Genomic DNA, 102,986 nt, shown 5'->3' with positions numbered 1-102,986 from the left:
AATTTCCAGCTACAGCTATTAAATAAATGAAGAGGAACATCACAAAATGCAAAATCTGCATGCGGCGGTCATTAGAAAATCCCATCAGAAGGAATTCTGTCACTGCTGACTGGTTGACCATTTCACTCATCAGATTCATTCTGCAGAATGGAATAGAAGGACAGTCAAATTAGAGGAGGCCTTTAGAGGCAATACTTTCTTTCAACATTATAAGTATCAACATGTAATCAAACCTCAAAGGTTTTGAGTTCTGATTCCATTTGAGGAAGAGTTCCTTGTTGAAAGTTATCTTAAGCAGTGATGAGACCTGGTGGGACTGTGGCCACCTTTGAATGATCATAGCAGGAAAGGAAAGCACAGTGGCTTCTTTATTCTAACCCCTTGGTGCTAGCAACATGGTCCATAATTTCCCCAAAGCCAAAGATCAGGTTCACAGCATGATGAGATGTGGTGGTCTGCATGCCAGGTGAAACTTTCCATGTTATTTGATCTCAGAGTGGATAGACAACCACATCAATGCCCCCTAATCCTAGCTTATAATAAACCATCACTGGTTTACAAGCTATCATGGTTTTTCATATTTTTTGAGTATAGTCACTCATTCGGTCACAGATCACACCAAGCCTTTGTATCTATTGGTGTTTAGTATCTTGATCAAACCTAGCACACTTCAAATGGTGCCTCTCTTTGTAGCATCTCATTTCTACATTAAAGTTGCAACTTTAAATATTTGGTGTTTTGGTGCAGTATCTTCACAATATGCATGCACATTTTTAACAGCTTTTCTTCTCTGCTGTCACTGATACGTACATTCTGGACACAGTTTTCCTAATACTGGCACTTAATTTTGCAAATGGGACAATGCCAAATGGGAATTCCATTCTATTTTGCATATTGATGAAGAACACATGAATACAAGCTGAACAAAATTCTCTCCTATCCCTTAAAAGGGGTGCAATCTTCCAATATCATCCATCAGTCCATATACATGTTGGGATTTACTCTTCAATACATCAACACATGCACAAAATTCCCAGTTCTATTAAGGTTTCCTAATGAGCAAGTGATCATATTGAATAAACCGGAGTGAGATACATAATATCCGTTTCCCCAAGACTATCCCAATATATAAAAACTATTAATGTAATTCTGATACAAAACTAATTTTCAAAAGGTAAAGTAAGTTTTTTAATGTAAATCTTGAATTGAACCTATATTTAACCATACCAAGCAGAGAGACTGCTTGAAATCAAAGGATCTTAGGGTTGCGTTAATCAGCAAAACACAACATTACAGAAGTTCTCAACATTCTATGTCAGCAGTAGAATCTGTATTAGATATGAGCATTACTGTTTTTGTCTTTTCATCCTTTTGCGCACTTTCTTCAAAAGGATGCATCAGTTGTGCACATCTTAGGTAAACCCTATTTCTGTCCATTTTTCAGAAATTATGCATGTTTAAAAGTATGCATGCTGTCCTCAGCCCACCCATGCCTTGCCTTGCCTCATCCACTCTCAGACTTCGACCAATCTGTGTTTCAGCAGGAAGGTATGGATTTTCTCACAAAAATATTCTTGAATGAGAATCTCATCATAGGGATATCCACATAGATCTTCCAGGCTTCCCTCACCTTTTCCTAAGGAGTGAACAGGGTGTCTGCTTTTATGTTGGATTTTTAATTGCCTTGTTGAAGCTTATCTTCCCTGGACATTCCCCCCACTGCCACCCAGAAATAAGACTCAGCATCTTGAAGGAGCCCTGGTCTTTACTGAGGACAGATGAAGAGATTCTACTCACCTCTGTTCGTTCCAGCGGTTGAGAGTGCAGATATCCTGGACTGCAGTCTGTGTCAGAACCTCTGTATGTTGCAGTGAGATGGAGGGAGTGTTTTACACCCTTGTGGTGTGTCAGAGAGTCACTCCTTGGGGAATCACTGCATGAAGTCATATGCTCCATTCTCTTGACAATATATGGATGGATCTGTGCCAGTGGAGAGGGATTCCAGGGGGCAAGTTCAGGGAACAGAGGGATTTCAGAAAGTGAGGAGGAGGAGGAAGCCTGGTCAGCTGTGAGTATGTGGAAAGGGGGACCAACAGGAGAAAGGAAGTTCCATTAAAAGTGTACAAAAATCAAGCAGGTGGTCTGTGGAAACACTACCAAGTTCACTGTTTACTGATTAGCTAAGGTAATGACCACCTCCTGCTACCAAAAACACACAAAACAAAACAAAAAGGAGCAGCATAAAGAGTGCCCACATGACTTGACTATAATAATTACTGTGCACCAAGAAAAGCTCAGCATTATATATAAGAAGCACATATTTAAGGGTTAGATTGTTTCAAGAAATGAGAACAGTCCATATCAGTATCACTGGACAGGCTTTGCTCTATAGAAAGCACACTTGCCATAAGACCCTGTGGGATTTTATGCCAAAATCATGCTGTTTAAGATCTTTGTGAACCTTCTGAAATTCAGGTAGCTGGTAGTGGGGGTAGCATTTGGAGAATACTGCTTGTCTTCTTGGATTCTCCAGCATGGGATGTCTTTAGGTGAGGGTGTGATTTATGAAATGGCAAATTCATAACCTTTCCCTTGCTGGAATAGTGAGAAGATCTCTGACTGTGAGGCTTCAGGAAATGTCTTGCTCCACACCCCCCCCCACCCTCATCATAAGATTCATGCCAACACATCCTGATTGGGTGCTTTCCTCTCTTGACTCAGGTGCTTCCCTCTCTTGACTATAGTCTGGAAGGGGAAGAAAAGTAGTCTGGACCAAGGGAGGGGATAGATGCTTCTTCATGGCAGGAATTTGTCCCATGCCTAATAAAATAGGTGGCCATGAGTCTTTCCCTGGAGAAGCCCTCTCTGGACCTGGAAGATCTTAAAAACTTCTGTCCTGTAACAAATGTTTCCTTTCTTGGAAACATTCCTGGTGGGAGTGGTTGACAATCATCTCCAGACTCTCTTGGATGGGACTAATTATCTGGAAACAGTCTTGTGTCAGGAGAAATGGGGGAATGTGACCCTGCTGATACTCCTGAATCTTTCAGCAGCTTTTGATATCATCAACCATAGCATCCTTCTGGGGCAGCTGTCTGAACTGGGCTTGGGCATACTGTTTGCAGACATCATGCTCCTGCTTGGATTACTGGATCCTGAAGGTAGTGCTTGGGGAATATTGCTTGGCCCAATGGCCTCTGCAGCATGGATTTCCCCAGGGGTCAATTTAGTCTCCCACCTGTTTAATATCTATAGAAGCTGCTGAGTGGACTCATCCAGAATGCATTTTGAAGAGCATTGACATCAGTGCATAGATGACATCCAGCTCTCTTTCCCCTTTCCCTCTTCTGCAAGTGAGGGTGTGGATGGGCTGAACTGGTGACAGGTTGAAACAAGGGACAGTGTGAGGACTGACAAGCTGAAGATCAGTTCAGGCAAGACTGAGATGGTGTTAGCATGCGTGTCCTCTGACCAGATGGAAGGGATTCAATCTGTTCTGGATGGGATTACACTCCCCTTGATGGAGAAGGTTGATAGCATGGTGGTGTTCCAGGAGATATCTTGGTCAATTGAAGTTCAGGTGGCCTTAGTGGTATGGAGTGCCTTCAACCAGCTAAGGCTGGTAATCCCAGCTGTGACCCTGCCTGGATAGGAAGACCTGATTTCAGGAATCTATGCTCTGGTAATCTCCAGGTTAAATTACGACAATGAACTCTATGTGTATAGCTGTATTTTGTTTTGTGGTTATTTTACAGGTTTTTAACTTCCCAGAATGCTTCACCTCCAGTGCAGTGTAGAAATTACATAAATAAATAAGAGGAATGCTGTGTTTGTGTGTGTATAAAAATACCAAGCATCTGGTTTTTCAAGGACTTTGTCAATGCATTCTGGTAACCATTGCCTCCAAATTTAAGATCCCTGCCTTTTCCATTTTTCTTTACATACAACAAATCTGCCTGGGCATCACATAACCCCCTCCAAAGTTTATTAACTCAAAAGGCCTAAATCAGGGCACAAAATGAGGTTAAGTACTGTCATCTTGATCTGATTTGGCCTCCAGAATGAGAAGCAGACCCTTCCCTCCACCAAAATCTGAAAGCATTTGGGGAAACCATAGCTATGATAATTAAAAGGTGATAAAGCAAATCATCATTATTCTTCTTGCAGAGTGATTCAGGAAAAAAGATCATCCTGAATTGACTTGTAACAGCTGAAAGTGAAGGTCTTGTCTTATGGTGATTTTAAGCTGATGGTGGCAACATTCAGTCCAACATTCAGGCTTTTCATTTGTATTGCCAGAGGCACTCACCCCCCCCCCCAATTTTGTTGTTGTTGTTGATGATGATGATCATGCTTACTTTATCATCATGCATATTGGTGCAGATATACTGTACATACATGTGATAATCTGGGTGGGTGTATATGGGTCAGTGTGGGTGTAAACATAGCTATTGCCAATGTTATTTTCCTTTTCAACATTATGGGATTTCTGAGTAATGTTTTTGCATGCATCTCACCTGAGAATATAGCTGTGACAATAAGCCATTGCTTGTTGACCACAACCAATGAATAAAGAGGATTGCTTGTCACTTATGGCACCAGACTTACCCTACAGATTTTAAGAAAGTATGATGAATTTGTTACAGTTCATTCTTTAATTAGTTTTACAAACATTTTGTCCCTTCCAGAATGAGAAGAGATGAATATAGAAAGCGGCATTGTAATGTGAACATTTCTGAGTCTGTGATTTACAGAACAAAAAGTAATGCCTTCCATTGTGTATCTACATTTGTAATGGAACATAAATATGCATATTTGTAAACAATGTGCACATGTTAGTTGTAACCTATGGGAGAAGTATGAACACATCTCAAAATGTGTGCAATTGATGAATGTATTTGGGAAAATATGCATAAAAATAGATACAGATTTTCATGTGCAATAAAGAATACTCAGAACAGATTCAGTGACTTGGACTTGAACTGGAATAGACTTTGAGATGCAATTCAGGTCACTTCCATGAATTGTGGTTTTGCAGATGCATGCATTTTTGGCTGGATTCCCATGAAAGGAAATAAATTCCAATTACCTTTTTTGTTGGTCTGAGCTAAAGAAGAGAACCCAAAAAGTTAATATTGCAAGTGCATCTGAATCATCTGATCTACTCCTATAGCAGCCTGTAAGAGCTCCCAAAGCACTCGGAGTGTTTGCAGAATTGCAGGCTTCTACAGAAATGTAGATATTTCTTCTCATGCTATGAGATTTTTGGTTATTTGAAGGATTTTCCACACAGCCCTTTGGATGTCTTTGTTCCTGAAGCTATAGATGACGGGATTCAGAACTGGGGGGCAAAACTGCATACAGAACTGCAGACACCAAGTCCAGAGCAGGGGAGGAAAGGGCTTTAGGTCTCATGTATGAGAACACACCTGTGATGATAAATATAAAGAAGACTGCCAGATGGGGAGTGCAGGTGGAGAAAGCTTTGTGTCTTCCATGGACTGATGGAATTTTCAGGACTGCTGATAAGATAAATCCATAGGAAACAAAAATAAACACAAACACGAATGAATCCAAAATGAACCCAAGGACCAAAATGACAAGCTCATTGGCTTTTGTGTCAGTGCAAGAAATCTTTTGTAACTGAGGGATATCACAGAAAAACTGCCCAATCGTATTGGCCCCACAGAAGTTTAGTGTGAAAGTTAAGCTGGTTTCCAGCACTCCATGGATGACGTTGCTTATCCAGGAAGCTGCTGCCATTTTGATGCAGGCATTTCTGTTCATGATTAGGCTGTATTGCAGCGGATGGCAGATGGCAACATAACGGTCATAAGCCATAATGGTGAGCATGGCAAGCTCCCCACCAACAGATGTGACCACTAAAAATATCTGTGTGACACACCCAGCCAGAGAAATCCGTTTGTTGTTCATCAATGAATTGCTAATGGATTTGGGGACTGTGGTGGAGATGTTGCAGACATCTAGAACTGATAAGTGGACCAGGAAGAAGTACATTGGGGTGTGAAGGTGGTGATCCAGGGCCACAGCTATGATGACCAGGAAATTTCCAGCTACAGCTATCAAGTAAATGAAGAGGAACATCACAAAATGCAAAATCTGCATGCGGCGGTCATTAGAAAATCCCATCAGAAGGAACTCTATCACTGCAGATTGGTTGGCCATTTCACTCATCAGATTCATTCTGCAGAATGGAACAGAAGGATAGTCAAATTAGAAGTGGCTAAATTTAAGGCCCCCTTCATGGGTCACTGTCTTGTCAGGGCAAAGGGGCTTGTTTAGCTCAATGAAGCTATGAGTTATGCCATGCAGGGGCACCAAAGATGGACAGGACATAGCAGAGCGCTCTGACTAAATCTTGATCCTGCCAATCTCCCCCTCCCTAATTTTGTATAGCCAGGCCAGAAAACATGTGTGCATGCAGTCTTGGAAGGGGAAGCATGCAGCATGTATCTATTTCTGGAAACAATAATGCTCAGATTTTCCTTTATTATGGAGACATATATACAAATGTAGACACCAATTAACATGAAAGCAGGAATCAGTTTTCTTGAATCATGTCACATGGTTTAAGGACAGTAGAAAGAATTCTGAAACAACATACATTTCTACTGTGTATAGAAATAAAACCTTATTTAAACCTTAGGTCAGATCCAGATTGATCTGGATGCTTACAGGAAATCCCAATAATCAAAGGGACTTAAGTGGTCCCCAAATGTGGATTTCTCAAAATCTATGAAAATGGGTATCTATACAGATTGCTAGCCCCATATTACAATCTCCTATCTAAAGTAAACTCTTTGGACTCCTGAAGTATTTTAAGTTTTACTTTACATAAAAGCATTTACTTTTATGCACCAGATTTTTATTTTATTTACCACATTAAACTCACTCTTAAATGTGATACTGCACAATACTTGATTAATTTTGTATTTCCATAATAAAAGCTTTAAATAAATTAATAATGAAAGTTCTTAGAAACCCTGCTTTTTGCTGAGGATGAATTAAGGGGATTCTCCTCACCTGCATTTCTCCCAGAAGATGACAGTTTAATGTGCTGTAGTGTGGTCTTTATAGGAACCCATTTCTGCTTCAACAAGGAGTAGCACATTGCTTCCCTCCCCTGCTCACCCTCTGGTCCTTCAGGGAGTCATTTCTTGAGCAAACTTAGAGTTCAGTGATGTACTCCATTGCCTTGGTGACAGAGAGATGCCTTCATGTCACTAGGGATGACACCAATGCTCAGTGACACACAATGACTTTTGCCAGGAAGACATTTCCTCTTCCCTTTTGAACCAAAGTGACCTCAAATAAAGCAACCACGATTTAAAGAAGAACTGATATGGAATCCAAAGTTAAAAATATCTTGTACTGTCAAGGATGCAGGATTGCCTATTGTTAGCATGCATCAAAGTTTAGTAGCATGTTTTCTTTCCTCAGTTTTTCCCAGCCAGCTGAGAAGTATCCAAACCAAATCCTTTTTAACTACAAATTTCTATTTAGAGCTAGAATAAGCAAGATATGATGGACCATCCACAGCATTTAGACTATGAGCTTCTCTACACATACACTCACTTTATTTTGTGTATGTTACTTTATGAATGAACTTTCACTCATGGAAGTCTGAGGGCCATTCTCACATCATTTCTTCCAATGACTGTCCGACATCTTTCAGCTATTTTTAGCTGCTCTTAGCACTCTCACCTCTGTGGGAGAGGCCCTTCTCCGGGAACCCTCCGTGAAAGAAATTAGGAGGGTAAGTACTCGGAGGAGGGCTTTCTCTGCGGTGGTGCCCAATCTATGGAATGTGCCCCCCAGAGAGGTCCGCCTGCCGCCGTCATTATTTGTTTTTCGGCGCCAGGTGAAGACCTTTTTATTTAAACGTCATTTTAATTGTTAACAATATCTACTTATTTATCTGGCCAGGGTGACTTCTTTTCTTTTCTTTTATAACTTTTCTTTTATAACGTCTTTTATATCGTTTATATTTTTTATTTATTTTATATTATTAATTTTAATTTTATATTGTTATTTTTATATTGTATTGTATTTTATTGTGTTGTAAGCCGCCCCGAGGCTTCGGCAAGGGGCAGCATAGAAATGTAATAATAATAATAATAATAATAATAATAATAATAATAATAATATATGAGTGGTAAAAATGTGGGATTAATTTTCAGCAGCACATTGAACCTGTCACAAAACTCAGGTGCATTTCTATCATACCAGTATGTTCCACTGTCCTGTGAAGTGGGAATGTTGGGGTGCGATTAAGATGTTGGCAGTGATGAGGCAATGACACTCTTGCTCTGGGTTGGAAGGAAACTTGTCCATCTAGTGTGGTCTCCTTCCTCTCATGTTCTGCCTGGTCTTGAGTGGAAGTTTTTAAATCCTTGAAGAATGACTGCTGACTAACCTGCAACCATTCTCCATGTTAGGTGAAGCACCACAAAGGCTGCCACAGGTGGTATGTAAGATGGGTGCTGCTTGCAGAATGGTCATGCAGGGCTCCAACCCATGCAAACAACTTACTTCCATGTCAGGGACAGTAGCACAAATGGCTGCTGCTTGTGGCATGGAGAATCAACTCTGTTAGTGCAGCACATGGGGCATGATACCTGGTGAGCACCTGGTGCAGCAGACCAGAGTGAAGGGAGCCAAGCTAATATTTAAAGTCCTAAATGACTTAGGGCCTGGTTACCTGAAAGGTGTCTCCTTCCATATGTGCTTGCCCACCTATTACGACCTGGGGAAGATGCACTTCTCTGGGTGCCCTCACTGAAGGAGATTAGGAGGGTGACTACCTGGAGAAGGGCCTTCTCTGCAGTGATACTGCAATTGTGGAATTCACTCCCCAGAGAAGTTCGCCTGGTGCCATCACTTTATTCTTTACAGCACCAGGCCATAACCATTTTGTTTCCCAATGTTTTAAGACCTGACTGTTTAATTGGGGTTTTATTGGTAGTTGAATTTTTAGCATGCTGTGTTTTATTTTTATATTTTGTATTATTAAACCATACTGAGACTTCAGTAATGGGATGGTCTAGAAAAGTTTTAAATAAATAAATAAAATATACCAATAATACATCTCAGATACTGATTGTATTTATAATAGGAATTCCCAAAATGTAGAGAAAATATCCACAGGCCACTGAACTCTTGTCTCAGTGCAACAACTCATATTCCATTTGCTATCTAGTCCTCAGTTTTGATGTACCATCAGGAAATGCAAAGAACAATCTACAGCTTCCCTACAACCGTCAGCTTCACTGGCTTCCCATTGAAGTCCGGGCCCAATTCAAGGTGTTGGTGATGACCTATAAAGCCCTAAACAGCTTGGGTCCTGGTTACCTGAAGGAGCGCTTGCATCCATATATGCCCAGCCGCCCCTTGAGATCTGCGGGAGAGGCCCTTCTCCGGGAACCCTCCGTGAAAGAAATTAGGAGGGTGGGTACTCGGAGGAGGGCTTTCTCAGCGGTGGCACCTAAGTTATGGAATGCACTCCCTAGAGAGGTCCGCCTGGCGCTGTCGTTATTTGCTTTTCGGTGCCAGGCGAAGACCTTTTTATTTAAGCGTCATTTTAACTGTTAATATTATTTGATCTTATCTGGCCAGGGCGGCTTATTTTATATTGTATTTTTTGGATTTTTAATGTTTATATTTGTTGTAATTTATATTATAATTGCTTTTATTTATTGTTTGTAAGCCGCCCCGAGGCTTCGGCGAATGGGGCGGCATAAAAATGTTTTAATAAGTAATAAATAAATAAAAATACAGGGGCAGATCTTGGATGGCCATTTATTGTGCTGTTCCTCTAAGAAGATCGGATTACATGCAGGAGATGTAGCCATTGTTGTTCCCCTTTGAGTTCCAAAGTCCTACTCTCTGGAGTCCAGAGGTCTACTCAGGAGCAGATGAGATGGAACCACTGAACAAATTATTTTGGCTGTCTCTGAACCTTCATGAAACTAAACTAGAGACTTGGATTTGATTTGCACAGATGGCAGGTTCCCCCTGCCCTCCAAACTGTGCAAGGGATGCTATAGCATTATATAACTCTTTGTGTTGCACGCAATCACCACTTCTCTCCTGCGGGAATATCTGGTCAAACCACTTTTATTCCATTACTCAACAATGGTGCACCCCCTTGTCTATTTTCTTATTCTTACTCTGTGCCTTTGCTATGCACACTGGAATGTTGGCATATACACATGTGGTGGCTATTATCAAAGCACACATTCTTCTATCTTCACTTGAAAAAATAATATAAAATTTAAAAAGATTTTCTTCATGCAGCAACTAATGAAAATAGTAATAATACTCTGGTTTCTCTTCAGATCGTATAAATCTTTCGCCTTTCAACTAATGAAAATAGTATATTGGTTGATAATTATTTATTATTTATTTAAAACATTTTTATGCCACCCCCATCGTAACGAAGTCTCAGGGCGGCTCACAACAAAAACAATTAAGGATATTTACATCCCCAGAGGAGCAGCACTGGATGCAAAGTGGGTCGAAACTATTTTGCAGTTGTGGATTTTTTTTTTTTAAATCATGTTATCCTGGTTCTCTGGGTTCCAGTGCACCAAGTATGCTTTGTGTAGTACATTTAAGGCCATTATAGGATCCCCCAGCTATGTGAAATGCATTCAGGGACAAAGGGAACAACAATGGAAAAGAAGCTACACTGAGGCCAGCATTCTTTAAAGATTTGCTTGAAAGAATGTTGCACAGAGTGCAGTGGAAAATTCCCTCTGGAAAAAAAAATGCAGACAATTGAATTGAGTGAACAGCCAGAGTAAGTAAATAAGTTTGATTCTACTTCACAAAAAGCATCTTGGCAACATAGACAGCATTGTAGATGTAGCCGAAAATTACCTATCCTAATGAACATTGTCAGATGGGCACAATGTGAGCATGTGTGTTCTGTGGAATGTATTTTTGCTACCTTCTTGTAGCACTTGTTTGCCCATGATTTTTTAGCAGTTGATGGCTAAGTACATGATCCTAGATTTAGATTTATATTACTTGGATTGCTTAGATTGCTTAGATTATTTAGATTCAAATTCAGATTCATAGTGCTTTCAATAAAGATTTTCAGTAACTGGCAGCCTGTTAGCTATCAGTTAATGTAGAGACACAAAAAAATATACATGTAGCTATGAACATGTCTAAAGAATAAGGAAACATGACATTCCCCAATGGCTCTTTTCTGCCCAAGGAAATAGAAAAATGAGGACTTCATTGAGTTACCTTGGCAAATTAGTTAAATAGAGTTTTATAAGAAACATACTGTAAAATTGGTGCTATGCCTAGTCAATACTCAATAAATAAAATCCTTGCAGTTTACAAAAGGAAAGTTAAGGCTCAACAACTTACAATCAAGCACCAACAGGCATGGTATTTATGAGCTACAGTTCAGAAGTTTTAATATCACATCTTTTCCCTAAGTAGGCAGAAAGTAGAAGTGAAATTCTTACAGTGGAAGAACTGTAGGGGAGATATAGCCCTTTCCAGGTCTCTAAAGTTATTGTTATATACCTTCATGTCATCTCAGACTTACTGAAACTCTGTGAATGAAAGTCTTCCAGTATGTCCTACCCATGAAAGACCTGCTCAACTCTTCAAAGTTCATGGCAATGACTTCCTTTATGGAGTCAATCCATCCCATATTTGGTCATCCTGTTCTTCTTCTGCCTTTGACTGTCCCTAGCATTATTGTCTTCTTCTGTGAGTCTTGCCTTCTTATGATGTATCCATAATATGACAACCTCATTTTTGCCATTTTGGCTTCTAGGGAGACTTCTGTCTTGAGATACCTGGCATAATTTGATTAGATCAAATCCTAGGCAATAGAAACATTGAGTTTGGTACAATGGCTGGGAAAACAGAAGGATTTCATACAGATACCATTCCTGTCTAAAAAGCAGACTACAGTTTCTTCAAGACACAAAAACATGTTCAAATTGTTGGAAGACATGCCAGAACTCCTGGGTTACTGTTTGTTGGGTTTGAGAGAGGGAAATAGCTTACAACTGGGCAAAAAAATCTTATACGGGAAGAGTTGTGATACATTTCAGATCAAACCTAGGTAATCAAGTTACAAAACTCTTCAAGAAGATGTTTTTAAAATGTCTTTAATATTTTCAGTAATCATCTTGGATATCCTTGTTCTGGAAGCTGTAAATTATGGGATTCAGCAGTGGTGGCAAAACTGTATATAAGACTGCAGACAGCAAGTCCATAGTTCTAGAGGACAGGGATTTTGGCCTCATATATGAAAAGAGCACAGTCATGATAAACATTGAAAAGACAGTCAGGTGGGGAATGCAGGTAGACAGAGCTTTAGACCGACTTTGTAATGATGGAATCTTCAGCACTACCAAAAAGATGTATCCATAGGAAACAAAAACGAAGCCAGTACACAATGAGCTATAAAGGATCCCAGAGAGTACAATCACATTCTGGCTAACTTTTATATCAGTGCAAGAAATCTTTTGAAGCTGAGGGATATCACAGAAAAACTGGCCAATCCTGTTGGACCCACAAAAAAACAAACTAAATGTGATGCTCGTATGCAAAGAGGCATTCAAGAAGTTGGTGAGCCAGGAAGCAGCTGCCATTGGGATGCATGCATCACTATTCATGATCAGACAATATTGCAGAGGATGACAGATTGCCACATATCGGTCATAAGCCATGATAGTGAGCAAGGCAAGCTCAGAACCACCAAAAAAATACAACTAAGAACACCTGGGCAACACAACCAGAAAAAGAAATCTGTTGGTCATTTGTCAAAGCAGTGGATATGGATCTGGGTATGGTGGTTGATATGTAGCAAATGTCTGTCACAGATAAGTTGACCAAAAAGAAATACATGGGTGTGTGGAGGTGATGATTGATTCCTACAACAATAGTTATGAGAAGATTTCCTATTAATGCTGTCAAGTAGATGAGCAGAAACATCACATAATGCAAAATACGTGCATCACGGTCATTCGAAAATCCTGCCAGAATGAAATCTGTCACAGATGACTGGTTGTCCCTTCTACTTGATCGAATCATTCTGCAGAAAATAAATCTAATAATAATTAAACAGAAGAGCAAAACCATGTGATAAAATAATATACTTCATGAAGCGAAGAAAGCAGTGAAAGAAGTTGTGATTAAGCACCTGAGGCATCAGAGGACTAACCACCAAAGATCTGACAGAGGGAGCGCAGTTACTCTTAACTGCTGTTCACAGTCCGGTCATGGAAAACAACACACCTCTGTAGTGAATTTCAAACCTGACCAAAGCTAAAAGGGTGACTTACACAGGTTTGGGGTTTCTGAAGTGAGGCTTCTAAAGGGTGGGGGATATTTGGATAGAATTTGAAGAGACTCACGTTGCTGTAAGTATTACTAATTGTTGAAAATTTATTTATTTAAAATCTGGAAGTTGTCTATATTCTGGCATCAGTATTCTAAGTAATTCTATTTCTTCATTATCTGAATTCTTTAGTTTATAAACTAGGGCATATAGACATAATTATATTTGGAAGAACCAATGGTCTGCTGCACCGACTTAAGTCCACAGGAGACACAGCACAGCTAATTATGCAATATCAGGTTTTGGTAATGCCTCAAGCTGGTGGTTTTTGAGAGTGGATGGTGGTTTGAAAACAAGACTGTTTCTTAAAAGCAGCACTGCTGCTTGAATATGTGGCAGCTCACAGTATACCGGCTCCAGTGGGCACAGAATAGGAGGCAAGGCTTCTCTTGAACCATGTTCACAGGAGGTTAAGAATGATCAGATGTACAAGCAAACAGAACTCAAACCTTGCAGACTTTGTTCCTAGATATTGACAGGTAAATCAACCTTTTAGTATGTGGAATGGGGTTGAAGAAAGGGTCTTCTTTTGCACTGTGTGAATATGAGATACTATGTCACTTTTCCAAAGCAGGACTTAATGGTATTTTCAGTGTTTCAATCAGGAAAAAGCACAGGTAAACTCATTTTTTCGAACACAAATGACATGCAACTGACACTGAGCTAGAATTAGTTTCCTGGGATCCAAGCTCCATGATTCAGACTCACCTCCACCATTCTGAAACATCCCAGTATCACACTGCCCACACTTGCATTGATTTCACAGGGTTTTCAGAAGTGACCTTCTGAGTGTCCAGAGTCTTCTCACTCCAATCTCCCAAGCAAGTAGTTTAGAGGAGTCTACTTACCCCTCATTTTTGATGGGAAGTTCAGAATGCCGGAGGGCTTGAAGCAGCCCTTCAAGAGAAGGCACTTCTTATACCTGAAGATGCAGAAGGGTGTAATTGCATCATGCCTCTTTTCTGCATTGTTTGAGAGAAGAATTCCTTGGAGAGCCTCACAGTCCCATGCTAATGTGCAAGGCCTACCTGGAAAATCCTGTGAATTCAGTGGTTTACCTTTCTTGCTTGCTCTATTCCTTTCTGACTTGGAAGTGTAACCTTTCATTTCAGATATGTTATAGGTGATTGCACTTATCCCTCTCCAGTTGAACAATGTGGGAGGGACCAATCCATATTAAGTGCTGATTGTGAATTCTTGATTCACTTGTCTGACTATACCTTGGCTACACAGCTTTGGGAGGAAGAAATATAACTCACAGACCTGTCAAATAAGGCAAAGAAAACTTGCATTCTTGTCAAGCAACTAAAATAGATTCAGATCATCAGTTCCTTCTAAAGGTAGCTGGAACTGGTTGGCCACCAGCTGCTCAAGGACCTTGCCCAGAAAGGGAATATGTGCCTAAGCTTTTTAGGGTCCTCTGTTTCCTGAAACAGTTTCTTCAGAAGTGGCTTCAATGCTGCCACTGTAGGACAGCATGGGACCACTCCACAAAGAGAAGTATGGGGTTGGGAAGAAGCTTAGAGGAAGTATCTGTCTGATTTGGAAGTTCCCAGGGAATCCATACCAGTGGGGCTCAGATGGGCCTATGTAAGTTACCTCTGAAAGATATGCAGATGATTGAACTGAGTAAATACTCAGAGTACACAAATGCTAATTTGATTCTACCTTATCAATAAACATCTAGACTTCTTGATTACATGATGGGCACTGTGAATGTATCCCAAAAATTACCCGTCCTAATTTGCATTAACTGGAAGGCACTACGTGAGCACTTGTGTTTTGTGTGATGTACTTTTGCTACCTTTTTGCAGCACTTCCTGATTTTTCAGCAGTTTATGTATTTTTATTCTTATCTGCTGCTATGTATTCTAAAAGAAATCTCTAATCTCTAAGACAGCTGATGACTGAGTGTGCAATTCTAAGCATGTTTGTACAGGAAAAAAAGGCCTACATCTCTCTCTCCCCAGTTCCGTTGTCCATCTAAACTTGCATAGATCTGCACCATTAGTTAGTGTATTGGTTATCAACTTGGTGCTATCATATAATTAGCACTTTAAGCATGGTGCCTTTCAATATAACTTATTGTTGAACCTGTCAACTACACAGAATGATATACATGTAACTGTGAATATGTCTTAAAAATAAGGAGACATGACATTTCCGAATATCTCTTTTCTATCTGAGGAAATAAAAGATTGCAGACTTAATTGAGTATCCTGGACAAAAGAATTAACTGGGTTTTATCAGAAACACACTTGAAAATCAGCAATGTGCCTAGTTCATATTCAAGAAGCAAGATCCTTGCAGCTTTCAAAAAGAAAGTTAAAGCTAGTCATCGTCCAAGCAAGCACCAAGAAGCAGGGGAATGCTGAGCTAAGGTTCTTAGTACCACATTTTTCCCCTACAGAGGGAGAATATAGAAGTTAAATTCTCATTTTCCCAAAGCTGAAAAACTAAGGAAAGAGAAATGTTAATTGTGGACAATAGTGACAGAGGTGTCTATGCAAAGGTCATGAAAAGAGAATAACACATGTTCAAATATCCTTCTTATCTAAACAGCAAACTGCAGCTTCTTCCAACAGATAAAAGCCTCCCAAAACTATTGCAGAACCTCCCAGACATTTGGAGCCTTCTCTGTGTGTTGGGTTTGAGAAGAGGAAATAGCCTGTAACCAGGCACAAAATCTTTCCTGAGAAGAGTAGTGATATGTGTGAGATTTATCATGAGCAATCAGGTCAGGATAGTGTTGCAAAAGATGTTTTCAAAAGATCCTCATAATTTTACACACACCCTCCTGGATATCCTTGTTCCGGAAGCTGTAAATGATGGGATTCAGTAGTGGTGGCAAAACTGTGTACAAGACTGCAGAGAGCAAGTCCATAGTTCTAGAGGAAAGAGATTTGGACCTCATGTATGAAAAGAGTACTGTAATCAGAAATAATGAAAAGACAGTCAAGTGAGGAATGCAGGTAGACAGAGCTTTGTATCTGCTATGAACTGACGAAATTGTCAGCACTACAGAGAAAATGTATCCATAGGAAACAAAGATTAACCCTGTGCAAAATGAGCCAAAAATGATCCCAGAGATAATAATCACATTTTGGCTAATTTCTGTATCTGTGCAAGAAATCTTTTGTAACTGAGGGATATCACAGAAATACTGACCAATGATATTAGACCCACAAAATTGTAAACTAAAATTGATACAAGTATGCAACAATGCACTGATCAAGTTGGTTAGCCATGAAACCACTGCCATTTGGATGCATGCACCTCTGTTCATGATTAGAAAATATTGCAGAGGGTGGCAGATGGCCACATATCGGTCATAAGCCATGATGGTGAGCAAGGCAAGCTCAGAACCTGCACAAACTGCAACAAAGAAAACCTGAACAAGACACCCGGCAAAAGAAATCCTTTGATCATTTGTTAATGCAGTGGATATGGATTTGGGTATGGTTGTTGATATGTAGCAGATGTCTGAAATTGATAGGTTGACCAAAAAGAAATGCATGGGGGTGTGAAGGTGATGGTTGAAGCTCACAACAATAATTATGAGAAGATTCCCCATTAATGCTGCTAAGTAGATGAGCAGAAACATTACAAAATGCAAAATTTGTGCATCATGGTCATTGGAAAATCCTGTCAGAATGAAGTCTGTCACAAATGATTGGTTGTTCCTTTCACTTGATTGACCCATTCTGTAAAAAAAAATTGAAAATAAAAATAAGTGAACAGAAGAGCAAAAACATGTGATAATGTACTACACATATTTATTTATTGCCAATGTGGTGGTAAAGGGAGATTTAATTTTTGGTACATTTCAGTCAATGGGCTGCCTCTGGTTTCTTCCCTCATTTCCCCACTAAGAGAAGGTATTGAAATGATCTGGTACATGGGGAAAGTTGCCAGGTCACCCAGGCACTGGAAAGAGAGTTTTGGCAGCAGCTGTGGAACAGAAGAAGATCCAAAATGAGGGAAATCAACCCTGACTGCTCTTTAGAAGGTCAGATTCTGAAGATGAAACTCAAATACTTTGACCACCTAATGAGAAGGAAGGACTCCCTGGAGAAGAGCCTAATGCTGGGAACAATTGACGGAAAAAGAGGAAGGGGACAGCAGAGAATGAGGTGGCTAGATGGAGTCACTGAAGCAGTCCGTGTGAGCTTAAGTGAACTCCGGGGGATGGTGGAAGACAGGAAGGCCTAGAGGAATGTTGTCCATGGGGTCGTGATGTTAGTTGCACTACTTTGTAACTAAACAATTGGTGCTCTGAGTAGAAAGCAAAAGAGATTCCTCATGAAATAAAGAAAACACTGAAAGAAGTTGTGATTAAGCACTTGAGGCATCAAAGAGGTGATCTGACAGAGGGAGCAGCAGTTAGTCTTAACTGCTGTTCATGGTCTGGTCATGGAAAACAACAGAGCTTTGTAGTGGGTTTCAAAAATGACTAAAGCTAAAAGAGTGACTTATAGGGGTTTGGGGCTTCTGAAGTGAGGCTTCTAAAGGGTGGAGAAGGTGTGGATAGGGACTGAAGAGATTCTCTTTGCTCTAAGAATTACTAATTGTCAAAACTTTATTGAAAATTTGGAAGTTGTCTATATTCTGACATCAGTATTCTATGTTATTAATTTTATTTCTTTATCATCTGAACTCTAGTTTATAAATTAAGGCATTTAGGCATAATTACAACTGGATGAAGCAGTGGTCTGCTACATGGACATGAGTCCACAGAAGACACAGCAAATCGTGTGGATATTTCCTCTATAGGAAATACATTTACTGTGATCCTGGTGTTCAAATTTACCATGATCCTGGTGTTAATACATATTCTCAGATAATGAAGGCTATTATTGAAGTGTTTGTTCTCCCCCAAATCCACAAAAATGCTGATTTTCCCAAATTACTGCTTTATGCAAGCCTGGTTCTGGTCTGCCTGTTTTTGTGAGAGTCATATAGGACTCCAGACATACGGTACCCTACATTCAACTGACACAAGGAACCTTCCTCAGAAAGTGGAAACTCAGAACATGAATATTAGGAGCATGCATAGATGTACCTCCTCAAATACCTATGGCAACACATACTAAGGCCCACCCTTTCAGAATGCAAGAATCAAAAAGAGGAAAAAAAAGTTATGTCAGGGTTTGGTAATGACTCAAACAACACTACAGAAAGCTGGTGGTTTTTGAGTTTTGATGGTGGTTTGAAAACGGAACTGTTTCTTAAAAGCAGCATTGCTGCTTGGATATGTGGCAGCTTGCAGTATACCGTCTCCAGTAGGCTTCTCTTGAACCATGTTCACCTTCTGCAAAAAAACATTCTTTACCCTTATCCCAGGACACAAATGTCCTTACATTCTTACAAATAATAATAAAAAAGAATACAAGACCTGGAAATTCTATCTTGGTTTCACACAAGGTTAAGAATGATCAGATGTACAAGCAAACAGAACTCAAACCTTGCAGAATTTGTTCCTAGATATTGACAGGTAAATCAACCTTTTAGTATGTGGAATGGGGTTGAAGAAAGGGTCTTCTTTTGCACTGTGTGAATATGAGATACTATGTCACTTTTCCAAAGCAGGACTTAATGGTATTTTCAGTGTTTCAATCAGGAAAAAGCACAGGTAAACTCATTTTTTCGAACACAAATGACATGCAACTGACACTGAGCTAGAATTAGTTTCCTGGGATCCAAGCTCCATGATTCAGACTCACCTCCACCATTCTGAAACATCCCAGTATCACACTGCCCACACTTGCATTGATTTCACAGGGTTTTCAGAAGTGACCTTCTGAGTGTCCAGAGTCTTCTCACTCCAATCTCCCAAGCAAGTAGTTTAGAGGAGTCTACTTACCCCTCATTTTTGATGGGAAGTTCAGAATGCCGGAGGGCTTGAAGCAGCCCTTCAAGAGAAGGCACTTCTTATACCTGAAGATGCAGAAGGGTGTAATTACATCATGCCTCTTTTCTGCATTGTTTGAGAGAAGAATTCCTTGGAGAGCCTCACAGTCCCATGCTAATGTGCAAGGCCTACCTGGAAAATCCTGTGAATTCAGTGGTTTACCTTTCTTGCTTGCTCTATTCCCTTCTGACTTGGAAGCATAACCTTTCATTTCAGATATGTTATAGGTGATTGCACTTATCCCTTTCCAGTGGGAGGTACCAATCCATATTAAGTGCTGACTGTGAATTCTTGATTCACTTTTCTGATTACACAGCTTTGGGAGGAAGAAATATAACTCACAGACCTGTCAAATAAGGCAAAGAAAACTCACATTCTTGTCAAGCAACTAAAATGGATCCAGATAATAAGTTCCTTCCAAAAGTAGCTGGAACTGGTTGGCCACCATCTGTTGAAGGACCTTGCCTTGAAAGGGAACATGTGCCAAAGTCCTAAGCTTTTTAGGGTCCTCTGTTTCCTGAAACAGTATCTTCAGAAGAGGCTTCAGTGGTGTCACTGTAGGACAGCATGAGACCATTCCTTCACATAGAGATCTATAGGGTTGGGATCAACCTTATAGGAATTATCCAACTGATTTGGAAGTTCTCAGAAAAATATATAACAGTGGGGCTCCAATAGGTCTATGAAGTCCCTTGGGGCAGCATGTGATAGGTCCTGAATGACCCTAAAGAACTTAACTGGCTAGCAAATTATTCAATCATGAAATACTATTATTCCTAAATTTTTAATCATTAGTAGTAGGTGAGGCATAGAAAAGCAAACTAGCAGTGCTTAGTGAATTGGTGGGGGGTGCTAAATCTGCAGAGAAAGATGTAGAATACCTTAGCCTGTCAAAGATAAATGGTTATGTTCTGTTTTTGCTGACCAAACTACCCTCAGTCACAGGAAATCACCATTGACTATATTTTCAAGCCCTTCACTGACTAGGATCTGCAATGTGCAGAATATAAGATGCTGCAGTTTTTGAAATAGAACCACTGACATATCTGGGTCAGCTTTGGCTAGACCAACTGAGAATGATGCCCCAGGACTCACAACTAGGATAGACCTGCTTGGAGATACCGAAGATTTATCCAGAATCCTTCTTCTCTGCCAGTCATCATTAGAACTTCTCCAAAAGGCCTTCCCAACTATGTAAGTCTGTTCCTTTCCAATTAAGATTGACCCTATATTATTCTGCTTCTTATCCCACCTTTGTATAAGGTCAGGAGGGACTTTTGAGAAACAATAGCTTCTCTGTAGTTATCCTATGATGACAGAAACACAACCCAATAGAGACTGTAGAGAAGACGGCTTTTGCAACTTTCAGGCAGTATTGCAAAAACTTTTAAGGGAAAAAGAAATATTTAGAAGTTTCCCTAGCATGGATTCAGGAAACTGTTGTGATGCTTTGATTTGTAGCATGATCCATTGAGATTGATGATTTTATTACTATTTGCTCTTACATGTTCTTAAGGCTTTTCTCTCCCTTTCATTTCTACATGCCATGGATGAATTGTACCTGTACTGGAGAATATTCTCGGTGCATTTCTAATGCATAATACATACTATATATTGTTCCCTAAAGAGCTTTTCACCACTGTTACTACAATAGTTCCACAAGCTGAGCTTTTGCCACTGCCACCAATTCTGGTACAATATTTAAAGCCTTCTAAAAGTTGGTCTAAGAGGGCTGGGCATGAGATGGGCACCAAACTGGATCCAGGATAAACAGTTACAGATTTTTATTTGGAAGATGGATATTTTGTCCATTAGGGATTACTAATATCAGTTTAGATGATTGCTGACAGTTTGCAAGGGACTCAAGTGACAGAGTTTCTCCTACAAGCTTCTGACAGAACACTCCTATAGTGCTTAGAAAACATCTCGATGACCACAGGATTGATCATATTTACAGCACTGATGATGGAAAATGACCTCAATTTGGAGCTGGGAATCTATACTCAGATCACATCCATCCTGTTTCCAGGACATGAAAAAACATGATGGCTGCTTCTCTATATCCTAAAGGCTTTAAGGGAACATTTCCGAAGCAGGGAGCTGACCAGCTAGCTTTTATGAAGATCAGGAGGAGTGCAGATGCAACCTTGCACTCTGTGCTTCTTCTGCAGCACATAAGACATCCATATGCTCTAAGTGGGTTATCAGCACCCTGACCAAATTACACCTTATTTCAAGCCTACTTCTGTAAAGCACACCCTAGACAAATGCACTCACAACCATGTTCAGCTTTTTGGTACTTTAATTCTCTGACTCTGAGGAATTGTGGAATTCTTCACAATTCTCTGAAGAATTGAGCAATTCTTCCTGACTTTTCTTTTGACTGCTTAGATGTTTATTTGAGATGTTACTCTCTGCTTGGGTAACTTTCTTCTGGAAAATCTTGCATTAGCCTCCTGGCATATCACAGGTGGCTGCTCTGAATTCCTGAACTTCACCAGCCAAAGATAGTTACTTTACACAAAAACAAACAAAACAAAAAGGAAACTTAAATCCAGGTCTTTGTGATCTATCTCCCTCCCAGTCACTTCCTCCTAGTCTTTTAAAAATACCACCCACCAACCAGAAGACTGCCCCTCTTACTACCCACAAACTCATTCCAAATGCAATCTGTCAACCCCTTAAATGTAACTCCTAACTGCTCTCATTCATATTATTAAGACCCCCCCCCGCCATCTTTCACATCAATTTTATCCTATTCAGGCCCCATCTCATTATGTTAAAGCAATTCTTCCAACACACAAAAGTCTTCACAGATTGTTGAAGACCAGGATGAAAGTTGCTGGTTGGGCTTGAGAGGAGAAATAAACCATCTCTTGATAGAAAAGCTCAAAATTATAGAGTTGTGATATATGTGTGATGGAGCCTAAATCATCAGATTAAGATAGTTTTAAAATATCTATTTTAACATTTTCCATATGCCATCTTGGATATCCTTGTTCCGGAAACTGTAAATGATGGGATCCAGTAGTGGTGGCAGAACTGTGTACAAGACTGCAGACAGCAAGTCCATGGTTCTAGAGGACAGGGATTTGGGCCTCATGTATGAAAACACAGCTGTGCTGATGAACAGAATAAAGACGATCAAGTGAGGAATGCAGGTAGACAATGCTTTGGATCTGCCTTCAACTGGCAGAATCTTGAGCACAACAGAGAAGATGTAGCCATAAGAAGCAAAGATGAATCCAGTGCATAATGAGTCCACAGTGAAAACATTGATAAGAACCAGAACCTGGCTGACTCTTGTAGAAGTGCAAGAAATCTTTTGCAGTTGAGGAATATCACAGAAATACTGGCTAATTATATTGGACCTACAAAAATTGAACCTGAAAGTGAATATAGTATGTAATAATGCATTGATCAAGTTGCTGAACCAGGATATTGCTGCCATTTGGATGCATGTACTTCTGTTCATGATCAGCATATATTGCAGAGGGTGACAGATGGCCACATAACGGTCATAAGCCATGACAGTGAGAAAGGCAAGCTCAGAGCTACCAAAAACTGCCACTAAGAAAACTTGGGCAACACATCCAGCAAAAGAAATCCGTTGGTTATTTGTCAACACAGTGGACATGGATTTGGGTATAGTTGTCGATATGTAGCAAATGTCTGACACTGATAGGTTGACCAAAAAGAAATACATGGGGGTGTGAAGGTAAGGGTTGAAGCCCACAACAATAATGATGAGAAGATTCCCCATTAAGGCTATTAAGTAGATGAACAGAAACATCACAAAATGCAAAATTTGTCCATCAAGATCATTGGAAAATCCTTGCAGAATGAAGTCTGACACGGTAGATTGGTTGTCCATTTCACTTGACTGAATCACTCTGTAGAAAATATGATAATAGATAAATAGTAGAACAAGAACATGTGATCAAACTATTCTATACATATATTGGCAATGTGACAGTAGAGGAAGATTTGATTTTTTGCTCATTTCAGTCAATGGACTGCCTCTGGTTTGTTCTGTTTCTCCACTAACTGAGGGAGTTGAAATGATCAGATAGGGGAAAGGTGGCCGGTTGCCCAGGCAATGGAAGAAGAGTGTTAGCAACTGCTGTGGAGTGTAGGTGAGAGAAAGGAAAACTAGAGCCAGGAATATGAGACTAGCAGAGGAAAGTGAAAGAAATATTTCATGAGACAAAAAGAAAGCAGTGAAAGAAGTTGAGAATCAGGCAGCGGACAATTGAGACCTGACAGAGGAAGAAGCAGTTATAGATGATGTATTTAGTCATGGAAACCAAGAACAACAGAGATCTGTAGTGTGCTTCCAGCCCCACTAAAGCTGAAAAAATTACTTTTAGGGGCATGGGATTTTCCAAAGGGCCACCCATACTGCTGGGAAAAGGATAGTCTGATGTTTTCTAAATTTTATTTTGTTGCACTACTAAGACTCACCCTCTTAACAACACCTCATTTTCTCTCATTGCATAACACACTTGTCTTTCCTTGTTCCAAAATCCTCAGACTGATGGATTTGATGAAGCTGGAGTCCCCTCTCATATTAACTCCCTCTTTCCTGAAAGTATTTGACACCCCTCTCTTTTGTCCTCCTGCCTTATTGACTACTCAGTCTTATTCTGGGTTCTTGTTCCTCTGTTCAATGCCTCTGTTTGTATCCTTTTTTTCAGATTCCATGGCTCTGTCTCTATCCCTTTTCGCATCCTCTCTCACAACATCTTCCTAGTCCTAAACCATCCACTGTGCAACATTTTAAATTCATGTGATTGTTTTTTTTTCCCTCCATGCAAGCTTAACAGCAAATTACAAGATACCTACAGACCCGGAATCTTCTGCCTTCTTTTCCTGGCATGGTTCTTTGTTACTTGCTTTTTAAACTAACCACCTGAGTACATTCAGCTCTTATTCCATCTACTTTCTATTTCTCAGCTTGATGCACCATCAATAAATAAAAGGGGACAATCTTTGGAGAATGATCTTGCATGGTCACTTAACTCCTCTTTCTTGCAAGAAGATCAAGTTAAATACTGGAGATGTACCAATGCTGCTCCTCTTCCAGAGTCCTAAGGACCTGCTGTATAGAGCCCTGGGTTCCACTCAGGAATAGAAGGCATGGGACCAATTAAAAGAGTTGTTTTAATCATCTCTGAATTTTAACTCAACTAACCTAGGGATTTCAGTTTGTAGTCAGATGGCTTTCAAACACTTGCTAGTAACATTATGCTGTCAAAAGACACCTGCTTATGCTACACATGTTCATTTTTCCTGTGCTGCTAGAATCACCAATCAACCCACTTTGGTTCTACCACTCACCATTTGTGTACGATAGAAACCAAGTACTATTGAAGTCAGCTTCTCTGTGTAGGCTCTCTGCTGACTCTGAAGTCCTACCTGAGCATTGCCCATGGCTTTCTTGGCTTATATACATTTGGTGACTGTTATCATAGTGTGGATTCTTCTACTTCTCTTGCAATAAACACTCTTTCTCTCTCTCACACACACACACATACACATGTTTTGGTTCAACAGTAGATCATTATCAGATATGGTATAGGTTTGTAGAAATGCTCTACAATAGCCTTCCTCAGCTGGGCGACCTCCAGAAGGTTTGGACTACATTTCCCAGCATTCTTGGCCACTGGTTGTGGGAGGTAAGGCTGAAAGGAACTCAGGCTCAAGGCATCTAGTTATCAGCTACTCTAGTACAATCCACCTTGTGCTTTTTCTTACCATGCTGGAAAACAACAGCAGGAGCTGTACATGCACAGGCAGAAAACAGTCATATTTCTGGGTGTGGTGGCAGGGGCATGCTAGAAATTACAGGAATGTTTCTGCATGCATATACTCACATGTCCATAGAAATTGTCTCCTTTGGTTTAATAATGTCTATGTAAAATGGTACCACTCTTTTGGACATCCTTGATGGATCTTATATGTTCTGTCCTCAGTTTGGAAGATGTGACATCAATGGCCGTTCTGGCTTATGATGGTGGACATTGCAGTCCAGTATATCTGGAGTGCATCATACCAGGCTAGAGAAGGTTACTTAATAGAGAGAAAGAGAGAGATTTCTGGTACTAATTTGCTATTAATATTCCATACTCTCATGGTCACCTCTCTATATTATATCCTTTATTCTGTTTATAGAACAGAGAACAATGCCTTTGTTGTTGTTGCTGCTGCTGCTATGTGCTGCCATTTCTGACTTATGCTGGCTCTATGAAGGATCAAGGATGTGGCTTTATGTACGGAGCCAATCCATCCTGTGAAGAATTCTGCAGTCCTTATGAAAATGAGCAAACCAGGGCAGGGCTCTTTTTACTCACCATTTGCATTGTTTGCTGGGAAACCTCCACCCTGTACCCATCATGGCACAACAATGGGTCTCTGTGTCCATTAGCCCTATGCCAGGGATGCTGAACCTCAGGTCTGGACCCCTCTGGGACTTCTCCATGTCCTCCTCCTGGCCTCATGCCTTTCCTAGCACATGATTGTTTGGCTGTTACTTGCAATGTTTTCCCCAGTCTAAAAGTGAGTGTGTTTGGGTGGGTGGAGGGGTCCTCTCCTGATTCTTGGTGAGCTGCATTAAGAACTTTAAACTGAAATATGCTGGGACTTCCAATATTTTGACTATATCAAATGTACCTTAGGTTCTTCCAGTTTGTCTTTGGACCTGGAATGGAGTCATAGAATTTTCTCTGAACTGAAATTTAGTCCTTGGGCTGAAAAAGGTTTTGTACCTCAGCAAATGGTCCTATTGATGCTTGCCAACAGGACTATGGGCCATGGAAAGTGTGAGGCTGAATGACTGTAAACCTCCAGGTTACCAAGACTAGTGTATACCTTTAGAATAAATATAATCTTGCACACATATGTCTAGTAAGAATCACACCGATGAAAAATAAAAAAACCAAGAAAGACAGGTGCTACTATTTCATTTTGAACAAATAAAATGCATAGTTTCTACCAACATATATCATCCTTACAGATAATAGTGGGCTAACAACCCTCTTCAGGTATCTAAAGACAGAGCAATTTTCATGTGAAGATTGTGGGCAACCGGAAACAGAGAGTTGCATCAACTAATGGAAAAGCAAAAGGATGCTTTTGCGAGCATCTTCCTCCAGTCCTCACACCAAACTGCAGCTCCTTGCACATTAGAAAGGACTCTCCAGATTGCTGAAGACCATCCTGAATAATGTGGGCCATAGATGTGGGTTCACCTGGAGAGGTCAAATGTTCTAAAACTGAGCACAAACACCTTGCAAGAACAGAATTGTGATATGTGTGACATGGAGCTAAAAAATCAGGTCAGGGTACATATACATACATACATACATACAGATGTACATATATTTACAGCTGTTTTAATATCTTCCATATACTACACTGAATATCCTTGTTTCTTAAGCTGTAAATGATGGGATTCAGTAGAGGTGGCAAAACTGTGTACAAAACTGCAGACAGCAAGTCCATGGTTCTAGAGGACAGGGATTTTGGCCTCAGGTATGAAAACACAGCTGTGCTGATGAACAGAATAAAGACGATCAAGTGAGGAATGCAGGTAGACCTTTGGATCTGCCTTCAGTTGATGGAATCTTAAGCACAACAGAGAAGATGTAGCCATAAGAAGCAAAGATGAATCCTGTGCATAATGAGTCCACAGTGAGCACAGTGATAAGAATCAGAATCTGGCTGACTTTTGTATTGGTGCAAGAAATCTTTTGCAACTGAAGGATGTCACAGAAATACTGACCAATAATATTGACCTCACAGAAATTTAACCTGAAACCGATAATTGTCTCTAGCAATGCATGGGTCAAGCTGATTCCCCTAGAGGCTGCTGCCATTTGGATGCATTGGATTCTGTTCATGATTAGGAAATATTGCAGAGGATGGCAGATGGCCACATAACGGTCATAAGCCATAACAGTGAGCAAGTTGCAGTTTTGAGCAATCAGGTATTTAGAAAGGATTTAACCTTCCTGACTTCCCCTTTTCAAGTTTTATTTTCACAAGTTCCCTCACTTTATAGATGTTTCTTCTTTTGAAGTAAAATGCAAGTATGTTGGGCCTCTTTAGCAATATTCCACCTAAATCTGATAGCATTGCAGTCACTGTTTTTAACTGCTTCAATATTACATCCTGTACTATGTCCTGGACAACTCTACCTAGGATTAAATCTAGTATTCGTCCCTCTTGTTTCCATAACCAGCTCTTTTAAGGAAAAATAATTTAGGTCATCAAGAAATTTAACCTCTCTGTTAGAAATGGATCATACAATTATTCAGTCATATACTAATAGTTGAAGTTGCCTATTATTACAGCACTTCCTTTGTTGGAGGCCTCCCTGATTTCATTCTCCATCTCAATATCACCTTCAATGTTCTGGTCTGGAAGGACAATAACATATTCCTATTACTAAATTAATTTTGGAGCCAGCTATTTTCACACATAGTGCTTCTGTGGAGGATTTTCATGATCAATCTTTCTAATGATCGAACCTCCCATTACTTCTTGGAAGCACATTCTCAGTGCAAGAGGAGGCATGGTTATCTTCAGAGGAATAGGTCCTTTCTAATGGATCATTTCACTCTACCTCAGAATGATGCCCTAAATTCATAGGGCCCCCATTTTCCAGAACAGCGGAGACGATCTCAGAGAGGAGCTGAAACCTGGCTATTTGGTCTTCAGGGATCTCATCAGCCAATCTTTCCCCCCTGTCTTTGCTTTTCCAGGTCAGCAACATTATTTTTCCCTCCAGAGAGCCAGGAACATGTTACTCTGGACACATACCCACACTTTCTGTCCCTTGACCAATATACATGTAGCATCAGTGCAATGCATGGACAGCTCCACGCTACAGCTAGTTTTTTACATTTGTAACTGGGTTTTATTGGATGTGTTAACATGGACAACATAAGGGCTTTTAAATGTATCTCATTCTTTATATACTAGGAAATTGTGGTGCATTTACTTTAGCACTTGTGCTAATTTCAATCTATACTGTGAACTCCTTCCCTCCCCCTTAGTGGTCCTATAGCTAAATACTTGAAAATAGCTGTCTAGAGAAAATGCGGTGAATGAAGTTATGCACTGGATGAGTGTAAGACTTCACAAAAATGCACAACATCAACATAAATATATTATTGCAAGTACCCAACTAGGAAGAGTCACATCAGGTCAAATGTAAGACACAATTAAGAAATTTCATATTTTATCTAGCAAAGAAAGGCATGATTTAATTTAGCATTTTAACAAAATGTATTGTCTATGCCTACATACCTAATTCTTAATGAAAATAATGGACTAATACCCATCCTCAGATACCTACATACAAAGGAACATTCATTTCAGGTTTGCAGGCACCTGGAGACAGAGAGATAGATGAAATGTTGTGAAAGCAAAGGCACATGGAGGCAACCACCTTTCCTATCCACATGCCAAGCTACAGCCCCTTGCAACAGAAAAAAGGCACTCCAGATTTTTATTTATTTATTTATTCAGTTTATATCCTGCCTTTTTCCTACAAAGGGCTCAAGGCAGCTTACATCTTCTCCTCCATCTTATCCCCACAACAACAACTTTGTGAGGTAGGTTGGGCTGAGAGTCTGTGACTGGCCAAAGTCACCCAGTTGGCTCCATGGTTTAGTGGGGACTAGAACCCAGATGGTCTGAGTCCCAGTCTCATGCTCTTAACCACTACACCACACTGGATCTCCAGTCTGAGATTGTCTGAGGCTCTCCTGGACATTCTGAGCCATAGATGTGGGTCTGGCTTGATAGGCAGAAATGACCAAGAAATGAGCATAAAGCCTTGCAAAAGCAGAATTTAGCTATATGTGAGATGAATGGAGTCTGATAAATATGGTTAGAATGATTTAAAGAGATATTTTGATAGTTTACATACACCCTCCTGGATATCCTTGTTCCAGAAGCTGTAAATGATGGGGTTCATTAGTGGTGGCAAAACAGTATACAAAACTGCTGACAGCAAGTCCATGGTTCTAGAGGAAAGGGATTTTGGCCTCATATATGAAAGCAGTAGTGATAAACAAAGAAAAGACAGTCAGGTGAGGAATGCAGGTAGACAGAGCTTTGTATCTGCTTTGAACTGAAGGATATTTCTGCACAACAGAGAAAATGTAGCCACAAGAAACCAAGATGAATCCTGTACAAAATAAGACCACAGTGAACACGGCCACCAAAACCACAAACTGGCTGACCTTAGTATCAGAGCAAGAAATCTTTTGTAACTAAGGAATATCACAGAAATACAGGCCAATCATATTAGACCCACAGAAATTTAAACTAAAAGTGATAATAGTATGTAACGATGCATGCAAAAAGTTGCTCAGCCAGGAAGTTGCTGCCAACTAGAAGCACATGTCTCTGTTCATGATTAGGCTGTATTGCAGAGGTTGGCAGATGGTCATGTAACAGTCATAGGCCATGATGTTGAGCAAGGCAACCTCAGAACCTGCACAAGTGAAAACTAAGAACACCTGGGCAGCACATCCAGACAAAAAGATCATTCTATTGTTCATCAATGAAGTAGCCATGGATTTGGGGATAGTAGTTGATATGTAGCAAATGTCTCACAGTGATAAATTGACCAAAAAGAAATACATGGGTGTATGAAGGTTGTAGCTGAGGGCCACAACTATGATGATAAAAACATTTGCAGTTAAGGCTATTAAGTAGATGAGAAGAAACATCACAAAATGCAAAATTTGCTTATCACGGTCATCAGAAAATCCCATCAGGAGGAAATCTGTCACAGTGGATTGGTTATCCATTTTATTTCTCCAAATGCTGCTGCTGCAGAAATAGAGAAAACAGAGAAACTAAAAATGTGGGCTATATTGTAATTGATTGCCTTTTTCCAATAAAAGGCTAGAAATGCAAAGTTATGAAATATTAATCATTTCAAGAACTCATAACTTGCAGAAAAATTCATCATAAGGAGAAGCTTAACCATTGTTTATCAACATAACATATCACACGGTTGTTGTCATGTAGACGAAGCAGCATTGTTATTATATCTTCATAATAAACAATAATATAAGAACCATAATTTAAAAGTAGTGATATTAATTAATGACTCCTTGTTAGAATATAACAAAATGAGGACTAATTCTTCATGAAAACTTCCCAACATAGAGGAACCCAAAAGAATGTACAACAATATTAATCACTCTCTTTGTGGCACAAATTTTAAGAAATAATGTGATTAAATGCATGGTAATCTTGTGAGTGTTCAAAAATGAGAATTTGGATAAACAAAGGAAAAACTGAACAACCAATGAATTTGTATTATTCCTTCATAAATGTGCCATTAGAAAAAGATTAGTGAAAAATCAAATTGTTTCTGATGTTCTTGCTTGTGTTGTGGCATTTTGTTCTGTTTGTTTGTTCCAAATCTATAAATAGAGGGGCAATTCCATCATATGCATGTTTTAGAGTAAAAACTTAGGAGGATATGACTCAACCTATAATGTACTTCCAATGTTTGTGGGCAAAGGCCCCTTCTACGTTCCTCTTGTCCTGCAAGCAGTGATTTCAGCCAGCGAATTGAGAAACTTTGGTGCAGGAGAAAAGGAGACTGAGGTGTTGCTAAGATATATTATGTCTTGGGAGTGTTTTTCTCTCATCCTTCTCATCCAAGGTTGCTGTTATGACCTCAGGGACCTCTTTCTGCACTCATTGAGGGGAAGGGCATTTGAACACATGTTTCCAGCTACAAGGGTTAAATAAATGAATAAATAAATAATGCAAAGTTGAGATGATTTTCCAGCTTTGCAGCTGGGAATCTGAATATTACTATGGCCACCTAAAAGCTGCCTCATGACCATAAGATGCCTCTTATGTACTTATTTATTATATTTATACCCTCCCTTTTCCCTTTCAAGGAACTAAAGGTGGCTTACGTAAACCTTCACCCCCCCCCTCCTCTCCTCAATTTTATTCTCAGAACAACCCTGTGTGGTGGGTCAGGTTGAAAGTCACCCAGTGCTCCTTAAGGCTGAATGGGAGCAATTAATACATAATATTTTCTCAAATGAAGGGGGTCAATAAGAATAACCCCCTTCAACTGATGCCTAAACATGAATTTTTAAATGATGCAGTGTTTCTCATGAGAATTCTGCAATATTGCACATAGGTAATTCCAAACATGAATATGCAGAAGGAAATAATAAAACTGCAAAGCAGATACGTTACTGGCTGATTTTGTAGAAACCAATACAGATAGGCAATCCTTTGTGTAAATTTCAACATCCAAAAAGGAAATACTACTTGCGAGGGGAAGTGGGGAAGAATGCAGGGAGAAGCACAATATATTCTGTTATAAACATGGGCTACATTTATTTAAAGAGTTATGCAGAGGTTGGGGATATACATATCAGCACACATACAGCTTCTCCTTCCCTCTGGCAATCTAAAGAGGAACAATATGTGAAAAATCATTTATATTGATAATTCAGGCAATTCAGACTGACCAACAGGCCCTTCGATGCCGACTTGCTGTGTCAGTGGATGTTGTGGCAGTGCTGAAGGTATGAGGAGAAAAGCACTAGCATTCCAAGTATTTGGTGCCAACGAACAGCTGTCCAGCATGGTACTCAGTAAGAGGCACTGCAAATGATGCAACAAAAAGTAAGTGCTTATTCTCTGCCTTTTACAGCAGTGAATACATTTGCAGCTGTCACAGGGAAGATACCCTCTGATGATAGCACAAACAGTTACACGATCCTTTATCCAATGATTCCATCTTATATGAGATAACACTAAATCAAACACTTTCATCTGCTAAGGATGCATCTCCAAATTCAGGGCCCTGATGGAGATTTTGTACACTTGTCACTAATTCAGAGATACTAAATCTCCGAAAAATGGTTGCTACTGCAACTGTGTGGAACAAAGCTACCTTATACGAAATGGCACGAGATTGGCCACTTTTCTCATGGTCCAACAATAATGTTGGAAGTAGAGGGAGGCGTATATCAACTACCTCTGACTGCAGTTTACACCAATTTGGCAGTACCTTCCACACTATGAGATCTAAGGTACACTCTTTAATTAAGGAGAAGAAAGCCAGTGTAGCTGGATAACTCTTCGCAGTCCTAACTGACCCATCCTTTTGTCTATAAATAATAAAATACACACACACACACACACACACAGTATTTGGCCACTCAGAGAGCACAATGCTAATAAGCAGTATTCAAACACACACACACACACACACACACACACACTATCTTATCTAACCAAGGTTTGTAAGGCCAGTCTGAATAGAACAAGACTGATTCAAGCTAATCTCTCACCTGTGCCCAACTTTCCCTCCACTCTAATCTGGTGCAAGCAGCTAAGATGGGCTATATTTTTGTTCATTGTAAAATGATCATCTTTGTATTAGACTTATTCTAACAGCCAACAAATATTGTCTTTTCAGAGATGCAGTCCCAAACTCCTAGGATCCCTAGTCTTAATGAAGCTAAATTAAAAAAAAGAAAAGATTCTACTTGCTTTTTTTGTTGTGTGTGGTAGATGAAAACACCACTGTGTTTGACTGTGATCTTTAATACAACATGCCCACACTATGAGAGGGGAGGGGAACAGGAAGAGATTGTTTCATCTCTCTTTTCTCTACTGTTTCAAGAATTTGGTCCCAGGGGAATATCACAGCCCCATGATGATCTTCAAGGCATCACCTACAAAAAAGGTGTAAAGGGACCTAGCAAAAGGAAGGTTACTGAATTGTCCTTGAAATGCATTATGTCATCCCTAATTGCAACAGGGAATCACTGGAAAATGTCAGGATTTATCTTCAAATCCAAATACCTACAAAACATTCACCTTTGCTTTTCAAATTTGATTATGCCAATCAAAATACTTGCAAACAAACTGGCTTTAGGTAGCACCTTCCATGGACACTAATGCAGATGTTTCTAGGGATCTTCTCCAAATAGAAGAAAGAATCAAAATACAATATAAAAAAAATGTAATGGCCATCCAATGTAATGATATAATACTACATATTTCAAATGAACTAGGAATGTTGTGGGGAACACCTAGGATTATGTCCATTTGTAAAATCCTTACCTGCTCCCCCTCCCATTCCCACTCCCTTTATAAATCACCCACTATTCTGAATTACTGTAAGGAAAAAAAAAAAAAAGATCAATGAGACCAGCATCCTCACAAAAAGGAACAGGAGACTCCAAAAAGCTCCTGTGCTACAAATCAGTCCCTCCACCTGGAATTGGTCATTCAAATTAAAAGAAATGTATACACCTCTTAGGGCACAGTCCCATCTGGATGCCCATAATTCTTGAAGTTGGGTAATTGCAGACATTTTATGCAGGGTGGAGGGAGCAGAGATGAAAGCTGCTGTGTGCTTCTCTTGCCCTGTGAAATACTTAGACAGCCAGGTTTGGCTGTCTAACCAGAGCACCTTTGAGTGGGAAGGAAGGAAGGAAGGAAGGAAGGAAGGAAGGAAGGAAGGAAGGAAGGAAGTTGAGATACTGCCAGGGTATCTCATATCTTGGCAGTGACTGTTTCCTCTCCTCCTTGCATCCCATCCCACCCCAGCCCACCCCACCCCCCCGAAATCCCTCCTCTGAGGTAACTGTTGTGACCTTGGAGATGTTGTGAGCAGTTCTTTTCATGCTGGTTGCAAGGGGAGTGAGGGCATTCTAATGGTATGGAGACATAGTTATGCGGTTGGAACCATTTTCTGACCTAGTAGGTGGGTCTCTGAAGAGCCCTTTGGCTGTCTAGACAACATCTATTGGCCATAGGATTGTTCTGCCTGAGGCCTTTGCACAAATGTATCCTCTACCCCTGTTGCAGTGTGAGCGTGTGTGTAATGGTAATTTGCACCAATGGGTAAACTTACTCCTAGTGAATTGGTTATTTCCTCAGATAATAAACTTACCCATGTGGACTCAGATGAACCCTCATTCCACCAAAAGGGGGGGAAGGGGTCTGCATGGACACTATTAAAATGCATCTTGGAAGCTATAATTTGGAAAAATATAGTGTGCAATGATGAGATATGTGGCCATAATATTCACTTCCTACCACACTGGTTGTTTTCATGTGGGCTTGCATTTAGTCTGATGTCAACTCTTCTAAAAAAGTCTGCCTGGCCACATTAGGTGTGTCAAGGGCTTCCATAGAAAAGATGCAAGCAGAGAAACATGCAAAGCAGTTTGGGTATGTGCTTGCATGTGTGCTGCCATCTCCAAATAAGCTCCTGCCTGTCAGCTAATAAGCTATAGTGAATCAATTCCAAATGCACAAAAGAATATCTGTCATGGAAATCAGTAAAAAAGAGAGTGAGGGAGAAGCTGTGCCAATGACTGATACGTAATTTCTCCTTCCTGTAGTAAATTCAGTGAAATTATTTCCCCAGTTCCTCTGGCCATGAATAGGGTTGGGGGATACTTGTGCACAGCTCTAAAATAATTCCATTTCCTTTAATGGAAGATTATCTTCCATGAAAAGATGTGGACAGTCATCAGCATAAGTTGTGGATTTATTCTTGACTCCTTTTCACTTAGTGTGTTCTGAGTCTTGGCTGCATGAGTTGCTATAGAGCTGAACCATCACGTTTCCCTTTGATATGCTTGTTCAATGATCTGGCATAGAGTTTCCTCAGCACTGCTTTGATTTCCTTGTTCCTCATGCTATAAATGACTGGATTCATCACTGGGGGAAGAGCACAGTAAGCTATGGCCACAACACTGTCCAGGCCTGGCAGGGAGCTGGAAACTATTTTTAGATTGGCAGATGCACCTGTGAAAAGGAACAAGGAGACAACCATGAGGTGAGGGATGCAAGTAGAGAGGGCTTTGTTTCTTGCTTGTGCAGATGGGGTTCTAAATACTGCTTTGAAGATCTCCACATAGGATACAACTATGTAACCAAAGCAGCCCAGTCCTAAAAATGCACTGAAGCCAAGAGCGACAACTTCAAGGAGATACAAGTCGGAGCAGGAGAGCTTCAGTAGTTGGGGTATCTCACAGAAGAACTGATTGATGATGTTGGAGCAAAAGGGGATTGCAAAGGTGGCTCCAGTGTGCACTGTTGCATAGAGAAGACCACTGATCCATGTGAGAGCTGCCATTCGGATGCATGCAACCTTATTGACTATCACCCCATAATGTAGGGGATCACAAATGGCAATGTATCGGTCATATGCCATGACAGTGAGGAGGAAAAAATCTGATGAAATGAAGAAAAAGAGGAAGAAGACTTGAGCAATGCATTCAGAATAAGATATCAACCTTGAGTTCAGGAGAGAATTAGGCATGGCTTTAAGCATGGTGACCGAGATGTATCCAAGGTCCATAATAGACAGATTTGCTAGGAAGAAATACATGGGGCTGTGAAGATGTGAAGACATAATTACAGCTGTGACAACAAGAGTGTTTCCTATAAATGCTGCCAGATAAATCAGTAGAAAGATCGCAAAGCATATAAGCTGTATTTCTCGAACATCAGAACATCCCAGTAGTAGGAATTCAAGAATGGTGCTTTCATTGGACATTTTATCCTTGAACCATTTTGTCCTATATAAAAATAAACATGAAACAGTAATTCAGATTAGAAAGGTGTAATACTCTAGCTCTTACATATTCTCCACATTATAAAAGTCTCATTTCTTATCCAAAGAAAAAAGGAAGGGAAGAACAATCATTTATGTTTGTCATCTCCTGCACTTATGCCTTCACTCTTTTTCATCATCATAAAATATGGTGATAGCTCTTTGTTTATGTGTTAGATCAGCTGAATCCCCTTTGCTGCTGTTTGACCTCAGTTCCCACCATCCCCATTCAGCATGACCAGAGGTTCAGCACAGTCTCACCATGTCTAGCTTAGAAAAATCAAACTCTGGATGAATGCTGACGTCAAATGGACTTTTTATTGCCTTCATGTTGCTCTATTATCTAACCTTCTCAGAGGTATATGGCTGCTGTGATCAGGTTCTTTTAGATACAGAATGCTAATGAGCTGTCAACCTACAAGTACCTGAAAGGCTGTAATGAAGAGAAAGGACAAGATCTCTTCTTGTTCATTCCAGGGTGCAGGACACAGAATAGTGGAATCTAGTTAAAAGAAACCAGATTTATGTCTACATCAGGAAGCATTCCCTCACTGTCAGAGCAGTGTGACAATAAAACCTATTACCTGGGGAAGTTGTGAGCTCTCCCTCACTGGAGACATTCAGAAAGCATCTGGACAGCCACCTGAATGGAATGGTGTAACTTAGTGTCCTGCAATAGCAGGGAGTTCGACCCAATGGGATTCTGGCCCCTTCCAACTCTTCTATGATTCTACAATTCTACAATTCTATGACCTCATGCAAGATGACTCTTGCTCTGAGTTTTGCTGAGATGGATTGAAATAATATGGGAATAGATATTAAATAGCAAATAAGAGAACACATAAATCAAAAGAAGGAAGGACTATTTAACCTCTCCATTGAAGTACAATACCTTCTACAAAAGCGTAATTCAGGTGCAGGGATGAAAAGATACCTTCGGGTACCTTTGGATTCACGCTAAAGGTGTTTGCTGTGTTCTCTTCTGTCATAACAAAGCCCTTAGAAATTATTGTACTCCTCACAATGATAGAACCTTTTAACAAATGCATTGCCATCTTCAGTGGTATCATATGACATCTTTGACCTCTCAGTTGTTAACAAGAAGGTCCCATGGGAAAGATGTAAATGAGCTTATTCTCAGGGGAAATTGAGGTTCATCAGTAGGAGAACCAGACACTGTATGAACCCTGGAGGAACACTGAGTGAGGATTAAGATCAAGATTAACAAAAGGAGAAAAAATTAACTTTTATGACTAGAGGAAAGGGTTCCCAATTCATAAATTAAGTGTTCTGATACCCTGGAAGAGCGTGGGAGCAGAATTATTTGTAGCAAGAAATAGACTGCAAAGTGGCACTGAATCTAGAATCTGAAATCCAATAGTTTACAGATGATCTGGAGGTGGAGCTCACTGATTTGGGGTGGGTCCAGATTTATAAACTAGCATCAGTGAATGTAATCCATATGCAGGGATGCTCTTACATTCCAGAGGAGACAGGATGCATATGAGCAGCATGGCAATTTAATGGGTACAATTGTTTCCTAATGCTTCCCCTATCCTGGATATGAAGCCCAACCCTAACCCTAACCTGGATGTGGCCCCAAACTCTAAATTTCAGGAAGAAATGCTCATCTCTCATGCAGCTCATTTAAAGGCACCATCTTTATGGAGATTATTTTTTCCTGCCTCATTCTTCCTTCCCATTTGGTGCATGTTCCAAGCCTGGGCATCTCAATACATTCCTTTGTTTTTCTGACTGGAACCCTAACTTGGATAGGGATCCCAACCCAAATTTCAGGAGGAAATGTGCACAGCTTCTCACTGATGTTTTAAGACCCATCTTTAAGGATGTTTTTCTGCTCAGCTCATTCTTTCTATCCATTCTGAGCACATTCCAATCATCTCTGTATTCAAAAGGAGCTGCATTTTTCTAACTCTAACCTTCTCCTGGAAGTTGCTCCAACCCTATTTTTGGGCTCATATGCCCATGGGTCAAGCCCAATTTGGGAACTTCCAGCTTCATAGATGTGTTAATGGCTGGCTATTGTTTTTGGCCCATTGTAAACACATTCCTTGCCTCAGCATCTCAAAATGGTACTTTATTTTTCTAACCTTAACCCTAACCTGGATGTGAACCCTAACCCTGATTTCAGGGCAAAATGTCCATAACTGATCACTGATTTTTTTACGGTCCATCCTTAGGGATATTTTTCTACCCAGTTCATTCTTTTTGCCCATTTTGAACATATTCCAAGCTTTTCTGGTTTCAAAAAGAGCTTCATTTTTCTTTCTTTAACCCTCTCCTGGATGTTGCTCCAAACCCCCCCTCCCCTTTCTGGGCTCATATGCTCATGGGTCAAGCTCAGTTTGGAAACTTCCTGCTTCATGGATGTTTAACTGCCCTGCTATTGTTTTCTGGCTATTCTGAAGAAGTTCCATGCCTCCACATCTCAAAAGGGTCTTTCATTTTTCAAACCCTAACCCTAACCTGGATGTGGACCATCTCAGACATGCCCGCTTCTCATGCAGGAATTTTGAAGTACCATCTTTATTAACATTTTTTTCTTCCTTTCTTCATTCTTTCAGCCTCTTCAGAACATGTTCCAAGCCTGTACACTTCAATAAGGTCCTCTTTTTTCTTACCTTTATCTGGATGTGATCCAGAAATGCCCATTTCTCATTCCTGAATTTCGAAGTATTTTATTTATTCATTCATTCATTCATTCATTCATTTGGGTATTTTTTTACCCTGTCCAAGACCTTGCAGGTCTCTGGACAGCTTACAAGTCAAATACAATAAATACATGTATACCCAAATAATACAAAATAATCCATGAACTGAGCATAAAGCATAGTTAAAATAGTAAACATTAACATTAAGTACAGAACAATAAAAAGGTCTTGACCAAGGTTATGGAGTTATCTTCAGCCTGGCTTATTCCTTCTACCTATTTTCTGAATTTTAATAGGGTCCTTTTTAAAATGGTTGTTATCCCTACCAGTGATGTGCACCCTAACTCAAAATCAGGGTTGAAATGCCCATCTCTCAAGCAGGAATTTCATTGTACTTTCTTTATGGATTTTTTCCCCTTCCTGACTCATTCTTTCTTCTCAAGGCTGCCTTGATGCAACCATCAATGAAAGTTGTAAGTCTCTTGCCAGCACTGGTAATCTGAACTGGTTGGATAAGGTCATAGGTGTCAGCATGTTTTGGTTCATTCACATTACAAAACTGACTGAATTCATTTATTCCCCATCCCTAATTTATTTCTTCCCCCATCCCACAAAGGGCATCCATCTCCACATTCCCCAAGACAATGACTGCATTTCATGAATGGGTGTCTTGGGTAAGCATCTCACTGGTATCATTCAGCTTAAGTGCATCAGTTGATCTGGTTGATCGGAAACATTTTCTCTGAAGCACCACAGCAGTAGAGATTAATTTGATGTGTGAGAGACTCAGAGGACCATGGTATATTTGTGATCTTTATTTTTAAAAAAGCAAAGCAAAACAAAGCCTCAGAGAACACATAAGAAGACCATAGTTGGTGAAGTTTCATCACTTTTATTTATTTATTTATTTATTAAAACATTTCTATGCCGCCCCTTGCCGAGGTTAATCATCATGTTCATACTGCAGAACCAGTGCTTACAACGAAGATACAATTGCATTCAATTTTTGAAGTCCCAAAGACCATAACATCTCAAAACTGGGGCATACCTGGTACATGTAGTGCACTTTTTACAAACTTATGATTCAGGAATTAAACATGATTGAGGTTGCTTCACACAGAGAGCACAGGATCCAACCAAAGTGAAACATCTGACATACCTATTGGTTTTAGTGTCAGAGTTCAGCACAAGTTTACATTTCTTTGAAGGAAAGCAGGGAACATTAACATGCATCCTTTTGGCTGAACGGAATCCTTCATTTCAGTACATTATACATACTGCAGCGTAAGTGCTGCTGGATCCAGATTTAATTATGTTTCTGTAAGATCTATTGAAATAATGAAGATTCAAGTTAGTCATAATCAGCTTATCCTACTGATTTCAATTGCTTTATTCAAAGTATGGCTCCAACCTGAAAAATGTGAATGCCACTAAAACTGCAGAGATGTATTAATAATTGCCAATTAAGTTAATTGTTACTGATTATAATGACATTTAAGATGTGAGATATTAGGAGTTTATGGCATTAGGCAGATTAATCATTTCTGGAAAGTGGCAGTTTATCCTTTAATAATATATTCTGGAGAATGAAAAATACTTTCACATTCCTAGAAGTGCTGAGTTTCCTCTTACAAAACTGACCTTTGCTGCTGCAGTAAGGGCACCTAAATAGGGTACAATTCATAAGTGAGAACTCTGCCAATTTTTACTGAGACCTTACAGTTACCCTGTTTCATTCTCTGCCTCATTGATTTTTTATAATAATAGGTGTCTAGTTGTGCTCCTTTTAATTGAGAGAATTAGCCCGAATGAAATGTGTGTAAGAACTCAATTGAAGAAACTGCTGTACCACCTGGCAATTTATATAAATTGTATTATGAGTTAGGATTCTGTAATTCCTATCGCCACTGCAAAGGCAAAAGCAGATACCATAATACTGCATCAATTTTAATACACATACGTTTAGTAGGATATGGGGAGAACATTTGCTATTTATTTTTATGTATGTTTCCTTCTTATTCATACAGCTAAACTTCAACAGAAAAAAGAACAACCAAATAAATATAGATTGAAAAGCTAGCTTGTCCTTGATGTAATCAAGTCTGCCTTAGTGTGTTATGACAATGGACTTACACTGCAATTCTTTTTCATGCCTAGTGAAAAGTTCTGTTGAGCTCCATCAGTGAGCCTTACTTGCAGGAATGTGTATGAAGTGCATATTTTATTGGATTAGGTACTTTGCTCAGCAGTTCTAAGTACAACCAGACACCTACATAGTTCCTTGCAGCTCCTGGTATAAATAGATCTACTGATCCCTCCACTGCTCTGTGTTAAGACTCTGACTAAATGCAGAAATTTCACCTTTACAGCTTTGGAATCAGCTCACTATTTTTTGACATTCTGTTGATTCAAGAGTGGATTGTGGTATTTTTGGTATGACCCAGCAAAGCCTGTTTTTATGTCAGTCAAGGCACCTCACTGGCCCAGAAAAGAAAATTCCACTTGTAAATGAATCAGTGGCATCATTTAAATAAAACATGTCTGCTGATGCAAGTGAAGTCAGGAGGTGTCAAAGTTATATATCAATACAAATATAGTATAGCTCTTAATAGAGCAGATACATATAAGCCATACCATTGTATTTCTAATATTGAATTCTATTAAGGAATAATTACTCAGTGTTTCTGTGGTGCTCTTGCTCTGGAAAATGCATAGATGTTCAATTATTTAATTATTGCACTTTGGAATAGGAGGGAAGAAGGTTGTGGTGCTGCAGGATACATCCTTTCTTGTTGGCACCTCTCACTTCTCCCAGTCTCCCAGAATGTCCTGCCCCCACCCACCCAAAAAAGTCCTTTTCTAAGGTCATGCTTACAATCTCAGATAAATAATCAGAGTGTTTCTTTCCGTGCCAGTTATTATGGGGAGTATCCATGTGTAGAGACCCAGCTAGAAGTTCAGAGCAATTTCCTATTTGGTCAGAAGGGAATCTGAAAAATTCTGTCATCAACTAGATACTGTCTAGCAGCCATAGGATTGCTCTCTGAGAAAAATTAATGATGGTGATAACTATGAACAAATTTTGTAAATTCACAGTTCATGTTGTGAGTTTGAAGTGTGTAAGTCTGGATGAAATGGAAGGGGTATGGGGAAAACAGGTGCTTTATTGGGAGAATTGGTAACTACATGTTGCTCACCATACATCCCAGTTTCATTGAATAGCTTATATTCTAGTCCATGATATACCCATTCTTTCATGCTCAGTTAACATGTCTGTGCTATAATATCTACAGATACCAGGATGCAGCATGGTGAGTCTTACTGCCACACATCAATGCACATCACATTGATGTGCATCACAGATGGAGCTTATTCACAGTGTAATGTAATGAGCTTTGATGGATGATGTCAGTCATAAAGTCCATTCAGAAATTTCAGATTCTATCCATAGCTTCTTAGATTAAGACATTTCAGGGGGAAATTGGAGGGAAGGGGGAGCAAAGCTTGGACCTTGGGTAACTGCTGACAATCAGTATGAGTGAAAAGGGAGAAATGCTCTGACTCATTATGAAGTGGCCTTATGTACATGCTAAAGTGTAGAAATGGAGCTCACTGACCCTCACTGAGGTTTTGTTAATGTACTATCTCAAGACTAACTAGTTCCTAGAATTCTCCCTGAGAATATAATCTTGTGTATGTATCTGTGTGTGTGTGTGTGTGTGTATTAAAAAAGATACTTATTGAAGTGCTTTGATATTGCAATGCTATATTTTTGTAAGTGAAATAGAAATTCAAAATGTTATTTATGAGAATGGTGTTTTTATATATATATATATATATATATATATATATATATATATATATTCCCTCTGCAGATATTTATTTTATGACTACTGAATTGAGATGATAAACATCACAGGTGGAATTACAGAATTTGTATTTGTGGGCTCTCACAACATACAGAATTTGAACATTTCTTCTTTGTCCTCTTTCTATTGGTTTATGTAACCACCTGGTTTGGGAATGTCACGATCATAATAACTGTTATATCAGACCATAATCTTCATGTACCCATGTATTTCTTGTTGGCCAATTTAGCTTTTTTGGATGTTAGTGAATCCTCGGTAAGTGCCCCTAAATTGCTGCAATTACTTTTCTCCAAGGACAAAACGATCTCCTTCCAGGGATGCTTAATGCAGATAATCTTTTTTCACTTCACTGGGGTCACTGCTGTCTTCTTCCTTATGGTCATTGCAGCTGATCGCTACTTAGCTCTAACCAAACCTTTGCAGTATGTGGTCATCATGAATAGGAGCACATGCTTAGGGGTTGTGGTGGCTGCTTGGTTAGGTGGTTTTCTTCACTCCATTATTCAGGTGGCACTGGTACTACAATTACCATTTTGTGGTTCCAATGTATTGGACAATTTCTATTGTGATGTTCCACAGGCGGTCCAACTTGCCTGCACAGACACCTATGCTGTAGAACTGCTTATGGTCTTCAACAATGGACTGGTTACTACAGGAGCATTCATTGCCTTGCTCATTTCATATAGCATCATTTTGTTCAAGATATGAAATCATGTTTCAGAAGGAAAGCAGAAAGCTGTTTCAATTTGTGCAGCCCAGATCACAGTAGTGAGCTTACATTTCATCCCATGTATCTTCATTTATGACCGTCCCTTTAAGAAATTTACTGCCGATAAGGCAGTATCCTTCCTCTACACAGTTGTCACCCCCATGCTGAATCCTATAACCTACACACTCAGAAATACTGAAATGAAAAATTCTATTAGGAGGTTAATAGGAAAACTGTGGAAAATTTATCAGAAGTGATCAACAGTGTAAGCTAGATTTAAAATTAGGGATCCAATTTGTTTTGCTTTTCAAGGTTATATCAGAGAGTTAGAATTGTTGATCTCCTAGTTTCAGTCATATACAAGAAGCATCTAAAGTGTCTTAGAAACATAGTGAGTTAGAAAGGGTCTCCTGGGCCATCTAGTCTGACTCCCAGCTCCAGCCGGCTCCAATTGTGTAATCCCCAACATGTGGACATCCAATCTATCCTTGAACACCCTCACTGATGGAACCTCCATCCCCTCTTTTGGAAATTGATTCCATATCCTAGGGACAGAAATATATTTAAAAGCAACAGTCTCATATTGGCTTTGCATAGCACCAGTATGGTCTGCCAAAGGAATTGTAAAAAAATATTTATTTGCTATCTATATGATTTCATCCCACTCTTCACCCCAAAAGGCTCTTAGAGTAGGTTACAAAGAGAAGGAGTAAGGGTCAAATGAGACACTGTTTAAATTATGTCTAATTGAAGTGTAAGGTCTGGGGCACAGGCAGCAGGCAAATATAGTCCAGCCACCAGGACCAGATGCAGGGTGGAGTCCTGAAATGGGTTCAGAGGGCCAGAGGCAAGAGGTACATTTGGTTAACAGTCCAGAGTCAAAAGCCAATGAGATGATAGAGATTCAAGCAAACACAGTCCAAGATTTCACAATCCGAAAGCACAGTCCAAAGGTCAATCACATACTAGAGCAAGGATCTCTCCAGAAAGACAATCACATTCAACAATCATGGCATGCCAACTTTGTAAGAAATGTGTGATATTCCAAGCATTAGTTCAAATAGAAATATTAAATATGTTGATTTTCTACACAGTTGGCTTTGCTATATTTTTGGAAATTTGTAATGGGTGCTTTTGAGATTTTATCCAATCTCTCTGCCTGAGGTTTTCTTCTGAAATTAATTCCCTTCATCTCTCCTGTACATATAAATATATACACACATACAAATTGAGTGTCCTTAAGAGACAGGATCCTTTAGGGATGTGTGCGCACGCACACACATACACACGGAATTGAATGCATATATAAATTAGCATATTTTAAAATATTTGAGCCTGTTCCTCAGTTCTTTTTGGTATATAACCATCTAGAGATCCTGTTTGAATATAGAATACACTATAAATGTTTTAAATAAATAAACAAATTTAGCATCCTACATGTATGACTGTCATGTATAAATGCATTAAAATTTCCACAATACATTCTTTACTTATGATTCTCCTTATTTATTTGGGTGTTCCTCTGCCCCATTAACAAAATTGTCACCTCAGTCTGGCATCTAACTTATGTGTGCAACAGACCTCTGAACTGGGCAAGAAGAAAGTAACAGATGATATTACTGCTGTTGTGGTTTTTATTTAAAACAAGATACTGAATTTAAAACCATAACAACATTTGCCCCACCACAAAAAAATAAACAAACAAACAGTGTTCTCATTATACATATTTAGGATATCAGTGCATTAGGTTAAAGACTCATAGATTTCCAGGCTTGGTGACTAAATTTTATATCCTATACTCATTCTGAGGAGCTCACTTATTTCCCAGTCATTTCATTGGAGCTCAACAAAGTTGGCAAAAGTGACTTTCATTGTGCTGCAGCAATTAACCGCCTAAGACATGCTTCAGCTGCCATGACAGTGATAAGGCAAATGTTCCACAGTGTTCCTCATAACAGAACTTTGTTAAAAGATCTCCTGATGGCGTTCTTCATCTCAGTATTTCTCAGTGTGTAAATGACAGGATTTAACATTGGTGTGATGACAGTATAGAGTGCTGAGAGGACCTTGTCTGCTGCACATTTCTGGAAAGGCCGTGCATAGATAAAAATGCAGGGTACAAAATGAATGCAGACCACAGTGATCTGGGCCCCACAAGTGGAGAGAGCCTTGGTCTTCCCTTCACTAACATGTGCTCGTATCTTGACCAAGAGGGTGGTGTATGATGCAACCAAGATAATAAAAATAATGGTGGTGAGAAGTCCACTGTTAGAGAACATTAACATCTCTATAACAAATGTGTTTGTGCAGGCCAGTTTGATAACCTGTGGAACATCACAGTAATAATTGTCCAAGATGTTGGGTCCACAGAATGGCAATCTCATCATTAAAACTACCTGAACAATGGAATGAACAAAACCCCCCAGCCATGCTCCTGCCACCAACCCTACGCATGTACTGTGGTTCATTATGGTGAGATAATGAAGTGGCCTTTGGATAGCCACATAGCGGTCCAAAGCCATCACCATGAGAAGGAAGACTACAGCACCCCCGGTGAAGTGAAAGAAGAACATCTGTGTCATGCACCCACGAAAGGACACAGCCTTTTGCTGTGACACAAGGTCCCACAGCATCTTCGGCACAGTTACTGAAGACTCACTGAGGTCTATGAAGGCTAAATTTCCCAGCAGGAAGTATATTGGGGAGTGAAGCCTTTGGTCCCTGATCACTGTGGTGATTATGGTGATGTTGCCCAGCCAAGTGGCAATGCAGACCATCAGGAACACAACAAAGAGGACATACTGCAGGAGATGGTTTGCTGTGAAGCCAAGGAGTAGGAACTCTGTCACTCTGCTCGTAAAGTTTTCTGGGTCCATCTTTAACCCTGAAATAAAAGTACAGTAATGAATCTCAGATGAAGTCAACATGCTGGGTTCCTCATTCCACCTATTTAGGCCCCTGCTGATACATTTTCCTGTAATGCCACATTCCTAGTAATCATTCTGTGGACATAGTTCTCCATTTTATAGCTTTTAACTGTGTATCACCTACATCCACATTCAGTATAAACTATCCAGCATTAGGACAAGGCCGGCTTATCTGTGGAACTCCAGGGATGGAATGTTTTCTTTCTTGTTATCAACTTTTGGTTTTGTTTGTTTTTCTCTACAGTTGAATGATTTACTGAATGGAATCAGTCACTAAACAATACCATAGACTGGGGTTCATTAATTAGACCTTCTGCCCGGTCTACATATCATTCTGAATGAGGTGTCACTGTCCTTAAAAAAATGACCAGTATATTCAAGAGCACATATTAACAATGCACCAATAGTTCTGCTCATAAAGTTAAACATAATTAAATGAATAAGCTTTGCTTTACTTGTCAGATGAAAATTAGTGGAAAATAAGTGAATAGGTCTTCTAGGTATATGTTTGATTTCTGTTCAGTTTCCATTGCGTAGTGTTGAGAAAATATTCTAAATATTGCATGCCAGGAAAGTTACCAAAAGTGAGGGTGATATTTTTGTACTCTTTTCAGAAATAGAGATGAGAGAGAGAGAGAGAGAGAGAGAGAGAGAGAGAGAGAGAGAGAGAGAGATGGGGTGTTGACCAGGCACATCCATGGTCACTTCTGGTTTTGTTCTTGTTTACTTCTAAAATACCCTATTTTCTATAATGAAATTATGCTTATTCCAAAGTAAACATGATTGTCTACCCCAACACACCATAGCAACATCATTTCTTCTTCATTTCTTGGAATAGTTTGTCCCTGGCCTGACCTTCCCCATAAATTAAGATGTCACATCCTGTCAGTCTTAGCCATTACGGTTCATGGTCAGGAACAGACCATGGAGGAAACTGGTTGGGAAGAGTCTTGAGACATGGTGGACACTTCCTCCTAGTGAAAACTGAGGTCTGTTCTGAACAATTGACTAATCCCCAGCAGGAAATTTTCTGACTACTGTAGATCAGCAACCTGCATTAGCATGAAGATGAGAAAGAAAGGAGATCCACAAGGCCTCTGGATTGCACTCAACTTTCCTTGTCCTAAAAATCATAATTTGTTCAAATTGTATCTTGAAAAAGCCGAACTTTTTGACAAAGCTGAGGATTAAATCAAGAATGTTAAGACAACATACAGGGATAAGGGGTTAAAACACATTGCCTGGACTGTATACTCTGTGCCTCATTATCAACTTAGAGTATTAACAACATGCAATGCCATAATTACAATAAGTTGCAATTTAAAAAACACTATTTATTTACCCAGAAATAAATTTCATTGTGTTCAATGCACTTATTGCCAGGCAAGTGTGCATGGAATTGCAAACAAAATCTTCTTTCTCTCTCTCTCCTCTCTCATTCTCATTCAAGGTGTTTCATTTTACAACTGCAGTTATCCCTATCTCCTGAAATACAAAATACAAGCACAGACCTATGTTTGGTTCCAATTGGTTCCTACATATAACAGAGAAGTCACATACTGAAAGGTTTTCTGAGCTGCAGTTCAATTTTCCTTTCTTGTACCATCAAAATGCCATACAGAAGGAGCTGCTCCACAAACGTACATGTAGATAATGTTTGACACACAAATTCTAATTCTTGTGCCATGGGATATGAGCACTGTCCTCTCCAGGGATCTGAGGGTGGCAGTGTACTATGTTTCAGTGGGAATTAACTGAATCAAACAGAAGTTTACAATTTAAACTGTAAACCCAAGCTGGGAAGTAAATGGAATTTGAGGAAGGGCTTTTAATTCGGGAAGGTATAGAACAAGAGATAAGCAGTTCTTTCAAAGCCAGAATGTTGTGTAGTAGAAAAATTGGTAGTCAGTATTGGGAAGGCAGTATTTAGTACAGGTAATCTACCACTTCAAAACATGTTGCTGTATTGGAAATGACCAATAATCCAATGGTAAACTGGTGCTTGTTAGTGTACACTAGTGAAAATAACCAGACTAGGACAATTCAGTGGAGTTCCTTGAGGCTCAGAAGCAAGTGTTTCCTTCATCATTAACTCAACTACCATCACATTCTCATATACATTTTGTAACATATCTGCAAAATAGGAATGGTTGTGGATACTGATTGGAAACTCTCAGTTTCCACCCATATTTCATACATAATATGTTCTCCATTGTGTGTTGCATATTCATTCCATTCCTAAAAGATTCTAAGACCACCTGATCTGAATGAAGCTTCTGAGCTAAACAAAAGATAATAAAATGAGAAGGACACAGTTTTAGAAAGCATACTTTCATAATTCTGATAATGTTGTTACATCCTTCAGCAGTTTAAGTTTTCTTGTTGCATTCCTAAGAATGGTATCCTTCAGGTTGTTCCACTGAATGGCTCTTCCCTCACACATGCTGAGGTGTAACTTCTGACTAATCAGGAGGGGGAGTGTGAGAAGTGTTCACTGTTAGCTTCATATGAGGGACACAATGAGCTCATCCTATCCTTTTAGAAAGCAACAGTTTTCTCATAAGTTTGCAAACTGTGTTTTTCATCTCTGCGTTACGCAAAGTGAAAATCACTGAGTTCAGCATTGGTGTCAGAAGGGCGTAGAGGACCGAAGCAATCTTTTCTCCTGCGAACACTTTGAAAGGACGGTCATAAACAAGCATACCTGGAACAAAATTCAAGCTCATAACCATGATCTGTGCAGCACAGGTAGAAAGAGCTTTGTGTTTCCCTTGTGTAACATGTGTTCTAATCTTCACCAAGATGACTGTGTATGACACAAGTAAGGAAAAGAAGATTAAAGTCAGCAGTAGCCCACTATTGCAAACCATCAGCAGTTCTGTGATGTAGGTGCCAGTACATGCCAGTTTGATGAGCTGAGGGATGTCACAGTAGAAGTTATCCAAAATGTTTGTGTCACAGAATGGCAGTTGAATAAGAATTCCAATCTGGATAAAGGAGTGAGCAAAGCCACCCAACCACGCTCCTGCCACCAGACCTATGCAAACACCTCTGTTCATGATTATTAAATATTGCAGTGGTTTGTAGATAGCTACAAACCTGTCAACAGCCATAGCAACAAGTAAGAATACCACTGCACCTCCTGTTAAATGGAAGAAGAAGATCTGTGTGATGCACCAGTTATATGTGATGGTATGAGTGTTGGAGAAGAGATCCAATAGCATTTTGAGAGATGTGACTGATGATTCACTTATGTCTATGACAGCTAAATTGACTAGGAGGAAGTACATGGGTGTGTGGAGGTTGGGTGTAGTTATCACAGTGATTATAATGGCAAGATTTCCAAGCCATGTTGTGCTATAGATGAAGAGAAAAAGGATGAAGAGCAGGGTCTGGATTTTGGGATTCTGGGAGAGGCCCAAGAGGATAAATTCTGTCACTTTCGTGTTGTTCTCCATTTAAACATCTTGTTGAAGAACTAGCAGGGAAGACATTTCCAGGAATCACTAAAGAACATTAGAAGACACATTATCAGATTGTTCTATCCCCCAGCCCCCACCACACTGGCAAAAAGTACATTTTGTTACTATAAATGTAAAATTTCAGAAGTTATTCTGAAAGCACATAGAAAGTGCTCAATAGGATGCAGATACAATTTAGAAACTTTAACTCCAAGTGAATTTGACTGGATGTTATCAAATAGATCTAGATAGCAAAAATGATCACTGATATATGTTGACCTATTTGGACAGCACAAAAATTGACTGCATGGGCATCTGTTAAATCATATATTGGGAAACCAAGAACATACTAGTGCAGCTTCCTGAAGCCACAGGCTTGCCAAATATTCTTTGATTCTACCTTTAATGTTAAATAATTTAAAATTGCTTCTTTACTGAAAATGTTGCTGAGTATTCTGAATATGTTGCAAGATGTTCAGCTGCCATTGCTAGTGCTGCTGCTGCTTTTACCTCTAGGTTGATTAATATGATTTCTATTGCTGCTGTAATATTAGCATTTGAAAAATCTTTGTGTGTATGTGTGTGTAGGAAAAGTTGGATCCAGGATCCAAAAGAATCACTGTACTTTTGCATCAGTTCTGTATCCAACAGTATGAATGCTGTGGAATACATGCATACATGCACCTACTCCATTATAACTGCTATACTTTATACATATATGTCCCATTGTGTGCATTTTTTCAAGGAGACATCCCCTTTCATGGACTCCTGACCATTTATTAGTACATATTGCTAGTAGGCTACTCTGCATGGACTAGAAAAAAATGTGCTTACACACATATATGAGGCTTCTTCAAAAAGTTTCCACACTTTTTAAACACTATTAAGACTTTCAAAAACAAATTATATCACTTTTCTACATAGTCATCTTCCTTTGCAATGTATTTTTCCCATCACTGTACCAACTTTTTAATACTATCAGCAAAACATATATAAAATATATTTATAAAAGATAAAAGTGCAGAAACTTTTTGAAGACCACGCATATTAATTAATACCTTTGTTGATCTATTACATCCAATATTAACTTGATAAACTTCAGAAAAAGATTTATGTTAAGCACTTTATTACTACAAATAGAATGTCTATAATCCACAAACCACAGTCTATGTATTGCTTTTCATTTAATGCTGTCTTTTAAGATAATCAGGAACAGGTAGAAATGAATGTTATTAAACTTGGTAAAAAAAATGGAAAATAAATAGATCCTATTGATTTCCAGAAGCAGATATTTCCCAATGGTTATTTTTTGGAATATATTACTCTGAGACTTCTAAGTGCTTTGTTAATTGTTCAGATATATTACCTTTCCGTAATTCTTCTTTTCAGAGCATGAACAGAGAGGTACAATTAGAAGAATAATTGCACAGCAAATTTTACAACAGCAACAGTGAAAATACATCTCCATCCCTTCAACAGTGAAATGTGTACTTAAATCAGTTTGCTTTCTTAAATGCATAAGCAGAGAACAGTAGTACAGTTCCCTGAACAATTCTGATTTTTTCCAAAAAATAAAAGAGATGAGGAAAGTCTGCTATAGCAAGGGAACTTTGTTTTCCACTGAAGTCACATCCATGCATGTGTTTGCAAGCCATTGGGGTGGGGGTCACAAATTCATTGTGAGCTTTGCTGTGATGTGATGTGTTGGTGAAAAAACCAGCAAATCAAAACACAAAGGAATTCATTAAAGAGTTTTCTAATTGAGCTTACATGTACTTATTGGATTTCTGGCTAATTATGTGATACCAGGAAAGGCAGGGGATGGAACTCACATAAAGAATTCCATTTATCTGAGTTATGTAAATAGAGATGTTTGCAAATCTACCTTTTTTACAGCTAATACGGATCAAACCAAAACCACGTTGCATCCAGTTATAACAACTTTATTTTGGAATAAACTCTCAAGGGCTAAACACAGGAAGTATTATACCCAGTAAGCCCATAGAAATAAATATGGGCATAGAAACACAATGTCTGTACACAGTGGATATGATAGGATGCAGGATCTGTATTGTGCTGATGAATACACTCAGCTCATGGAACATCAGTCATGGGGCATCACAGTTAAGGCTTCAGCCTGAGCTTCCAAAGTCCTGGTCTTTTGCAGTCTGGAACAGCATGAGAAGGTTTTACCTATGGTTTTTTGTTTGTTTGTTTGTTTGTTTGTTTTGGGGGGCAGTTTCTTGTTCACCTGCTTGCTTATCATTGAATATCTAATGACTAAGACCTCCACTATTGGAGATACCACTTCCAGCACATAGATGTAGTCTCAGTCCAATATTATTTCAATTCATCTCCTAAGGAATCAATCCCATTTAATTTACACAGTCTTCAGAGCTATCCTTCTCTGGGGCTTTCACTCTACAGGCCATTAGAGGAACTGCCATCCTGGAAGTGGGACAGCACTATCAAGACTCCAACTCTGTTGTCCCCAAATGTTTCTGCTTTTCTCTTTGATCTCAGGGGGACAAATTTCATTTGATCCCTGAAAGCTAGGAGCTCATTGCATCAATGCACTTCTGCCAAGTCATGCATGCAACACTGATCTATCCACTAAGTAGCCTTCACACTCAGCAGTTTCGGTGGTGTGGCATATCTACTCCAGGTTTCAGCCTGAACTTTAAAGGTGCTGAACTTATTTTGGGACTAGAGTTCAGCACCACTGCTAGCTCCTTAAAGGTCAGATTAAAACCAGGAATGCATACACTACTCCGCTAATATTGGAGTCACCAGCATGCACTGCCCATACCTCTGCTACTTTTCTACCTCCATAACTGTTTTCTTCATTTATTCAGCTTGTTCACTTGGAAAGTTGGGACTTGTATGATCAAACAAGAGGGAGTACTGAATAAACTGGCATCATCAGCCTGTTACTGATCTCATAGAGATACTTATTATTATTATTATTATTATTATTATTATTATTAACATTTCTATGCCGCCCCTTGCTGAAACCTCGGGGCGGCTTACAACATGATAAAATACATTGAAATACAATAGTACATAATAAATTACCATTAAATATAACAATACAAAAAATACATTGATTTACAAATACAAAATTAAAATTATCAGTATAAAATAAAAATATAGGAGGAGAAAGAGAAGGAAGAAGAAGTTGCCCAGGCCAGATCATATGTTTTAACAATTGAAATGATGTTTAAATAAAAAGGTCTTTACCTGGCGCCGAAAAACCAGTAACGACGGTGCCAGGCGGACCTCTTTGGGGAGTGAATTCCATAGGTTGGGCGCCACCGCAGAGAAAGCCCTCCTCCGGGTACTTACTCTCCTAATTTCTTTCATGGAGGGTTCCCGGAGAAGGGACTCTCCCGCAGATCTCAAAGGGCGGTCGGGCATATACGGACGTAAGCGCTCGTTCAGGTAGCCAGGACCCAAGCTGTTTAGGGCTTTGTAGGTCATAATCAACACCTTGAATTGGGCCCGGGCTTCAATGGGAAGCCAGTGGAGCTGACGGAGGACTGGAGTCATGTGAGCATAACGCCCCGTCCCCGTCAGCAACCTGGCAGCTCTATTTTGCACCAATTGAAGTGTTCGGACTGTCTTCAGGGGAAGCCCCACGTAAAGCGCGTTGCAGAAGTCTAGGCGGGAAGTCACCGGCGCGTGTGTCACCGTCGCCAGGCAGTCGTATTCCAGGTAGGGGCGCAGCTGATTAATCAGCCGAAGCTGAAGGAAGGCGTTCCTCGCTACCGCTGTCACCTGAGCTTCCAAAGAAAGCTCCGGGTCGAGGAGTACACCTAAGCTGCGGACCTTATCCCTAAGAGGGAGTGTTGCACCATTCAGGACCAGGTCAAATCCACCGTCTCCGAAACCCGATCCGCCAACCAACAGGACCTCCGTCTTGTCTGGGTTGAGTTTCAGTTTATTGGCCCTCATCCATTCCCTTACCTCGGCCAAGCACCGGTTCAGCACAGCCACTGCCTCAACTGGATTAGTGGAGAATGAGAGGTAAAGCTGGATATCATCAGCGTATTGATGATTCCGCAGCCCACACCTCCTGATGACCTCTCCCAGCGGTTTCATATAGATGTTAAATAGCAGAGGGGATAGAATGGAGCCCTGTGGTACCCCATGGCATAGCTGCCATGACGTAGAGACATGGTCCCCCAGCACTACCTTCTGGAATCGACCGTCGAGATAGGAGCGGAACCACTGCAAAGCAGTGCCTCCAACCCCCAATCCCGCAAGTCTATCCAGAAGGATACTATGGTCGATGGTATCGAAAGCCGCCGAGAGGTCCAGAAGAACCAACAGGGATGTACTCCCCCTGTCCTTCTCCCTGCACAGGTCGTCGTACAGGGCGACCAAGGCAGATTCAGTACTGTACCCAGGTCTGAAGCCGGACTGAAAAGGATCCAGATAATCAGTTTCCTCCAAGAGTGCTTGGAGTTGTCCCGCCACCACTCGCTCCAACACCTTGCCCAGAAACGGGATGTTGGCCACAGGTCTATAGTTAGTGGCCATCTCTGGATCCAGTGACGCTTTCTTCAGGACCGGTCGTATTACCGCCTCCTTTAAAGGGGCAGGCACTCGACCCTCCCTCAGAGAAGCGTTAACCACTTCCAAAATCCAGGTCCCAATCCCGTGCTTGGAGTTATTTATTAACCAAGACGGGCAAGGATCCAATAGGCAAGTGGTGGGACGTACTCTTCCAAGCACCTTGTCCACATCATTGGGCCGCAATAATTGAAATTCCTCCAGTAATTTTGGACCAGACGGTGGCATTGGCGACTCCTCAGAGACCTCTGATTCATTAGTGGAGTCCAGCTCGTGACGAATCTGAGCGATTTTCTCCCTGAAATGCCTGGCAAAGTCGTCACAGCGGGCCATTGAGGGTGGCATCGGATCTTCCTTAGGACCCAGGCGAACCAGGCCTTGCACCACTCGAAAAAGCTCCGCTGGATGGCATTGTGAGGAGGTAATGGAAGCAGAAAAAAACTTCTTTTTCGCCGCCTTCACCGCCACAGCATAGGCCCGATAGTGGGCTCTCAAGTGTGTTCGGTCAGATTCATCCCGTGATTTCCTCCACCTACGCTCTAGCTGTCTCCCAACTCGCTTCATCGCCCGTAATTCAGGTGTATACCAAGGGGAAGAGCGGACTCTGCCTGGTGGGAGAGGACGCTTAGGAGCGATCGTGTCCACAGCCCTGGTCATCTCTCCGTTCCACAGTTCGACCAGAGCCTCGACAGGAGCACCAGTCTTGTCAGCCGGAAATTCCCCCAGGGCCCCCAGGAATCCATCCGGATCCATCCGGCTCCGGGGGCGGGCCCATACAATCGGGTCCGCACTCTTATAGAGGGAGAGGCCGCTCTCGAGCACAAACCTCACCAGGAGGTGATCTGACCATGACAGGGGAGTCAAACATAAGTTCTTCACCCTCAGGTCATCCTCTTCCTGCCCCGTCGTGAATACCAGGTCCAGAGTGTGTCCACGTTCATGGGTAGGGCCAGTGACGTGTTGAGACAGGCCCATGGCCGTCATAGAGGCCATGAAGTCCTGAGCCGCCCCGGTCAGTCCAGACTCGGCATGGAGATTGAAGTCCCCCAGGACCAACATCCTGGGGGTCCTCAACACCAGATCCGAGACGGTCTCTGTCAGCTCAGATAGGGAGACTGCTGGGCAGAAAGGTGCACGGTACACCAATAGAATCCCCAATCTGTCTCGTTCGCCCAACACCAAGTAGAGGCACTCCAGCCCTGGTCTCAAAGGGACCGGAAGACCCGTGAGAGAGATGGAGGCTCTGTAAACCAACGCGACTCCCCTTCCCCTCCCTTCTGGGCGTGAACAGTGTTGAACCAGATACCCGGGCGGGCACAACTGGGAGAGGGCAACATCCCCTCCCTCTCCCGCCCAGGTCTCCGTTATGCAAGCCAGGTCGGCCCCCTCATCCACAATCAAGTCATGGATGAGGGAAGATTTATTATTGATCGACCTGGCATTGAGCAGCAGCACCGTCAGACCCGAGGGGTGGTTGACAAGGCTACCTGGCGCCCTCTGGTTGGGGGCAGGATCAGAAGGAGGGACAGGTGTCAGCCATCTGTCCATCCTTCTTCTACGTGGACACGTTAAGCCCCTATTGTTGTAACGACCATTGCCCGTGACCACGCCAATAGCAGCCCCCAATTTTCTGTAACCAGTTGTTATTTACAATTAATTTTCTATCCCACATTTAGTACAGAAATCCCTTCCTCCTTCCCATTACTATGTTTCCACTGTCACCATCTCCACTTTGTCAAATGATGAGAATGGAAGAAGACAGTCCTTGGAGGGTTGGCAGCCACTGGGTATCCTGTCTTCATATTTTGCCTTTGAAAATACATTGATTTGTTTCCAGTTTGTGGGGAAATGTGGAGTACTCTGAGTTTGGAGTCCCAGCTATAAAGAAAATGTTTGGGGTTGGAACTGGGACTCTGAAAAATCCTTTGGCATTCTAGTTTCTGCCTAGTAGTCATAGGATGGTTCTGTAAGTCTATAAATCTTTCTAGACAGATATAGATATATGTGTGTGTGTGCACGCATATAGAAATATATATTATATATATTATTATAATATATATTATATATTATTAGTGCACACAAATTATCATTTGTGTGTGCGCAAATGATAATTTTAAAAACAAAGACACCTTATATATTTAGATTAAAATTAGCTTTCATGTTTTTCTATTCTTTAAATAATTCTTAACCATGCCCATTGCACCTTACGATCCTTTTTCCCCCCTTAAAGTAATCTCTTAGCTTTGAACAATGTACTTCAGCTACAACATTCTCTTATTGCAGGTGTGGCCAAATTGGGACTCTTTGAATTATTTTGTGGCTCATGGCTTCTTGCCCATAGGTGGTCATACCCCCCACTTGCAGCTCTCAAACGTCTGACATTTACCGTATGTGGCTCATATATGGACAGGGCATGTCTATCCAGCCCTGTCCTATTGGATATTATCTTTCTTTTCTCCTTCCCCTCCCATCAACTACCCCCCATCTTCTTCTTTCATGCCAGATACCCAGAATTTATCATGATTCTGCTTTTGCCTCTCTATGTCTTCCCTTTAATGCAATTACTACTTTTAACTGATTTGCTTCATCAGATTAAATTAAAAGGGGGTATTCCTAATTGGAGTTATCAGCAATTCCACTAAAGCAAAATCAACCTTTCCCAAAGAATCCAGGACACCATCTCTAGTAAGCCTTGGTCAATGTATTCTTCCTAATGGTTCTCTTTACTGATGCTTTAACTTCCTTATTCCTGAAACTATATATAATAGGGTTCAGCATGGGATTGATGACTGCATAAAATATGGAAATCAGTTTATCATTCTCAGCGGAGTATGTGGATTTTGGCCTCATGTACATGAACATACCTGTCCCATAATAAATTGTTACCACTGTGAGATGAGAAGAGCATGTGGAAAAGGCTTTGCGCCTGCCCTCAGTACTTCGTATTCTAATGATAGCACCAATGATATAACCATAGGAAATTAGTATTAAGAAGAAGGGCAACATTAATGTGCCTGCACCTCCCACTAACATCAGGAGCTCATTTAAGGATGTATCAGTACAGATCATATGCAGCAGGACGGGGGCCTCACAGAAAACATGGTTAATGATGTAAGGTTTGCAAAGAGGGGGCAAGGTTAAGAAGAGGGGAATGACAGAAACTAGAAAGCTGGCAGTCCAAGAGACAGCTGCAAGTTTCACACAGGTGCGGTTGTCCATGATCTTGGAGTAACGCAAGGGGTGACACACTGCTACATAGCGATCAAAAGCCATTACAGCCAAAAGAAGACATTCTGCAGCTCCCAGAAAGAGGGCTATATAAGTTTGTGCCATGCACAAATTATAGGATATGGTTTTCTTTGTGGATATCAGGTTGGACAGCATTTTGGGTACCACAGCAGTGGAATAGCAAATATTCAGAAAGGCCAGCTGTTGAAGGAAAAAGTACATGGGAGTATGTAAATGGGGATCTACTGTAGCCAGGGAAATAATGCCAAGGTTAGTCAACAGGAGTACGATGTATATGAAGAGGAAGAGGGTGAAGAGGAAGGGTTCCAGTCTAGGATGATTAGAAAAGCCCAGAAGAATGAATTCCCAAGTTTCTGTTTCATTTTTTAGTCTCATGCTGTCTCATCCAATCCAGGTTCAGCTGTTGGGCAGTATAGAAATTAATTAATTAAAATAATAGAAAAATACATATTAATATATGGATTAGAAATAAAACATGTGATGCTATACAGGCTGTTCTGAATGCCAAGGCATTCTTGACTAAATGAAATAAAGCAGCCAGTGAGATGCCCCTAGAGGCATTGGAGATTTCTCAATCAGTTTATTTACTTATTTATTAAATTTGTATTCAAGCTGTCTGTTAGCTTAATACTCTCATAAATCAGTAGTAGTGATCAGTTGAAGCCCACATTTTTGTTTGCTAGTTTGTCTGTTCTAGCTTTTAGTGAGATTTTTCTCTCCCTCTCTCTCCTCCTCCCCACCTTCCTTCCTTCCTTCCTTCCTTCCTTCCTTCCTTCCTTCCCTCCCAATACAAGGATAACACATACCTTCCTATAGAATAAACTTTTCACATGCATATATTAGTGATCTTTGTTTTGACATACTGTTGCTTAATTGCACAATGTTCTCCCTACCCTCATAACATGCATACCAAGTGATAAACACTCAGTTATTCTTTCTTGAAATAGTCCAATAAACAGGTTTATTGGAAAGAAATCTTATGGATTCATATGACATCACAGAAAAGTTTTTGATTAAACCTTTCCAAATATTTTATTTTAAAGAAGAAAGGACTGTTCATAAAATCATTATACCACCTTACCTTGCAGTAATGATAACACTTATAGCCATTTTTCATATGATTCTTTTCCCTGTTGTGAAAAGCTCCCATGATAAAAGAATACTAATTTTAGTGTAAATAGACAAATAACCCTTACTTGGAAGCTCAACGTCATCTTTGCTAGGAGAACTTTCAACTGAGGTGCTAGCTCAGGAATATATAAAGGAGAATGTTGTAGAGAATGAGCCTTCCTCATCCTTGTGCCTTCCAGACACATTTGGACAGCAACACCCAGAATCCCCAGTCAGTGCCCCTGCTGGATGGGAATTCTGGGAGCTGTTGTCCAAATGCTTCTGAAGGTGACCAGGCTGAGGAAGGCTGAGCTATGGTTTTGACATCCCAAACAATCATACTATCAGAATCTCTGCTCTAAGTTTTTCCAATTCTTGGAATATGAAAATTGACTCAATATCCATTGTCAAGACAAGGGAACAATAACAGTTCTGGTTTATGTCCCTTTCTTCTGGGAACGCAATGTGTCAAAAATGGGTTCCAGCTGGGAAGAAGAGTGCCTCCATCTCCTCCTATTTTGAGCACACTACTTATGCTACCTAGGTATTAACAATTATATCACCTGTTGCCAGACATATTCTCCATTATCGGATGCCACCATCACATTAGTTTCATTTTAAAGAACAGCGATAGCAGGAGCAGCACAAAACATAAAATTTCCTCCAGAAGAAGTTTGTCACAGTTTAGCCCCACTGAAATTAATATTATTTAAGATGCAGATGTGAGTAACTTCTTCTAGATCCATCACTCAACATATTAGGTAGTTCTTTCATGATTGATTTAAGGTAATAAACTGAACTGAATTGCCTACCTGTATATTGCCCATACCTAGCTGTGGCACATGCATCCAGAAGAGATCAATGAAGCCTTTGTATAAGGTGTTAGAGTATTTTAGTGCAAAAATCTCAAGTGGCCAATTAACCTTGTATAGATTTATCTCAACACCAGAATGGACTCAACAGTTAATTACTTTCCTAAATTAGAGGATTGTGACAGTTGAAAGTGAAAGAAGATAACTTCAAGTTTCATATAAAAGTTTGAATTTCTAAACTCCAGATTGTGGAATAATCAACAAGAAAAAAACAGGAAAAATAATTTTAAGTAGAAAAACAGGCTTCTGAAACAGTATAGATATGTTCCCAGAATACTGGTAAACATGTTTCCAAGATTCAGGTAGGATTCTGGGATACAGTTTGTGTTTAAGACAAGAGGTGTTGAGTGCACCTGCAGAGCACTTAAATGTTCAAATCCTAAAGGATTTCAGAGATATTTTTCAAATACAACATTTCAATGGTTTAAGCTGAGTTTCTAATAGCAAAATTTCCATTCCTGCCTATAACCTACTGGCATGTTCCAGCAAGGCAGAAGTTCTTGGAAGGCAGGGCTTTCATGGCTGGCTCCCCCTCCCCCTTCCCCTCTCAAACTCTCTCACAATCTCTTTTTCTTAGTCCACAGCCAAAGAAATAAATACGGCATGTTACTAGTAATGGGAAAAAAATCCTTTATATTATCTCCCTTCATGAACAATTTTCCCCTTTACCAGGTTAGATTCCCATTAGCTGATGTGGCAACAGGATGCTTGCAAATTGCATTTGCACCTCTGTGCAGCCCTTGCTGGAATGTCAATGAATGTGCACCAATGTCACTTAGAAAATCTGGATTTAATTTATTTTTAAACCACTATTACTATTACTACCGCTACTACTACTGTTATTTACTTCACCTCATAGTGATATAGCAGTAGCAGGAATGTTACCTGAGGGGTGTGTGGAAAATGCCCCATGGATCCTTGGAAATTGCCCATGGTTATCTGGTTTGCAATGGCTGGGCAGAGCAAGGATGGGCTTCCAGTACTGGGAAAACCCTTCTGAGCTTGGATTTCCAAGACTTCCAAAGACTTCTTGTACAATTCTATGCTCCAGTGTTGCTGTCTTGGGACCGGAAACTATTAGACCACTGTCTAATGGAGTTGAGTTGATTTGGTTTGGTTTGGTTTCATTTCTTTTCATTTTTGTCTTCAGGGGATGACATGTTTTTTCAGTATCTGGAACTGCCTCTGCTTGGGATCAGAAAGTAGTTCTTTTCATTTTTAAATGTTCTAGAACTCCTTCACCCACCATAGCTAAATGAGAAATTTATCTGGTAATCAACATAACATTGCTGTTAATTGATGGCTCAGGAGAGAAATGTATTCATTAAGTGTGATCCATAAAGGCTAGTACAAGAGAATATCTAATTTATCTTTTCCTTCTTTCCCATCCTTTCTCTTTCTTTCTTTTTCTTTTTGTACTTTGTCTTTATTTAGGTTGTAAAGCCTGCTGACATTGCTTTATACAGATTTTAACATATTCATTTAAAAATAATGTATAAACAGATTACATAGAAACTTCACTAATAGAGGAATTTTAGCTCATATAAAATCATAGTTAAGATAGCTAACATCCAAAACAAAAACCAAAGTACATGAAGATACAATTTCATAATAATGTATTTCAAACAAGACCACAATTTTCTGAGGAAAATACGATATCTCAAACAGTTTATAAATAAGATCACGTTTCAATTAATCAATTGCATTGAAAAGCAATTCCTCATTTTTTAAAAAAAACAGAGTTGGGGTATGTCAAGTTTCTATTTTCCCTTTATACAGATTCATGTGCCCGCAAATTAAGTAATTATTAAGTATAGATCCTTTGAATTATGAACCTGTGCTGTCTGCCCCTCATATGGATGCCCTGGACCAGCGACTCCTAAACATCCTGGCTACCGTAAAACAATGTACAGACCAGTTTGGGCCAGACATGGTGCTGGTGGAAGACAGGATGACACTTTCCCATTTGTAGCTTTAACCGTTGGTTGGGATTCTTTCATTCCTTTTCCCCCTTTCATTTTTCATACAAATAAACAAACAATAGAAAAACAGCACAATTGGTTCTGCGAGGCTGCAAGCAAGATGGACTGGAATAGGAGGAGAAAATAGCAGCGGTTTGAAAGCCCAGCTGAAATCAAGGAACTTGCCCTCCGGTAGTCCTGTATTGTTTTTGGATGTCCATTGCTGGAAGTGGATGTTGCGTTGGGAGCTCTCCCAGGATTCCTTGAGAAGAAATGGGAACTGGGCACCAACACAAACTGGTTCTAGGGAACAGTGGTAGTCCCCTCACCAGTCCCAAATATAATCTTAGTCCAGTTCCAGGTTTTAAAGAACAGGCTGTCCTGGCATTCGTGCCGTCTGCCTAAAGAGAGAGCAGCGAGTCAAATGCGACTGTTGAAGAGAAGGCACTCCTGCAACATGCATGCACACCCCCATCCACCCCCCAGCCATCTTTGGCTGGAACTTTCTCAAGAGCTCTGTGGGGAAAGAAAGTTCAGCTGAACCCTTCAGTTCCAACATTTAAGGAGAAGGGCTGTTTAATTTCCTTGTTGAAAGCAATGCAACATCCACAAGGCTGAATGATGACACACAGGCCCAGCCAGTCATCAAGATCAGAGTATGTGCAGTCGTGGCTGTGTCCCTACATGCAAGAGTCCTTTCTGCCTTGATTTAATGCCATTCCATTAATACTGAATTCTTTAAAAAAACAACCCCCCCCCACACAAACACACTAAGCAGCGCACTACTATTGAACAGCATTCTTATTTTAAACAGAGGGGAAGGAGTGAGCCCGTTTGTTATATCCTCTCAGTATTGACGGTCTTTCCTGAGATAAATGGGGTTTGTTGCTGAACTTTGCCAATAATTTAAAAGATGGATGCTACCAATGGTGTGGAAATGTTTCTGATCGGTGTGTCATTTCTTCTGTAATGCAGTCATAGGTGCCACACTGTCATTTCTTAAGGCTGGGCTGAACTTAACAAGCATCTTCAGTATGCTTTTTCTAATTGGCAGATACTTTCTCCTTTTAAATTCAAGTTGTGATCTGCTGGCTTTGTGACCATAAAGCTGCCATTGTGTTTCTAAGCTTGAGGATGTTTCTGGTGTGTCCCTATTTCAAAAGGTAAAGCTGCTGTCCCTCCACTATATGTAAGAGAGATTGTTGAAGCGAATTCTGTGTGTTAAGTCTGACATGGAGTAGTGTAGTGATCTGTGATAGAGTGATGCTTCTGGGAAGCCATTCAAGAGAAACTTAAAGATGGAGTCTAAACATCGCCTCTCTAGCTGTGGGAGGTGGGGGTCATTAGTTTGGGCAAATGATGTAGCATCCTCCTACAGTATTTTTTGTGAGTTGCCCCGAGGCTTTGTTGCGATGGGGGTGGCATAGAAATGTTTTAAATAAAATAAATAAATAAATAAATTACAAGTTATGCTTTGTGTTTCACTGATGGGCTCCTGTTTTCCAACAGATATTTTTGTTGAATCAAATTGAATTTGATTTTGAATCAAACAGAGTATATAATCCATGATGCACTGACAAGCTTCTTATATGATATACCAGGCTGGGGTTGGGGCAGGGGAATTGTGGGATACAATTGGCATAAACTGGCAATTGTTCTGGTCAAGAACTGGATTAAATCCAAGATTAGCATCCTACCAACAGAACTGATACACTGGCAGAAAAGAGCTTCCCTATTCTCTCCTTTTCCCTGAAGCATCTGTCAAACAAGTCCATCATTTTTTTAATTCTCAAACTGTTGTGAATAAAGCTCTGAACACCTTAGCTACAAGGAAATGTCAGTTATTCTCCTTAAGAGATGACAGACCACAATAGTGTGAGGTAAGTCCTTACTATACTTAGAAAAACAACATTTAGGGTTCAATTCATTTCAATTCATTCATCACAACTCATTCAATGGAAATTCTGTATAGAAAGTATATTCAGAGGGACTCAAGGCCAATGGCTAGCATGTTAAATATAATGAGGGAGAAAATGCCAACAACTGTTCAAAAAATACCAGGTTGTGCACCTCAGATTTGTACAGTTCCAAGGAAATTTATTAACTCAAAGCCATTTGTTTTAAATATTCCTAAATAATCTCTTTTTGAATGAAAGGGTGTGAACATGTTGCAGGGGAAGTCCCAGCATTAATAAACAAAGTACTATAGCCATCACTCCCTATTTGCAGTATCTCCTTGACTGATTTGGAAGTACCTTTAATTTTAGAATCTTGGCATATTAAGCAAGGTCAATTTTAAGTTATCATCAGGGATATCACAAGGGTCAATGCTGCATCACCTGCAGCATCACATTTATATTCTACCTTCTTTCCTTTTGTGAGGAACCAAAGGCATCTTACTTGCTTTCCGTTTCCCCCCCAGAACAACCCTGTGAGTTAGGTTAGGTTGAGTATCAGTGATTTGTCCAAAAGTGACCCAGTGAGCTGCCTGGCCAAAGGGGACTAGAACCTGGATCTCCTGAATTCCAGTTAGAACTGTAACCACTACACCACATCAGGTCTACTTTCTGTGCCTGGTGAAAGTTTTGAGATTTCAGCACAGACAGTCATAGATGAATTAATTATCTAGATTCCAAGCTGCTATACAATGTGTATAGCACAGACACACCTTTCAAAAGTATGCATATAAATGTACTGCTCTTCCATAATCCCCAGCCCAAGTAAGTGCCTAAAACATAATATTGCAAAATTAGAAAACAGTGTAACATGAGTGTGTCAACATTTTTTTAAAGGGCAAACATCTTAAAACAACAGAAGTGATATAAACACAGCAGCAGCTGATTGAAACCAATTCAAGGGGTATTTTAAAATGCTTGAGAAAAATTCAAGGACTTTGCCAGCTATTGAAAAGATGTAAGTGGGTGACTGATGAATTTTCCTGGGGAGCACAATCCATAAACTGGATGCTGCCTGAAACCATAAAGGTCCTCTTTGGTCACCACCAAAGCCATCTCAAAGGAAGGGAAACCAGTAGAAAGGACGTTCTTCAGATGATCTCCAGGCATAGGCAATGTTGCATGGGAGAAAGCAGTTCATCACATGTATCTGTTTTTCCAACTGATCAGTGCTTATTATACAGTCTGTATCCTTATTTTCTGAATTCCAGCATACATCACCCACCTTTTATTTTAGAAATTATACTCTTTAGGTTATCTCCAAACACCTCTTTCATTTGTTCATTTCTTAGACTGAAGATGAAAGGATTCAATAAGGGTGTCAGGATGCCAGAGAAAATGGCTAATGCTTTGTTCATGCTCATTATGTCACTCTGAGATGGTCTTGCATAGATAAATATGGAGATTCCATAGCCCATAGAGACAACAGTAAAGTGGGAAGCACAGGTGGCAAAAGCCTTTTTTCTCCCATCTGCAGAAGGGATCTTGAGAATAGTTCTAATAATATAGATGTAAGAGGCAGCTGTAAATGAGAGTGATCCAAGCAGTAGAATCAAAGAACCAATGAAGTCAATCAACTCAATGTGACTGATGTCCTTGCAGGCAAGATGCAGCAAGGGGGCACTGTCACAAAAGAAGTGATTAATGATGTTTGGCCCACAGTACGGCAACCTCACTTTTAGCACTGTTGGCAAGAATACAGACAGGAACCCACCAACCCAGGATCCAACCACCATCTTGACACAAACTGTTCCAGTCATAAGGGTAGGGTATCTCAGTGGGTAGCAGATGGCCATGTAGCGGTCAAAGGCCATAGCAGCAAACAGGATGAACTCGGTAGAACCCATGAAGAAATAGAAGTAAGACTGAACAAAGCAGCCAGCAAACGAAATGGCCTTCCTTTCAGCCAGAAGATTGGCCAGCATTTTAGGCACAATGCAGCTTGTCATGAATATCTCAATGAAAGACAAGTTGCTGAGGAAGAAATACATTGGTGAGTGGAGGCGGTGATTGATGCAGATGAGTGCAATGATCAGCCCATTCCCCAGCACAGTCACTAGGTAAACAAGGAACAAAGCTACGAAGAGGACAATTTCCAAATCTGGTCCATACACAAATCCAAGCAAAAGGAATTCAGTAACTGTGGTCACATTCTCTGTTGCCATCTTTTAACATCTGGAATGAAGGGTTTTAGAAAATGAAACTGTATGCTAATCACAAGTGAACATAAAAGAGTTGGGGACCAGGGTGGGGAAGGAGGATTTTCTCCCCTTGGACTTTGGTAAAGGACGTTTTTCTAGCCAGTCAATTGCATACCATGCAAATTATGCAAACACGTCAATAGAAAGATTTGTGTGTGCCAATAGCAGGTTTGCTTTCAGTCATCTTTTCTGACTTCTGTGAATACAAACATTAGAGTAAGGGAAAGGAGATGAGATAGAAGAAATATATACTTCTGCTTTTTTTTAATTACCTAGGAACCAGAGAGGAACTATTGTGCTCAACACCCAGCTTTGTATTTCATGTATGAAGAGGATCTTAACAAGCTAAAATAGATTATAATACAATCAGTGGAAATGGACAAGATGAATAAAGCTGAATTCTTGGTCTCAGGATGCATGGATTTATTGCTTCATATAATCTCCACTGAACCCAGTGGGGCGCACCTTAAAGAGGAGTGGGAAACACAAGGGGAAAAGAAGTCCAGCATGTTTTAGCCTTGGGAAACTTTTACTGGATTATGCCCAGTAATCTCCTCCTCTTGTCCTCAAAAATCAGTTTTGTTATTTATTTCTTTATGTGTAAGATTTATAAGCTACCTTCCAAAATACGATATATATTTTTCAAGGTAGTATACAAATTAAGAAAGTAGATGTTGCTAATGCTAGAGCTAAGAGTTTGATCTTATCCACATTCATACAGATATAAGACAGCTTACTCACAAGAGTCTGGATCACTGTGAACCGGAATAACTTTTTCATTTCATTTAATTTATTACATTTGTATGCCACCTCATAGCCCATAGGGTTCTCTGGGCAACTTACAGTAGAACAAAAAAAAAACTACATGAAGGTAAAGGTTTCCCCTTGACGTGAAGTCCAGTCATGCCTGACTCTAGGGGCCAGTGCTCATCTCCGTTTCCTGGCCAAGGGAGCAAGCGTTTGTCCGCAGACAGTCTCCGTGGTCATGTGGCTGGCATGACTAAACACCAAGGTGCACAGAATGCTGTTACCTGCCCACTGAAGTGGCACCTTTTTATCTACTCGCATTTGCATGCTTTCGAACTGCAAGGTTGGCAGGAGCTGGGACAGAGCAACGGGAACTCACCCCATTGTGCAGATTTGTCTCCTAACACATGCATTTTTTTTTACTCTATTTTGTTTTCTATACACATTTTGTCAACTACATTTCCTAATCAAGTATGTTTTAGAATGATATCTTCACTAATATTTATTTGCAGTTTTCCCATATACATGGCATGGGAGTGTATGTGTAGGTGCATTGTTTGGAGAATTTTGCTGCAAATCTAGATCTGTAAATTTTCAAGGCTGAGTTTCAATTTCCATATTAATTTGAATGTGTAAAATTTAAAAAGTGTGTCCTAAAATGTAAGTTGATATTGTGGTGATTCACATGCTACACGTAGCGTTGCAATCTCCACAATCTATGACATTATTTTAAATTGAATACATAGTGAAGCATGGCACTTCTTCATGTATTTGCCAAAAGAGATTGGAAACCAGGAAAAAAAAAGGAAGGTTGTCTTTTGTTTTTCTGGGCTGATACATTAAAAGACATGCAGGGATGTCTACATCTTTCCCACTCCTGAGAAAGGAGTTCACCGTTATAAGCTATACACATAATCCAGCACCTGAGTTTCCCCTGCTTTGAGAAAGTATGATTCAAGAAATGCTTTATGAGTCTCAGCAATACCATTCAGAGGCAAAGTAGTGAACCAAATCTTTATCTTTGCTGTGCTTGAGCACCATTGGACATGCTGCCTAGATTTGACTGAGGCAGTACCTATATTTTCCTCATGTAGGATATAATCATGTTATGTAAAGTGTGATCATAACTATCTTTTACCTGGTGTTTATTGTTGGCATTTTATTGGACTTTGAAAAAGAGGCAGTAGTGGTTTCAATCAGCTTCTATGAAGTGTAAGTAAAATGTTATCTTCAGAAAGAACATAAAATGCAATACAATTGAAGTGGACACCTAATGTATGCCAGTATTGTCATAGTCCAGTTTAGCATGCTTATAACACTACATTATTGAACTGATGATGCATGTAAATATTATCACTGTTAGTAAAATTCAGGGTTGTATCATTAGGGTGTTACCTCATTGATGCTTGCCCAATCTTCTTTGTGTGCACTCAAAACCATTGGTGAAATTCTTGAGTTTTTCAGGTGCACATTTGCATCAAATGATGGGTTCTGGAAGAATGCCTCTGATCTCCACTGGTGTCCGATATTATTATTGCAGAACCAGATGTGCTTGATTTACTTCCATTTCTGTTTCTGAGTAACAATACCCAGTCTAGTGTAAGTACTAGTCAATTATTAGTTATTTCTCAAGGGAACTTTGGTCATTAAAAATACTGTCAATAATAAATGCACTCCCTAAGGGAATTATTAAGAATGTACGTTCACTGCAGTTTAGCATGTTGTATTGTGTGCTTTTCATTGTAGTGAACTCTTCAAAAAGTTTTGGCCATTAGTCAGGAAATGTAATATATAAAATTTCTACAAAAATTTGATTCAAGATTTTAATTTTATGCAAGCATATAAGGTTTATTATGTGTATACCCCTAAAGTGATCATTCATTCATCAGTTCAGATAAGTGTACATATGGTCATTCAATCCAAGTTCAACTGTACACATTATTTGTACCAGGAATTAAGCAGAATTCTAGAACCTCTGCACAAATAAGGTATGAAGGTATGCATACAGTAACCTAATTGAGATATTCAGCATGGAGAGGTGCTGTAAGCATGGAAAGATGATGGGGACAGGAGTGCCAGCATCATTTATTTATTATTTATTAAAACATTTCTATGCCGCCCCATTCGTCGAAGCCTCGGGGCGGCTCACAACATCATGCTCTCCATCCCATAAATTCTCCATGATTGGGAAAGTCTGAAGGGTGTGTGTGAAAAAAAGGTTTGTTGGTTTATTTATTTAAAACTTTTGTACCCTGTCCTATATATAAAAGTCTCAGGACTGATGTTCAAGAATGATCTCACACCAGGGGGATTCACACAGTATGCAAAAGCCTTATTCATACCTAGTTCATATTCATTCAGATTGATGTGATAATCTAGACCCAGAGACTCTATAAAGACTGTGAATACATATTCATTGCAACATGTGAATAAACCTAGTGTGAGACAGAATCCTTGCTTATCCTTTTCCCCCACAACCCAGAATGTGAGATCAAGGATTATTACTTTTGCACTGTATTTCTGCTTTCAGAAAAGTGATATCAGTGCTCCTTTTGTCTTCATCACCTGCATCTCCAAATTCCCTGAGGGTCAAACAATCTAACTAGTGCATGCATTGAACATGAAAGACACACCAGAGTGGGATGTAAGGAGCTTAACTCACTGACCTACAACTGCATTTACATTACAATTGGATGGCTTTTGTGAATGCAGGTTGGAGGCTTCAGGGTTTCAGGGATCACAATCAAACGGGGGGGGGGGCAAAGGTGCAAATACTCTCTATGTCCTCCTCAATATTAAATCATGGACTGTCTGACTTTCTGAGGTCATATTCCATAGTGGTTACATTGTTGAACTGGGACTTGGAAGATCTGCATTGGAGTCTCCATCCAGACAAGAAACTCACGGGACAATTTGGGCCAGACACTGACCCTCACACATATCCTAATTTACTACATCTTAAAAATGTATCTAGAGCTCCCCACTTTTTATCTCAAAACTAAGTGCATGGGACATAGTAAAGATAGGCCCTTGGACTTGTGGGTAAGAGTATTTAATCCATTGCCCTAAACCTACAGTTAGGACTACAGGTGAATGCCTTGTTGGAAATAAAAGAAATATATGACATATTGTAACACAGAATTGGGATGAAATTTTCAATGTTTCAATTTTCAGCATTTTTGACTTTCTGTAACTGTAGTGATTTCTCCTAGAACAGTCTGAACCTTTCTACAATTGCACACTCAGTCAGGTAAATGCCAAGTTTCAAATGATTAGTTTAGCCCACCTCATTTCATAAGCAATATACTTTTCAGACTTAAAATGTCAGAACTTCTTTTGGTAACTCCTCTTAACAGAAAGGGCACTGTGTTCTAGACACTAAGCATGAGCAATTTAATTTTTTAATGAGACATTACAGAATTCCACAGTAGATGCTTTCCCTGAAGGAAGCTCATCCTATTGCCCCATTGAGTGCTTAATGGAAATATGATGTTGAACTTTGTTTAATCAACTTTATATCACTTCTGAATTCTGAATATCTCCCTCGAGACAGTTACTTTTTTTCTTAAGTGCGAGTATTGTATTAGAAATTAACATAGGCATTTAGCAGAACTTTATGATCAAGAGAGTAATTAATATGATTCATATAGTTAATGAGAATGGAGTTATGTGTTTCCTTTGGGAACACAGTGAGTCAGGGAATGTATTTCACGTCTCTCTTTTTTTTTTTTTTTTTTTTGTAAAGTCTTACCCTTTGGAATATATATAGGAAGGGGGGAGGTAAATTCAACAAATAAATAAACTGTTTTAAGAAATTAAAAATAGGACCATATCAATACAAATAAAGGTTAACCATGCTTTCAAGAATGAGAATAATGGGATACACAAAGCATTTAAGTGAAGATGAATTCCAGAGCTGGTGATCACACCAGTTCATGATGATGATGAGGATTTCTTCAAAGACAGACATTTCAAAATTGAATATAAAGTTTAAATTTCTAGACCAAACAAGAAGAAAGAGTCAAGATACCATAGCTGTATTTAAACAGGGCCACATTTTGTGAGTTCAACAATGATCTGCAAAGGGGGTAAATGTGCAGGGGTAACTAAATGTAGGTTCCTATGGTTAATTAGCATGCTGACTATCAGGGAGAGCTCTGTCTTGCTGCTAGTGATGGGTGGGCACCCCAAGGCCACACCTGTGCAGGTACTAAGAGGGGCCTTTCTGCATTACTCCATGTAGTACCATATGGCCACAAGTGAATGTGACAGATTGGTCCCAAATTCCATCTTTGCCCTATTCATAGCCTCATAACCTGCCCTACAGTGGCAGGTCTTGGGCAGGGCCAAACACCTTCAGGTTGCCCCAGGATGCTTTCCTAGTTGTCCCTCTATTCTTCTTCAACTTTCACTGATATAGATGTACTTTGTGTAATTCCATTTTCATAACCCTTGAATATCTTGAAGGAAACATTGTATTTGTCCCAAGAGGAATTATCTGTATGTTCATACTAGATACTAGATTGGCCTCAGAGGAATATATGAAGTAGAAAGGGGATAGTCAGCAATGATACATATGCAAAACCAGGAAGGTTGACCAGAAGTTCTTGAAAGATTGAAATTGTTGCATGCTTCTCCAGAATTTAATTTTAAAATTGGAATGTGTAAATATTTTCAAAGCTGTGATCATCTTGTTTGTTGAATCTAATCTACTTGCTATGCTACTCTGGTGGTATAAAGATTCCTGAAGAGATTTTACACTCTGTCATGTGCAGCACTTGATATCTGGGGCAATATATTGGTTGCAGGTGGTTGCTAAAATTGATATGAAATCTAAATGCTATTAACTCCTCTTTCTGCATGCTACTCATGGATTTCTATGGCTAGATGTCCAGCAAGCAAAGTTGACATTCTTAATTCAAGGTATTAATATTATTGTCTCTATCTCTATCTCACAGTCTCTCTCTGTGTGTGCATGTGTACATTTGCAAATTAATTATTGATTGTCTAGCTTTGTATACAAGAACTGGTCAATAATAGTCTAGCAGAAATAAGGAGTGTAATGTTTTGGTACCTATAGATGTGTAAGTCTATAGATGCTGAGTATCACATGGTTGTAAAGAAGGAGAGAGAAAGAGATCCATGTATACTGTAAGCTGAGGAATATCTGTAAATCAAGAGATTTCCGTCTCTGGTGCAAAGAGCAAGAGAATTTAGCATATCATTATCCTTCAAGGTATCAACATGTTTAGAGCCCCCTGACCAGTCTAAAACCTAAGTATTAGACTGGAATTCTATGTACTCTTTATCTTGTTGTAAGTCTTATTGAACTCAGTGCACTTACTTTTGAAAATACATGCATAGGGTTGCATTGTTAATCCAAAACTTAACAGGAAAACAGTAAGCCTACATGGAAGTAGGTGCTTCTGAATACAATTCAACTTTTCCACTAAAGTATGTATTGTGTTTTTTGTTTTGTTTTGGTTGAAGTTTGTGAATGCTACATTGTGCCACATGTGTTCTCGGTATTTTCACCGTTGTATTTAGTACTTAAAGTAAGAAGAAAAATAAAGAGAGACAAACCCAGTATAGAAAGAGAGACAAACTCCTATCTTACAGACCTTAGAGTGAAGATATGAAAGTATATCCTTTTCCTGTACTACAGAAAGTACATACCCTCCTACATTAGGAAAAGTCCTAGAACAAAAGATCTATGGGCATCTTCTAATTCCAGCATTGTCTTGAAGTGCTTCATATACATCAGTTAAAAATAAATTAATGTAGAGTTTTGCAACAATTTGTGCACAAATGCCTTCATTTCCTCAAATGTTTTGCATTGGAACAAATTCTCATCGTGTTCAAATGTCCTTTTTTAACTGTAGAGATGGATTATTTGTAAGACTTCTGAAATAGTAAAGGAGATGCTATAGTTTTGCAATAAAGAGGAAATTAATAGCATGCAGAATACCAGTTGATTCTTAGAGGAAACTCGATGATATGCATATTGGACAGCTGTATACCTGGGGCTAGTTGAACTTGACTCATGGTCAATTTTTACTCAATGTGTGCACCACTAAAATATGCCTTGTGTGTTTTCTTCAAGGGACACCACAGCAGTTTCAATTTAATTTATAGCAAGATGTTTTTCCTTATCTAGGTGATGGTGTAAACATGAAGAAACATGATAAGAATGTGACATATGTGACTGAGTTCATCTTAATTGGATTCCCCAGTCCCTGGGAGGCAGAGATCCTCCTTTTTCTGGTATTCTTACTAATTCTGGTAGCAACAATGCTGGGAAACATCATCATCATTGTCCTAATATCTGTTGATTACCGCCTCCAATCTCCCATGTACTTATTCCTCTGCAACTTGTCAGTAATTGAAATCCTTATGACTTTAACAGTGGTACCAAAAATGATGCAGAACTTCTTACTGGAAAGGAAGAACATCTCTTTCTATGGATGTCTGACTCAGTCATACTTCTATTTCTTGTTTGGCACTTCTGAATATGTTTTACTGGCTATGATGTCTTATGATCGGTATGTAGCCATATGTTTCCCACTTCATTACAGCACCATCATGAATGAAAAGGTCTGTATTAATCTGGTTGTTGGCTCTTGGTTGATTGGCTTCTTCTCCATACTTGTTCCAACTGTTATGAAACTGGGGTTGCCCTACTGTGGCCCAAATGTGATCAATCACTTTTTCTGTGACAGTGCCCCTTTACTGCATTTAGCTTGCACTGACATTCGGCTAGTGGAGTTTATTGACTTCCTTGTCTCACTCCCTGTTATTCTGGGTTCTCTTGTCCTGACACTGATCTCTTACTTTTACATTTTAAACACCATTCTTCACATCCCTTCTGCGACAGGAAGGCAAAAGGCTTTCTCCACTTGTGCCTCCCATTTCACAGTGGTCACCATTGGCTATGGGACCTCTGTCTTCATCTATGTGCGACCTTCCCAAGCTAGCTCAATGAATCTCAATAAAATTGCCTCCCTGTTCACAACAGCAGTGACACCCATGCTGAACCCCATCATATTTACCTATAGAAACCAGATAGTCCAAGAGGTTTTCAAAGACTCAGTTAAAAAGTACTTGGGGACAGCAAAACAAGCAGGCTGATGTTGTGCATTCATCTGTATTCAATCCCACTTAACTTTTTTCCAAGTTGCCAATGAAGGAAAGCATGCTTCTCTTTCTTACCCTCAGAAAAACCTTTTGGGATTAGCTGGGTTGAGAGAAAATAAGTGACCCAAGTCATGCAGTGGGTATATAACATGCACCGTTTCACATTAAAGCTATTTAAGAATTACTAAAGACACCATATACTCCTATTCTTTCTTATTTTAAAAATGTGTGTGAGGTTATATCTATGGAGTTACTGAATAAATAAATTTCCAATAATTTGCAAAATGTGTATGTGTTTAATTTAGAAACAATTTAGGGCTAAAGATAAAGAAATTGATTTTATATAATTATGATTATGATTATTAGATAGCAAAATGTTCAAGACAATTTAAAAAAATATTTCTAAAATGCAATGACAAAAAACACCATTTTAAGACAAAAAAAACATAAAGAGTTGAATATACAATTAAAACAGTTCTTACGATACAGTGCCACTGCCACCATCAGGACCAATGTTGTATTTTATAAATCAAAGTGGGGAGGAACTTATTCTAACACTTCAGGACATTTCCCCTTCCAAAACTGTAATGATTCTTCCAAAGATTGAATCCTTTCCCCCTTTAAAAACATGCTCGATAAATACCTCCCAATATCATTAAACTTATTTTTCTTATATCCCCTTTCCTTACTTTAATTTATCATTAGTTTATCATTAGTAACTATATTCCAAACTTCTCTATATCAACCAGACATATTTAGACATTCATATTCATATTTTACTTTCTTATTCTTAGCTATAATTAATCTTGCTGCAGTTATTAAAAATCTATTAATTCTTTATCATTACACCTCCATTTATTAAAAATAACATTTTAAAAATATGTGTCAAGGTGTATCTATGAAACTATTATTTCCAGTAATTTTCAAATATCTATCTCTTTAATTTAGAAACAATGTTAAAGGTAGATAAAGTTAAAAAGTTAACATTTAAAAATCCTTCCATGGCTCACTTTCATTACCATTACATTTTTTTCTTGAAATGTGTGTGTGTGTGTGTGTGTGTGTGTGTGATAGATATATATGCTTAATGGGAAATTTGTTCACATATATGATTAGATAGGAAAAATGCAGTCAGCTTCAAATTGAATGAACTTTCCAGTTCTAATCTTGTTTATTCATATATCTGGATCATTTCAGTGATAATTCCTTTTGTTGAAACATCTTTAAGGCCACTGTTGCAAATAGGATGTTTCACAATTAATTACCAGAAGCACAAGATTTTTGTTGAAAGCCAGTATGTCCTTTTTATTTCAATAGAAGAAAGTGAAGGTTGTATTCCTGTTGGGACATCAAAATTATGCTTGCAGGTAACTTTTACCTTTTGTTAATGTAAGATATTAAGGTGTACAGCTCTAGTGACAGGCAACATGTGAATTTCATTTGTTTTGGCCTACTATTTCTATAACCTTTCACTATAGACTATACAAGCTAGGGCTGATGGAATGAGTACACCAAAACGTCTGAAGAACCACAAGTTGCCCAACTATTACAAACAATTTGGAGAGAGAAAGAGAGGGGGAGGGAAAGAGAGAGAAATGTATTAGAAAGCTACCTAATGAGTTTATTTTTTATAATGAAGCCAGATTTATTACTGTACAGTGGATAGAACAAAATTAACTGAATCTCAGACAGCCTTTATTTGATTATATTTCTCCTACATATTATTTTGTCTCCCAACACAGGCAGAAATGTGTATAGTATGAAACTGTCACAGTCAATGTTCTGATTAGCCATTGAGCCGAAATCAAACTTCGCTTTGCATTGAAATTTGTCATTCTCGTGATAGAAGCAGCTCCACCAACTAGGAAGGGGGGAATTCCTCTTCTGTCCCAGTCTCCCACATCACCTCAAATTGTGATCTGGAAGGCTCATAAATTCTCTAGCAGAGATTCATAGATATCAGGGGAGAGAGTGAAAACCCTACTACCCTATTACAATAGTGGACTTACACCAGTGAGACTGGCTTTACCCATCAGCTTTCCCCATTGTAGAGCCACCGAATTCATCCAGACTTGCTAGACAAAGACTAATTTACATATTGTTGGTTTCAATGGGTCTACTCTAAGGTTGACCAAAGCTGGATGTACATGTTAATGCACATGTGAAATGCAGCAGAGTGGGACATCTTATCTTTAACCTTTTCATGTTTTCTGTCTCTCTGCTGGTTTTATTTTGTGATATTTAATCCTTACTTTTTATTGTCCTTTTTATGTATACTGCACAGAGAATGTATGTTACTGGTGGTCTAACAATGTAAAAAATAAGCAAAGTTACCTTAATGACTTTAAGAGCCAAGAGACAAACACAAGAAATAATGACCACATGGACTTAATATAGGAAAGAAATGAATGCAGAACCAGAAATAAGCTTGTAACTGTCATAAATAACACCAAATTTTGATTTCCTTTGTGGCAAAGAACAAGCACACCCAAGTCATTAACATGAAGTATATTTTTTTCATATTATTTATTGCTGGTGTTATGGATCACCATATTATGGATTATGTATTCAGTAAATTTAGTATTATTTAGATAAGTAGTAATGAATGCAATGAACTGCGAAGACTCCAGGCTGTCACCAAGATAAAGGAGACTGTGCTATGAGACCTCCTTTTTGCTGACAACTGTGCCCTGAATGCTGATCAGAGCAGGAAATGCAAGCCAGCATGGACAAATTTGCAGTAGCATGTGACAACTTCGGCCTCCTCATCAACACAGAGAAAACCAAAGTGATGCATCAGCCAGCTCCGAAAGCCCAATACCTAGAGCCCACCATCACAGTGAAGGGACAAAAGCTGCAAGCAGTGGACCAATTTACATACCTTGGCAGCACCCTTTCCCACGCAGTGACAATTGACGTCAAGGTCAACTGCAGAATCGCCAAGGCAAGCTCTGCATTCGGCAGACTGCAGATCAAAGTGTGGGACTGCCATGGAATAAGCCTTGCTACAAAGCTTAAAGTCTACCGAGCAGTAGTGCTAACTTACTGATGTATGCCAGTGAGACTTGGACAGTATACAGGAGGCATGCTAGGCAGCTGAACCACTTCCACACAACTTGCCTCCACAGACTTTTGAGGATCCGGTGGCAGGACAAGGTGCCAGGCACAGAGGTCCTCTCCAGAGCAGGCCTGCCATCAGTTCGCACCCTGCTGATGAAAGCCCAGACGCGCTGGCCAGGCCATGTTGCAAGGATGCCAGACCACCTCATCCCCAAACAGCTTTTCTATGGTGAGCTGTCTCAAGGAAAGCAATCGCACGGGGGACAAAAGAAGTGATACAAAGACATGCTGAAAGCTTCTCTCAAGTCCCTGGCTATTGACACCATTTCCTGGGAGACCCTGGCACAAGACTAATAGACATGGCACATGCTGATCCACCAAGACTGCCAAATTCTGAAGCCAGAAGGACAACCATAGCACAAGAGAAGCGAGCACTCCGTAAAGCCAGAGTTGCAAACGTTGCAACAGTGGTGCCCACACATGTCTGCCTGACATGTGGCAGAACATTCCGTGCCCATATTGGCCTTATCAGCCACCTGCGGACACACCATGGACAACTCACAATCCGTTAGATGTCAAGGTCCTCATCAAAAACGATGGACAGACATCATCATCAGTAATGAATGTGTTCATTGATGCATTTATGAAAAGTTTCTGTTTGCATTGTATGAAATGTATTGTTGCAATTTTAATTGTAACATTTAGTTCAAATAAAATTAGTTACATGAAATGTCACTATTGGTGGGTTTTGTGCTGATTTTTCACATTGAGAAGGGTTCTTCAGTAATCTCAACTACTGGGCTAGACTGAGAGTCAGCAGCTGGACCAAGCCCGCTCAGTGATCTTCATGGCCAAGTGGGGACTCAAACATGAATCTCCTGAATCCTAGTTCAGGACTCTATCTCTATGCAACACTGACTTTCTTGTCTATCTTGTTTTCCCTTCCCTTCCTTTCCCTTCTTTCCATCTCATTTCTGGATGTGGATTTTGAAAAACAACTGTATAGAAATTTGAACATTTGCTGTATGTTTTTCTAAGTGCATGATTTTGTCCACACTTTTACAAAATATGCACAGTGTGTATGCTTTTTTCCTGAGACAAACTTAATTGGAAAACTCATAAATAATCAGACTTTGGAACATAATTCTGTCTTAGCTCAATGAAAAGTTGGAGAGGGACAAATGGGTAAATCTATTCAACAAACATTTTTTTCACCCATCCCTGTTGTGCTGCATCTGTAGCTCCTTCCACAAGGATATGCCTCTAATAACTTCTTGTGTATCTTTTAGGCACCAAAATTTCTCCCATTTCAATGGGTTTGAGTTGTTTATTTATATTTACTAATTCATTTAATGTAGCAATGGAGTGCTGAATTTGTCTCTAATTTTTAATCAATATTTATTAGTTGGTCTACTGGAATTTTTGTCATTCGTTTGCTTATTTATATTCCTTTCTTGTTAGGTTTGTTTACTTTTTTTTTTTTTAAAGTGAGCATAATGGATTTCTTAATGGATACAGTAAAGAACCCAAACTGCAACAGAAATAAATACTGATACCTTTGATATAATTAGCAGTAGCAAGTTCAAGCTGGAAGCTTAGCACAGTGACATGACTAAAATCATCTTTATTTTAGCAAAACAGTATTTTATTGTGCTATATTGCATGATAGCCAAATCTCTGAACAGAGTTTAACAGTCTCATGTGAATACCCTTATGAACAGATTCTATTTAACCATCTTGATAGAGGCATTTCATTACAAAATTGTCTGAGGTGTTGTAGGAAGCAGAGAGAAGAAGGACAATTAGCATTACACTATACTTTCAGAAGGACTTTGAAGGCAAAAACTACCATGCAGGTCAATGTGAAGCAAGGATAACATCTCAGTGAATGCTTGAATGCAATGAATAGTCTGCAAGAGTAATTTCATTTGGGGTTCCTCTGAACTGTGAGAGATTGCAAAAAGACAAAATCCAAACCTGCAATATCTCTCTACGTTTGGACAAATGCCAATTTCTTAAAGGCATCTGTGTTTCTTTAGGAGCTGAGGATTGGCAGAAACTCACTTTGGGTCAAGATCTGCTTTCATGGCAGAAGGGCCATAGCAACATACAAAGCATGGATGACATGAGTCACATCTTGCCTTTCATATTTTAAAATAAACTCTGTTGTATTCTCAGCCTGACAGTTCAAAATATTGGTGTCATGTCAGCTGCAAAGAACAGTGCCATTTTTAGTTATTTTATCAATGAATGTTTTTGGAATTATCAGACATAACAGAAAAATTGAAATTACTGAACATAACAGAAACTTCTACAAGTCCCCAAGGAAGACCAGACTTGCTAAGCAGCACAGTGAGTTGTTCAGACAAAGGTGAGTAGATGAAGGCAGGATTTGCCTGAATGTTGCAGGAAGGCTTCTAAAAGTGCTGGCTGTAATGGGAGGAATCCTCTATCTCAATTAGCAAGCTTAGACTGGCGGTACCCTTGTAATGTGTGTCTCCTTACAGAGAAGTTTGTCTCCCTTCTCATGCTCCTTTCCAAACCATGAATCACAATCAGGGAGCTTCAGAAAGTCATATTGCAAGAAAAATGAAAGAACTTTTTTTTCTTGAGATAGACCCACAGTCCCTTTATGCTTTTCTTAATCTCAATGTAGAACTTTCTTTTCATAGTTACATTATCTGTATTTGTCAGCTGTTCCTCTGCTTTGTGCTTTCTTCTTTACCCACTCCAGTATCTCAACTCATCTTCCATGATACTTTGTGTATCTTTTCATCTTTTATGCCTTTTTCTACATGCTTCGTCTGGAGACAAGAAGGACCCATAAGTATATTAATGTACATTTTTAAATAAGTGGAATGAATTATAATTATATTTATTTATTTATTTATTTATTTATTTATTTATTTATATAGAGAGAGAGAGAGAGAGAGAGAGAGAGAGAGAGAGAAACAACAAAAAAGAATGCATTGATGGTGGGATGGCTTGCCTGGGTATGACTGTTGCAGACCAACTTCTGTATTTTTTTGATTTTCTTTTCCATAGTCTGGTGCATTGCTAATTATTTTCATAACCTCTTCACTTGCTTCTCCCAGGAATGGAGGAGAATCACACTACCATTACAGACTTCATTCTGCTTGATTTTCCTGAACTGCATCAACTAGAATTTCTCATGGGTTTGCTCCTGCTTGCATCCTACCTGATCATCTTAGCTGGAAACATCTTGATTATTTTCATCATCATTCATGACCATCATCTACACACCCCCATGTACTATTTTTTATGGAATCTTTCCTGCTTAGAGATCCTAATTACAACCTGTGTAGTGCCAAAGGTGGTGACAAGCCTTTTACTAGGCTTCAAAACCATTTCATACCCAGCTTGCCTTTCCCAGTGCTATTTCTTCTTCTTCTTAGGAAGTAGTGACTTTGTCCTTCTAGCAGTGATGTCCTATGACCGCTATGTGGCCATTTGTAATCCACTGCGCTATGCATCAATTATGAGTACTCAACTCTGCCTATTTCTCACTGTGACTTCTTGTGCTGCTGGCTTTTTGGCCACTCTTCTCCCAACCATCCTAGTTGCAAGGCTTCCTTTCTGCCAAAGCAACCACATAGACCACTTTTTCTGTGACAGCCTAGCCTTGATGAAACTAGCTTGCTCTGACACTAGTCTTGCAGAGCTGATAAGTTTCTTTTCATCCTCAGCCACTCTTCTGAGTTCTTTAATTTTCACAGTGGTGACCTTTGCTTACATAATTGCAACCATTCTCAAACTTCCATCTGCCTCAGGAAGACGCAAGGCATTCTCCACTTGCTCTTCACACTTGATGATTGTCTCTCTTGGCTATGGCAGTTGCATTTTCACATATGTACGACCTTCAGGCAGTAACCCATCAATTAATAAGATTGTTTCTTTGATCAATACTGTGCTGACACCTGTGCTGAGCCCGTTCATCTTCAGTTTGAGAAACCACCAGGTAAAGCAGGCTATGAAGGCAGCTTTCATTAGGTGTGCAATCCTCTTGAAGAACGGAGACATGAAGGGACATGGATTTTCAGAGAAAAAGTAGTAGAGCGTAATAAATAAGAGGAATGTGTGGGAATTAAAATGTATTTTTTTCCAGTTTAGATATCTTTCTGTACTTTAATAGTGGCTCCAAAGTTGGAAGGAAGCCTGTTTCATTGTCCTAGCTGAAAATTGTATTTATAGTTTTACATTTGTTTTTATTCAAATTGAAAATCCCCTTTCCAATAATATTGTATTTCAGCAGTAGCTATTCAGTAACCACAACTCACATGTGACATACTAACTTGCAATTACTCATCCAAGTTTTCCCTAATATATTGGGAGGAATTATTGAATCCATATGGCTTGGATTCAACATTTCCATAATCTTCAATCAAATAAAAGCTATTTCAGGAGGAAAAGGTGTCCTTCCATTACTTGAACTCTCATTCCATGAAAGAAAGCTCCTTTGGAACTTTAGGAGGCAAGCCCATATTTCTTACAATATTAGCTGCCCTTTAAGGAAAGAATATAATGTGAACAAATGAATTCTCAATAAAAGTCCGTATGGCATACATGAAGAAGAGGATTTAAGGAGGAAGCAGTGTAGTATGTGATGCTGGCTTGGGAGATGGCAACTGCATGAGCACATACACATAAACACATAGGGACCCACATAAATGTAATCATTTGTATTTCTTTATCATTATTTCTTTGAAGATTTTTAGGCCACTGCTCAGTGAAGAAGGTACCTGGAGCAGCTTATATATCATTTTATTAAACCTCTACCCATAGCCTCAATCTAAAAAACACAGCCTGCAAGGGGGATAACAACAACAACAACAACGACAACAACAACAACAGGAGTGAGAAGGGGAGAAAAGAGAAAAAGCTTGACAAAACATTCTCAGCACAGCTTTCTGCTGATAATGGTTGAAGGAAGAGATGCCTCTTGGAGAGAAGTCATTAGCATGGCTTGTGAAATGGTCTTGCCTTCATGTACACACATGGCAACCCTGATATGGATCTTTCATGTTTTTCAATATGTATGGTATTTTGTGGTTGCAGCATATGCCCTGGGGATCAGTTTTCCCTGGTCCCAGTTGTAGCCCCAGTCCCAGATACAACCCTAACCCTAACCCCAGCTCTAATGCTAAACTCCTAACCTCACATCAAGGTACCTTTGCTGTACATTCCACCTACATTCAGAAAACTCACCTGAAGCAGACTGAACACTGAAACTTTCTCCTCAATCTAACAGGACTCAATTTGGGACAGAGAGCAAGGTTTTAATAACCCAAATTCTAAAATGAAGTATAATTTAAATGATAAGAACTAGGTAGAATCTTGACAAATTCTTCTAGGTTAGTTTTTCTTGTTCAGTGGCTATGCTTGCACAACCTAAGTGGTTTTCATGTCCTTGTACATGCACAGGGACCCAGTTTTATAAATCCAGAACCTAACCTGAAGCTGGAACCTAACTCTAATACCCATGGATATTTTGTCTATATTCCCACAATATGTATAAAGTTCCTTAATACTCACCATTTTCTTGATGATTTCTCATACTTTCTGCCCAATTGACACTATTTAATGGCACATAGTCATGGAAAGGCCTTATGTTTTCCTAACCCGAACCCTAAGATGAAACTAATTTCTGGTTATAATGTACATACTCAGTCAAATAAGAAAAAAGAATAGCACACAGGACATTCTTGCTAATCACTCACTCATTGATCATTCATAGAAGCATAGAAACAGAGTGAGTCAGAATTCTGATCCCTGGCTCCAGCTGACTCTGCTCATGATGTGCATCGTAACCCTAACTCCATCCCTGTCCCATCCCTGTCCCTAAAGATCAATCCCAAAATTTACATACAGGCATTTTCCTATACATTGAACCATGATTCAGAAGGACAGTGCTAAGGAATTTTTGGTTCGCCTCTGACATTTTTTGCCCAAAGCTGGTTTGAGGCCCCATAAAATGCATAGTAACTATAGATTTCCTAACTGAAACCCTAAACGTAAGATTACTCCCCTAAGACTCAGGCATAATGCCCATATTTAAAAGATCTTTAAAACAGGGCATTCATGCTGATCATTCTTTGTGGTTGAATATTCTAAGGTATGATATGCATTAGAACTCAAATTTTCCTAGTCCTTATTCAAACCCAATGATAGCTCTCACCTTCACCAAACCCTCACCCTGAACAATAAGAGGACCATATTCCTAACCCAACCCCAGCCATGGCAGAAAGCTAAGCCACCAAAATTGGATCCAGGTGTGGTCACCATGCCTTCCATATACATTCAAGAAGTTCCTACAAAGAGAGTTCTGGTTGAATACTGACACATTTTGCCCTGTCAAAACTTGTTGCAAAACCCAATTCTAATTGGGTTTTGGTTCAGCACTGAAAGTGTCTGCCCTTTCTAAGCTGACTCTAGGCCCATAAAATACATATGGATCAGGAATTTTCAAACCAATTTTCAATTCCTAAAATGAAGCTGCATTTCAATCCTATGATCCAAGTAGAATGCCAATATTTAGGCAATACAAAATAATTAATAATGCAGGAGGTTCTTGAACATTTAGTATATTTGAACAATCTAAAATGGCCTGTGACCATTGGACAAACAAACGGTTCCAGATTTTCCCAACCTGACCCCAACCTCTAACCCTTAAGCTAAATCTTCAACCTTACATCCAGAAATGTTCTTTGTGCATTCCACCAAAATTCAGAATGAATTTGTGTCCTGGTTGAACACCTGCACTGTCTGTCCCTCTAAGCTAGTTAACCTGGATCCAAACCATAATCCTTTAATATGCATAGGGAGGTTTGCCTAAACCTAATCTTAAACGCATGTTCGTTTAAAATGACAGAGAAAAGCAGCACACAGGGGTTCTTTGTGATCAACCACTGTAATAAATATTATTTTTTCTGGGGATCGGGGAGAAGAGAAAAGCAATAACATAGCACTGTTATGTGGTCTATTTTGCTGCATGCATATCCTGGAATGCCCATGGAAAAAACAGAAGATCAAGAGATATTCCCATGGATATTCTGGGACTCAGGAAGCAGAAGTGGCCCACGTGAGAGCAGTATGATACAAATCATCATGGAATTATCCTGAAACCCAGCTGGCAATGATGGAAACTGTTTGCTGATAGCCTGATAATGACTATTTTATATTTTTAGATCTTAAAGAGACTTTTAAAAACAGCAGCAACAACAAATGTGACATTTATAATGCTGCACAGAAAATGCTCCCAAATGCCTGCATCTCCTCAGATACTTACAGAAGTAGGTGATGTGACTTGTAGAGGAATACAGAAATAAATTTTTTCTAATGCAGTTCTGCTTCCCTCCCTGCCCGCTTATGTATAACACGGATAGCAAGAGGATAATCAAAGATGTGCATTACACACATTTCCCATGGATAACTCATTAATCGGTTCCTATGAGCCAATGGAGGATCTCTACGGAAATTTAAAACATTTAAAAAAAGTACTTCAGATGCAAATATACCATCAATTGTCTTTATCCCACTGCATCGGAAACTGGAATAGATGTCCAACTCATAAACTTTATTTAGAATTTCTGAAGAACAGGACCAAGCAATATTGATGGGTTTTCTACATTATACATTTAGCTCTGCCATCTCCCTTTAGGTTGGGGTAGATGTATTTATTTTATGCTTCAGAGTTGCACAGTATTTAATGATTTGTTGAGAGCCACTTTGGTTTTACCTTGCACACTGTAGGCATTTTACATCCTTGACAGGAATTGAATGCACTTTCACATATCTGCACTGGTTAGCGTATTCAGATTATTCATCTATTTACTGAAGAAGTTGGGTGGATAGATCTCCTATGGCCCTAATAGTTAAGGAGATCGAGCAGGTAAGCCAGCTTTTTGTATCTCTTCTCTCATCATACTGGAAAATTCTGTCTCATACTTAACAAATTGTGGGTATAGTCATAGTCTATCAGCAGTGGGAAAAAGTTGCGTGAGTTGCTCAGAGGATGCTTTCATTCTGCTTCATGTTAGTTCCCAGTGTTAAGTGTTGGCTTTTACTTAAAGTAGGACTCAAAGATATGACACTGGCCATAATAATTGGTGATTGCAGAACTCTTTCGTGTGTTCGCTGTATGCAGCTGTTGAGTCAGGTGTTACATATGACCAGGATACTGTTAATTAATAACACACTATAATTTGTGTTTCTAATTATTATGCACTGTTTAGATGTTATTTATACCATTTCAGTATGTATCTATCTCAGGCACCAAAAATATATAAGCTGGCCCATGGGTGGTTCTGCTAGATGGTCTGCTTGAAGATGCAGTGAAGACCAATTGCTTCATAAAGAGACAAACTGGGGTGGGTGGGAGAGATTGTTTTGGTCCCTAAAAATGCAATGAGAGTGTCGCACATGTTAACAGCTGTCAGGGAATTGCTTTTTGCTGATATGATTCCATCATACTAAAATTGTTCTCTTAGGGAGGGCACAGAGAGTGTCCTTTTCTCTCCTTTAGTTGGTACTTTGCTGAGAGAAAAGATTCTGATTCAGTGTGTGCCTACGTGTGTGTGTTAAAGGGATACAGAATCAGTGAGGAGAACTCATAAGACCTGCTTCATCCTCATGTGTGGCATAATTACTGGTAAACAGCTTTGAGCTATGTCAGGTTGCACATGGATACGATGCATCGGGGCTATGTTGAAATGGAGCAGGGTACTGTGAAATCATCAGCTTGTGGCTGTGTAACAGGAACTTCATAGAGGCTAATGTGAGTGGAAGCATTAATATGCAAAAAGGAATCACTGGGCACATTCACCACACATCATTAATAATGTGCACATGACTTGTTAATGAAGAGGGAATACTGCACCAGATATTAAGCAAAATATTAAGTAAAACTGGAACCACTACAGTTAATATATGCACATTCCTCAAGGCCCATGTGAGATTATTCATAATAGCCAGAGAATGTGTCAAATCCTGTTTCAGAACAGATTATATACGTATGTTTCATGACATTGGTCATATGTGCACTTCATCCATTCCACTTACATTAGCCCAGATACACACATGCACACACAGGTGGTTGCCCACACCCACACACATATGAAGAAAACCCTTTTTGGAGGTACTACTACAAAATACTTTCAAATAATATTTGCTGTAGAATAACTGGCCTACGGGGTCTGCTTGTACAACATTCAAAATATGCAAATCAAAATTTCGTCTTCTAGTTTATGATTAAGGTACACCACCTTGTTAGGCGCTGAGCAGCACTGTCCCATTTCAAGATGCTGCTTTCAGACCTCAGCAGTCATTCCCCACTGAGAATGCTGAAAAGAACTTGAGCATCTTGTTGTTTTCATTGCAATTGTGTGAGAACTGTGCCAAGAGTCATGTCTGGAGGTAGAGAAAACCAGGCTGGTGAATCTGACATCACAAATTTTTTACTGCTGTATCAATTTGGTTGGTTGGGGAAATAGGCTAGTGTGTTCAGCAGCTTGATTTGGAGAAAAAAGTAGCTTTAACATCCCATCATATCTGCAGGTGGAACAGCTGTTAAAAGCACAGGTTCACAAACTGGCCAGAAAAAAGTCATACACTTCATGAGAGTCTTTGCTTGAAGAAAGTACAGAGTAAAAAGAAAACAGGGAGGAATGAAGATGCTGGATACCTTTGAAGTGCCCTTCTACAACTTGCTTTCTATGAAGGAATGGGGCAGCTTTGTGTTCCTTACCATGCAAAATCACCAGGGATGGGGCATATCCATTCAGTCCTTTGATTTGAAGTTGCCCTTACTCTGAGGAGCTTGGAATAACCAACCCAGTCCCCAATCTTTATTATTACACTAGTTCTTAGAAATATTGTGGTGTGGTCATTAGCACGCTAGATTAGATTTCTTGTGTGCATTTCTTGTTTTCATTCTTAACATCTGTGGAGTGGAGGTTTCTTTTTAGGACTGTAATCTATGTACAGTTACCTGAGAGTAAACCCCATTAAATTCAACTCCTTGTGTCCATGGAAACATGCATGAGAATACACTGCTCAATGCTCTCCTGCTTCAATTGTTTTTAAAAATCAGTCCTAAGATTTATTGATGGGAATAGAGTGCATGGAAGAAGGACATTTGTAGTGCAAGGAGAGCTGGGAATGATTGTGAACCATGTTAGATTTCTTACTAATTAAAGACAGGAAATCCAGTTAGAGCTGGAAGAGAGATTTGCCCTTTTTGCAAATTGTGACCACCTACAGCAGTTCATTTGTCCCCTTAGGAGTAAAGTGCAAACATCCATTGATATGGAATTAAGTCCATATGCAAAAATGAACTGTGGTGGGAGTGAACTGGCACTCTGCCCTGGTGATCTCCTGTGATATGTTTTTATATTTTAAAATATCTAACCTTCTCCTGCACCTTCTCTTCCTTCCCTTTTCTTCCCATCTCTCCAGAGCATGGCACAACAATGACAACAAACATGCTGAAAACTCATACACACACCAATACATGTGTGTCATGCTCTATATAGTCCCTGTTACATCAAGTACATTATGCTAGAATCCAGAATGATCAATTGTTGCTTATAAGAGGCTTTGTTTTTGCTGCCTGTTTTTAACGATAAATTAATTTTGTTCAATTTTTAAGGGGAAATGATCATGGATTAAACAAACCCAGAATAAAAAAAATAAAGGAATGACTTCAGAAAACCAAACTTCTAAGAATGAATTCATCCTCCTAGGCTTCTCCAACACTGCTGGACTCCAGATTTTTCTTCTTGTACTCTTCCTGTTGGCCTACATCTTAACCATAAGTGGGAATGTCACAATAATCACCATTGTCCAGCTTCATCAGCAGCTCCAAATCCCCATGTATTTATTCCTTAGCCACTTATCCTTGATGGAAATAGGACACATGACAAATACCATCCCAAAAATGATGGTTGACTTCTTAAAGGACAAAAAGATTATCAGCCCCATTGGTTGCTTCACACAGCTTTATTTCAACCTCTTTCTGGGGCTTACAGAGAACTTCCTCTTGGTAATGATGGCCTATGACCGCTATCTAGCCATTTGCAACCCTATGAATTACACTACCATAATGAGCAGTCGAGTTTGCAGGTTCTTGATCCTTGGATGTTGGTTTGGAGGGTTGCTTGCCCCATTGCCCCCAACCATTGTTCTTTTTAGGCTTGATTTCTGTGGGCCCAATGTGATCAACCATTTCTTTTGTGATCTAGCCCCAGTACTGATTCTTCCATGTGGTGACAAATCGTTCATTGAATTTGCCTTCTTCATGTGTATTTCTTCCATGGTCTTGGGTTGCTTTCTTGTGATAACAGCATCGTACGTCAAAATCATTGTAACTGTATTGAAGATGCCATCCACTGGAAGAAGACATAAAGCAATCTCCACTTGTACAGCCCATGTTAGTGTAGTATTAATATATTATTGCTCAGTCATCTATATGTATGTGAGGCCTTCAGTGAGGGACATTCATGATTCGGACAAAGTAGTGTCTGTGTTCTACTGTGTGGTGACACCATTTCTGAACCCTTTCATCTATAGCTTGAGAAATGCCAAGGTCCATGAGGCATTCAAAAACATAATAGCAAGAAGGAGAATTTCCTATTAATTTCCAGACTCCAGGAAATGAATCAAAGATCTGCCTTCAGTGGATGGGAGGGCTCCCCTCATGGAAGTACCCCCACACCCAGTTTTGGGACAGCTTTCCCTGCACCTCAGTTTACCGCATTCAGCAGGGACCCCTGAATCTTGTTATTGCATTTTCAGGATAAAGTAGAGGCATGAGGCATGAGAAGTCTGCTTCTATCAGATAAGCTGCACATGCCTAAAACTAGATCCAAACCAGTGTATAAACCAATGGATTGCAAAGTGTCTATGTGCTAATAAACAGCCATAAACCTAGTAATTTTCTTTCATTTAGGGCTAAAAATAGAAATGTGCCAGCCATTCAGTTCCTGCTCCTCCCACTCCAAAATGGCTGAACTATTGTCACTCATATTTTGCCCACAAAATGATGATGATGATGATGATGATGATGATGATGATGATGATGGGGCAGGGGGTTCCAATTAATGCCACAAAAACTAGTTGTGGGATGCTGAAAATCAGATTACCTGCTCTGTGGGAATTGGAAACTTGGCTTTGTGGATAAGAAAGGGCTGAGGACAGTACAGCTTAAGATGCCTGGAGAAACAGAGATATGTCTCACAGGGACATGAAGGTTTGCAAACCTTCAGGGACATGAAGGTTTGCAATTTATGAATTCATTCATTTATTCACCTGTTAAGTTCTTTTTCATTGTTTCTGATGCATAATAATATTGAGTAATGGCTGCAAGAAATAAATATATCTACTCTGACCTGTATTAGTCCTATTTGTATAATCACTGAAATAAATGGTCCTTAGATTAGTCATGATTAAATTAAGTCTCATTGATATGAATGGAACAACTCTAAGTACAAGTAAACCTCTATTCAACCTAAAATCCTAACAGAAATGCAAATTTATCTAATTCCTATGCAGTCCTTTCACTTGATTTTACTACCTAAAATTCCATGTGGGTTATCGCTTATTTAGAAGTATCCAAATCTGATGATAATATATGTAAATGACAAGATTATGTTGTTGTTGTTAGTCGCAAATTCATGTCTGACCCATCGTGACCCCAGCACTCCTCCAGGTCTTCTTGTCCTCCACCATCCCCCGGAGTCCACTCAAGCTCACAACAACTGCTTTAGTGACTCCATCCAGCCACCTCATCCTCTGTCGTCCCCTTTTTCTTTTGCCATCTATTGTTCTCAGCATTAGACCCTTCTCCAGGGAGTCCTTCCTTCTCATTAGGTGACCAAAGTATTTGAGTTTCATCTCCAGGACCTGGCCTTCTAAAGAGCAGTCAGGGTCGATCTCCTCAAGGACTGACCAGTTTGATCGCCTTGCGGTCCAAGTGACTTGCAGGAGTCTCCTCCAGCACCACAATTCAAAGGCCTCAATCCTTTTGTGCTCAGTCTTCCTTATGGTCCAGCTTTCACAGTCATACATTGCAACTGGGAAAACCACAGCCTTGACTATACGCACATTGGTTGGCAGGGTGATGTCTCTGCTTTTTAGTATGCTGTCTAGATTTGCCATAGCTTTCCTCCCCAGGAGCAAGCGTCATTTAATTTCTTGGCTGCAGTCCCCGTCTGTGGTGATCTTGGAGCCCAGGAAAATAAAATCTGTCACTACCTCCATTTCTTCCCATCTATTTGCCAGGAAGTGAGAGGACAGGATGCCATGATCTTAGTTTTCTTAATGCTGAGTTTCAAGCCAACTTGTGCGCTCTCCTCCTTCACCCACATCAAGAAGCTCTTTAGTTCCTCTTCACTTTCTCCCATTAGAGTGGTATCATCTGCATATCTGAGGTTGTTGATATTTCTCCCAGCAAGCTTAATTCCAACTGGTGATTCATCTAGCCCTGCCTTTCTCATGTGCTCTGCATATAAGTTAAATAGACTGGGAGACTGTATACAGCCTTGCCGAACTCCTTTCTCAATTTTGAACCAATCAGTGTTTCCGTGCCCAGTTCTCACTGTTGCTTCTTGACCTGCATATAGGTTTCTCAAGAGATAAATAAGATGGTCTGGTACTCCCATCTCTTTAAGAACTTGCCACAATTGGTTGTGATCCACACAATCAAAGGCTTTAGCATAGTCAATGAAGCAGTAGCTGTTTTTCTGGAACTCCCTAGCTTTCTCCATGATCCAACGTATGTTGGCAATTTGATCTCTAGTTCCTCTGCCTCTTCGAACTCCTACCTGTACTTCTGGTAGTTCTCGGTCCACATACTGCTAGAGCCTAGCTTGTAGGATTTTGAGCATAACTTTGCTAGCATGTGAAATGAGTGCAATAGTGCAGTAGTTTGAACATTCTTTGTCATTGCCCTTCTTTGGCATGGGAATGTAAACTGACCTTTCCAATCCTGTGGCCACTGTTGAGTTTTCTAAATTTGCTGGCATATTGAGTGTAGCACTTTTACTGCATCGACTTTTACGATTTTGAATAGCTCAGCTGGAATACTGTCGCCTCCACTAGCTTTGTTGTTACTCAGACTTTGTTCAATGTTGTTGTTCAGACTTCCTAAGGCTCAGACTTCCATTTGACTTCACTTTCCAGGATGTCTGGCTCGAGGTCAGTGACCACCCCATCATGGTTATCAGGGACGTTGAGCTCTTTCTTGTATAGTTCTTCTGTGTAATCTTGCCACCTCTTCTAAATCTCTTCTGCCTCTGTTAGGTCCCTGCCATTTTGGCCCTTTATCATGCCCATCTTTGCATGAAATGTTCCCTTCCTATCTCCAATTTTCTTGAAGAGATCTCTGGTCCTCCCTATTCTATTGTTTTCTTCTACTTCTTTGCACTGTTCATTTAAGAAGGCATTCTTATCTCTTCTAGCTGTTCTCTGGAATTCTGCATTCAGTTGGGTGTATCTATCTCTTTCTCCCTTGCCTTTCACTTCCCTTCTTTCCTCAGCTATTTGTAAAGCTTCCTCAGACAGCCATTTTGCTTTCTTGCATTTCTTTTTCTTTGAGATGGTTTTAGTTGCTGCCTTTTGTACAATGTTGCGAACCTCCATCCATAGTTCTTCAGGCACTCTGTCTATCAGATCTACTTCCTTAAATCTATTTGTCACCTCTACTGTATATTCATCAGGGATATGATTTAGGTCATACCTGAGTGGCCTAGTGCTTTTCCTTACTTTCTTCAACTGAAGCCTAAATTTTGCAACCAGAAGCTCATGATCTGAGCCACATTCAGCTCCTGGTCTAGTTTTTACTGACTGTATAGAGCTTCTCCATCTTTGGCTGCAGAGCACGTAGTCAATCTGATTTCTGTGTTGACCGTCTGGTGATGTTCATGTGTAGTTTATTTTAAATTGACACTGTAGGTATATATGACACTACATGATATTGTGCCAGCAAGAAACAACAACAGATTGCCACTAGATGCACCTAATTCTGATAGAAATAAGTGGGGCATAACTCACTGATTTCAATGGAACTCCTAAGCATCTTAAACATGGAAAAATGTATGAGGAATGTATAAATCAGATGCTGCATGAACTCATTGACCTTCTCCAAATTTCAATTTGAAGGTTGTTCAGACTTCGGTCTATGTCAGATTGTGAGTTTGTGCGTGCATGTTTAACTTGAGCGTCTATGTTGTTGTTGTTATTTCTAGGAGTATTTCACCAAAAGAATACATCAATTGTGCACATCTTTGAAATACACAACTTAGTAATACATACATTTTTCTCCCATTGATTAAATTCACATGGACAAGGGAACAAATACTGACTTGAATTATGGAAATATTAAGCTTTGATTGCACTTAAGTCTCATTATTCATTCAGCCATTCTTAACTTACCAGATTCAACTTGCAAACTGACTTACTTTGACAGTGACTGGTTTTAGTACCATTACTGCAACAAATTGACAAGAACCATGTGATTGCAAATATACTGTGACATTCTTTGCTTAACCATCTATGGTAAAGTTCAAGAAAATGTACTAAGTGCTATAAGAAAATATAGTGTAAAAGCCAAGAATGTGAAAAAACTCCTACCATCAACTAAAATCAATGGTAAAAAGGCCACTATTTTCAGTTTTATCTATTGAATAGGGCACGTTTCTTCTTGACCAGTTTTTGCAGGGCCTCTTTGAAATCTCTGTTCCTCAAACTATATATTACAGGGTTGAGAAGTGGGGTCACCACAGTGTAGAAGACAGAGACTGCCTTATTCAGTTCTGATGAAAGGCTAGCACTGGGGCGAACATACGTAGAGATCATGGTGCCATAATATATTACCACCACAGCCAAGTGTGAACCACAGGTGGAGAAGGTCTTTTTCTTTCCAGAAGCAGAAGGGATTTTCAGGACAGTCAAGATGATGAATACATATGACACCAGGGTAAGCAGGAAGCAAGTGAAAAGGACCAATACAGAGAGCAGAAAGACGGTTGTCTCCGTGACTGAAGTGTCAGAGCAGGAGAGTTTCAGCAAAGGTGGGATGTCACAGAAGAAATGGTTCACTTGATTGGATCTGCAGAAACTTAGTCTGGAGATCAGCAAAGATGGCAACAACCCTGTGAAGAGACCAATACCCCAAGTTCCTATGGACAAGCGGGTACAGAACAGAGTGTTCATGGACACTGTGTAATGCAGTGGGTCACAGATGGCCAGGTACCGGTCATATGCCATCACACACAGCAGGAAACATTCTGTTGCCCCAAAGAAGACAAAGAAGTAGAGCTGGGTCATGCACCCATTGAAGGAGATAGTGGCCCTCTCTATCAGGAGGTTGCTGAGCATCTTGGGCACAATGGTGGTGGTATACCAGATTTCTAGGAAGGAGAAGTTTTGCAGGAAAGTGTACATAGGGGAATGAAGACATGGCTCCAGCTTGACCACTGCAATGATGACCACATTGCCTGTTATGGTTAGGATGTAGATAAGTAAGAACATACTAAAGCATAGGATCTGCCACTGAGGAAGACTCTGGAACCCCAGAAGATGGAACTCTGATATGGTGCTGTGGTTAACCATTTGCTGCATTCCTTTTGTGTTCTGCTGCTGGTGTAACTCAGTCACAAAATCTACTATAAATGATAATTCAGGCTTTCTAAAAAGAGAAAGATCACATAATGTGTGTCAATATTAAACACAAATATTCATCAGTAGTGCATGCCTATGCAAATGCAATAAGGACAATTTTCTTAAAAGTATGAATGGTAGGAGCCTATGCTATATTGAATCAAGAAGCCATCTAATCCAGCATTCAATTTCCAACTGTGTCAAGTCAGTTCATGACCTAAGAAGCTATCAGGAAGGATATCAAGGAGCCAGTCTTTCCACGTTGCATACCCCCAGTATCCACTATTCAGGTATGTAATGCCACTTAGCTTTGATGTTCCCATTTCAGCAAAATGAATGATTGCGTTGTTCCATGAAGCTACCTTTGCTAATGATCCTATCTCAGGCTCAGTGTTGTTTAACATATTACTTCATTACTTTGATGAGAGAGCTGAAGGGATTCCAAGAAAATGTTCAGCCAGCATAAAGCGAGGTGTCGTTAGCTAATACAAATAAAACTGGAACCTCAGGTCACAACAGCAATATGAAATTCAATGAAGACAAATTGATTCAGGAACAACCTCCCCTTCAAAGGCACAGTATGAGGAAGGTCCTCTTGACAGCAATACATGATCTCAATGTCTGAAAGAGTAGTTCTGTCTCCTCTAGATTTGTCATACTCTGTCCTCTGCAGTTCCCTTCCCTCCTTCCCTGCTAAAGCACCTCTTTCACTCCCTGTCCAAGGTCAACTTTCTGATCTTGGAGAGCTAGTCAGCTAGTTCTTTCATGTCTCCAACCATCATTCCTTTTTGTTCCAGATGTTGTTCGGCAAATACAGAACCTCTCTTTTAGTTCTCTGAAGTGAAGCAAATACCCTGTACGAACAGAAACATGAACAAGTAGGTCCTAGATCAAATCAAGCCAAAACTATTTCTGTAAGCAAACATGGTGAAACTGAGGTAGTTTTACAATAGTCCTATCATGAGGAGCCAAGACTCACTGGAGAAGACAGTAGTGCTAGGAAAAATCAAAGGCCAATGAGTTCATGGTCCTTCTGCCCTGCATAGGATGCCTCTGACTCTCCAAATTTGGAAGGTTATTGACCTTCCCTAAAGAAAGCACCTTAATTAACATACTTGAATAACAACGTTAATTTTCCCCCTTGATTCCATAAAGGAAGCAACACCTTTGAGTTACAAGAGCTAAGCAGGACTGTCAATGACTGGAGGACATTCATTCATAGATCACCATAAAACAGAGATGATTTGATGCACGTAACAGCAACAAATCAAAACAAATGGACCAAATAATTATGGGATTTGATTCACTTTCAGTACACCATTCATAGATTTTTATTAAAATATGTTTGAGGAAGCTGTATAATCCATACTACAGCTTTCGCACAGTTCTTTCAATCTTTTAATTCAGTTACTATCCTCTAAACCTTTGTGCCTGTTTTATTCATCTGAAGTGGTTGATATTAATATTAATATGACAAGACTTTTCTTTTGACACAAAATGCCATTATAGTTTCTAATTGTATGCTGGAAAAGAAATCAATCAGTATAAGAGAATATTGCAATACTTAAAACTTAGAGACACCCCTCTCTTTGAAACCATTTCCCCTTGAAATTGTGTACAGTGCCGTCCAGTCAGGCTATCTGTAACCCTCTGAATGTGGAGGATTGTAAGCATCCTATGGAAGGCAGGATGCTTACCATAGTGGCAAAACTTTGCCTCTACATTTCTCCTGTCTTGTAAAAGACTTTGAGCACTGGCGGAACTGTCTCCAGAAGACTGCATATGCTGGCACAACAATCTCGTCTTTTCTATGCCCACAAAAGCCCATCTTCAAGGTTGCTCATGAGGAGCCCATTCCACACTGGCTGTGAGGGTGGAGGAAGGTTGCTTCAGAGTCCCAGCTCTGAGCTTGGAGCAGACTTCTGAGGTCAAAAATGAGACTCCATGTTATCCTCCAGTTGCTTAGACAGCAGGCATAGAATTGGGACCGGTTATCTAATTTCAATAGTAACTCCAAATTTGACTTTGCACATGAATTGGGGTGAAATTCATGTGGCAATTGTAAGGAAGACATGATAAGTGGTTTAGATCAATTTATCCCAAGACCATGGAGCAGGATCCATAATGAAAATGTGGCCTATGGTAAAGTATCTGCATTCAGATGAGAGGTGTTAGATTGCATGGGGAAGTCTGTTTCAGACATTCAGATTTATCTATGAAATCTAAGTCTCCCTTCAAAAGGAAATTTATGAAGCTGTGCAGCTGTTTGAGGAAGTTGCACTCTGATTGTGGCATGGAAAGAAAGAAATAACCACCCCCTCCTTATGCATTATGAATAGGATAACAATACCACTCACCCTGTACCTCTAATTAGTTAAGGAAAAAGAGAAGTCACAGATGCACAGAACACATTGTAGGGTTTTTTTGTTTTTTTGCCAGAATTCCAAGCATCACTAACACATAAGTCACCAATGAGACCATCATAGTTGTCTTCCAGAGATAGGGAAAACAACAGACTAATGATCAAAATGGTTGCATCTCATTTGATCTGAATTTGCCCCTCGTTTGAAGCCATACCTTTGGGTTAAGAATCTGAAGCTTCTGAGAAAACCTGGGGGCATGCGTTTGGCATGCAGCTGCTGTTGGAAATCTTGTGTTTATGGAAGCAGGAACAGAGTTGCAGTAATTTTCAAGCCTTGGATAACACCCTAGGGAAGTTGCTCCAGGCATATGAAGAATACTCCAGGTTCCTGGAGAGAAAATGGGACCACAGCTGTTGTCCATTAATGAAAGCATCATCTAGCAAGAAGGAAATGCAAAGCACAACACAAATATGCTAAGGGCATCAATCTAAATTAGCATCAATTGAAACAAATACAAGTAGAATTGGTATCGCTGTTTTGTATCTTAAAGGTGTAACCCTAAAGGCAAGTTACATCTCTAAGAGCTTTTGTTTAAGAAAATGAAACATTCTTTGTTCCACAATTCCCATCCTGAGAACATGCTATTTCCTATGACATTATCCACTTTCTGTGGTATTTACCCTGATGTGTGGATTATATGTATTCTTTGAAGAATGATGTGGTGGCTTCTTGTCTGAACTTCTCCGAGTGCCAGAATTGTTTAAACCCTACATTGTTACTTGCCTTCATACATTGTCAGTTTTGAGAGCAGAACCATGATGAGCTGCTCCAGCTCCTCTGTTGTGTCCTCAGAGGAACTAGATGGTCTGAGAAGGGGAGTCTGGTTTGCATGTGTAGGCATCTCACAAGTCTTAGAAACTGTACAATGACAAGGAGGAAGGCCAATACACGTGGCTTCCTTGATTCATATCTTGTACATATCTTTCCAACATGTGGAAGGTGGAAAGGAAAGATCAAGAAGATGCCATATTTTTGTGAGTTTGCATTTAAGAAATGAACAGAAACAAAATAATCATCCATTGCTAAATCCCACCTAAGCGTCACATAATGGTTAAAGCATTTGGACAGAGTTATGTGGTAGAAAGCATTCATTTCTCTGAACTGTTCTTACAAGTTGAAGAACTACCCTTTGGTTTCATAGGTCAATTTAAAAAAAGCAAAAACTTTATTGGGTCATAGCTGGATATCATGAACAAGAATATCCCAAACCCAGGACACTTCAAGAACTGCTGCACTCAGTTCTGCTCTGGGGCCTTTCGCCATTTGCGAGATGGTGATGACCTACTTGGGACAGTGTTTTGACAGTGACAACTGAACTTGTAGAAACCTCCACTCCAAACCTGCTGTTTTGGCATCTAGATGAGAAAGAGTTGGCCACACTTCTCCAAAGACGCATTCCATCACTCTTTAAAGAGGGTTTTCTTTGCTTCTGTAGCATAGAAGAAATGTCATACAGCCATTAAATAAATGTGCTATATCTTTTCTATTCTCCTCCCTCCCTCCCTCCCTTTCTGGATTAGGATAAACTAAATGGCTAGAACAGGGCAGCAAATATTATTAAATATTATTCAGGTGAAAGAGAAGATACATTCAGCATCTCTGAAAGCAAAGCCTTCCTGTCCAGAAGTCAGAAACCCATCAATAGCACAATTTGTCCTGTAATGCTCTCAGTACATATCATTCACTATAATTATACTACTGGCATTTTATTTCTGGCATTTGTTCTTCTGCAGCAATTCTTTTTTCAACCATTCTGTCCCCAGGCATGAGAAGACACACATACATGCACATATGGACACCCAGGAGACCTAGCTAGGCTGCTTCCAAATGTATAAAAGATGTAAGAATTTTTCTTCGCCTTCTTGGCACTATAGATAACACCCAGTTTGGAGGAGGAGGCGGAGGAGGCTTTCTAAGCAGCTATCTAAACAAAATCACTGTGCTCTCCAGGCTTTTCTAAAGAATTTGTCTTAGTCTGAAATACTGAGAACCAAGCAGAGAGAATGATAACCTTAGGGAAATGTTGATTTTCTATTTTGGATAGAGCATTAAAACCAAAGAACACATCTGGCGAGACACTCTCATTGGATTTATTCTAACTAGACAAATATCGGACTGTAATTTTAGTGAACTTTTATCTGCATGCACAATGAGAAGAGCATTGCAATCTGAAGTTAGTAACAGCACGGGTTTGTTCCCCGTACCAGCCTTGTCAAACATAGTACCTTCCAGGCAGTTGGGACTACAACTCTAACTCCCATCATTCCTGATTATTGTCCATCCTGACTGGGGCAGAGGTGAGTCTGAAAAACATGGACAGTATCAAGTCAAGAAATACATACTCTGCTGACTGGCTGACTGCTTATCAAAAGGGTGGGGGGAGAGAATAAGAGACTCAGACTTTTGCCAAATATTTTTGGCACCATCCTCCATTCAACTACCACATCAATTTACGTTTCCTAAATGCATGATTTGGGAGAAAATCCATTTAGGAATGCACATTTAATGGAAAATACCTTGAAACATTCATATTCAGACACGTATTCAAATACAAATTTCCAACCAAATATTAATTTCACAACAGCAGGTGAGTGCAGCAATAGGATGGCTTATGAATAAATGAAAGACATGTAGAAATGATATGGACACCCAACCAGACTGAGCCCTCAATGTTTAGGTGAAAGGACTGATGTTCTAGCTTCTTCCATGAAGCAAAGTGCTGACCTGTGTTCCACAGGATCCCAATCAAATAAAGCACAGATTTGTATTTTCTGAAGGTCACAAGGTCGACAAGTGACTCCATTTGGGACACTTTCCATTGCCTTCAAATATGTAAGGAAAATGGAGAGGGGAAAGAAAAAGAACAGACTGTCTTTATAAAACAACAAAAGTTTAAATCTTTCACTCATTATACGTCCCAGGGAAACAAGGGTATGAGGAACATGTGGTTTCTCTCAAACTGGTTGATGCCAGTTTTGATTTTGGATTTACCTGCTATTTTCACATTTGGAATAGTTTTGGTGCTTCTGCAGGAGAACATTGCCCATCCTCAGACAAGAGAAGAGCATGCTGATGTCCTTAGCATTCCCCTCATTCCCAAGCTAACTCTTTTGCACTGGATATGTAACCTGCAGTCATCCGGATATGTAATTTGGTGAAGCATGTGTAAACAGTGAAAGGGATGTTATGTATGATAACATAACATGAAACGACTTGAAGCTACTTAGCAAGAGTATAGCTTTATTGCTTTTTCATTCTTCATTGGTGTGTGTTTAACCGTTTTTCCTTTATTTTTGTTCACTTATTTCATTTATTTTTAACTAGTTATGCATTTTGGTTTGCAGAGAAAAAATACATCTCTGAAGCCAATCAAATGGATATAAGTAATGAAACCGCTCCATCAGAATTCATCCTTCTGGCTTTTTCACACCTTAATGAATGGCGTTTCCTTCTCCTAGTATTTATGCTCCTCACCTATCTCCTTACACTGATGGGGAATGCTCTGATCATCTGCATTATCTCCTTGGAACCAAGTCTTCAAACACCCATGTACTTCTTCCTAAGCAACCTTTCCCTCCTAGACCTCTGTCAAACTTCAACAACCATCGCTCAGATAATAGTGCATCTGATCTCAGGACAAAATAACATCTCATATAAAAGATGCAAGATGCAAGTATTTTTCTTTCTTTTATTCATTGGTACTGAGTCACTCCTGTTGGCTGTAATGGCTTATGATCGTTATGCTGCCATCTGCAATCCTCTCCGATACCATGTAGTCATGAATAAGAGAATGTGTTCCTTGCTGGTGTCAACCTCATGGTTCACAAGCTCACTCAATGCCACTCTGCACACTGTTTTCACGTTCTACTTGTCCTTTTGTGGTGTCAATGAGATCAACTACTTCTACTGTGACATCTCTCCTCTTCTAGCTATCTCCTGTGGAGAACTCTTCAACAACATCATTGCCATCTTGGCTGCTAGTCCTATAATGGGCTTTGGACCAGCCATGTGTATCCTCATTTCCTACATTCGCATCATCTGGAGGATTCTGAAAATGAACTCCTCAACTGGGATGAAGAAAGCCTTTTCTACCTGTGCTTCGCATCTCACTGTTGTCTTGCTCTTCTTTGGTAGTTGCATTTTTATGTACATCAGACCCATCTCCAACCACTCACTAAATAATGATATAATGATTGCCCTGTTTAATAATATCCTTTCACCTATGTTAAATCCACTGATCTACACACTGAGGAACAAAGATGTGAAGGAGGCCCTCAAAAAGATCTTAGTGAAGAAACTGTCATTCTGAATAAGGCAGCAACAGTTGTTGCTATTGGTCTTCCTTTCTAACATTGCAAGCAAATGTGATACATGCTTCAAAATGACTACCATTTAGGTTTATTCTGCTGATGCTCAAAAATGGGGGCATGCCAAGTATTCATTATGATTTGTGGTAACCAAACAACATAATCTGACTTTTGATGGTTTTAGTATTGTACCTTTCTTTTATGTTCACATTCTTTCTAAATCTCATAGCAAAAAGACAGTACACACACATCAGTGTGTGGAATTGTGGAGGGAACCCATTGAAATCAAGAGTGAGGATCTTATTCGTACCACCTTTTCTATTGCTGCTCCATTTTCTTCATGTGTAATGCATTAGTTTATGTATAACTTCTCTTTCAGCAGAGTGCCTGGTAATGAGCTAATGAAATTTTCTGAAGCATCTATTCTGCTTGTTCATTTGTAGAGTTGAGATATTCAACAGTGCTGAATGGCTTATATATTCTGTAATGATTTCTTCTTATTCCACTCTGGGGTTGTATAGGGGAAGCCATAATTCCTTATAATTATTACTCTGTTAGGTGAGTTCCCCCCACCCACCGGAAAATGTTCAGGCATTCTGTATGGCCCATCTGTGAATGAATAGGGCAATCCTCTGGCATTCTATCACTGTGGGAAACACAAGCTTTTTCCTTACTGCATTTATTGTATTGTGAGCTCAGGAATGTAGAGATTCCAACTGCTAATTGTGCTTCCATCTGCATTCAAATAAATTCCCAAAATGAATGAAATGAAATTCTTATTCATCCCTTATTCAAGGAAAAGTATGCACAAACATGTGCTTATTAATGAAGCAAACTTATCAAATAGCATTATATAAGGGAATACTGCACATCTGTAAATGTGCTCTCTCTCACTACACACACATCCCAAAATGCATAGTGAAATGCATAAAGAATCAGTATTTGGTAACAGAAATTCAAGTTTGATTTTTGAACACATTCACAAGCTTGGTAGTATGCAAAATTTTGATAATTATTTTCAAATGCCCTTCTGCTCATCTTCTTGTTTTCATTCATGTTGCAATTAGAACACATTGCTTTATAAAATAAAATAAAACAAAATTCAACTCCTTACTTCTGAGTTCATGATACAGGGAAACAACAGATGACTGGTGAGAATGCAGGGATGAAGACTATACTAGATAGCTAGATAGATAGACAGATTGACAGACAGACAGATTTGAAAAAGACGTGGCCAAATATGTGCTCATGCAGATCAGGGCTTTGCTCACTTAGCTGTTTCAGATAACCTGAGCTTTCACCCATCAGTTGCTCAACACAGATATCATCAAATCCATCACTATGCTCTTGGGCAGTTAATCAGGACATAGCCCTGACTGGATTGTCAGACACCTGCTTCTGTACAAGTCCCATATCTGAACTGGGTTAAACATTGTTCTTGATTTGGAAAAGAAATCTAGTTTATTTCTGATTTGCTTGCTTATTATTTTTCCTGTCAAACCAAGTAGTAGAGATTTGTCACAAAGCAATACAGCAAAAGGTGCCTCTAAACTGTGATTCAACACTTTCTATTGTTGGATGGGGCATATGAGAGATGTAATCCTAAACATCTGGAGAGCACTAAGTTGGGGAAAGCTGGTTTGAAAAATTAAAACATTATTTAGCTTAGAGCAAATAGGTACTGAGTGTAAAATTGAGTTGGAATGTTTTTGTTTGGATTTAATGTCTCTGAATCACTTCTGGGAATGGAAGATTGTTCTAATCTAGGAAAGCTCTTGAGGTAGACAGCTCCCAAAGCATATTTGGAATATATATAAAAACAAAACAAATGAGAAATCCATGCACAACATACAAACAGTGATAACAACATGAAAAACTAAGGTTTCTCAGGTATGAAAACGCGTGTTTTATTGAATTAATTGCTTACATGAGTAAACTCTGCTAATAGAGAGATAGCCCAGAAATTTTCAGATGTGGGGCAGTATAAAAACGATAGTAACAACAACCTGGCTGTATTATAATTAAAGAATGACTTATGCATTAAGTGAGCTTCAGTCTAGTGTACTGGACTTTCCATCTATTAATTCATATATCTGTAGATACATGTACAGATGATATAGATAGATATAGAGAGAGGATGAGATTGGGAACTAATGCTGATCATTATGACTTAGGAAATGACTAAGTTGTCCCAAGGATTTTAAAAGGATGTAAGTTTTAATAGTTCATACAGCAATCCTCCACACTCATCCCTGGAATATTTCCCACGGAGACTTAATTCTGAGTAGACATGCATAGGATAACATTGGTGGTCTGGTTCTTACATTTCTTTGACTAAGGATTCATTATTTGTATCTTCATCTGCTTCAAGAGCGTCCTTTCAAAGTGCTGCACAAATTTTGGAATTTCTTGGTTGATTACATGTTTTCTATCCTAATGTTGAAAAAGAATATTCCAATGGCCCTACTAGTTGCTGATAGGAGTTCAGTCCAACACATCTGAAGAACAAGAGACAGAGGTAACCCTATGCTGTTTCTTATCAACAGCTTCAAATATCATTTCCACAGATCATATTCTGCATGATTCTGCATCCTTTCCATATGGTTTTCTGTTCTGGGAGAATGAGTATTTCCATGCACTTTCTGCCATTTTAGGGATCATGTCATATTAAGGCTAGGGAGCCTTAGATCACAATTCCTTACTTTTTGGTACTTTGCTGAACTATGACCTCAACTTTGTTCTGTAAACCACAGTCTTTGTTTATTCATTTCTATAGCCTTGTGGAACAGATAATATTATACATCTGGCAGTCAAGCCAGAGGTAGTCAGGATGGTACACCATGTCAACAACTATGTAAATTTAAAGCCAATATTATAGGTATGAAAGATCCCCCTGCCCAACACAATTAAGACACAAACCCAAGAAGTTATGTTTTCTGATTATTTTGTGTGATCTTTTTAGGATACAGAGTGAGGGTCCCTCATGACCAGGAACCATTTTGCATTTTGGCTGTGTTTGGAAATTTCTTGAATGACCATTGCAGTGGAATTAACACATCCTGGATAATGTGCAGAATGGAAGCAAAACAGAAGACCTTAATTGTTTCACTTTAATAATTTCTGGGTTTTTT

General features: G+C 39.6%; 14 protein-coding genes and 2 pseudogenes across 14 annotated transcripts; 5 read left to right on the top strand and 11 right to left on the bottom strand.

Moving 5' to 3' along the window:
- Positions 1-5,249: 5,249 nt before the first annotated feature.
- On the bottom strand, positions 5,250-6,186 carry LOC123033428 (olfactory receptor 14A16-like). The gene is given in 2 exon segments (XM_044450036.1): positions 5,250-5,348; positions 5,350-6,186. Coding segments are annotated over 2 exon segments (936 nt in total).
- A 5,984-nt stretch (positions 6,187-12,170) lies between these two features.
- LOC123033427 lies at positions 12,171-13,089 on the bottom strand (annotated as a pseudogene).
- Positions 13,090-16,160: 3,071 nt separating this feature from the next.
- Positions 16,161-17,099, bottom strand: LOC123033426 (olfactory receptor 14A16-like). Its single transcript, XM_044450034.1, has one exon. It carries the CDS (start codon positions 17,097-17,099, stop codon positions 16,161-16,163), a length of 939 nt encoding a protein of 312 aa, XP_044305969.1.
- Positions 17,100-22,266: 5,167 nt separating this feature from the next.
- LOC123033425 (olfactory receptor 14A16-like) lies at positions 22,267-23,193 on the bottom strand. The gene has a single exon (XM_044450033.1). The coding sequence runs from the start codon at positions 23,179-23,181 to the stop codon at positions 22,267-22,269; it is 915 nt and encodes a 304-aa protein (XP_044305968.1). The 5' UTR covers positions 23,182-23,193.
- Positions 23,194-29,205: 6,012 nt separating this feature from the next.
- On the bottom strand, positions 29,206-30,133 carry LOC123033424 (annotated as a pseudogene).
- A 4,799-nt stretch (positions 30,134-34,932) lies between these two features.
- Positions 34,933-35,892, bottom strand: LOC123033423 (olfactory receptor 14C36-like). Its single transcript, XM_044450032.1, has one exon. It carries the CDS (start codon positions 35,890-35,892, stop codon positions 34,933-34,935), a length of 960 nt encoding a protein of 319 aa, XP_044305967.1.
- A 5,874-nt stretch (positions 35,893-41,766) lies between these two features.
- Positions 41,767-43,456, top strand: LOC123033422 (olfactory receptor 4D1-like). The gene is given in 4 exon segments (XM_044450031.1): positions 41,767-41,799; positions 41,915-41,932; positions 42,525-42,594; positions 42,597-43,456. Coding segments are annotated over 4 exon segments (981 nt in total).
- Positions 43,457-45,148: 1,692 nt separating this feature from the next.
- LOC123033421 (olfactory receptor 4D9-like) lies at positions 45,149-46,075 on the bottom strand. The gene has a single exon (XM_044450030.1). It carries the CDS (start codon positions 46,073-46,075, stop codon positions 45,149-45,151), a length of 927 nt encoding a protein of 308 aa, XP_044305965.1.
- A 2,576-nt stretch (positions 46,076-48,651) lies between these two features.
- On the bottom strand, positions 48,652-49,584 carry LOC123033420 (olfactory receptor 4D9-like). Its single transcript, XM_044450028.1, has one exon. It carries the CDS (start codon positions 49,582-49,584, stop codon positions 48,652-48,654), a length of 933 nt encoding a protein of 310 aa, XP_044305963.1.
- Positions 49,585-56,844: 7,260 nt separating this feature from the next.
- LOC123033419 (olfactory receptor 2G3-like) lies at positions 56,845-57,786 on the bottom strand. Its single transcript, XM_044450027.1, has one exon. The coding sequence runs from the start codon at positions 57,784-57,786 to the stop codon at positions 56,845-56,847; it is 942 nt and encodes a 313-aa protein (XP_044305962.1).
- A 6,740-nt stretch (positions 57,787-64,526) lies between these two features.
- On the bottom strand, positions 64,527-65,474 carry LOC123033418 (olfactory receptor 6M1-like). Its single transcript, XM_044450026.1, has one exon. The coding sequence runs from the start codon at positions 65,472-65,474 to the stop codon at positions 64,527-64,529; it is 948 nt and encodes a 315-aa protein (XP_044305961.1).
- A 1,886-nt stretch (positions 65,475-67,360) lies between these two features.
- Positions 67,361-73,385, top strand: LOC123033417 (olfactory receptor 6M1-like). The gene is made up of 2 exons (XM_044450025.1): positions 67,361-67,372; positions 72,447-73,385. The coding sequence occupies exons 1-2, from the start codon at positions 67,361-67,363 to the stop codon at positions 73,383-73,385; spliced, it is 951 nt and encodes a 316-aa protein (XP_044305960.1).
- Positions 73,386-79,548: 6,163 nt separating this feature from the next.
- Positions 79,549-80,523, top strand: LOC123033416 (olfactory receptor 49-like). The gene has a single exon (XM_044450024.1). It carries the CDS (start codon positions 79,549-79,551, stop codon positions 80,521-80,523), a length of 975 nt encoding a protein of 324 aa, XP_044305959.1.
- A 6,642-nt stretch (positions 80,524-87,165) lies between these two features.
- LOC123033415 (olfactory receptor 6N1-like) lies at positions 87,166-88,104 on the top strand. The gene has a single exon (XM_044450023.1). It carries the CDS (start codon positions 87,166-87,168, stop codon positions 88,102-88,104), a length of 939 nt encoding a protein of 312 aa, XP_044305958.1.
- Positions 88,105-92,138: 4,034 nt separating this feature from the next.
- LOC123033414 (olfactory receptor 11L1) lies at positions 92,139-93,086 on the bottom strand. The gene has a single exon (XM_044450022.1). It carries the CDS (start codon positions 93,084-93,086, stop codon positions 92,139-92,141), a length of 948 nt encoding a protein of 315 aa, XP_044305957.1.
- Positions 93,087-98,921: 5,835 nt separating this feature from the next.
- LOC123033413 (olfactory receptor 5V1-like) lies at positions 98,922-99,857 on the top strand. The gene has a single exon (XM_044450020.1). The coding sequence runs from the start codon at positions 98,922-98,924 to the stop codon at positions 99,855-99,857; it is 936 nt and encodes a 311-aa protein (XP_044305955.1).
- Positions 99,858-102,986: the final 3,129 nt, after the last annotated feature.

This window comes from Varanus komodoensis, unplaced genomic scaffold (assembly GCF_004798865.1).
Source record: "Varanus komodoensis strain SLA01 unplaced genomic scaffold, ASM479886v1 scaffold62, whole genome shotgun sequence".
NCBI classification, from domain to species: Eukaryota; Metazoa; Chordata; class Lepidosauria; order Squamata; family Varanidae; genus Varanus; species Varanus komodoensis.
This window is presented reverse-complemented; position numbering and strand designations above follow the sequence as displayed.

Coding starts and splice junctions, on each gene's coding strand:
- LOC123033426 (XM_044450034.1), bottom strand. CDS start 17,099: ATGGGTCAATCAAGTGAAAGGAACAACCAATCATTTGTGACAGACTTC.
- LOC123033425 (XM_044450033.1), bottom strand. CDS start 23,181: ATGGACAACCAATCTACCGTGTCAGACTTCATTCTGCAAGGATTTTCC.
- LOC123033423 (XM_044450032.1), bottom strand. CDS start 35,892: ATGTCCAATGAAAGCACCATTCTTGAATTCCTACTACTGGGATGTTCT.
- LOC123033421 (XM_044450030.1), bottom strand. CDS start 46,075: ATGGACCCAGAAAACTTTACGAGCAGAGTGACAGAGTTCCTACTCCTT.
- LOC123033420 (XM_044450028.1), bottom strand. CDS start 49,584: ATGGAGAACAACACGAAAGTGACAGAATTTATCCTCTTGGGCCTCTCC.
- LOC123033419 (XM_044450027.1), bottom strand. CDS start 57,786: ATGAGACTAAAAAATGAAACAGAAACTTGGGAATTCATTCTTCTGGGC.
- LOC123033418 (XM_044450026.1), bottom strand. CDS start 65,474: ATGGCAACAGAGAATGTGACCACAGTTACTGAATTCCTTTTGCTTGGA.
- LOC123033416 (XM_044450024.1), top strand. CDS start 79,549: ATGGAGGAGAATCACACTACCATTACAGACTTCATTCTGCTTGATTTT.
- LOC123033415 (XM_044450023.1), top strand. CDS start 87,166: ATGACTTCAGAAAACCAAACTTCTAAGAATGAATTCATCCTCCTAGGC.
- LOC123033414 (XM_044450022.1), bottom strand. CDS start 93,086: ATGCAGCAAATGGTTAACCACAGCACCATATCAGAGTTCCATCTTCTG.
- LOC123033413 (XM_044450020.1), top strand. CDS start 98,922: ATGGATATAAGTAATGAAACCGCTCCATCAGAATTCATCCTTCTGGCT.